The 121,896-nt window shown below is 39.2% G+C and overlaps 5 protein-coding genes and 2 long non-coding RNA genes across 11 annotated transcripts in view; 4 read left to right on the forward strand and 3 right to left on the reverse strand.

Moving 5' to 3' along the window:
- Positions 1 to 6,141, forward strand: part of LOC144040202 (alanine aminotransferase 2-like) — a 10,927-nt gene extending 4,786 nt beyond the window's left edge. The window contains exons 3-12 of the mRNA XM_077554179.1: positions 1,885 to 1,974; positions 2,084 to 2,192; positions 2,338 to 2,471; positions 3,382 to 3,625; positions 3,804 to 3,883; positions 3,981 to 4,117; positions 4,408 to 4,582; positions 5,366 to 5,521; positions 5,586 to 5,698; positions 5,781 to 6,141. Coding sequence (XP_077410305.1) covers positions 1,885 to 1,974; positions 2,084 to 2,192; positions 2,338 to 2,471; positions 3,382 to 3,625; positions 3,804 to 3,883; positions 3,981 to 4,117; positions 4,408 to 4,582; positions 5,366 to 5,521; positions 5,586 to 5,698; positions 5,781 to 5,871 — 1,329 coding nt within the window. The 3' untranslated portion in view covers positions 5,872 to 6,141. The remainder of the gene's footprint in view (positions 1 to 1,884; positions 1,975 to 2,083; positions 2,193 to 2,337; positions 2,472 to 3,381; positions 3,626 to 3,803; positions 3,884 to 3,980; positions 4,118 to 4,407; positions 4,583 to 5,365; positions 5,522 to 5,585; positions 5,699 to 5,780) is intronic.
- A 37-nt stretch (positions 6,142 to 6,178) lies between these two features.
- On the reverse strand, positions 6,179 to 10,072 carry pdia4 (protein disulfide isomerase family A, member 4). Its single transcript, XM_077554178.1, has 10 exons — positions 9,796 to 10,072; positions 9,340 to 9,499; positions 9,009 to 9,214; positions 8,691 to 8,829; positions 8,305 to 8,510; positions 8,078 to 8,236; positions 7,435 to 7,586; positions 7,208 to 7,364; positions 6,903 to 7,136; positions 6,179 to 6,824 (listed from the first exon to the last, which is right to left on the reverse strand). Exons 1-10 carry the CDS (start codon positions 9,869 to 9,871, stop codon positions 6,412 to 6,414), a joined length of 1,902 nt encoding a protein of 633 aa, XP_077410304.1. The 5' UTR covers positions 9,872 to 10,072; the 3' UTR covers positions 6,179 to 6,411.
- Positions 10,073 to 10,799: 727 nt separating this feature from the next.
- pkd1l1 (polycystin 1 like 1, transient receptor potential channel interacting) lies at positions 10,800 to 39,591 on the reverse strand. The gene is given in 50 exon segments (XM_077555012.1): positions 10,800 to 11,246; positions 11,314 to 11,463; positions 11,536 to 11,661; positions 11,741 to 11,854; positions 11,930 to 12,070; positions 21,615 to 21,719; positions 21,788 to 22,001; positions 22,079 to 22,131; positions 22,234 to 22,284; positions 22,405 to 22,516; positions 22,603 to 22,713; positions 22,808 to 22,926; positions 23,003 to 23,122; positions 23,211 to 23,295; positions 23,621 to 23,832; positions 23,902 to 23,933; positions 24,019 to 24,172; positions 24,260 to 24,433; positions 24,508 to 24,636; positions 24,702 to 24,801; positions 24,883 to 24,989; positions 26,014 to 26,221; positions 26,554 to 26,637; positions 26,721 to 26,919; positions 26,989 to 27,089; positions 27,154 to 27,305; positions 28,368 to 28,481; positions 29,047 to 29,217; positions 29,297 to 29,353; positions 29,754 to 29,946; positions 30,024 to 30,147; positions 30,238 to 30,358; positions 30,471 to 30,613; positions 30,696 to 30,773; positions 30,847 to 31,026; positions 31,102 to 31,185; positions 31,220 to 31,441; positions 32,704 to 32,742; positions 32,827 to 32,976; positions 33,109 to 33,272; positions 33,435 to 33,638; positions 33,736 to 33,917; positions 35,207 to 35,404; positions 35,467 to 35,599; positions 35,693 to 35,932; positions 36,350 to 36,518; positions 36,651 to 36,711; positions 37,908 to 38,182; positions 38,271 to 38,405; positions 39,495 to 39,591. Coding segments are annotated over 50 exon segments (7,041 nt in total). The 3' UTR covers positions 10,800 to 10,892.
- LOC144040729 (uncharacterized) lies at positions 12,972 to 19,411 on the forward strand. Its single transcript, XR_013289819.1, has 2 exons — positions 12,972 to 17,409; positions 17,858 to 19,411. It is a non-coding gene; the product is annotated as an uncharacterized LOC144040729 (long non-coding RNA).
- Positions 39,592 to 48,958: 9,367 nt separating the features above from the next.
- Positions 48,959 to 53,370, reverse strand: skida1 (SKI/DACH domain containing 1). The gene has a single exon (XM_077553715.1). The coding sequence runs from the start codon at positions 52,991 to 52,993 to the stop codon at positions 50,768 to 50,770; it is 2,226 nt and encodes a 741-aa protein (XP_077409841.1). The 5' UTR covers positions 52,994 to 53,370; the 3' UTR covers positions 48,959 to 50,767.
- Positions 53,371 to 59,230: 5,860 nt separating this feature from the next.
- Positions 59,231 to 111,549, forward strand: mllt10 (MLLT10 histone lysine methyltransferase DOT1L cofactor). Of its 5 annotated transcripts, XM_077554378.1 has the most exons (20): positions 59,231 to 59,632; positions 66,350 to 66,429; positions 70,550 to 70,604; positions 72,790 to 72,899; positions 74,971 to 75,074; positions 75,257 to 75,347; positions 84,410 to 84,499; positions 89,713 to 89,811; positions 90,100 to 90,433; positions 91,640 to 91,849; positions 92,843 to 93,298; positions 98,731 to 98,888; positions 102,437 to 102,554; positions 105,610 to 105,682; positions 106,578 to 106,771; positions 107,115 to 107,264; positions 107,375 to 107,421; positions 109,182 to 109,468; positions 109,739 to 109,823; positions 109,919 to 111,549. In XM_077554378.1, exons 1-20 carry the CDS (start codon positions 59,470 to 59,472, stop codon positions 109,931 to 109,933), a joined length of 2,919 nt encoding a protein of 972 aa, XP_077410504.1. In that variant the 5' UTR covers positions 59,231 to 59,469; the 3' UTR covers positions 109,934 to 111,549. The 5 variants fall into 5 exon arrangements, with proteins under 5 accessions (XP_077410504.1, XP_077410506.1, XP_077410505.1 ...); XM_077554380.1 differs by lacking the exon at positions 89,713 to 89,811; XM_077554379.1 differs by lacking the exon at positions 84,410 to 84,499.
- Positions 111,550 to 119,374: 7,825 nt separating this feature from the next.
- Positions 119,375 to 121,566, forward strand: LOC144040484 (uncharacterized). Its single transcript, XR_013289747.1, has 3 exons — positions 119,375 to 119,794; positions 120,116 to 120,386; positions 121,469 to 121,566. It is a non-coding gene; the product is annotated as an uncharacterized LOC144040484 (long non-coding RNA).
- The last annotated feature ends 330 nt before the right edge of the window (positions 121,567 to 121,896 follow it).

A 121,896-nucleotide genomic window follows, 5' to 3' on the forward strand; every position in this document is an offset into this window, starting at 1 on the left:
TCAGCGCCTGGTGGCTCCCGTCCTCAACAGCAGCCTCTTTGTGATTTGAGTAAATGCACAGGACTAAAAAGAAACATGAGGCATCCAATCATCCCTTTCCAAACTATTTATGCAACAACTTATTTTCCCAGACACATGAAAGCAACATATAACTGTCTCCTAATAACGTCTGCAATTACAGCCACCAAACAAGCGTGTCAAATGCTGATTTTGACGGATGCATATGTTCGCATGGAAGACAAAGTCCATTTCGGCATGAGCACCTTACAAAGTCCATTGTCACATTGCATCATCTGATAAACGACAGCAGCTGCAGCATGCTGGCAGACACGCAGAAACCAAAGCAGAGCTCACGAGGTCTAATCAGGACAAAGAGGACAATAAATAAAGGATGAGTTCAAGATCAATGCTAAGCGGATGGGGAGGAAAATGAAACCAAAAAGAGGCACAAGAGTATTAGATTTGATTTACCACAAAACATTTTTTGCAGCTCTTCTTGAAAGTGTGGCTACTGTGCCTATTCAGAGTCTCAAAAAAGCTCAGACACACCATTGAAAGACTATGCACGCACAAGAGTAAAGGTTCCATTTAGCAGATGAATACAAATATCTCCAAGATGATTTACATGCTGCACCATCAGCCACTCGCAAATGTCTGCTCCTGTGCTCAGTCTGTGCGTCTGTGGTTAAAAGTGAAGTCATTACAGCATCACAGTCATTAGCGTTAAGTGCCTCTGCTGCGATGACCTCCATGATTTGGAATCCGATCAGCACAAGCCATTTTGACAACTTGCCGGGAAAGAGGCAGGCTAGTTTTTTGGGGGGATAGACAGATTATCGGCACCGATATTCAGCATTTTGACGAATATGGGCATCAGCCATTTTGAGGAATCATATGGCCGATAATAGAGCCATTTTAAAAAGTGTTAACTTCAGGGGACTAATTATTAAAATTTTCAGAGATACCTTCTGTTTTTGTTTGAAATTAAAACTAAGATAAGTAAAAAAAATTAATACTTCATATATTTTAAAATTTGGGAACATTTTATTTACTGTAGAAAACAATAGGAAAACATAGTTTTTATTTAACTTTTGAAGACATGCTAGTGCAACTTTGATTTTTAAAACAAAGATGTATTTTCACTAAGATTTTTTCTTTTAACCCAATATTTTACGAACCCTAAAAGTTGTTCAACAAACATATGCTAAAAAAATTTAAAAAAAAATTAAAATAAAAAGAACGATCTGGAGTTTGTAAATTTTCAAATTTTGATGCCAATATTTTTCCTTTTAGTGAAAATTAATATCAGCTCCAAATATCGGTTATCGGCGTCCTTGGCTACTAATAATCAGTATATATATTGGCCCTGAAAAAAACATATTGGTCTATCTCTGGTGTTTGTTTGTTTTTTAAGATGGCAGCAAATGACGTCTTTTGTCCAAATCTCCTGAAGCTCCTCAACTCACTTCAACATAATTACTTGGCATCAAGACATTGACAAAGCACAAAAAAGAAAGTCATAGGTCAGATTTTTAGCAAATAAGGGGAAATAGGTTAAAAAAGAAAATCTGCAAATAGTAAAATTCGCTGATGCAGTTGAATGTCCATTCACACAACTGTAATGCTAACATTTACATTTGCTAACATTGACCCAACAAGATCGTTACTGTAAAAAACTAGTGGTCTTATGCCAGAGAAATGATTGGACAGTCGGTTAATGAAGCCCTGCCCATTGAGTAGAATGATTGCCCTGCCTGCAATTTGGCAGATATTTTTACACCATTGTTGGCATTACTTAAGTTATATTATTGCCCATTATATGAATAAACGCACCACTTAATGTGATTGATTGTGCTTAACTCTTGCATTGCATTTTCCATGCAGGGTGCCAAGAAACCTTTCACTGAAGTTATTAAGGCCAACATCGGTGACGCCCATGCAATGGGCCAGAAGCCGATCACGTTTCTCAGACAGGTTGGACAACTGTGCTTCACAATGACGGGTGTTCCAGGATTATGTAACTTTTTTTTTCTAATTATATTCATATATACAGTTCACTGCACATGTTTTGTTTCTCTTGCAGGTGCTGGCAATGTGTGCTTATCCTGAACTCTTAAAAAACGACACATTTCCAGCGGATGCCAAGCAACGGGCACAGCGGATTCTCCAGGCCTGCGGAGGTCACAGTATAGGTCAGAAGTGAACACACACCCTTTACTCAGTCAACCATTTGCTTCACCTCCTCTCCATGGGTTACCATTTTGTGCTCTCATCAATAATTGACTTTGTGGATAAACAAGAAATCCGGCTGAACACTTAAGTCAATTTTCATTCAAGGTGCTTACAGTGCCAGCCAGGGCATCGAGTGCATCCGTCAGGATGTCGCACGCTATATCGAGAAGAGAGATGGTGGGATCCCGTCCAGTCCGGACAATATCTTCCTTTCCACCGGGGCCAGCGACGCCATCGTGGTATGATGAAGTCATCTGCTTGAAGTCATCAGTTCACCACATCAGTTCTATGGTTATGACAAAATAAATCATTCCACTTGCACAGTAGTTAATTATATACCCTGCTGTACTTTGCACATCTCTGTCTTCACTCCACACAGTATACAAGTGTCTATAATCAGGGTTTTTTTAGATAGAATATTTTTTAAACAAATTCATGATCTAAAAAATAAATATTCAAGAGTCCAAATTTTTAAGTTGTCAGAAAAAGAGAGATAAAAAGGTGAATGAAAGTCTTTCTTTTAAATTACATAAAAATGTCCAAAAAGGAAGAGGAAAAGCAGAAAATTACCATAAAATGTCCATGAAATTTCCAAAAATGGCAGAAAATTAAACATTCCAAAATTAAATAAATTAATAAGTAAATAAATAAATATTGTCCAAAAATAAACTAAGAAAGACAGAAAATTAGCATAAAATGTCTTTGGAATTGCAAAAAAAACAAAAGTCAAAAAATTTATTTTAGAAAAAAGGCAGAAAAGAAAACATTCAAAAAGTAACTATACAATATAAAAAACTAAATAAATCACTAAATTACCATAAAATGTACACAAAATTGCCAAAAAGGTCAGATTTTTTTTTAAAGCAAACAAAAATGTAAACTGTTAAATTAACTATGAAAAGTTCAGAAACAAAAGACGATATCCCAAAAATTACCATTAAATATTTACAAAATTGCCAGAAATGTCAGAAAATTGATAGCAATAAAGGCACAAAAGTGTCCCAAAAAATGGCCATCTCTTGTTATCTCTTGGGCCCTCTGTACATCATTAAGCTAATAGTAACACATAGCATTACACCTAGATTGAAAAAACGCAAAAATCTTTTGGTTTGCGACAGTTTCAAACGTCTTCCTCCCTCTCGACCCCAGACCATGCTGAAGTTGATGGTGGGCGGCGAGGGTCGCACCCGCACAGGAGTGATGATCTCCATCCCCCAGTATCCGCTGTACTCGGCCGCCATCGCCGACCTGGGCGCCGTGCAGATCAGTTACTACTTGGATGAGGACAAATGTTGGAGCCTGGACGTGTCCGAGTTGCGAAGGGCCCTCCTAGCAGCGAGGGAGCACTGTAATCCACGTGTGCTCTGCATCATCAACCCCGGAAATCCCACTGGTGATCTTTTTTACTATCTGAGTTGTAGATTGGGGAGCAGTTCGGATACCTGTATCTTAAAATTGTTGACTCGTACATACTCATTAATTTCTTTTTTATGCCCGTATTTTATTGCAATATAAAAAGCGAGCATCTTTTAAAGATACTTATTTTAAAATCTGTGTATCTCGTTTTGCAGGTCAGGTCCAGAGCAGGCAGTGCATTGAAGATGTGATCCGCTTTGCAAAAGAGGAACGCCTCTTCCTCATGGCTGATGAAGTAATTATGAAAATGTCATTATAGTGATAATAATGTATAGAGGCTTGTCTTTGATGAATACTGTTATGAACTTGGTATTATTTCCACTTGTTTTTAGGTCTACCAAGACAACGTGTATGCAGAAGGCTGCAAATTTGACTCCTTTAAGAAGGTGCTGTTTGAGATGGGACCCAAGTACTCGAGTACTGTCGAGATGGCCTCCTTCCACTCCACCTCCAAATGCTACATGGGAGAGTGAGTTGCCACCAGAAGAATACAAAATGCATTGCTCAATATTATGTTGTGAAAAAAATATGCCTCCATATTGTACAAGCAATGCAATAGATTATATATCAATTAAATACAAAAATGGTACCAACCAGGTTGAACCCACAATCCAGTTCATGCAGGTGCAGCAAACCTAATTTTCCATGTTGTTGCCACACAACATTTTTGAGTTCAGATTATCTCTTATTTCACATTCGTTCAAGTAAAAAAGCTCAACTGAAGCTTCTTGCACTCACCATTGTGTCTGTGGCGATCAGGTGTGGATTTCGTGGAGGATACATGGAGATAGTCAACATGGACCCGGCGGTGAAAGCCCAACTTCTCAAACTGGTTTCAGTGCGCTTATGCCCCCCCGTCCCTGGGCAGGCTCTCCTCGACTTGGTGGTGAATCCCCCTCAGCCTGATGAGCCCTCCTACACCACTTTCATGAAGGTCTGAATAGAAATAACCACAAAATGCTGCTAGCATGCAAATGTGACCTTTACCATGACACAAAAATGTTACTTGATATTTTATGCTGTCATCATAATCAGCTCAAGTTAGACATGTTCTGGAAATATGAAGCGTTTAAAGATTATTTTCTTTTTTGATACTGCAAAAGTCATTTCCAAAGTGTTGTAATGCAGTCTGAGTGAATCAGATCTAGAGTAATGTCAAACTACAGTATGGCTCCAAAATCCATTATAAGGATACTTTAGTGGGTCCATTAGTCTGGGCCCATAAAAGATGTGGTATTTACGGTGTACAATCTGCAATATTGAGTTTGAATTAGTTCTCATCCCTAGTAAATAGTGAAGGAAATGTCAACTTTTGAAACTGCATTGACATGGTTACATGTACTACCACCAATATCCTTCAGGGAGTGCGCTTGTCAAACAAAACTAACTGTTTCAAGCTGGACCTGTAATCTTCAGTGGTGTCATTTTTCTAAAGGTAGATCTTTTATTGGACCTCATTAGACTAGGCTGGTCCGTGAATTTTTGCTAATACGTTGTTTTAAATAATGTCATTTTGGTGGGAGGAATTACAATCAAACTCACATCATGCCTGCATTGGGCATAAGAGGGTGACAAAATCAATGCATTGGCTCAAGCCCACACCACTCAACATGCTGGTAAAGCTTTTGTCAGGTTGGAAAAAGCTCACCAGCTCTGAATTGCACCCATGTGATATGACATGCATTTTCACTGTTGACAAATTTGAATGTCCTCATAGGAACGTAAGGCAGTGTTGGACGCCTTGGCGGAGAAGGCCAGAATGACTGAGCAGATTTTCAACACAGTACCCGGTATCACATGTAACCCAGTGCAGGGCGCCATGTACACGTTCCCGCGCATCACTCTACCTCAGAAGGCCATCGACAAGGCCAAGGTGTGTTCATTGGTTTCAGATTCCAGTTGAATTCCTTTTACTGAGCACCATGTTGACTTGACAGGAGGAAGGCCAAGTGCCTGACATGTATTACTGCATGAGGCTGCTGGAAGAAGAGGGAATCTGCCTTGTGCCAGGGAGCGGCTTCGGCCAAAGAGAGGGAACTTTCCATTTCAGGTCAGTACATTCACAGGCGGCATTGAATTTAAAAACGACCCCAACTTTAACAGAAACTGACAAGTTATCTTCCTCTGTCCAGGATGACCATCTTACCACCGACAGAGAAATTAAAGATCGTACTGCAGAAGATCAGCGCCTTCCACCAGCGCTTCACTCAAGAGTTTTCTTAACAGTCCACTTTTAACCGTTCCAAGTACCAATCTTCGAAAAGTGCCTTTGCATCTGTCCATTATACAAAGTAGTTTTTAGAATAGCATGTATAAACTTTATAGTTCATAATGCATGATGCACTTTCCTGAACAGTAACCCTGCGCTAACTGCTAGCCGTCCCACTACGAAATGCTGCTGTCAAACTAATGATTCGACTGCCATTTTAAAAAAGGTGCCAACTCAAATGTAAAAAGCACTTTTTAAATGTGATTAAAACACTTGAGTTTGTACCCTTTGCTATTTTTCGTACAATCAAGAGGAGTCAAATTGGAGCGTTGGCCCACAGAGCCACCTTTTTATTGTTATTTAAAAACCCTCAGAGCTCACATGCTTTATAGAAAGCAGAAAAAAACTGAACAAACTAAAACGATGGATGAACTCTGTAATTCTTATAGCAACGCAGTAACACTTTTAAACTGATGCTTGGTTCCCTTCACCTTCCCACGTGTCCCTGGGCCACTTGTTTGGACGTTCCCCGGCACAGTTTAGTCCATAACGGTTCACAGTTCGTCTCTTGTGTGTGACAACTTGGTGGCATGCTTTTCCAAAAACTTACTGAATCCATCCACTGTTCTGTCACCACCTTCAAACTTGACAGGCTTGTGTTTGCCATCGCTCGGCGCAAAGTATATCGTGGGGAAACCTTCGACTTTATACTTGTCGTTCGGAATGTCATTAGCGGTGGCGTCCATCTTGGCAATCACAAGGTTCTTCTCACTTTTGTACTTCTTAGCTAAAGCCAAGTATTCAGGCTCCAGTTTTTTGCAGTGTCCGCACCAAGGAGCGTAAAACTCGATGAGGACGTCCTTCTGAGTATCCATGACAATCTCATCGAAGGTTTTTCCTACCACGTTGACCGGTCCTTTGTTGTTCTTCGGGACGGGCTGGGACTTGATGATGGGCTTCAGTTTTCCTGTTGACATAAATGCACATGATTTGTTCTACAATGTGTAACTGAACAATTTTGTTACTCATTAAAAAAAAAACTCACCCTTTTTGAAATCCATAACAAATTCCCTCAGCACGTCGGAGTCAAAGTCATCAGGCTCCATGGCAAACTTTTTTCCGCCATCAGCCAGAATACCGACGTTGACCTCCTCGCCGCTCTCGCTCAAACCCAAACTCTTCAGCTCGTCTGCGTAGTCTTCCTCGTCGGCGATGGCAAAGGTGTACTCGGGGAAGTCGTGGGCCACCTCCAGCACCTTCGACCTCCAAAACTGAGTGGCTAAACATGCAAAACACTCATTTCAATCATAAGATTGACTACAAGCGCAGACTTAGGCAACCACAACGTACCTTTCCTGTAGTCAAAGCTAAAGTCAACGCCGTAGTACACAACGACAAGCGGCCGCTTTGTGTAGCGCTTGGCATCATTGCTTGGCTTTCTGTGGCCCACCAGAGAGATCACGTGCTTCTTGAAGAACTCTTGCACATCTGACACTGATGTCGAGTCCTGGCAGGGACAAAGAGCTGTAACAGTGACAATAGTAACTACATGCGTGCGCGGGAAGGGGGCCCTTTACCTTTACGGGAAGTGTATGTGAGGCCGGCTCATATTTAGAGCGGAACTTTTCTGGCTGGGCGATGACCACCTGACCAGGTGATGCTTTGAGCAGTTTGGCCACCTCGGAGCGGAAGGTGTGACGGAAAGTGAAGTCTTCCCTCAGTGAATTACCTGCCATGCAGACAGCAGCCATTGTGAAAGTCAACCTTAAAACATATCTTTACAATAATGTGTTATGTTACCTCACTAGTCTAAACATGACATTCTGATTAATATTACATTTGTGGAACATGAGTTATGAGCCATTTTTATCCATCTCAGGGGGTAGCCATTTTGCCACTTGCTGTCGACGGAAGATGACATCACAGTTGCTGAGGGCTCAGGTAACGACCAATCAAAGCTCACCTGTTTTCTGAAGCTGAGCTGCGATTGGTTGTTACCTGAGCCACTGTGATGTCATTTTCACTTGACAGTAAGTGTCAAAATGGCTGCCTTCTGATATTGGTAAAACTGCTGGATTTTACAATATTTACCAAAACACCATGTCAAGACAAGTGGGGATGCATAGAACATTTTGTCAAGATTTTTTGGGGTGGTTGACTTCCCCTTTAATTGAAATTTTATGTATCAAAAGTATGGTGATGAATACGAGTCCTACTTACAAGCCTCGATGTAGGTCTCATACGCCGCATCCTGTTCACTGGAGAAAATGCCGACAATAACCGCATCATCGCCATCTTTCAGAAGCTCCTGCAGTTGTTTGGCAGCCTGCACCTGCTTGGATGGAGGCCCCGCCTGCTCGCCCATGTAGTCCACAATACCTGCAGCCAAAGCAGGACCTAAGCACAAACCTACTTGGGGGCAGCCATGCAGCATGGACGCCACGTACCGTGCTGCTCTCTGGGGCCGTTGTAGTCAAACACTTTGCCCTTCCTGAAGATTTTGAGGGTGGGGTAGCCGGTGACGTCAAAGCGGGAAGCGATCTCGTTCTCCGCGGTGGCGTCCACTTTGGCGAGAGGGATGGGCGGCGAGCGGCGGCTCAACTCCTGGGCTGCCTTCTCGTACTCGGGAGCCAGACTCTTACAGTGTCCACACCTGGACGCGATACACAAACATGGTGATTTGGTTACTTTCTCTCAGACATACATTCAGAATGCAAACTACAATTTCTGGACCTAACTTTATCATTGTATTTTTACTCTGGAATCAACATATGTTTTATTGTGAATTAAAGTCCTTTTAAGGGTGGTTTAGTAAAGCAGTCGGCTGACTTACCACGGTGCGTAAAACTCCACCAGGATGATGTCAGCATTGTTGACCATCTCATCAAAGTTGTCCTTGGTCAGCACCAGCGTGGCCTCAGGTGGGGGCTTCCAGTCTGGCTGAGAAATCTCTTGCACGCGGGCCACGATAGCTGCAGACAAGGAGCAAGATTGAAGTCTCTGTTGACTAGTATCAAAGTGCTAGGACACAAATTTTAACTCATTAGTGATACCCCAAAAAAATTAAGGTCCTGTTCACTTGTATTTTTGAATGAGCAAAATATTAATCTGCATTAATGTCTCTGTTTAAAACATTGCCTATGTCCCTTACCCTTCTCTGTCCTGTCTCCATCGTAATCCACAGGTTCACCTCCTTTCAATATTTTGATGGTGGGATAGCCCGACACCTCGAACCTGCTTCCCAAATCCTTTGCCTCGGTGACGTCCACTTTTGCCACCGGAATGGGAGGATCATTCTCCTTCAGGGTCTGTGCTATTTTCTCGTATTCTGGCGCAAACTGTTTACAGTGGCCGCACCTACACAAAAGTGCATGTGTACATGAAACCAAGATGACTAAAATATATCTCGTCAACATACTTCCTGGACACCGATCCCCTTTTAGATTACAGCATGTATATTGTTCATGTTTTCATAAAGGTACCATGGAGCGTAGAATTCGATGAGCACGGTGTCTTTGCCCTCCGTGAAGGTATCAAAGTTGCCATCGTTAAGAATCAGAACTCCATTCTCCTCTTTGACTTCTGTATCGTCGTCGACTTCTTCCACTTCGTCACTCTCGTCTTCCTCATCCTCCTCGTATTCTTTTGGAACAAGGAGGCGAAACATGGAAGAATTAGCCAAAAGAATCGTTCTGTGGTTTGACGCCACGAAAACAAACCATGCTCCAAAATGATGTGAAAACGTTTAATGCAGTTTTCTTCACTCACCTGACAAAACGAGCTGACGTTTGGCTGCTACACTGTTGATGTTAGCTTGCTAACATCGCCAGCAATATGGCTACTTTTTAAGTTACTGTATATCAAATATGTGTGTGGAACTCAGCGTTCCTATTGCAAAATGCAAATGAATGCTATGAGTATTACGTTTCTAAACTCACCATCTTCACATCTGCATACAGTCATTAAGTGAGCAACGCCGAGCAGCACAATGAACAGCAACGCAGTCCTCTTCATTGTCCAAATATGTTTGGCCTCGTTAGTAATGATTAATTTGGTAGTATTCGTTTGAATGTCAGCAAATTTAAATAGTCTCGGTCAATCGCGATTTATAACCGCAGGACAGCCTTTAGCTTTGTGGTGTCGCACAAGCTAATAATCACTTTACTAATCAGTAATCACAACGCTCACAAGCACCGCCTCCTCCAGTCTGCGACTTGTCTGACTTGCCACGATTTGATTGGCCGTCGCCGCTGCCCTTTGTCCAATGGCAAGCCGCCACTCCACGAACCAACAGAAAACGTACACGCACATGATTGGTCAGTTTTGTTAAAACGTTTCCTCCTTGATACTCGAAATGATCTTTGTTATGTGCACTTTCGAAGCGTTTTTATTCAAAGGAGAAAAACTTTTTTTTTTTAATTACATAATTAATGTTCATGTTCTTCATCGTAGTGTAAAAATAATAAGCTTTGTGCTTTTCGTTTTTAATTAACGACTGCAGAACTTTAATGGCTGTACAAAATCGGTTTCTGAGTCAAATTATCAACACAAGTACAGACTTATGTTGTTTGCTCGGTATGCCAGAAAGCTATACACTCCCTAGCTACATCATTATAAATACACCAGCATAATTCAACATGCTCAAAAACACAAGTTGTATTCTTTTTTTCTCAGCTCAGCCGTCCTCTGTGGAGTTTGCATGTTTTAAATTTCCCTGTGCTTGTTTTAGTTTTCTGCAGGTACTTCATCCTTCCACAATCCAAATGCATGTATGTTCATAGAAACTAATGTGTGAATGGTTGTCTATGTGTGCCCTGAGATTGTCTGACCCAAAGTCAGCTGGAATAAACTTTTTTAACTCACTCATGAGTTTAATGAGAATAATAACACTATATAACCAACAAACTAAGGGAGATTTGATACAATTTGTGATGGGTGTCAATCTTTTTAAAATGTACTTTATTCATATATCAAATATCTTCCTTTATACAGCAATCAATGAAAATTGTGTCCCTATGTGTAATTTAAGGAATTCTTACAAAGGTTCGTTATGGATCAGGACATCAACCAACACCTTTGTATGTGTTGCCTGAGTGGTTGTGCTACACTTTCTATTCGTACAAGACAAGCATCTGTCACATGTCCTGGTTGTATGGCTAGTTTGCCTTTCCAGAGCACCATTTAGGACTGAATGACACTCCACTTGGCCACTTTGCAGTTTCTCCACAATTCCTTTTAAGAACTGAGAGGCGTGTTCCTTTTGGAGGGAGGCAACAAGGCTGTCGTCCATGTGGATATGATGGTCAATAGGTGGCAGTGTGGCGTGCAGCCTATTTAGCCTGAGTAGTAACTCATCCACTAAAGTTTCAAACTCCTCCAGGTAGAAAGTCTGAAAACACAACAAGTTGTGAGACTTTTTAGCGTTCCTCTTAATGATCAAGTAGATTTTCCCAAACCTTGCTCTCCACTGCAAGCCTTGCCGGTTCTTTGCGTCCAGTGAGCTCACGAACCTTCCGTCTGATGTAGCCGCCTAATTCCGACAAAGTGCACACTTCCTTCCTGCTTTGACACATTTTACTACCTGATGAGGGCATGACGAACATCATCTAAAAAAAATGGACATGTTGCAACAACGGCAGTAATCTGTATCAAAACTGATCGTTGTGAGGCATTTGTACCACAGCAGCACAGGACAGACAGAGTGCTCGGACGCTTAGGAGACCGGCAATGGCCTTTTGGTCCCAGCTTTTAAAAAGCAGTGTATGAACAGAGCATACAATCAGCAGCAGGATGAAAGCTGACATCTAGGAAAGAAGAATAGAAACAAATTAGCAAGTTATTAGTTCTGCAATGCGCAAGCTTGTCATTCCACTGTGTGCTTACAAGGTTTGGGAGCAAGCAGGCCAAAGGGGTCGTAGACCTCCTGTTCATCTTCAGCATGGTTGAACATTTTACAGTGAGCAGGAGGAGCAGAACGCCATGCAAGGAGCGAATATGCTGCAAAATAGCAGCATGTGTCAGCAATTTGTGCACACAAAAATTGTGTTCTATGCTTCTCTTTCATTCGCTCACTTGTTCCCTTGCAGCCAGGTGGCTGACATCCACGTGTTCTTTACTGTTGCTCCTCTGCAACATCTCCGCAACCTCCATGGCTTCCATTGAGCAGCAGATGCCGTGATAATAGTATGTAAAAATTGCTATTTGGAGAGTTACCTAGAGAGACGCAACATGAGGTGAATTTGACATAACTCATATTGTGTGTGCTTTGACTTTTCTTTTTTTCTTTTTTTTACATGTTCCAGGTTGCAGTGAAGGTTACTGAAAGATATAATAACATTTTTAATACCTAAATTTATATACCAACTATTGTTACACATATGAACATTTTAATTTTCCATATTAACCTTTGAATTAGAAATCTTGTGTCTCAGCAGGGCACATGATGTTGACCTCGTATGCTCTAACCTTAAGCTTGAACGACGTTGTTTTGTCTAAAAAGTTCCTTCTCCGCACTTCTTTGCCAAAACACATTTGGCTCTCACAGTCTGCCTAGACACTGATTGGGCCAGAAATTCGTTGTTTTAAATACACGCACATCTCACCAATGAAAACAGAATTCGTTTTGAAATAATACACATACACATACATTATTGTCTCTATCAGTTATGTCCAGTTCGGGTTGTTTTGCGAGATATTGTTTTGGGGAAGTCAGACCCTTCAACTATGTCCCAGTTTATGCACCAAATTTGCCCCTGAACGTTTGTTTACATTAGACTTCGTCTTGCCACCTCCTTTGGAAAAGTACTGGCATTTTAAGAAACTATATATAGCGTCTGCAACCCGGAAGAGGGGACACATTCTGACGCTCAGAAATTCCACGTTCTTAAGTGATGTACCTGAGTGTTGAATGTTCCAAGAGATCTCTTGTTTGATTAAAAATCATTTTTGCAAAGAATGTATTTTTCTTACAACAACTCACCCTCATATTTGAACACGCAAGGAGGACAAAATACCTCCTAATCTTTCAATTGGCGACCACCGACGTTTCGACAGTTTCCAGCGGGGCGTTCAGGGACGGGCAGAATTCTACGGCCACATAATAATTAAGGTAAGTGGACAAATGAATCCACGTTTTAGGAATTCTGTCTGTTTCAGGGCGCGGCGGCTGGTAAATTCGTCGTGTAAAATTATTTTGAGGCTGGAGTCTGTGTAAGAAAAATAGTGATGAATTTTGAAATCGTTTGCTTGGACGTGAAAGTCCCAGATTTCGGATTTTACCACGGTGTTTGAACTATACACGTGGTGACGTGGTAGTGTATGCGGAAATGCGCAGATGATATGCGATCTTTTTGGAGTTATAAAGATTAATAACGATCGCTTGTAAGTCAGTCTGGGAAACATTTTGTCTTTACAATTTGGTTTTTACAGACGATAGATACGTAGATAATTGATTTGAAGTCTGTGTATATGAGGTTAAGATTAAGATTAAGTTGTTGAAGTTGAGAGTAAATCAGCTGGGGAAACATTATTGTTGTAACCAAGCGGTAGATGTATGGGCATTGGTTTTACGTCCAGACATATTTAAGTTGAGAGAAGTCGGCTCAAAAAGCATCTTTGTCTTGATCCCTGCCTGATGCGCGGGAGAGACAAACACTTTGTTTTTATGAGTAATAGATTCTTGGGTAATTAGATAACAAGATCCTTGAATAAGTGTTGCCGATTAAAGCTGCGGGAGGATCGACTGCTTCATTTTCTAGGGACAAAGGACTCAACTTATAAGAAGTCAGATTGACATAAAACGGATTTAGTACGCCGTTTTAAGATTAATCGATAGGTCTATGAATAATTGGATATTGACATTTTTAGACAAGATATAAGAGATAAGATGTATTGACTCAACTCGTGTAAGTCGGGCTGACTAAAGCATATTTGATACGACGCTTTAGATCAAGCCAATAGGTCTATTGAATATTCGTGATTAAAATTCAAAGACAAAAAACTGTTGAAGCTGGGGTAGCGCAGTTGACATCCGGATATTTATGTGTTGATATGTCGTACAAAACGACATGTCTTGTCTGTCCGTTGTGTGTGTATGCCGTCTGATCGGTGAAGAAACTCTAACGTCACGGTAAAATCTTAAAGGGACCGCGATGAGATATGTTGTTGACTAATTTTGTTATAAGTGAGACGTCACTGTATTTAGAAATATTAATACGACTTAGCTACAATATAATATAATATAATATAATACAATAAGCTATAAAATACGGGCAATAATTAATAGAAAGAAAACACTGTTTGAGAACTACAAAAATGGTTGTCATGAGGCGACAGGGAGTTGCGAGCACATGCGCAGTTGCGATCGGAGAAATGCCCAGTCCGTGGTTTGAAAAACTGATAAAATGGATATACGATTGCGGTGGAATAAATCTTATGGCGCCGTTATAAGATACAGTAAGTTAATTTTATTGATGGGGGGGCTTTGAGGCTTGCGCCGCGGGCGTTCGACGTAAAAATACGAGATAAAAGAACACGTTTACGAGTGGAATAAAAACGACACATAATCGTGTATTTTTGGATAAGATGATGATGAATAATGCTAGAATACTAGCTTTAGGTATTTTTGTGAAGTTATAACCATTTATATAACTAAATAATGATATAAGACTAAATGATTTGACCTGATATGACTTCCGCTAGTCGGAATTAAAGCTTCCGGATTAATCATACCGTTTAAATAATGACTTAAAATGTAATTAATATTGAACGACGGGACTTGATTATATTGTGAAAAAGGTTAGTTTATTCTAATAAGATATGGCATTTGTTCGATGGTTTTAATGACGGCAATTTAACTTTGAATGTGCGTACACGGCGACCGCCCGTTAATAATGTTATGAGTGTATGTAATTTTATATAGAGGAGAGTCCCGGACGTATCTTTAAGAAAAGTGTATTGAAAAAATGATGAATACTGAAATGTTGCTTTGCAAATAAAATAACTGTATAATACAAATTTATGTAATAAAACAAATTAAGCCGTTTAATAAGCGCTAAACGGGATAAATTAATTAGACGGTAAAATTACTAATAAAACTTCTAACGCTAAAACCCGCAATTGTCTGCGTTAAATAATTGAACGACATTATATAAATTGTTGCCGTAACTGATTTTATAAGCCCCTTACATAAATTTCTTAAGCACTAATGTTGAATACTTAAACTGGCTTCAAGAGTGCAAAAACGTCATATTTAAAAATTATGTTTGCTATAAAACGAACGAATATTAATACACAAATAACATAGAGAGGTATAGTTTTAAGATATTATAAAATTTAGATGCATGTCTTATGCTTGTAGAGCATGGGTGGCTTTGACTGATTGTAGTTGCTATGACTCATTCCCTTTCTCGGGTTAAAAAATGCCAACAGCCATCAATCTTTGTAATGAGGTCAAATAAAATGTTTTTATAAAAGGTAATGTTAATTGTGTGATTGTTTTAGATTAAATAGTTTAGTCTCTACTCTTATTTTAATAATAATAATAATAATAACTAAAAACAAATAACTTGGATGGCAATTAATGTGGAATAATTCTTATATAGATGATTGTTTTTTCCCTTATGATTTTGTTTGTGCGCGAGAACATTGTTTAATAAATTTTAAATATCTTTTCAGAATCAGGAGACACACCCATTAAGGACAATTGGGGTCGCACCAAAGTGCCATGTTCCGGTCCTGGGGATGAAGTAATGTGTTAATTATAATTTAAAAGGAGTTTTTTATTTATTTTTTTCTCCGACGTTTATAAATAGAAAGTAATTTTAATCTCTCCTGAATATATTTAACCTTTGAATTCGACATTTGAAGTCTCATTACAAACAGACTGGGGAAGCTATCTGGAAGAAACACATTTTTGACATAATTTGAGGTGCTATGTAATTAAAATCATTCCTGCTTTGACGTTTGACCAAAGGCTGACTTTACGGGCTGCGGCCTCCATTGAGAAAACATTAATTGAAAACTACACACTTATTAATTAACTATATTTGTAAATTGTTAGAGTATATCTGTCCTATTTTATCCTAAGTATTATTTATGAAGGTATGCAAAACATATTAAATTAAATATTGTAAACCATAACAAATATTGACATATAATTAGCAATTATTTAAAATTGTAAACTTTCATTGTTTTAATTATTATTTTGTATTATTTTTATTTTTATTTAATTTTTTTTTTTTAATAAAAGAAGTTTTTGGTTTTAATATTTACTGACATGTTATAACCTAAATACTGTTGGGGCGGATTTTAGTGTTTTCAGTCGAGTGAGGATTATTGGTCAAGGGTCATTATTTCGGAACAAAGTCAACTGGCGGGACACAGACCTCTTTAAAACCCCCACCCACAGAGAAACTGCAACTGCCACCTGTCACCACCACCAGCAGGGCGGTGGAAAAAGATGCCGCCATACCTGACTACACCTGCAGCCTGCTAACGCCAGATGGAAGGGCGGAGATTCCTGCCGACTATTGCCACAAAGACTGTGCCATCATATACAAATGTGAAAAAAGAAAAACTGCTCCACTGCCAAATGAACTGTTCTATGAAACTGCTCCAAATATTCTGCACAAGCGTCTTCAAAGCGTTCCTGCGTCCAGAACTGTCCTACGAAAGAACTATGCCATACGAAGGCCACACCCAACAAACAATGCTCTCTTTGAATTGCTGATACCGGGCCATATGATTTGACGCTGACTGTTTGCACTGAAATCTATATTTTGACATGGGTAGGGTTATAACATTTACAGTAAAACATTTGGTAAATTTAACTAATTGATTGACAACATTTTATATATACAAATTTTTTATATTTTAAAAACTTTTTGATGTCTATTTTTGATTTGATCTGATTTGTTTATTTTGCTATTTTAAAACAGTCAGTTTTTTGGACAAACATCAAACAGGGGGACTAGTAAGCTTAATGGTAATATTAAAACTAAGGGCAACTTTATGTATTGATAATATTTGATTTTTTGTTAAATTTATTGGTTAAGCTACAATATTTTAAAGTACAAAAGATAATATTGGTAAATTTAAAGTTTCAGAAATTGAAAACAGCTAATATGAATATAGATAAGATATAATTTATTTGAACCTTAATTATTATATTTTATTTTTTAAAACTTGGTCTTTTGATATTTTCCCAAATTCTCTTTTCAAATTTAAACACTGGCTTGGGATGCATTGTTGAATTTACTGGTTAAATATAAACTTTTTCCCCTCTTTTTAAAATAAATACACAAGCTAAATTTAGGTACTGCAAAACTTTATATATTAGTCTGAAAAATTCTCTAAAGCGATCTTTTTCAGAAGGGGGAATTATTAGTTGGTCTGGGTATGTCATTGCGAAATAAAAAATAAATATAAAATTAAAAGTTAGTCTTAATATGATAATTAGAGATAGTCCGTGAGAACGAATTTTATAGGAGGACCTTGGGGAATTTTTTGGACCATGGAGAAGGAGTAAGTTTCGGCAGAGACGACAAATTAAGGTGAATATGTTCCATTTCTATTTTTATTAATCCCTGGGGCCCTGGGGGAAGTTGTTATTTTTTGATTTTATTATTGAGGCGAAAGTTGCATTTGTTTAATGGCCGGAAGCACATTTGACATGCTATATCTATAACAATAAGTATTATAATAACATATTTTAATAATCACATTCTGTAAACAAAATTGGCCTTGTCAGATTTGAACTGGCTAAAAAAAGATCTTTATTTTCCTTGCAATCAATGTGCTTAGGTCATTAAAAAACCAGCCAAAGGCTGGATCATAATTGAATGTCACAACATACAGAATTTTTTCCACAGGACGGGCCTGCAGAACTTTACTAAAAATTTACTAACCCCTAACTAATAACACTACCAAAATGCTCTCTCTCAGAAGAAGGGATGTGAATAAAATGTTTATTAGTGACTAATAAAAATGTCCTGCACTCAGACCTGAGGTGATGGAGGGGTCAATCAGTCCAATGACGCCGACACCTGGTTCGTTCAACATCCGGCCTTCAGACCTGCCGGGTCCACTTCCTACTCAACCATTACCTTCAGAGAGACCACTGCTCGAGCCACCTGACCAACTGCTCGAGCCACCAGGGGGAGTCAACAGAGAAACCAGTCGACTGCTGCTTCCAGTGTCAGCTAACGAGCTGAGCATTACCCAATGGAAATAGGAGTAATGTGTCCCTTTTCCCCGGCGTTGCAAAAAAAAAAAAATGAGCCACACTTTCAGGAAACAAACCCCAATTCGATGAATTCCTACATCTCTGGCAGTAGATGTGGGCTAAAGGATTCATCCATCCATTCCCCTGACCGCTTGTCCTCACAATGATTGTGGGGGTGCTGAAGCCGATCCCAACTGGCTTCGGGCAGGAGACAAGGTGCAACCTGGACAGGTTGCCAGCCAAACGCAGAGCTGAAGGACTCTGTTTGAAAAAAACAACAACAAAACGCAAGCAACAAAACCTCCCTAGCCCAAACGACGACAAGTCTTCAATCGCGTCCCGAATTGCACATACACAATGACACTCCTTTTAATCCTTAACTGCCATGCCAATTTCCTGAAATCCCCTGCTACAATTTTTTGACATAATCATAACCCACTGTCTTTATATGTGATATGCTTATTTTGCTGAAAAACCGAAAAAACACAAAAAACTGAAAAAACAAAATATCTTCTGATGAATCACACTGTTTGACATATGACGGGCGTCCTCTCTTGTTAAAAGGGTGTTTTTCTTCTTCCTGTGTTGCACCTGCTATTATGATGATGAAGATCCCGTGGGAATCCTTTGGTAAAAATGTTTAAATATTTAGTTGTTGGGCTTAGTTAGTGTTTACGTAAGCCCAAAGGGCGGACTGAAAGATATAATAACATTTTTAATACCTAAATTTATATACCAACTATTGTTACACATATGAACATTTTAATTTTCCATATTAACCTTTGAATTAGAAATCTTGTGTCTCAGCAGGGCACATGATGTTGACCTCGTATGCTCTAACCTTAAGCTTGAACGACGTTGTTTTGTCTAAAAAGTTCCTTCTCCGCACTTCTTTGCCAAAACACATTTGGCTCTCACAGTCTGCCTAGACACTGATTGGGCCAGAAATTCGTTGTTTTAAATACACGCACATCTCACCAATGAAAACAGAATTCGTTTTGAAATAATACACATACACATACATTATTGTCTCTATCAGTTATGTCCAGTTCGGGTTGTTTTGCGAGATATTGTTTTGGGGAAGTCAGACCCTTCAACTATGTCCCAGTTTATGCACCAAATTTGCCCCTGAACGTTTGTTTACATTAGACTTCGTCTTGCCACCTCCTTTGGAAAAGTACTGGCATTTTAAGAAACTATATATAGCGTCTGCAACCCGGAAGAGGGGACACATTCTGACGCTCAGAAATTCCACGTTCTTAAGTGATGTACCTGAGTGTTGAATGTTCCAAGAGATCTCTTGTTTGATTAAAAATCATTTTTGCAAAGAATGTATTTTTCTTACAACAACTCACCCTCATATTTGAACACGCAAGGAGGACAAAATACCTCCTAATCTTTCATTACCGTGATCTCCATCATTTACATGTTTACACAAGAGTAAACGTGAACTCTCATGGACATGCTTAGAACTGTTTAGCAAAGATTACAATTTGAACTACGAACGCTAGGTGGCAGCAAACTCAACTCAAAACAACCAGCAGTTTGACATAATAAAGAATTGTTCCAAAAAGCAGCTTTATGCTGTTTGTTTCCACTCCCAATTTAAGTTTAATGTCAAATTAAACATTAAAAAAAATTAAATGTGTATTTAAAATAACCAAATAATTTTGCCTTAAAGTCTGTCATCTTAATGTTTACGGACAATACAAAATGGCATAAACAGAACGAAAATCATCATCAATGCCTCTGTCTGTGTTATTGTTACCCTTTAAGCAATATATAACTGAGCAACCATCCATGATAATATAACAAGCAGAGGGGTCTTTGCAAAAAATAAATAAATAAAAGACCAATATTACGGCAGTTTACGGAGTTACTCGTTAAACTCTTGTGTGCATCTGTCACCATTACAACACTGATCTCAAAAGTAGAACTGTTGACAGTTCGTTTGAAGTGCATCAGGAGTTACTACATTTCTGTCCTCCAAAAAGATGGATATAGTCAACACTTAATAGTGTTACAAATGTGGCTTAAATAGACAAGTGGCTATTGTGACAGATGAGTCAGCTTGAGTTAGTTTGGGGATTTTGAATGACACGCAGACAAACATACCGTACTGTAATATAATCTTGAGTGAGGTGACTTTTGTGTTAACGTTGTAACAGATGTAGTTGAGAGTGTCACTGACAGGTGATGTCATCAAGTGGCGCCAGTTGGGATAACATGCACAAAATGAGATGTACATTTTTTGTCCTTATCAAATATGGCCTTTTTGTCATGTAGCTGACTAGTACGGGGCTCAACAACCCTTAGGCCAAAGAAATAACAGAAAATCTGTCTGGAGCCGTAAAACATTTGAACGTTGTGATGATGCCGTGATAATAGTATGTGAAAATTGCTATTATCACAATGTGTTAACCTTATTGTTAGTTAGTGTAGTTAGTCTAATTTAGTGAGGGCCGAAGAGCTAATTAGAGCTGCACCATAACACAAAAATATGCAGCATCCAACACTTGGAGATTCATTTTCTTCTACACCCTAAAAACAGATTGGTCAAATTGACCCCCACCCCAAAAAAAAGGTTACATTTGACCAATCTAGCTGGTAGTTATGTGTCCGATAGATCCTTTGGTTAAAACAACCATTCTAGAATGGTAGGTGTTTTCAATCAATATATATTGGTGATTGGGCCAACCGATACAAATTGGCCATTCTGACCAAGATATTGGTTAATCTGTGTTAGAGGCTGACATTTTTGGGGGAATGCCGTGACCTGCGGTAATTTTTAAAAACTTTTTCATCTACCTTCTGTCTCACAATTTTGGACTCAGATATTTTTTGAATATTTAATTATTCATTTTCCATCACCCATCCATTTTCTGAACCGCTTATCCATACGAGTGTCACGGGCATGCTGGAGCCTATCCCAGCTGTCAATGGGCGGGAGGTGGGGTGGGCTACACTCTGAACTGGTCGCTAGCCAATCACAGTTAATTATTCATTTTTATTATCTAAATTATTAAATAATTTAAAGAATATTTTATCTAAAAAATTTTTTAAATAACTATGGAAAAAAAATATAATAATAATTTCTACTCATTTATTTTTTGAGATCCACAGGGAGCTACAAGAGAGGGACTAAAGAGCCACATGTGGCTCCAGAGCCGCAGGTTGCAGATCCCTGGACTAGTAGGTGAGCAGTCCTACAACTTACCACAGTAGCGCTGATAAAAAAAATTGTGGCCCACTCCATTGTCTTAAGTTGCCCATCGCTATTTAGACGTTTTAATCAATTTAATCTGCATATTTGTTGGATATGGAAGGAAGCTGGAATACCTATCAAAACCACACGTAAGTACGGGGAAAATATGCAAATGCACAGGAAGTACGGAGCTGAAATTCAAAGCCTGATCCTCAGAACTGAGAGGCAGACGTACTAATCACTATTATTACTACAGTGATAGATAAATATTTAAGTACATCTTAGTAGCATTGTACACTATGTATTACATGATGTGATGTAACACTTACATGCAGCCAGTTGCAAGGTGCTGTACAGTATCCCATCAAGCCTTTCTGCCATGCGGTGTCAACTTGAACACAGAGATGCAGCAGCGACACGCAGAGGAATAGCAACTGGATGCAAAACAAATGTGAGAAACTCACTTTTTATGTTGTGTCATCAGGTGTGCTGTAATCATTACCTGGCAGACTGTGACAACCCAAACAGCAGGTGTGTGGTAAACCTTCACAGAGTGGACTGCGGCTGAGGTTAACATGGTACCAGTGGGGCTCTGCTCAGCCAGCAGGGTCGCAGTGGTGAACAAGTCAGGTGCAGGGCTATACAAAGTGAATTTCACCTTTTGAATCATGCAGCTGTCACATTGCAAGGCCTTCAGTCTATATGTGGCATCAGACCTAATGAAAGTGCAAGGGAGACTTTCAGTGGGAAAATCAATCATGATCCCATGCTAATATTTTGTACTGGTCTTTACTTAGTGCGGCCGAGGCTAACTGCAGAGCTCCATCCTAAGTCACATGATCTTTTCTAAAACACAAAAATGAATTAGAGATGCCAAACAAGACTCATTAAAGCAGCTAGAAAAATTTACAGTCTATCATGAATAAGTGATTTTTTTTATATGCTTACCCTGCAGAGCTGTGTCATCCACACAACTGGCTCACCAATCAAGATGTATGACTGTTAAAAGAGATCAGACTGTTGATCCACCAAATATGAATCCGAGTCAAGATCACAATTGCTTGCAATTTCTGTCGCATAACAAATATGTAGTTGAGTTTGCTCTGTTGTCAAATCCACCTTTATTGGAGCAGAGGTATTCTTATACAGCAAGTTAAGCAAATTGCTCAGTGTCCATTTCTGCCAGTCTTCATATTTCTGTATGGAGATGAATGCAGGTTCCTGTCTCCTACTGCAATAAATGGAAAATAATTTTCATTTCTATCATGTCTTTACTGGACGACATTGTTTGTGTATCTGTTTATTTATGTTGATTACCCAGTAAACTGTTGTTGGATTACTTTATTCAGGGAGTAATGGTCATTGAATGAGCTGCTGTGGGAAATGCACAACATCAGGAGGAGCATTGCAACAAAAACACACAAATCCCTGAATGACAAAGAGAAGGAGAAAAAAGAAAAATACACTTAATAAACACGATCAACAACTCTGATTAGATTAGCAAACAGAATATCACACTCACCTGAGTGTTTTATGAATCAAAGCCTCACGTCTTCTGCGTGCTCGAGTCGGCCTCAACTCTGCAACAGTTGGTGGACGCACAAGACTGAGAAATCTCGCCCGCTGGCGCCGTCCAAGAAGCTGAAAGTCAGAAATTATATTGTTTTAATGGTAGATGTAAGATCTCAGATTTGCAATGAAACCGAATGTTCCTCACCTTTTGGAGGTCTGAGCAGATCTCAGATTGAAGAGCAGATGTAAAAATGATTCTGGAGAGATTATCAAAGTCAAATCTATTTCTGTTCCAAATGGAGACAGTCACAGCAACAGCAAGGATCTGCAGCATGAAAGAGTCATTATTGTGAACATATTATTTAGGAATGAAGTCAAATGGTACTTATTTCGAGGGGGAAATTATGTTCTACCACAATTGGCTGGATCAGGAAGATGCACAACAACAAGGAGATGAAGACAGAATGCAGCCAAAGTTGCAACTTACTACTGCTGAACCTGACAAACAAAAAAATTTAAAAATAAAACTTTCAATGGACACTCAACATTCACAATACAACTTTGCCTTTTCAAAAATAACTCGCTAAGATTTTTTCAATTACACTTATTTAAGATGCATGCAACCATCAGATCCCTCGTTCATACTTTTTTCCAATTATTAATTTAATTTCTAGTCAATGTGAAAAAGTTTAGCTCTGTGTACATACAACAACAATTTCTCTTTAAACTCCCCGCAAAATGTCAGCTTTGGAGAGGTTGTTAAATATCGTTGTTAAGATTGATGACGTAATAGAATGATACTGTAAGTATAAATTGCAAATACCTGAGTCCCAACAGTGCAGCGAGCAGTAGACCAGTGAAGGACAGAAGCAGACACAGAGTCGAGGCCAAATGACAACACCATAACCAATTTGGTCTCATTTTCTTCCATCGTCCATCAAAAGCCCGACGACATCTTCTGTGCTTCAGCTTCTGAATAAATTCTGTCTGGATTTCACTGTCCTTATTATTTACATCCCTTGTGACCAGATTCTCCTATAATAAAAATGAAAGGAAAAATAAAATGTAGAGGGAATAGATATTGTGAGCTGATGTAGATATAACCTGATATTTCTTCTCAACGCCACCCATGTCCACTGCAAAAACATCACGGAGAAACAAAGATAAACACAAACAACCCGTAATGGATTTTTTTTTTTACCATAATGAGATAATCTTCACCTGCAAAAGGATCCTGGATAGTTTGCGTCCCTTCCTGTTCTATTGTCAGCTTCACTCCATGCACTCGAAACAGGAACGTTATCAGTGTTGCCATGGGCAATGCCACCGCCACACTTAATACTCCGGTTCTCAGAGACTCAACTGTAATGCCCACCTTGAAATGAATAAAAAGGAACCTTAGAGTTAAATATCAATAACACTCACGCACAAAATTATGATTTATTTTCTTAGTTTAACCCACCACTTCATCCATTTGTGATATGATTAGTGCATTGACACATGCGTAACCCGCAAATAGCAGCAGGCATATGCTAAGTCTTTGCGTATGTGTGAATGAGTGAGGCTGAGGGCAGCTGTACACAGACATCCACATGTGGAAGTCCGCCAGGTAGTCGCACAACGTGAGATGTAACATCTGCAGGCAGAGATACAAACATGCAAAAGATGAAATGTTTGTTTGATCTGAATGGGATCTATCCAAGTGTGTACCTGAGTTAATCCAATTCCACGACTACAAACACGGAGCATTCTCTCCACTTGGCCATCACCTTTACTCACGGACAACCAGCACTGGCTCACAAAGAGCCATGTTTGCTCCTCCATGTTCGCTCGCCCTACCTGTGATCAGACAAGATCACAAAATGTGGCCTGGCATCACGTAAACAACAAAAGCAGAGCCTTACCTCAGATACTTCTACTAGTTTGAGGTATAAATCTGGTGAAGGTCCTGAGTTATCATGCCAGATGTGGACCCCCCACACTGGACCCAGGCTATCTGCTGCACTGTGATGTCATCGAAACTGTTATGTACATCTCACATAAAAGCACGTTTGAAAGGGATATTTGAAATTGCTTGGCTGTTACCTGAATATAAAGGTGTCTTGTGAGTTCCTCCTGAACAGAGTGCATCCTGGGACATGTAGTTCTCTTGTCTGTGAGATGCCATCAACACCATAAAGTGCTAAGTAAACCTGGCAAAAATGTGATTAAACAATAAAATTCTACTCCATAGAGAAATACTTCCACCTTGTAGAAACAGCTTGGAGAACGCACTATTAAGTTCAAGTACAGGGGTCAGCAACCTTTACTGTCAAAAGAGCCGTTTCAGAACAAATAGATAACAAAAAATCTGTTTGACACCAGAAAACATTTGAACATTATGATGTGTGTTAATATTAGTCTAATGTACTGAGGGCCCAATTTCTAATTAGAACTGCACCAGAAAAAGGTGCAGCATCCAATACTAGAGATTCATTTTCTTCTATCTTTCGTCTTCCGCTTTTGGATTTTTTTTCCCTGCTTTTTTTGCTATTAATTATCAGATTTTTTTTTCTCTTTTTTGTGGACATTTTATAGTAATTTTCAGGATTTCTTTTTTTTTATTCTTGGATATTTATTGTTGCATTTTAAATGTTTTCTTTTCTGCATTTTTTTAAATTATTTTTCTGACTTTTTTGGCAATTCCAAAGACTTTTTTCTGACTTTTTTATTCAACTCTGACATTTTTGACAATTTCATGGAATTTTATGGTAAATTTCTGCTTTTGCTCTTCCTTTTTGGACATTTTATGGTTAGTTTTTGGTATATTTTTAGGTCATTAAAAAAAACTTTTTCATCTACTTTTTCTTTTTCTAACAACTTAAAAAATTGGACACTGACATTTTTTGAATATTTAATTATTCATGTTTCAAAACTAAATCATTAATTAATTTAAATAATATTGTATCTAAAAATAATAATTTAAAAAATATGTATGTATATATATATATATACAGGCTCCCCCCACGACCCTTGTGAGGACAAGCGGTTAGGAAAATGGATGGATAGATGGATGTAAAAAAAAAAATAATAATAATTTCTACACATTTTTTGGGGATGATCCACAGGGAGTCTCAGGAAAGGGTCTAAAGAGCCACATGTGGCTCCAGAGCCCCAGGTTGCAGATAAGATAAGAGCCATTCAGTAAAGTCATTTAGACTCTTGGCATAACATTACCTTTGCACTCAGTTTGTACGCAGAGCAGAGGCCAGTGTGGATAGTAACAGCATAGAGATGTTGGTCCAGTCGACAATTGTCGTTAAGGTAGTGGACTTGTCGATTCTGCTCAGAGATTACGTCTGCTCTCCTGCACCCCACCAATGCTGGGATGTACAGAAACGCACACAGCAACAGGACAACCAAGACAGTCATATCAGCGGGCTCACTGAAAGAATGAATGACACAAATGACAAAATGTTATACCAAATGTATGCATATATGCAAAACAAATTAATCAAACTGAATTACAATTTTTTTAAATTTAACAAAACATTAAATATGTTCATAATTAATAACATTTTGAATGATTATTGACTCAGTCCACTATTACTTTTGACTTCTTAATTTAATTTATAAAAGGTCTTTTGGGGGGGGGGGTAATATAATCCAATATTATGTTTTTAGGATAATTTTGAATACATTTTTCTTATCAAATATCTTGCAACTTAATATTCAATCTGCAATTCAATTGTCTAACACCTGTGAGGAGAAAGTCACCTGACGAATAGGTCCAGGTTATCTGCTTCAAAGATAGTCTGAATCTGCTTTTGCACCACAGTTAGCGCCATCAACTGATGACAACTGGGACATACACAAAATGGCAAGTGAGGCAGCCTCTAAACAGGGTTCAGTGTGTAAACATACCATAATAGCCGTATACGTACCTGCAGTTGACAGCATCAGTGCTGTCTGCTTGCTGTGTGCTGCAGCCCAGCTGCGTCCAGGCCCCCTTGAGGCGGTCAAAGGACAAGCACTGGCTGGTGTCCACTGCCAGAGTGTAATTGATCTGGCTACTCAGGTGCTTGTGTCTGATTGGTTTACCAAAGTCGCCATTTAATAACGCCAAGTAGCCAACCCCTGGAGCTGGATATGAATTCCTAATCAGTTTAATCCACAATAGCAAGAAAATTGATGGCTGGAAGAAAAACCTACTGTTGAGGAAGGATGTCGGCAGGGTGATGCGAGTGGTGTTGGTCTCCCAGAGGTGAATCTTACGCAGGTGGTGCATGCTGGGATCCGGCTTAGCAAACATCCTGCCACAGTAAAGAGTCAATAATCACCCCAGATGCAAAACATGCCACTTGAAAAATACTGTACCTGAAGAGCAGCATGATGGGAAATGGCCGGTTAGGTGGCAGCGTGAAAGCCACACTCAGCTGGATGGCCTGTTGTAAATGTTCCTGGGTTATGTTGAAGCTGTGGTAGTTGATGCGGCTTCGCAAGAGGACAAGCTCAGATGCAGATTCCTTCTATGGGACACACATCAGCAAATAAACTCACAACATGCACAACTAGTGTTAAGTAACGCAGGGGTCTGCAACCTGCGGCTCTGGAGCCACATGCGGCTCTTTAGTCTCACTCCTGTGGCTCCCTGTGGATCTAAAAAAAAATTGAAATGTATATATATATATATATATATATATATATATTTTTTTTTTAAGATAAAATATTATTTTACTTAATGATTGAAATAAAAAAGGAACAATTACATTTTCAAAAAGGAATCAAATTTTAATTTAGTAGAAAAAGAGAGACGAAAGGTAGCTGAAACAGGTTTTAAAGAAAGTTCCTAAACATGTTGAAAAAGTGCCCATAAAGAAGGAAGAGGAAAAGTGGAAAATTGTCGTATAATGTCTTTGGAATTGGCAAAAAAGTCAGAAAATCCCCCCAAAAAGGCAGGAAAGACAAAAAACAACATAAAGTCTCCCAAATCAAAAGAATGCAGAAAATTACCACAAAATGTCTTTGGAATTGCCAAAAAAGTCAGAAAATTTCTTTTAAAATAAGGCAGACAAGAAAAGCATCAAAAAGTAACTATAAAATGTCCAAAAACAAAAGAAGAAATCCCAAAAATGACCATATTAAGTACACAAAATTACCCCAAAAAAGTCATAAAATATATGTTTTTAAAAAGGTAGAAAACTTTAAAAGGTAACTAGAAAATGTCTAAAAACAAAATTAACATAAAATGTCCACATATTTATGATAAATGACATAACAGAGTATTTTCATAAAATTGACAAGAATGTCAGATATTTGACAGAAAGACAGTCTAAAAATTTACGTTATGGTACAGCTCTATCTAAGCTCTTGGGCCCTCAGTACAGTCGACTAACACTAACACACTGTTTCGTTCATCATAATGTTTGAAGCTTTTGCGGCTCCAGACAGGTTTTTTTTTATTTTATTTGGCCTAAAATGGCTCTTTTAAAAGTAAAGGTTGCTGACCCCTGTACTAACGTAACAGTAAAGTTAGTTGAAATTAATCTACTTGTTATTTTTAGCTAACTAGCTACAAATATGCCACATACTTTGTCTTGTCTTGGTTTCATCTCCACAATGATTGGCTGAACAAGCGATCGAACTGAGATTTTTCTCCTTGTGCTGCATTTATACAGAGTCAAATCCACCACTTGTCCACTTATCTGCAAAAGAGCAAAATCAAATGAGAATATTGTATTTCTTTGTGTCAATACGCTTACAGTATATATATATATATATATCCTACTTTGCTCACCCTGCCAGGATAGGGAACCCAAGTCCAAGGTGAGTGTTCGAATTCAGCAATAAGGCTAAGCACACACTCTCCTCTAAGAGAACGAATCATGGATGCAGGTGTGTAAAAAATCGCAGAATCACTGCTGATGACTGACATTGATGAGTTGTGTTGCGCAATCAAGAGAGAAATACAGCCACTACTGACTCTGTGATCTTGGATTTTGCTGAACAAGGTGTACTTCTAAAACAAAAACAAAACAGAATAACACCACTTGATAACCAGAAGGTAAATGAAGTTTCCATAGTGGAAGTGTGACCTCTCACCAGAATCAGATCAGAAGCAGTTTGTACAATATTTTCCACCAACTGCTGTATCCAACTTGTTTGGAAATAATCATGGGATACATCTGTAATGTCCTTTACTAAATTTAATCCATCTTGTGGGTCTGATGCATCCTTGCATGTAAAATCAGCATCGTATGTTGTTTTGACTGTGACGTCTTTAGCAGTAATGGCAGCCTCCAGGCTGTACGATAACATTTTGACCAAAATGTTAAGGGTCCTCTGGTCCAGTTGGTACCACATTAGCACACCGGGTTGAGAAAGGTGCCCTGAGATGGCCTTCACGTGAGCAACCACTTGTCTGACACTTGCTAATGTTACCTAAAAAGCGTATTACTCTGTCAAGGGCTTTTTCAGTCAACATTTATTAATGTTTCTTTGAGGAAAAACTTAAACTTACCTGTCTTGTAAATTGTAAAATATCTCTGAGAATGCCTATGTTGTCAACCATTGAGTCCTGGAATCAAATAACATGTTACAAAAGAACACCGAGTACCATGTACAAGTCTCAGATCAACTTTATTATCATTAACTTTTTCACAGCAATACAACAATGTAGAGTTTTGTGATTTAAACAAAAATATAAAATAGATATATGCTACTTTTTTTAGGACGGAGGAAGAAGCCAATTGATTTGAAGGAAAATTGCGCTCATATGAATTCACATATACTGTATAACAACTTATGGTGTTCCACAGAGTTCAATTCTAGGGCCTCTGCTGTTTTCATTGTATCTGCCGCCCTGGCTTACATAAGAAAACAGCGGCGGTTGTTGTTTTAAAGTGCTCTATTAATATTGGCACACCCAGCTTTTCTTCATGTAGTATGTGTGTTGTGTTTTTTTTGTGTGTGTGTACCTGGTCACTACTTTCCAGTTTGCACATAGTGCAGATGAGTACATTACGCATGTGACTCTGAGTGTGGTGGTCTGCCTGGCTGTCCAAGCTGAGTCGATTCAGGATGCCGGACAACAGACTGACATAGTTGCTAATCTCTGCATTGTTCCCAAGCAGAATCAATGCAGACAGGTTCTTCAGCCCTGTTTGGGACCTGGAACAAAAAGGAAAATAAAATCTAAGTAGCACAACATTAAAAAAGGTTAAAATATTTAATAAAGTACTGCTTACAATTCCACGTCAGGATTGTGAGAGGAAACATTTCTGAAGAAGCTAGGCCGGACTTGGACAGTTGCAGGGCAAACTTTAGTGGATGATCCGTACATGCTGCTGCTGATTTTTGTGTATACAGTTACTATAACAATAAAAGTAATGAACCAGTCAAGCACATGTGCAACTATGTCAGTCACGTGTGGTCTTGATCAATTTGATTGCCTTTTGTTACCTTTATAGTCATCGGTGGGGTGTCCAGATGGAAGGCTGAAGTAATACTGAAAGTTTCTGCCCTGGTACAACATCCTGGGAGGTTCGCTCCCAACACTGAAGCTGTACTCATACAGTAAGTCCTTCAAAAGGCACACAAGACACACACACGCGTGCTTAACTTTGCATTCACTCTGATTTTGGAGACCTTAGCTACTGAAAAAATTTAATTGCAATGGTGGAACATGTTTTTACCTCTCTCCCTGAGGTGCAGAAGATGCTGAAGTGAGTGTGCAACTCGACCCCTTTACTTGGTTGCACTTGGCATGTCATTCCTTTAGGAATCGGCTTTGTTCTCAAGAATAGTTGAGTGCGTCCCCAAATCTGACTTTTAGATTCTTTGTTTTGACAACAACAAAAAAACAGTACATACTGATCAGTATCCAGTTAGTTTAGCAAAATGATGAATGAAGGACTTACTGGCAATAACCTCCAGCATGTAAATGCTACCTGGCTTTAGACTAAAAGGCCTGACGCGGAGCGACGCAGAGGAAAGCCCTGCAAAATTGTGACAGCGTTACGATAAACAATAACCAATGCAATGAGAGAACATTTTCTGTGTGTTGCGTACCTGTGGAGGTGTAGGATGCAAATAAGCCCACCTCTATTGTGTCTCGAGGGAGGTCGAGTAAGGTTTGCTTTCGGATGACTTGCCGGGGCCTGGACTGCAACAGATTACTCCCCTTTGGGTCATGTGACACTGGGTTGAACGATGGGTCATCTTCTGGACTCAAGGTCTCGATATCCACACCTAAAAATGCATAATCTTCAGTGCATGGGCAAATAAAAAATGTGTAAAAATATACATTTAAAAAAAAAAACAGACCTGTTGGTCTCCCTGCTGACGTCCCTGGATCTCCGTCCTCTGCGATTTGCAAGGGAATATCATAATCTGATCATAAGAGCAGAGGCTTCAACACACATTGGCAAGACTTGACAATATAACATTTGACAAATAATGACACTTAAAACATGGCGGTGCTGGTAGACACCTTGTCCATCTATCACGTCAGCACTGTCCCAGTCTGCAGAGGATTCGTAATCAATATGAAATTTACTTCCAAGTTCTCTCTGATCCAAATGGACACTACCATCACCACCGGCAGTGGAGTCCAGAGAGTCCAGAAGGCCAAGCTCCCCCCGAGAATAAGGTAAGGGCTCCTCTCCTAGCCATGAAGAGCATTATAAAAGGCATTAAAAGTTAAATAATTCATATAAAATCACCACATCATTATAAACTAGAGTCTTGCATTTCATTTGGCACAGTGGCGGTTAGAAAACATAAAGCACTGTAAAATACTGTAAATGTAACAGTGTGTGTATAGAGGGATTATTTTCATATAATTTGATTAATAACATTAAATACGCCACTTCCTTTGAAAATCAACACATTTCATTTTAAGTATTTGAATTATGGCAATGTTATCATGTGCATTTAAGAAAAGCGCATGTTCTGTTTGTTTTTCATTATTAATTTTTTTCTTCATTTGCTTTTGTTTCTATTTTAATGATGCATTATTAAATATAATACCTTATTGTATATTATCATGATATAGGGGGTAGAACTAGATAAGTTCTTGTACCTCTTCCTACACACTTTGAACATGTAAATTATGACTACTAGTAATTAATTTCCGTCCTGAGTAAAATTTTCTTTCTTTCACTTTGATTATATATATTTTGTGTTGCATTTATATGTTCAATAAACCAATAAACCAAACCAACAATAGTTAAAACAAAATACTTTTCTTTTTGCAAAAGCCTTTGCTCTGTAACACTGAGAATGCTAAAATATAAAGTGCACTACAAAAAAAACATTGCTTCTACTTGTATTATTATTATTATTATTATTATTATTATTATTATTGCACTTTTAATGACAAAATGTCTTTACCATTATGTGTCCTAAATGAAAGTTCATGATTTTCTGAAGATGCTACGGTAATTTTTGTTTGTTTGTTTTCTCATATTGCTTAATATGCATATTTGATGTAAAGTAACACAAATACTGTACATCTTAAGAGTCTTAAGAGTTCCTTTATTTGGTTATTTTACAAGAGCCTATGTCACACCAGCTGTCTTTACCAATATCTGTTATGTGAATTGCCAGAATATGGCAGCCAAAATCAGACAGCAATATAGATAGCATTTCTGAGGTAAGAATTAGTGAAAAGTGTCAGAAGAATGGCATGTCTTTACAATGATTGCTATGAAGATTTTTATGTCTTTATAGTTATGCACTTCTGTCTTTACCGTTAAACAAAAAGTATATTTCAATGGGCCACCACCATTTGCTCTGAAATGTAACTTGGGATAATAAAAGTTATCATTGTTAATTATTTATTGAGTGCACCCCCCCCTCTCTCTCTCTGATCTCTCTAAACCTTTATCAGATTTAAGATTAGATCAGATTTATGTGTAGCCTCACCTGATCCTGCTGGGTCAATTCTGGTTCCATTGACAGGTTCTGCCAAACCAGTATGAGAAGCAAATGGGTTTTGTTAAACTTTTTGATCACTTTAGAGTCAGGATTGTTTAATATTTTACATACCAGTAATGGTTGTCTTGGGAACAAAAGCGCCTGATGAGTAAGCAGGGTGGGAAGCATTTGGAGCATGTGGATAAAGATGTGAGGGGGGCATTGATGTTGTTTCTTTGATGGTGGATGGGGCACTGAGGTCAACCGTAGAACAAAATGGGGCTATAAAAGAGACAGACAATCAATTACTGTCACATTTGCGCTGTCACAAAGCGAGAACTGAATCCATGAAGTCAGGCAGAAATACCACTACATCATCAGTGACTCTAAATAGAGCCAATAAGGCCAATTTACCTTCTACCATAGGTTTGGAGGACGCATTAACCAAGTGCAAAGCCCAGGTGTACTGGATGTGCTTTGGAGGAACCTCACAGTCTTCACACATGGCCCTGACTGAGAAAGTCTGATCCCAGTTTACTTGGTCTCCTTCACATTCAAGACATGATACTGCCAATCTCCTGAATTGGAAACAATGAGAGAAAAGTTACAACTGAGAATGCGGTAAAATCTTAACTGGCCACTTAAATCTGATTTTTACTTTTTTTAAGAATTTGTCAATGTCTGTCATTTGTGCAAATGTGACCTGCAAAGTCTACATTGGAGTCAAATGTGTCTCGTACCCGACAACATTTGGCGTTAATGTGATGTAAGCTTCTGTCGAAGCTGACAGCTCTCCACTGTGAACGGTGAGTGTGAAATGAAACTGGTCGAAATTTTGTTTGAGAAAGCTCATGGGAAAGGTGAGCACAGCAGAGTTTGTAGCAACATGATGATTGAAACAGGAACTCTTGATGGAGCTGACTGGTTCACACATCCATTTGACGCTAGAAATAAAGTGACATTTTAATTCACTCAAAAAAGAGTTAAGGACTCTTTTCAATTTCTATTAAACATATTCAAGGGACTGTAGAGTTCCTCCACCTGATTGGATCCGTAGGGAAGTCAGGATTGTAGGAACGCTGTCCATCCAGTGTTACCATGGTGATGTTCCTGTTGTTAATAAAGAGGTTGGTGCCGCCCTGGATGGAAGCCACAGGAGGGCTGGGAATCACTTGAACTCTCACACTATAGTTACTGTACACCAAACTGCCAACTACCTGGATCTGCAAAACGTTAGCAGAAACTCATGACACAAAAGCCTTTTGCCAAATAGTTCTCTCCTGAAATTATATTTTAAGAACAGTATAGCCACAAAGTGTCTATCCCACGCAATCACAACAAGACGAAGCAACAGAAGTAAACGTCACACTGTACAATGAATCTTATATTTAATCCAATTATGCAAGCTGCTCTATACTGGAAGCAGGATGTTAAAAATCAGGAGGGAATTGGACAACAGCTCACGCATGTTCCTTTTCCTTTTTTGCTCATTTATCAACTGTAAATAAAGCATTCACAAATGACTGAACAGTTTAGTGTAGTTTAGTGAAGTCATGGCTGTAATTAATTGTCTTATTTAATATTATCATCATCATCATCAACCTTTAGTGGTTTATCACCACTAAAATGTCTTGGGCTGGGTGTGGAAATGGTAAACTGTTCATTTTAGCTTTCAAGCTACAAAGGATTGTCCGGTGTTTGATATCAATAGGCTGTTAGTGAGAGCAACTAATCACACTACAAAATTGTTGACAATGATTTTGCATTGTTCATGGTTTGTACAATATTCTAATTTGTCATGAGATGCATAATAATGGTTCAAATGCACTATAATGTTAAATATGTTCATTGACTCATCATTGCTGTTAAACATTAAAAAAATGTTAAGGTCATGTGATCCATAAAGTCAATTTCAAGGTCTACTAGGACAAAAGGTAAAAAAAAAGTTACTAAAATATGTACCAATCTTCTAAATGACTGATTTATTTGGAATCCTTGTTGAATTCCCTTTCCAACAATACATTTTTGTGACAACTGAGTTCCTGAGTAAGAAAGGCAGCCACGCCCCTTTTTGCCAATAATGTCAAAATTCAGCAGACCTTAGCTCCCAAAACCCTCTAATTGACCTAAAATTTTAGATTTATTGTTGTCTCATCACTATCAATAAGTACAAGTTCTGTTATAATATTAAAATCTGATTGATTATTACAATTTTTGCGTGACATGGAATGTAACAACCCTCAGTTGAATGGAGAAAATTGTAAGATAATACATTTATTATGATAAGATTGATTAAAAATAATGAAAAATTAAATAAGTAAATTTAGTATGATGTCATGATATGCGTCCAACATGTATTTTTTACAATGATTTATTGTTTCACAAATTAGTCTGTGGTCCACCTTTCCATTTTAGCTCTAATCCTGTAACACCACTTGAAATCCCTGAAAAAGTTCCCGGATGCAAACAAAATGGCTGAAACGCATATGACACTCATCTTACTTTAACTTACCCTGGCCTTAGCGGTGTAGGTGTCATAGTGCAGGAGATGACCTGGCAGTACGAGGCTCTGCTTGTGAGCCACTGGAACAGGCAAAATGTGGTCTGCAGAGTCAAATAAGGTCCATGTGTAATGGAGGCCCCTCAATATGTCACATTCGATATCAGCCTCGTAGGACACTCCCAGATGGATGATGTTGTGTCTTCGCACCTGAATGAATAAACACCTACTTAAAAGGTACTTACACAAGACAAGTGAAAGAAAGGCCTAACCTGTAGTTTGAGAGGGCCCATGTTCTTAACAGGTGGAGGCCGACATGGATGGTCTAAGACAAAGATGATGCTGCTTAGGGAGGCACAACTGACCCGGTTGGACACAGTCACTTCCATTAAGAACTCTCCAGTCCTACAACCACAGACACATCAGCAGGTTGTTGTGTATTTGATGTGCAATGACAGGACAAACACCTTCCACATTTGAATTTAAACCTTTCTCCACCTGCGGAAGACGTGCTGTTCACTGCTTTGTCCCATCCTTGTCGTCCCATCGCCAAAATTCCACAGGAAGGTGATGTCCGTGCCGGAATTGACTCGGCAACTCACCGTGGTCATCTGGTTCCGAAGAACGTAGGCCTGGTGGAACAGCTTGTTGAGCTTCACTGCTCTTTGGATGAGTACGGACAACACTCCAGAGGTGAGGGAGGTGCGACCATCAGATATCACCACTGTTATATTGTACCTAAATAAGAAAAACATCCATTTAGCCATATTTTTTTGCAAATACAATGTAATTGTCAAATTTTCTACCTGGAAAGTACAACTGAGGTCATTCAATGATTAGGCTATTATTCATAAAGAATTATTAAGTTAAGTGTGTTGACTTAAACTGAAAAGTGGTCCCAATATTTAGAATTACTGAGTAGAATGTGGTCTATAGCTTTATAAACCACACCCACTAAATTTAAATTAAAAAGTTTATTAAATGATTTGGGTTATACAGAAGGCCTACTTCTCCTTGATTATCGTCCTGATCTCAACCACAACATGGCATAAAGATAATGAGTTTGAAAACTATCTACTTGGACATAACTTTCTTTTTATTATTACTATTATATTATATTATACCCTTATATAAGGGTATATCAGCTATACATACCTTCCAGGAGTGTAGTATCTTTTGGTGACATTCCTGTCGCTGCTTCTGGTTGATGTGGAGTCTCCAAAATTCCAGAGAAACTCAAGAGGCTCCAGCATATCGGTCACAGCCAGGAAGGTCACATCCGTTTTAGTAGGATAGGTTCGACTTTCTGTACAAACACGCACAGCTAAAAGGTTAAACAAATTTCACAGAGCAACAGAGCATGAAGTTTTAAAACCTGTAGAAAATTATTGAAATAAAATATGTAAATATACTGCAACCGTTGCATTCGAATGGGTATTAGTGGGTGTCGCCTTACTTCTGTCAATCATATCGGAGGTGGTGGCATGAAGGTCGGGGAATGCAGGACGCACAATCACCTATAAGTACACAAATCAACATTCCTATGTTACAGTATGACATTCTTAATGTTTTAAGGCATACCTTATTTTCCCCCAAAAAATTCTGAATGTTTTCATATTTTCATATTTAAAGGTAAAGTTTGCAGTGACAAAAAAAATACAACATACACATAGGAGACTATTGTAGTTTCTTGGCCAGTTATTTAATTCCGGTTAGCAAAAAACATTAAAAACAAGAAATTGGAAAGCTCTCTACTTCATGTCAAGATAAACAAATGTGTTGTTTGAGGTAAGCTGATCACCTCTCTTAAGTTGTTGATTCATTCCAAAAATTACAACATCAAACCGATAACATTTTGTTTTTGGCAAGATTTGATCATGAAAAAGTTATGCTTGCAATGTAGCTGCCTTGGTATCACTGTTGTGGTTGTGTTTATTTTGATTACAATATTGACCAACACCCTTCTCTATTCACCAGGGCAGTGTGAGAGGGCTGGACAGAGCTGCTGGAGAGCAGGGCTCGTTCTGCTCACCTGCAGTAAATCAGCAATCAGCTGGCTTCTTAAGCCGGCTCCAAACGTTCCACCTGTGCCAGACGATTTTTGCCCCAAGAGCACTCAACCCTACTTTCCAGTTGCTCTCCAGCCTGTTTCTCAAGTTGAGATTTATGATGATTTATCCCTTGTGGTGATTTTGTGAGTTTTTCCCTGAGAAGGTGATTTTTTATTTGTGTTAATAAACTTTTGTTCACGATTCTACATCTGGGTCCTTGCCACTGACCACGCCGTCACAATCACGCTGGTTAAAAAACTGAGCATTATTATTTTTGTGAAGGCTTTTTTTTTTTGTAAAATTTTATTTAAAACGTGTTTTAACCATTGAGTTTGTGCTGTGCAGTTAAGCTACAAGAATCTTATTTGGCGAAAATAACAGAATTAGTTAATTAGAAGAATACTCACAATGTCAATTATCTTCTGTGCCCATCCACATTCATCTGACGCATTCACTCTTTCACTCAGGAGGGTCCATATCTGGTGTACATAGAGTTGTATATCACTGTACTTTTCTGCAGGAAAACTTTACTTTTATGCACTGACTAAATTCTGTCTCAACAGAGAGAAACATTCCCTCAAATAAGCAAACAAACAAAAAGACCCCACACATGCATTTACACATGTATAACCCCTTTAATTGTGAAGCGTGCGCTCACATACCAGGCTGCTATTCAGGCCCTCACAAGTCCTCTCGACCCCCACCTCCTTGTCTCGGTCCCCGTGACTAAACAACCAGCACAACTGTGCTGCTGGCCCGTCAGCCACGTATGCCCGCAGTGTGATGGGATCCCCCACATAGGAAGCCCGCGTGGTCCCACTTTGGGAGCTTGTCTGTGGGAGGGGGGCTCCGTGAAGCAAAGAGATCACCAACGGCGGCAGGAGGCAGAAGCTCGGGGGGGGAGAACGCGTAGAAGAGGGGTTGGGGACTGTCACCTCTAAAAACAACATGAGAGAAAAAGAAGGTTAGAATAATAAACATTCACAAACAAGTTATTGGACAATTTTTTTTTTCATCCGACATACTTATATCATCCCTGACTGATGCTTCCAAAATCCATTTATATGAAACTGCAAAGGAATCATCTGACACGTTGACCTTCTGTGAACTTTGACCCCCTGAGGTCCCACAGAGGAACTCTACAGAGTTGTAATGCATCCCTGCAAAAAATCCCACACAAAAAAATCTGTGTCAAAAGAAAAAATATAGCAATACACTGAATGCATTATGTACGCATATGAAAGTATTTTTACTTCCACGTTTTTAATCATTGCAACTTTCAGCTTTTCCCATCAATGACTCTCAACTCTTGATATTTTTTTTTTAAAGGGCATGTTTATTAACCCGTTTTCAGATTTTCAACATGTTTTTTTTAATATTCGAAAATAGATAATTTTGTTCAAAAATTCTATCAAAAGTTAGTTCAGGGAGATTGCAGGCTAAGTAGTAAGGTGAAATGAAATAATCTCCCTAGAGTTTTATACAGTAAATGAAGCTTTACAAAATGTCAATTAAATTGAAATTTTAATCTTTCACTTATCACTCATTATTATCAATATTTTAAATTAAAAAACAAAAAAGTGCATTTTCGATGCATCTACTGGCCAGAAGGTCACCAGTGTGAGGTGCCAGCAAAGAACTTCAAATCTCAAAATAACTAATTTTTCAATTGATCGCTTATTGGCTATTGAATTTGGAAAAAGGGTCAATGCCGATATCTGCCCCAATAATCAGTCTATCATGTATACTGTATTTGAATGTGTTATAGTTTTATATGCACAATCCTGTTTAATAATAAGCTTTTTAAACATTACAAGTAGTGTTTAAATGTTAACGTTACATATTTTACATGGGCCCAAAGTAACAATTTTTATAATATTTATTTTACATGGTTGGGCTATTATTTTCCGAAGATTCATGAACAAAATTACAAAGGTTTATCAAATCACACTAAAATTATTATATATGCAATCTACAGTGCTCAACAAAAATAAGGAAACAAGTTTAAGGTTGCTCAAGTATAACAAGCCCATTACTTTTTTTCCAGGTATTTTTTATTTTTATTAAAATTTAATTAAAAAAATATACAAATTGCTTTTTTACATTTTTTTAATAAATAAATGCTGTCTCTCTAAGATGAAGCTATCTGCATGCTTTTTGTGATATACATTGACACAAAACACCTCCACAAATCTAAACCACTAAGCTTTATTTCTTTTCACACAAGAGTGTTTTAATTTGCCTCCCACCTGTGACCTGGTGAGGGCATTCCGCCAATTTCCCGCAAACTTCCAGAACAAAAGTCTTCCTGACAAGCAGTTTCTCCAGAAGGGTCGACACATTCATGTGGAGCAAAAATGGTCCTTCTGTCCTGTAAAGTGCCAGATTTCCCACCCTGCTCCAATTAGGAAGTTTAGGGACTCTTAAGACAGATCATCAACATAAATAAAACACAGAAATAATGGTAAAGAAATAGAAGATAAAAAGAAATGACGTTAAAAATAATCCCCACCTTTGTCCTCCATGTTTTCCTCTGACATCTGGTGAACTTCCATTAGAAGAACTGTTGAAGCATGCAGACACTCTCGCGCCTTGTAAATGATGTCCACAGTAGAACCATTGTGTTGTTAATGCTTCAACATTGAACCTTGTAAAAAATTATAATAATAATAATCAATTGCACATATGTCAGGTTAAAATGTGTGATGTGATTATTGTATTTGCATAAAATGAATATTGAATTTTGAAATTATTGTCAGTGACAGTTTCAGGGTCTCAAGTAAGATTTAAAACAGAGGTGGAGAACCTCTGGCCTGTGGGTCATGTATGCCCATTTTAACTCACCTGCCATTCAATTCTAAACACAAATAAAAGGTCAGAGGACTAAATTTAACACACTCACGCTTATAATAGAAATTTCAGAAATGTTTCCATGGCCATTAGAGGGCTAAATAAAACTAAATAGGTTCCCCATCCCTCATTTATAATCAATGACTACACAAAATGTGATTTTAAATCTAGTCCAAGCTTATATTTACAGCAACATCGATGCTACTTTCCCTATATTTCCTGTAAGACAAAACAGCAGAAACATTGCCTAACTAATGAGTTGTTTCGTTGCCTATTTTTACAGCATATAAGATAAATTTTTGAACATTTTTAACCTGTTCTCTAACCCTTCATCCGGGCAGAAGCCACAGCAGGATACCAGGTCAAGGTCATCGCGGACAGGATGAAGCGAGCTGCTGGCGTCGACGCACCCTGCTGCTGTTGCAGACAAGCAAAGAAGAAGAAGGCAGGTAAAAGTGGCCATGGTACGAACTAACACGAGCCAAACACCCATCTGTGCCTGTGACAATCGTTCAGTGTCTCACAGGAAGGATGGTGAGGAAAGGAGGAGGTACATGCAGGTGCCTGGACCCTCAAGTGACTGTATGCAGGTGAGAAGAGTGGCAAGTGTGAAGAGGGGGAGGAAGGTTTCACTCAACATGACTCAAGTGTCACTTTTATCACATATACAAAACTACACTGTGAATATTAGCTTACCTCAATTTACACTTTTCATGATTCAATCGAGAACTCGATAAAAAGGTGCAATTCGCTCACCTTAGTTTATCAGTCATGACTAAATACAACGTAATCCGACCACATGAAAAGTTTAGTCTTCAGTCTGTTCATTTTGAGTTAACAGGTTGGAAAATAAAAACACAAAAACGGCTAAATGTGTCACAATTAAATAAAATATAAATATATATATTTTTTATATTTATAAATATAGAGCTCGTTGTCGTTGTGGTTCAGTTAAGTCGTCCGGTCCACCTTAAAAAATCTCTTCCGTTTTCCCAGACGTCCCCTTTAAGAGATGAGAGCGCTTCTCTCGTTGACCGACAGAGGTCGCAGTGAGACTGCAACATTTTCTTCTTGACTAAACCGACGAGTATCGGTGATCAAACCCGTGTTCTGGCTTCATTTTTCAACCAAGAAGCGCATAATTGCGTTAATTCGTTTCATATTAATAATTAGAGCCTCTCAGAACACGCACGCGGGACTGTCGAGCATTTGTTCCATTTGTTTTATACCCCCTAAATGCTTCTCTGGTCGAATAAAGAAAGCAAAATAACACGTAGGTGTTTTATCGCTGCATTATGAATCGTATAAAAATAATTACAAAAACATAATTAAATAGTGTTGATGAATTCCCAACAATTTCTCTGAATGCGTAGAATTTGACGGATCGCACACGTATTCATCACGCACACACCTTTACTTTAATTGTAGGATATTTTTAGGCGTGTTGGTGCGTAAAAGCCCTCCCGGGCTTTCTTAAAACTTTTTAAATGTGTTAAATTGATGAATGAGAGTGTCAACGAAATATTTCAAAAGTGGTAGAGACAGTGGAAATAAACGCTGCAGGGTTCAGCGATTTGGTTCAGCTAGCTGGAGAAAAGGAAAACCACTATTAAATGTTCTTCTAGATTTATTTATTTTATTTTTTTTATACTTTTTTGTTCTTAAAAACTAGGTTATGGAGTTTGTTTCTACATGAGAGGCTAAAGAGGTTTTAAACCCAAAATTATAATGTGATGTGACAAAGAGGGAATTCATGTTTTTCACAGCCAAATCTAACATGAAATATTACTTTAAAAAAAAATAATAATAATAATTAAAATAAAATAGAATAGAATAAAAAAAAATAATAATAAAAATAAAATTATTAAAAAATAATACACCTTTATGTATTTTAATTAGCTTTTTATTCATTGGGATTTCTCCCTCCTGTCCCCTAAAATATCAATTGTACCTATTGAATGGTTTAAAGAATTAAGTAAATATTAAATGATTTTAAAAATTTGCCTTCCTTTTTTTTTACAACAAACCACACAGAAGGAGTCGATTATATTTTTTATATTTTTTATGTTTATTTTGATCTTATGTAGACTACCCCATACGTCACTTGGGTGGCAGGCAAGAGTGCACTCTGGACTGGTCTCGAGACAATCACAGGGCATACTCATTTATTCGTATGTTCAATTTAAAGTCTTCATTAACTTCCATGCATATTTTGGGAGTATGGCAGGAAATCGGAGTACACGGAGAAACCCCATGCACGCATTTTTATGATTCTATAAAGTAAATCTGCATGACTCCCCTTGAGGACACGAAACTGAGCCTGAACAGCTGCAAATTATACTAATTTCAATACGATGCGGAAAGGTTAAATACTGGACATTTCTTGTTTGTTGAAGACGTTTCACCTTTACTCTAAAATGTTTCTTTAGCTAGAAATTAGGCTACAGGTGTGGCGTTTTAAAGACTCCACACCTAGAAATGTAACACTAGATGATCATTTTGGATTAAAGGTGACACGTCTTCAGCAAACTAGAAAAGTCGAGCTTTGCACTATACCATGACCTGGACGACTGAGAAATTTAAAAAATATCATAGATTGAGTGAGCTCCTTAACAGAGTTGTATTCATAGCATAACTCGCAATGGCATTCATTGCTGATTGACCATTTAAATATTCACTTTGAGAGAGATGACAGATTAAAATACACTGTAAAAAAGTGTGGGTTGAGTAAAATCTCATGTTTTATTCAAAATGAAAAATATTGTAATAGGTAGGTAATAGCTTACCTGATGACTTTAGTATTTTGTGGCGAGTCTTAATTAGGGCAATAACATGAAAACTATACCGGCTGACTGAATGATTCTTGATTGTCATCTCTACATCGTGACAGAATCCATGAGTGCAAAACTCAATTTAATGAAACATCACTGCAATGAGGTCATGTCTGCTGCTCAGACATGATGACATGAAGTATAGAACATCTGATTCTTCTCCATGTGCCAGAGGCTTCATAAGGGGAATTTCGCACTGATGGGGGTTGCTGCAGCCAATCCAATTAAAGCGCAAACCTTCTAACTCACTGTCAAAAAAATAAATAAATAAATAAATAAAAATAATAAAGTGTGCGTGCGTGCGTGCGTGTGTGTGTGTGTGTGTGTGTGTGTGTGTTCGTGCGTGATCAGTAAGTACTTGTTTGGTCAATACATCATATTTTTTATATACATTTTATATGGCCTTTATAAAAACTAAAATCCAAAATAATAAAAGCCAAGCAATATTTACCAAAACATATACTATTGGCTGATGATTTATTATTAGAATCTCACTTTAACCAATACAAATATATATTTTTGATCCTCGTTCCATATTGTTAAATCTTGAGCCTCCTGTGACATTAAACATACTTATTCAAATGCCCTTTTCCCCTGGGGGGAGGGGGCTGTGTGCACTCAGATTACACTCCAAACAAGCCTAAATCACTTTATTAATGAAGACCAAAAGCAGTTGAACAAAGAAATCTCATGAAATAGGTGAACTAAAATGAGTTGAAAAGTCAGGATGCTCTCATTAAGTTGCAAAAAAAAAAGTTTTAAAAAGGATTCCGCTATATTAGACCAAATGTGACAGACTTCCACTTCCTCCCATAAATAAAACCTTGGCTACAATGACAATCCTCCTTTGACCCACATCCTGAATGCTTAAGTGAAAGGATTTGGAATTTAGAGCTAATCAGGCACAAGCCCTCCTCAAATGTGTCCTATACCCTCAAATTAAATAAATAATTAAATAAATAAATAAAAATACTGTTCTGCATTCACTGACACATGTTCTCCCACCTTGTGTTTTATACCCTGGAGCAGGCTGACTGACGTTTGACATGTGGCCCTCACTGGAGACAGAGGTGAGAAAATCTGGGCTGCTGATCAATGATTTACAAGATCGGGCCTGACTGTCATGTAGGAGTCATGATGATGTGACGACATCACATCAACAATGAACACTTGCATTAAATTATGATGCAAATACAAAAGCTGTATCACATCATTGACAAACATATATGCTGCAGTTTTGATTGACGCTGTCAGAAAAAAATATTTATTTATATAGATAATGTGTGGATGTATTTTAGAGTTGTGTGTGCATCATCATAATAAGAAATTATTAATATTTGTAAAGGCGAATTATTTTATTCACCTCATTACAAACACAAACATGATTATAATATAACAAACATTAAAAAGTATTTTGCCAAGAAATTTATTATTGACAAACCAATAAAAACTTGACCCACATTTGCCCTGAAACCTCAGTTCTATACACATAATAGTATGTATCAATAAGTCTAAGTTGTATGACACTGAGGTGTTACTGCATGCCTGCCTAGTTGGAAGCTTTTTTTGGCCCACACTCTCAGCCTGTTCTTAACTCCCTGGTATGAGGAGGGTCAAAGGTCACCACTGCTTGTGGCCGTGTTCAAATCCCTCTAGCGCCTAATGATCTCAAGTGACCTGTCATCTCACAAAAAGGAGATATTTGTTTGCATGTGCAGGCCATGCAACTGATGAAATCTGACAAACATCTGCAATTGTTAAGCCTTTTATTTTTTTAAAGGCTCATATTATTTTGGAAATGAGCTATATGGTAATTTATAATTTAAGTTGTATCTATTCCATCATGGCTACAATTTAATCATATATTTTTTAATAGAGGTAATTTTTGCATTGTTTTTTGTTTAGTTTTGGGGTTTTTTACAAAGCAATGTGCTTTATAGAAGAGGTGTGTGTGTGTGTGTGTGTGTGTGTGTGTGTGTGTGTGTTTGTGTGTGTGATGCATCGGGGTTGCTAATTATCTAAATGTGTAAATAGATAGGCTATTACATATAATATTAATAACAATATAACTAAAATCCATAATAAAATGTGAGCGATTTCGACATTGCAAATGAATCAAATGAATAATGTAACTTTTGCAAAGTTACATTAAGCTAAAATGCACAACTCATTTACTTAATACCCCAAATGTAGGTCATGTGAATTTATTGTTAGGCCTATTTTTATTACATTTTGAAAACAGGCCTTAATACATTTACGAACATGTTTTTAGTAACATTAAATTATAAATCGCCTTAAGTTGTCCATTTAATTTGCAATGAACTTAATGATTGAATTCAGATTTGAAAACATCAATCCACGTATAAAATTGTACCTTAATGTGTTTAATTGTGGTGAATAACAGTGTATAAATTATTCTCGTTAAGCCTGATGAATAATTCATGAACTCTGCTATAGGAGCTTGTGGGCCATTCAACAAGCAGAATAGCATTTTAATCACCATTTAAACACATTGCTGCTGAAACACAACAAAACAATGCCAAGGAGACTGCAAAAGTTTGTGTTATGTTTCATGAAATGTTTAAGTTGCATCATTGTCTGCTGTCTTCGGCGGATATTTGGCTGTGTGCAGTGCGCAGAAAAGCCTGAACAAATGCAGCTGAGCTCCATGACGGCGCAAAAGCCCTCCACACTGCTTTTCCCTTCCCTCTCCCGGGCAAACTCCCCCCCTTAAAGACCCCACGTCTCTCCCGCTTGGGTCTTTTCAGTCCTTTAACCCCAAAGCATTTGAATGAAGCTGGAGGAGCGCGAGTGTATTCATAAAATGGTGCTTAGAAGCCACTTACATAATTATGATAGGCTACATATGTTGGCATGAGCTTAAATATTTACCAGAGGAAAATTCAAAATCCAGAGATGAAGTTTTTATGGGGTTTTTTTTCCCGTTACCATCCTCCACACGAGGCGGCCACCAGCCCCATCTGAATACTGATCTGTTTAGGGGGAAGCCGGGTAAAACCCAGCAAGGCGCCGCTGTTTATTTCTCTTATCCAACCTCGATCTCTGGGAACGTGAACAAATAAGAAGAACGTCATTGTGCTATAGTCAAGACCACGCGTACACAATTTATTGATTGCTCAACACCGAATGATGAAAAATTTACATAAAGGTTATCGGGGCCTAAATGAATGGTAACATTTTAATGTCCAAGAATTTTTGTGTATTATATTTTGAAATGCTGAATTTGTGCTTCATTCATTTTCAGCTATAGGCTAAACATATAGCGATACCGTATATATATAAACATATACAAGCAAGAGCAAACCCATGCATGAATTCCTTTCCACATTTTTATATATATATATATATATATATATATATGCAATAATTACGTAAATTATAAACTCATTTTAAACCTTAAAATGTCACCTCATTGATAAAAGAGTGAATTAAGTGGAGGTTGCTTTTTTTGAATCGTTGCATAATTAACACCTAATGCAAACACACAATAGTAAACAAATGCACATGTCGATTAAAGTGTGGACACGTGAATTCAAATTAGTGCATTTTTTTCTATGGTGTCTTGTTTCATGGATGAGCAGCTTAGATGTCGGTTTAATGTGTAGAACACGCTTTAGGTTGCACACAAAAGTTCCTGCAACACGCCACATGTGGTGTGATATCTAACCAGCACATATATTAGTTAAAGGATAAATGATAAAGCGCGCAGACCGTTTTTATCGCGTTAAATTGTCTTAAAGATCAATGCAAAGTTGATCAAATGTCCGCAATGACCTGCCCAAGTGAATCATTCCTTGCTCATGCAATTCTTTTTCATTCTAGTGGAGTTACAGTCTGCTGGTTCCCAATCCGCACTGGAATTTAGCCGCTTGGCTCCGCTTGTATATATGGGCCCCTGCACGCTGGCCCCAGCGGCTGGACTTGGGTCGGCCAACTGAGGTTGCCGAGCGGGGCTCTCTTGCTTAAAACACACCGCAGAGAGAGAGAGCACCATTCATCAATGAAACAGCATGTCAAACATGGCATGTAAAAGCAAGTCTGGTCAAACTTTCTCACTTAATTTTTGGCTGTATACTGCTCCTTATCATATGTTTAAACTTAAATAAAAATGTAGGCTATTCATTAATTAGCTATTATTTGAGTAATTACCACTTCTGAGAAGGAAGTTTTACATTGGGAACCTCCCTTATGGCAAAAACGTAGACTTTAGTTCTTGATGTTTAGTGTTGATCTAAGTATTTTTCTAACCTGGAAATGTCAGTGGTGTTAAATGGTTCAGGTGCCGTATACTGTATAAGCTATGTGAGCTCAATAAAACTCTTTTAAAAAATCCAAAACATGTCATCCAAAAATGTTCATAATGTATCACATGCATTTTTACCACTGAAACAGCCCATGTCATGCTGAAAAAGGTTTCCCACATACCCCCGCATATATGCACATTTAGTAACACTTAGCAATAAAAGCATATAGTTATAGGGTAAGACAACACCTTGAAGTACACTCTCCAAACAGTTGGGTCAAAAAAATGGACGACACAACTTTTTTGGTTATTCATTTACCTCAAAAAGTTGGGTCAAATGAATAACGCATGAAACAACCCCCAAAATTGGGTTGTTTTGCACAACCAAAACAGATTACTTGGCCGCTCCCACTTTTTTGCAACACACATACACAAATACGGTGTATAATGTTTTGTGATTTAATCATTTGACCCAAATTTGGGGGTTAAATAAATAACCTAAAAAGTTGGATTATTTAATTATTTGGGTATAAAATAACCCAAAAGTTGGGTTATTTAATTATTTGGGTATAAAATAACCCAAAAGTTGGGTTATTTTTGTGTTTAATAACTCAAAAAGTTGGGTTATTTTTGTGTTTAATAAATAACCCAAAACGTGTTTTTTTTTTGTTTTTTTTAGGGGTTTAAATAAATAATCCAAAATGTTGTTGTTTTTCTTTCAGTAAGCTTAAACGTTGGGTTATATCAATTTTGGGGTTAAATAAATACCCCAAAAGTTGGGTCAGACCCTTTTTGACTCAATTTGGGTCATGTTTGACCCAACTGGTTTTAGAGTGTAAGTGGACACCAATTTTCCTATCAAATATGATGCAACGATCAAACAACATATGACAATTTGTGGGCAATTTCTTGATTGTGCATGGTTGTTAGCTGGGAACATGATGACCGCATGCAAAGAGCAATGTTGAAAATGGCTGGATGGGTTCTTTGAACAGTTTAATTGAGCTTGCAATTGTTTTTAGAAATGTATGGCAGGATTGATCAACTGTTCTTGTGGACAGGCGAGACTAGTTGCAACGTTTCCCTAAATTCAAACCCATCAATTTCCTTATCAAAGAGTGATCTCATAAAACAGTCTTTTTTATAACACTCAGATGTGTTTAATGAATGTTTAATAATTAAAAAAACACACACAAGAAAGGAAAGTGCTTCAGAAATCCACTGTTCAAGTTTCCATTTTGAGTGCAGTTGTCCCATATATAAATGTATATGCATACAACAATAACAACCAAAAACATGTCTGAATACAAGAAACCTCAGAAAATTCACAAAAATAAATATTCCGTTTCACAACCAGTGACTTCAAACTCCATGTAAAAATTTTTTTTTTTAAATGACCTCAAGTATTGTATCAAAAAAATGTCTGAGGAAGATGAGTAGTGTCATTAGTCAGTATTGTTTACAATGATAGCGTCAGTGTCACGGAGCTATCAGACCATGACCACCCTCTCTCCGTCCACGCCGCCGTGCATAGTGGGCCCTGCGTGAGAAAATGTGTGTTGTGCGTGTGTGTGTTAGGGGCGATTTGGGCGCGGGCTATTCCTCTTCCTCCAGTGCCGTGCAGCCTATGCTTTTGACATGCGGATTAAAGCTTGAAAGCTTTGCTCTTGCAACACAGCAACCCGCCACCACCCCCTGTCTCGACTGTGTGTAACCCCCCACAAACTACCCCCACCCCACTCCACCATTTTCCACCATTTTTTTTAATACATACGTGGGCCTGCTCATACCTCGGGGCCAGAGCTTTTTCAAATAGCCGGTTTACAGGCTGAAATAGGGCTCAAGGTTTGAATTGTCACTCCGGGCTCATGAGGAGGCCCTCAGTGAGCAGAGGCTTCACATGTCTACTGCCTGCTTTAATCACGCGGCTTAACATTTACCATATGTTGATTTAAAGCAGTTTTTAAACAATCCCCATTTAAAAACAATCATTTGAATGAGAGCCACCTTTTGCTGAGTTTAGTTGACGTCACTCTCAGCCAGTGTGCCTATCTGGGTGCTAGCCATTCACCGGATCTGCTCTCTCCCTTTCTCTTTCAAGAGAGAAAAAAAACTGCCAATTAGCAGGACCTTGTCCTGAATTATAATATTTTACACATCCTTTCTCACAGCACACGTGTAGGTGCAACCGCAGTCATTTATACGTGTTTCCTAGTTGCTTAGAGGTGTGCGTGCTGATGCCTTAACAGCTACAATTCATTCGAGCTACACAAAAACAGCTTGGAGTCACTACATTCATTGATGCTTATAGGTTACATTTATGGGTGTTTTGATAAATAAAGCTACATTAAAAATAGGGTGTTTTTGGTGTCCCTCAAAGCGAAATAGCAGACTTCTAAACGAACCCTGATGAATGGTTTCACAAATAGAAACCTAATATCTGATTTAATTCTGGAATAAAAGGCAGGGTAATTTTGAATCATATATCGTGGGTGTATTCGGCAAGTCTCTGGTTTTAAAAAAGCATTAATTAACCCTCTGTGTGTATGAACGTATTTGTATTGTTATTTCTGATCAGGCAGCCACGGCTGACGCATTAGGACCCCAAACAGTAACAAAGTGCATTTTACTTTTTTGTGCTTTGTCCCCTTTGTTTCTGAGTAGCCTTTGGGCTGGCCTTTCTTTTCACTTAAAGGATACCCCACCTCATATATTCCAATGTACTTGTTGTGAACGTCTGCGCAGGCGTCGTAGCAAAAGAGTACTGTACTCGCGTGTATATCCATTGAAATATAAATAGAGTCGATCAAGTGATTCATTTCAGCCTTTTTTATGATGTAATGTGTTTTCCCCGTACTGCTTTTGATTGTCTCTATACATAAGGCTTATGTTGTGTCTATCGGGGCATAATTCACTGAAATTAAACCAAGAAAACAACGTCACACACACGCAAGAAAAACATACATTAAAATCCTCCTATACAACCAGCATATTCTTTATGTTCCTCAAAGCTGATATAGGCTTAGCTGTGATAGAAAGACATTACGAAACCCACTTTAATAACATTTGAAGGCTTGAGACATATTGGGTGTTGTGGCTAGCATGTTAATCATGAGCTGAAACAGCTCGGGTAGAAAACGAGTGGCACATAATGGAATAACCCTGATATATGCTTTTAAATTCACCAAAGCTTGATTAAAATAGTACATCCTCGTCTAAAGGAATGCCGTGATTCTATTTCCAACCTAGCTCTTTCAGGCGAAAGCACCAACCAGAGACACCCTGGCACGTAATACAATCCAACAGGTCGAGAAAAATAAAATAAAATAAAATATTTTTGAAAAAGTCAATTCATGAGAACTTAGGGCTGGTAGTTTTATATATATATATATATATATATATATATATAAATCCACTTGAGGGGCCTCACAGCGGGCTTTTTCTGAAACCTCCTGTGTTGATTTCCTCCTGTCGTAACTTTGAATACAACTGCAACAAATTTACAGGAAGGGAGGGCTCACTGGATGAGGTTTTGAGATGCAAGCGGCTTGTTTTTTGTTTTGTTTTTACGCGCAGCTCAGTGGGCATGTTTCGCGGTCCTGTGAGCGTGTGGGGGAGGGAGAATGTGTCCGCCTGGCTGCCAATTCCACACGGGGTGAGACGGAGGGGGAGGCCCCGGACCCCTCAGAGAGTTGAGGGAGTACGCGGGGCATAGATCCCCGTTGCTGCCAACCACCAGCGACGGCGAAAATGGGAAGTTTGCCATGAGGCTGAAAGGCATTTTGGCGCTCCAAGTCGAAGTGCTCGCACTGCTGCGTTTACGTCGGCTCGGTAAATTCTCTGCGGAGCCTTCCTCGTAGGGGTGAGAGGAGGTGGATGAGGTGGAGGAGGAGGCCGCCCTGGTGACCCTGGCTTGTTTTGATTGCGCCCTGGAAAGCCTGGATCTCCCACCCAGCTCTAAAGCCCTGCACTTTTTACTCCTCGTCTCCCCCTCCTCCAGTCGGCCCGGAATGCTCTTATATCCGTGCGTGCTGAAGGGGCACGCGGGGGCCACGTCGGGGGTTTCCTCAGCGAGTTTCACTTCCACTGGTGCGTCTGTGTTGCTGGAATATTCGGTGTTGATCGCTGGCACTTTGAATTTCAGTGCACTGGCCTGGCTTTGGTATTCATATTCACCGCAACAGTCTTCCACTTTTAATTTCACTTTGTGGAGAGCAAGGGCCGGCGTCCTGGCAACCTTGAAGCCGTTCTCGGAACTAGGGGACGCCGTCACCGAAAGCTCCTCCGCCTCGGTCTTTATTTTCTTGGGCGGCGTGGGCAGCCTTTGTCCGGTGAATCTCGCTTCTTCGTCCCGGCCGCAGTGTTTATTGATGGGACACGCCAATGTCCTGCGTGATGCATAGAGGGCATTGTTCACGTGTGGCTCAAAACGGACGCGTTCAACCACTGAGTCAGTGTTTGGACTCGTTTTGTCACGCCTGTTCTCGGTGAAAATAACCGAAAGGAATTTTGATCCGGAGTTATTCCTAAATTCACATTTCTCGTGCAGTCCTCTCTCTGCTTTAGATGTGGCAACATGGCTCTGCTGTGAATTGTCATGCTGCTGCTGCTGTTTGTAGTGAAAAGTGGGCTGCAAAACCAGAGGCGCCTTTATAGGGTTAAGAGTTTTGGCGAGAGTCCCTACCCGGGCCCGCCTAAACCGGATACTTTGTACCGAAACCCGACTGGAAACCGAGCTGGAGTCCGAATGAGAGGAGCTTTCTTCCTCCTCTTCCTCATCGGAGCTAACCTCTGTACTCTCGGACTGAGTGTCATCTTCATCTTCCTCTTCTTCCTCGGAGCTGCTGCTGGTAGAGAAGCCGGAGCCGAAATCCGAGTCGGGGTAGGCCCGGTCCGAGTAGGTACTGGACTCGGTATCGCTGCTTTCCGCGAAGCTCGCTTCGAGATGATGAGGCTGAAGGTAGAAATCCGGTCTCAGCTGGAAGGCACCAAAAGCGGAGGATTTGGGCTGAACGAGCAGCACCGGCGGGACATGCTGGTGGTGTCTACTCCTCCAGGGGTGTCTTACGCCGTCCTTGCCGCCGCCCCCCTCGCGCCTCCTCTTCCTTTTGTGATGAAAGTCGCCGGTTGTGCGAGACAGCCTGGACTGAACAGCCATGGCGGACTGGAGCCCCGCTGAGGGAGCGCTTCGGAAAAACGAGTTCCTCTGGCTGAAAGTCACCCGATTCCCTTGCAATTTGGCGGTTTCATAGTTTTTAAAGTGTCTGTGAGCGGATTTTGTGGCTGAACGGTAATCTCGTCCGTGAGTTTTGTGGTAAAAGTGAGGTAGTTTGGAGTCGCAGGGCTCTCTCCTTCCGCGGCGCGCTTTGTCTTGCACGCCGTGCAAACTGAACCAAACTTTTTTGCGCCAAAGCTCGGCGTCCGCATGGAGGAGCCCCGCGGACGCCAGGCCGTCCCCAGTGGGACACGACGTGGCTTTGCTTTTGTTGTTGGCGGACTTCAACACTCGCTCCGTCTTGCAGGAGAAGTAAAGCGCCTCCACGTCCTCCCTCGATATAAGCGTGCACTTGGCTGCGTGGAAAGCTATTGAGTTTATTGCTTTGAGCTTGCGCAGCTCATCCAGGTCACAGTGGTGCTTCTTCACGTTCAGGTGGTCCATGCGCTTGTGCACGGTGGTGCGTGGAATGTTCTTGAGCAGCTCGGTGAAGACCTGAGACAAAGCAAACATTTGCTTGCCTTGGATGAGCAGGTATCCCAATTTAACTCCTTGCATTTCCTCAAAGCCACACTCCAGGTCTCCCATGTTTTGTGGATCAGATCCAAATGCTCTAATCCCGGCAATGGATTAATCAGGACATCCTGCTCATACCTCCACGCCAAATTTTGACATGCCGACTGTCAGGTGGAATGAGCCGGTTGCGTCCACTCTGCGCACACACAGTCCGGCATGCATGGTGGAGGAATGAGACGGACGCATCCACTGAGCCGGGGGCTGCTTGCTGCTACCTGCCTTTGCCGGCTCCACTTCCCTCTGGTCCGCAGCAAAGCGAGGGGAAGGTGTGCACAACTGCCTCAGCCAGAGGAATAAAACAGCGAGTGGAGGGAGGGGGGCTGTGTGTAAGGGGAGGGAGGGGGAAAAGAGAGAGAGAGAGCGAGTGAGAGAGAAAAAAGCAGCTAAAATGCAGCTGCTATTGTAGCAGCACAAATAAAATGACAGCAAAGGGGTGGTGCACCAGTCGGGAGACACCTTCATCAATTAATGTTCACGGACTCGACGCCCATTGGCTGCTCTTGACAGGTGATGCAATAAAAATGATATTCCAACCCCACCCACCGGCTCCCACATCTACTTTACAATCGCCCATAGCATACAGTAAATCACTCATAATCATTGCCATCATATATATATATATATATATATATTAAAGAGAGGGAGAGCTTGACGATAAAAATACATCGCCGTTTTGCACCACTGCAAAACAATGCTTTCACTTTGGTTTCACATTAAAATAAACACACGACGAGAGTTGCTTTTTCACAATTTAGTTCCTAAATCCTCCTGCATGTTGGCTTTTCATGCATGTGATTTAGCTTCCAGCACTGACCTACTTACCTTACAAGGATTTCTGCATTAACTTAAAATTAAACATAAATTTGTACATTTTAAAAAGTGTTTAAAGGGAGCAAAACCCGTATGTGTGTGCTGCGTTTGTGTGTGTTCAACGAGTTCAAGCAGGAATTTTGAATGCAATAAAACTTTCTCATATTTGTAATATCTCTAAAAAATAGCCACAGCAAAATAAGTGAAAGGGAAATAAAAGTGTAGACGTCATGTTTGCGTGTCATGCACGATTGTCTTAAAAAATACGTTCCCGTATCAATGGTAATGCAAATGTGGTAACTTGTTGGAGAAAATAATTAATTGCATCTATAAACAAGCTTCTTTTCTTTTTCTTTTTTCACAGTTGAAATAACACGCTTGCACACACACACACACACACACACACACACACACACACACACACACACACACATGCATATGATTTTCACACAAACACGAAATGCACGCACGCATTCAGGATGATATTGAGCGCCCACCTTGCAACACGCGCGCAAGCAGGTTGAAGCCTGAAGTGGGCACCCACAATGCTTTGCGGCTTCGCCTCTCTGCGGGCTTCCGTTTGGACCGATTTCTCCCATATCCCCACTTGATCTTCCGTCTTTTTTGTTATGCTCCCTGCGGCTATTGCAGTCCACATGCACGCAGAGGGGTGCATGATGGGGCCCATCCACATGCAGTCAAGAGTGGGCATGCGTGCTCTGTATAAGCCTATTTACTTGTTTACTTACGTCTATGTCCCTTAATTCGGGCTGCAAAGCAGAATGAGGGATCGAGGTTCCAGGAAATTTCGATAAATAACCTAAGTAAAAATAATGAAGTTAATTTACACTTACTCAGTTCTGTTGCCACGCAATTTTTATTATAGGTTACATGTTTTTTTTTCTGCTATACCTCAAATTGTAGGTCATATGTGCTGACTAAAATTTATAGACATTCAAAAAATATTCAACATTAAAATGCGTGTGCGGTATTTTTCACAAATTTAGCACACTGAGCGAGAAACGTGTCTCACAAAAATCTTCCTTTTGGATTATAATTTGTGCGTGCGTGCGTAAATGCGCGGGGCTCTCTCTGGCACACGCAGATTGTGCAACATTATCAAGCATGCAGAGAGGATGAGGAGGGGGTTATTTAGTTACCGGGTACCAGCGGGAATAAGTTTATAGCTCACACAACCGATCAAATTGTGCTGAGCCCGTCTTGAAAGATGGGAAGTGCATATGCGTCTGGTTGCGGGATTGACACTTTCTAAAAAATATTAGGGTAATTGTAAAATAATTTTAGGATTAAATTAAAGTCACGCAATACATTTAAAAACATTATGATGGGATATGTGCACGGCTGATCCGGCAATATTGTTGTTGGTCCATGCAGCTAAAATCGCAACACATTATTTTGCCTTTTTTCGTCTGTTTGCACAAACTGATAAATTGTGTTATTTTCTTTAGACATGGCACTTAAATCACACCACTTTGTATATTGGTATTTATAGGCATAGGCCTACGCGTGTATCCTATTTTTACTCCTGTTCCTATAGCCGATCATCTAATCGGACTTCATTAAGGAAAAAAACTAAACAAAAACAAAAACATGCATGACAAAAATCTTTAAAATTTCCAAGTAATTACTTTTAAAAGCGGGGCCCTTTGTTATGCAGATTTATATGCACCAAATGTCACATGGCGTTGCATCCCTCCCTCCGGTGCCTGTCACTGATGTTGGGAGAATGACTGGCTGAGAATGAGAGCTCATCCCTGGGCTAAAGTACAGCGAAACCCCCGCTGGCTGAAGGCAGAGATCGCAGGTTGGACTTTGAGACGTTTTGAGGTGCTGTTTACCGCAATTTTAAGCAATCGTCTGTAGCATTATGCTTTTTCTTCTTTTTATTTTTTAATTGCAAAATGTAAGTATGATTAACAATTTAAGTTACATTTTTATTGCCACATGTGCACATAACACCAATAAATCCAAACGTAGGCTATTTGATAGCCAGCCTGCAGTCACAGCACATTTGATTTTACATTGACTAAAATGGTGACTGGTCAAGGAGGTGAGGGCACTTGTAAGAGCATAGACTTTTTATGACACAAAGCCACTGCCCCCCTGCCAAAACAATGAATTCCACTCCACCCCCACCACCCAGGGAGAATGTGATTTTAAATGCAATCCGAGCCTGAAGTGTGTGCGGACAGTGGTGGGGGGAGGGCTCGCTTTCACCTTTCACCCCGTCGTGTTGGACCACAAAAAAGACGGTAGGTGTATACGGATGGGTCCAATCGTGGTGGGACCCAGAAAGAAAAATTCGGATCCAGAAAACTTTGTTGGTAATTTTATAAATTTTAGTTCAATTTATTTATTTATAATTTCACGTGAAGTTTGTACAAACTTGCTAAATTATTGCAAATCACACGAACCTCAATTGTTGCATTATGTAAATACATTTCAGTCTCCTATTAAAAAAAATGCAATGATATTGATATGACAAGACTTATGTAGAAAAGGCTAATCCAATCCAATGTTCAACAGCCCTCTTATAGTGCTTTCTAGTCAATCGAACATTAAGACAAAAGCTCAACTATATAAAACCTAAAAATAAAAAGATAAAAGAGTGATTTATTGGTTTTAATTTTGACGAAGATGTTTGGCGTTATTTAACATTGCATGCATGGTAACATGAATTTAACTCATTAAAACATTGATTTTAAAATAAGCACATGCATCTGTTTGTGAATACAAGTGCGACAAAATACACGTCCTACTCTCGGCTGTCACTATAATTTGTTGAGGCTTATGAGGTCAAACTGTGAAAACATTCCGTCTTCTTCGGCTGAGTTCTCGCAGCAAACCACACGCGCGCGTGCACGTACGCGCGCGCACACCCGCAAATGCGTGTACACGTGCACACATGCGCGCACACACGCGCACGACAAAATTAAGGTGTGATTTTACAAATAGGTTATATGGATTTATTGTAAAAGAAACAAAGAAAAAGCATTATTTGAAATTTAAAGGTATATCAAAGTAAAAATATACCCAAATGTACTGGCTCCATCAAGTCAGAATGATGTGTTTGTATGTAGCCTTGCTTAGAACATAACAATTAGGCCTATATTATATTTTGCAAAATCGTCGTTGCAGTTAGAAATTATAGCTTTGACAGCAGCTTTCTATTATATATCCAGAGATATTCCCTTTCCCCAATTTTGCAGTCGTGTGAACAACTCTTGACGTGTAGCTTTAAAAGGGCGACTTAATTGGTTATCATACGTGAATATGTCCAATTTTATAGGTCAGCAATGGAGCAGCCAACATTTTGGAACGAAACATCCCTTTTGCAAACTGAGGAACATTACAGATTATTTGGGCGGACTTGTATTTAATCAATGCAAGTAGCAACAAAAACAAAAACAAACAAACAAAAAAAAAACAAACAAAAAAAACAAACAAACAAACGGTATTTATAATTTTCAGTGTTTCGATAGTTCTATAGGCCCCTTCACAACCACTGCTCCCTCAAATGCCTCCCTTTGTTCTCTACGCCTAATAGGTTTTCCCCTGCCACGCACACACAATTCACTTTTTTCTTTTTCGACCCCCCCCCCCCCCAACCACCACCTTTTCCTTGCTCCCCATCCCCCCTACCCCTTTTAGTGGAGTGCCCAGTGTCGACTGGAGCATTTGAGCAATTTGAAATTAAAGCAAACAATGGCCAGGCACTCCCAGGGACCTCTCTCTCACCATATTACACGGAGGACGCTCGTGTGCTCTTGCGCATTATTGGCAAGTCATTACGTTTCTCTGGAAACGGGGAGCAGGAGCTCGCTCTGAGGAATCGGTGACGTAAGCAGCAGCTGAGTGCTTGGAATAGCTTACACGATGCTTGTGTACGTGCGTGCGTGCATGTGTGTGCGCACGCGCGCGTGTGAGTGTGCTTGTGTGTGTGTGTTTTGGAGCATCCTTGGCAACAGCATGTGGATGCTGTCAAAACAAAACCCGTTTTTTTTTTTTTAAATCACTTAATGTTTAGTAAGTATCAGATGTAATAATTCTTATAAGGCTGTTCAAATTACTCTGGCTTGTATTGTGTGCATACATTTCTCATTCCTTTAGTAATCCTGTTCATAAAGAAATGTCATGAAGTAAAAATATGCACAATATTTTATCTAATTAAAAGCTGAAAAGAAAGCCATATGAAATTATTGATAAACCAATGGATTATTCATAAAATGTTCTCTATAAATGCGAAACGAACTGTAAATTAGATGTATTTTTACATATTGATTTTAATAACAGTAAAGCTAAGATTATCAAAATTTAAAGTTTAGGTCAAACAACTATGTTGTTTTAAATTAAATATAATTAGAATAAAGTTTAAGAATAAAGTCAATATGTAAAATAATGATAGTTATTTGAGCAACTGATAAATGTATGTGTTTCCTCTGCATGAGGAAAAGCGTAAAGAAAATGGATGAATAACATGATATTATGTAATTAATACACCTGTTAGAGTCCTGTTATTATGTTGTATTGATTTGCGTTTGCTTCTTGGTCCACTTGGTCCAAGTTCAACCGAAAATGTAAATGTAAGCTGTTTATGTTTACTAAACCACAGCAGTTTATTCGGTGTCTCATTTTGTTTTCTCAATACCATATACAATAAAGGCTTTCTTTACATTCAGTTTGTATTAAATTAATGCACTGTGCACCCGGTATACTATATAATCGAATGAATGTATTAGTAGACTTCAAAATTTAAAACCACCCCACTTTTTAAGGTTAAAAATGATTAATTTCCTTTGCATTGCTTTACATATCAGTTTTAACAATTTAAAGCAAATCAGCACAGGATCACAGTCCATCTATGCTTATGCCACTAATAATGAATGTAAATAAGTTAAGAGAATACTGTAAAAATAAATTTTCATTGGTGTTTTTTTATTATTGCTTTATTTAACAAATTGAAATCAAAAGCCAAACATGGCAAACATTAAGCAAACACACATTATCACAGTACACAGCAATCTCACAATAATAGTAAAGGAAATAAAAATAAAATAAAATAAAAAACATGCCAGGGGTCTATTAATATTAAAATATTAAAAATACCAAAATGAGAACACAAATTTAAGGTATTGAAAGCCTTCTTATTTTTGGAAGTAGTGATGGACTGTAAATATACATCCATCTCTTTCAAAAACAAGCAAGATAAATTAAAAGATTAATCAAATAATATTATTTTTCAAATGAATTGTCATAGTTCAAAAATCCAAACAAAACATTCGATAAGCAAAGCTCAAAATTACAAAAGATATTGTCCAAAATACATTTGCAAATGTCTGGTGTTTTGGGAAATAGCATTGTGCTCATGCGCCAATCTTTTACTTCGTGGCATACTACACGTACGCTAGCGCGCCTTACGTCATGACGTACTTCCGGCTCCCCTTGGAGGACACCCCCCTTTAACCTCAACATAGCGTCGTGAAGTGGTTGTTTTGGTTTAAAATATCGCGTCAAGAAAGCACGCCAACACGTTTAAAACATGGAATTTCGGCTGAGTGGGACCCAACGCAGCATAGTGGAGGACCGAGTGACGCGTTAAGCGAAGGATTTGACTCGTCTTCCTGTCGTATTGCTCCGCATGTTCAATTTCTTCGTAGATGGTCTCCGGAGAGCGTTGTCTGCTGGTGGACACAGAGTTGTCGACGAGTAACATGAAGGAGATGATTGGAGGGTGTTGTGTTTGCTCAGACGAGAGAGGCTGGGCGGAGAACCCGCTGGTATACTGCGACGGACACGGCTGCAACGTCGCCGTGCACCAAGGTAAGCTCGTCGCTTTCTGCTAAACTGGTGGTTAGCCGTTAGCGTCCAAGCTAAGTTAGCCCGGTGCAAGGTTATGGAGCGTCCAGCTCCCAAGGCCAAGCTTGAGGGCACGACAACGCAACTGCGTTAGCTGGGTCGTATTTGTCAAATAAGATGATGTAAGCCGACAGTCGTAACGTTCCTCGGTGCCAAATATCCGTACCAGGGTTTTTGACACAAAGAAGAGAGAAGCGTAAAACTGTCAAAATGTCATCATGACAAACTTGGGTGAGCCGGTGAAGGTGGATTTTAGCTGTGTTTACAAACGCTGCTACTAACCATGTGGGAGGCCCACTTGGCATGAAGAAACTTCCAACAGGCGCTTACCTCTACAACAATGAACAATTGAACAATTTAGAAAAAAAAATCTATTTGCAGTGTTTTGCCCTTCAGTATTTTCATTGCAATTTAATATGTAAGTACTTTTTCAATGTCCTCTTTTTAACAAATACTAGCAACCAATTTATCTGTCTTACAATAAATAAATATCAAAGTTGTTATACTTTTACACCAAAATTAAGGCAAATAAACCATGAATTTAATATGAAAGTATCTGCTTCACTTATTGTTATAACTCACAAAACTTTTTGACTTGCAGACCTTTAAGCATTCACGACAACTTAACAAGATTCTACCAAACAAGTGTAGCATGAACAGAAGTAAGTAAGCTATAAATCAAATTACAAATTAATACAAACATATCCGTGGCTTTCACTTTTAACAGTTCATGTTTCATGAAAGATATGTAAACATGTGGACTGTACTTCTTTTGCACTGAATTTATCTAGACACTATATAAATAAATGACTAAAATATGCATATATATGAAAGGTAATGCGTTACGACCAAACAAAATGAATAGATTTTTTTAAAAACCCAATCAAAATGCAGTCTTTGTGATTTAAAATGACATTCTACTACATTGCAATGTCGATTTGAATCCGATAAACTGCTAGGCCCTACTCTATACGACTGTCAAATAATTGAGGTATGTACAATGAAACATTCTGTATAAGTAAGGAAACATAATTCTTTAACGTCATGCTCTTTTGTTGTAAAGTTTTGCTGTGAAATTGAGAATGCAAAGCTGGGGGGGAAAAGGCTTATTCGACCTAAAAAAAATTGGTCGACACAAATTTCTTTTCCTCAAAACTCTAATTTATCATTTCAAAATCATATTTGCAGCACCCGGAACCAATTTTTGGTCACTTTTGTGTAAACACAAGGACATTTGTTGTTGACGGACGGTCCGATTAATCGATGAAATAATCAATAGAATAGCCGATTGTACGATTGTTAGTGACGGCTCTACTAGCCTGGGATTTGAAGAGATATTTAAAGGCCAAGATACACCAATCTGACGTCGGGACTCGGACAGCGTTGGGCCGACGACATGCGGGGCGACTGATCAGTGTATAAATTACTGCCGTGGAGTCGAATCGAGTTGGAATACGTCGGGGTGGGAGGGTGCTTTTTTAGCAAATTCGACATGTTAAATCGGTGTCGAGGGCATTTGATCACTGTGATTGGCTTAATTAGCGAATCAGCGCATGTGGCTAGAAAAGCATGTGACAACGCGGATAAACACTACTCCACTCAACGTAATGGTTTTTCAGGACAGCCCACGTGAATATTAAAGTTCCTCATAAAGAGTATATGATCATATTTCAGCATGATTTCGGCAAGAAGATTTGCAAAGTCGTTTAAAAAGTCCTTATTGTATTTTGGAGGTTGGTAAATGACACAGCACAGTGACAGTTTGGACAACTTCAAAGAAGGTGGCTTCAAAGCTGCGATCGATGTGGTAAATAGACATCATTTTTTTTGTTTTTTAAATAGTCGCCGTTCCTCCACCTCGGCCTGACGTCCTCGGAGCATCCAAGTAAGCACAGCCAGGCGGTAGTAATTCAATCATAACTGTGGACTCACCAGCGACAGTCCAGGCAGTGGAAATCCAAGTTGTTGGAAAGGAAAAACTCCCTCAAAATAAGCATTTTGTTTGTCAATGACCGCGCATTTAACAGCACGATCCTTGTGGGAGCAGCAGGGGTGTATGGTCCTTCCGTTCGGCGGTCTCGAGGAAGCACCTTCAGAAGCTGGAGGTCGGCACCGCGCCCAAAACGCGGAGGGGAGCACGGCCAAAGCTTTTTTGGTGAACCGACGATCGGTAGCAGTCAGGAGTCAACAGGGTCCAGAATACGCCACAACGGAGTACATCCATGCGTTCGGGAACGAGAAGGGGACGAAGCTTGTTCCAGTGCCCGTTTTCGCTTCACCAGCTGGCCGCAGCGTTTACCCCGGCGCCGCTGTCAACATCGGTATGAGTTGTTTATGTTTTTATATCCCGCCTCCGTAAAGACGTTGCTAAGTTGCCTTTAGGAATAATGACTACCGCCGCCGATGGTATGGAGGGGAATTACTTCTCGCGCATGCGCTGAAGGTACGTAATAGTCGGTGTGGTGTGTATTTTCGTCATTTTTCTATGCGATGTGCCAACGTCTGGGCCGACGCCAACGGGGGTAGGCATCGGTCACATTTGGCCGACGTCGGATTGGTGTATCTAGGCTTTAAAGGTGAATTCAAGTCAAAAAATTCTTTACAGTAATGTATTCTGTGTCCCCCCACTCGTCTAAACACGACATTCTGATTAATATTGCATTTGTGGAATATGAATTAAGCAGCAATATCCATCCGCTCAGGGCACGGCCATTTTGCCACCTGCTGTTGACTGAAAATTACATCACAATGCCTAAAGGATCAAGTGTGACCAATCATGGCTCACCTTTTTTCTGCGTTTCGGTCATGTGACATTCACAGGCTAAACCCTTAGACACTGTAATGTCATTTTCATTATTTTAATGATGACAGCAAGCCCCCTGGAAGTGGCCATAAAACGCAGAGGAAACCACCCTGTCGTGTTCCAGCGACACCTTCGACTCTGAGTGAAAGTGCGGCACCATTTCAAAACAACGCATGTGGGTTACGCGCAAGTATGAAGGGAAACTGTGCTCAGCGTTGCTGCAGTGATGTCAGCGAGGTGGCCAACTACATGAGTATAAAGAGGCCTTATAACTTCACTCTGTGCTTCTTCCCGTTAAATAGTACAGATTAATTTTAAAAGTGTTAGACAACTGTATTTGAAGTGTACAGTCCCTCAGTTGGGGTACAAACAAGACTTGTGTTGGCCCACGCTTGATGTCGCATTGGCAGAGTACCCTTTATATTCCCGTCACAGGGTGAGGTGATTGACAAAAATAATAGGCACTGTAGTGTCAACCAAAACAAAGCACTGCTCGGTGACGTCGCTTCTAGGCGATGCACATTACATCAGACTACATCAGATCACTAGACTGTTACAACAAAAGTTGGCTGCTGCTGAAACTAATAGATATCATAAATGTGAATCTGCCGTCGGGTCAGCGACAGGGATGGTGTTGGCAGTTTGGCAAGATTTAAATATTGACAACATTGCAGGAGCTGCTATGGTCTGTAAATTGAGAATTTGGCGTGGAACAGAGATTTCTGTTGTTCATTACAATCATGGACTAGTTCATTCCGCACTACTCTGAAATGGGATTTTATGCTAATGTAAAGCTTTCTCTTAGAATTGGAGTTAAGAGCTTTAATTTTACTTGTATAATTTACAATTTTAATTATAAAATCTGATATATTCAATATTTAAAGTAACATTTTGAATTCAATTATCAATTCAATCATTCAATAAGAAGTTAGCTCCTACAGTTAACTCTTTGACTGCCAGACGTTTTCAGAAAAGGGATGCCGTGGGTGCCAGCGGATTTAACCATTTTGACTGATCTTTCAAGGTCCACAGAAAATTTTGTTTGGACTATGGAAACACACATACTACCAAATGAAAGATTGAACTCTCATCTTTCATCAGAAAAAAAAGTTTGTTTCTACCTTATTCTGTTTTTCAGTAATCAACAATAGAAAATGGTTAGTTTCACCCAAATGCTGTTTTGAAACAAAATATGGAGAAATCAAGCTTTTTGTGAAACAATATTATTTCATGCACTCTAGTGAATTTGACACCTTTTTTTTTTCCATGAATGATGCCACAAACACCTAAACAGTGCTTTACTTCTGTAAAACACTACCACCAACAATGAAAAAGTTTTTTGATAGCAAAATACGTTTATTTACATTCAACAGTGTAACAATTTGACAAAACAATTTGGCAAACTATTTACAAATGTGTGCAACCGTGGTACTATTTACAATTGTGTGGATGTTTCAAATACAGTTTTTCTTTTTGTAACACTCCCCTGCGTGCAAGGGGACGCAGCAGGATTTGCACAACAGATTAGTTTGACTGCAATTGCCCCTTCGCGTGCAGACGCTACACTTTCTTGCCGGCCGTTTTTTCCGGTGAATAGCAAGTATATACTGCAGTGTGTGTTTGGCCATGTTGCCATCAAGTCTACTCTCAGGATCATGATACGGTGACGTTACGGTGGTGTTACGTCTGGCTTCCTCATGTCCTTCTGTTCCTATACCAGGTGGTAAGAGATATTCTGATCCATCGTATCCACTCCATTCATGGTGACATCGTAGTCCAGAACCAGTGTCTTCTCCGTGATCAGACTGTACCCACTCCTCCGATGAATATGCATTGGACTCGTCGTCCGATTGAACGTCCGCCTGAGCAGAAGTGCTCGGTTGTGCTCCACGTTTTCCAGCGTTAGCATCGCTAGCCGGTGAGGCTTTATGACGTGATCATAGCCGCCGCACCAACGCTTCCAACTTCGGCGTCAACCTCGGAGTCACCATCATCATTATCATCATCATCATCATCATCATCATCAATGTGCTCTTTAGCATTGGTCGATGCTTTTCGTCTTTGAAAAAAATGCTCAAGTGTGAGATGCTTGCAACCGGTCGCCATTTTCGCTTCCTCAGCCATTGTCCCCTCAACACTCTAGCTCCGCCTCACGTCTTCTACTGACGCCTACCAAATCTTGTCCAAAGAGAGTCATCGCTGCCATCTAGTGCCCAAAAATAGGCATTATACTAACTAGATCTGCTTGATACTTTCAGCACAGCTGGCCAAGGCTTTCCTCCACCCGTTTCCAAAAAAAACAAACTTGGTGAACGTCTTTGGCGCTCCTCCGTAGAATTTTACTAAACGTTATTTAACGTTTTTGGCAGTCAAAGAGTTAAAAAAAAAATACAATTTCTTTTGGAGTTTTCCCTTGCCATGCCTGTTCACCAAGGTTCTTTATTTTAACCTTGGGGGCCACGTAGTACTCCGAAATCTGGATTATAGCTAGTGTTTTGGATTTGGATTATAGGATCTGGTCAGATCAGAGATAATCTAAACATTTTTAGATGTTAGCTATATAGCCAACATCTATAAATGGCACCCCCATCTTCACTGTAACTTGATGTAACTAACTGTCCTAAAGTCATGAGTGGAGCTCTACTGGAATCCAGTAGATATCGTGCTAATTAGAGGATTAGAACATGTGTCTCTATCACAATTGTGTTTTCCTGTAAACATATCTTTCCAGATACTAAAGTGTTTATTAGGGGTGGGAAACATTTCCGTTTCTTAGATGCATCGTGATTCAGATGTGGAGGAATTTGAATTGATCCCCACAAACGTCCAACTTTCGATTATGAAAATGTTTTAATTAAGGTAATACAGAACGTTCTAAATAATGCGTAACCAAGAAGAGTTTTACCCGTCATATCCAAGATACTTTGGGAAGCGTACACACTGACATACGCGCCACGCGCAGATGAAAACTAACATGGATGACTGCCTCCCACCTCGCTATGAGATCCAAAAAGCTGCTTGTAATTTGAAAGCAGGCGTGTGGAAACACTTTGGCTTTTACAATGTTGAGAGCGGAAATGAACTGTACAAGAGCCACGTTTTACAGTATGTAAGAATGAATGAGACAATACGTCAGGCTTATTAGTAAACATATGAAGATAAAGTGCTATTTAAGTGCATTCCATTTACCATTTAATATTTTAATAACATTTGATTTTTCATATGTTGGTCTATGAAGTGATTTTCAGGAAAAGTAAAATAAGTAAGTGATTTGAGTTTATTCGCGGCTAAACCTAATCGCGATTACACTGTACAGAAGATAAGGAACAATAGGCATTTATGTCCACAAAATTCAACTCAACGTTTAGTGGACTTAAAAAAACAAAAAAAACTTTTTTTTTTGTGTTCATGGGTCATTTGAAAATAATAATTGCCCACTTCTGACTTGCAGTATGGCACCCTGCAATGAGCTTGGTTACTTCTCCAGTGCAGCCGTTCGTTGTCCTCTCCTTTTTTGCACCATGGACTGCTTTCAATGAATGACATATTTTTATGGATCGATGAAGCGGCGGCTCAATGACACAGACATAACCATCTTGCCGGTGACCCTTTTGTGACGCGATCGGCCACCGTCTCACGGCAAATGTAGCCGTTACATAACAGTGGATCATAGGCTACTGTGACTTTACTACATGACCAAAATGCAGCTTTGGAAATCACATCAACACGTTGACTGATATAATGTTTTTGATCTTTAAGAGTTAAATTGTTAAGCGCAAATGTGGGAAAGGGTTTGTGGGAATGCTTCTTGGTAAAATGTAATTGTATTTTTGTGTGATTCCAATTGTTGATTGTGCTTTGTTTTTGTCTCTCTGTAGCCTGCTATGGCATTGTACAGGTGCCCACTGGTCCATGGTTCTGCAGAAAGTGTGAATCTCAGGAGAGAGCGGCCCGCGTGGTGAGTCTTTCATTCGATCTGACACCTCATTTATGCTGGATTTACTGGAATAACAAAACAAATGTATCTTAACTCTTTGACCGCCCAAAACGTTTAATAACGTTTAGTAAAATCCAAATGAGTGCCGCCAAAAACGCTAAAAGACGTTAACTATGTTTTTTAATGGAAACGGGTGGAGGAAAGCCTTGGCTAGCTGTGCTCAAAGTATCAAGCAGATCGAGTTAGTATAATGACTATTTATGGGCACTAGATGGCAGCGATTACTCTTTTTGGACAAGATCGGGTAGGAGTCAGTAGTAGAAGAAGTGAGGTAGAGCTAGAGTGTTGAGAGGAGAATAGCTGAGGTAGCGAAAATGGCGACCGGTTGCAAGCAGCTCACGCTTGAGCATTTTTTTCAAAGACGAAAAACATCAAAACCAGTGCTAAAGAGCACATTGATGATGATGATGGTGATTCCGAGGTTGACTCCGCGGTGGCTTCGACCGCGTCGTAAAGCCTCACCGGCGAGCGATGCTTTCGCCGGAAAACGTGGTGCACAACCGAGCACTTCTGCACAGGCGGACGTTCAATCGGACGATGAAGAGTACCCTGAGTCCAATGCATATTCATCGGAGGAGTGGGTACAGTCTGATCACGGAGAAGACACTGGTTCTGGACTACCATGCCACCATAAATGGAGTGGATAAGATGGATCAGAACATCTCTTACCACCCCACCCATTCACGCGGAAAACATTGTAATGGCACAAAAAATTTGTTGCCTTTTTATTTCAAATATGCATGTTCAATGCATATATCCTGCACAAAACAAAAAATCCTGGGAAGTCCCACCACTTTTTGGAGTTTATCCGGCAGGTGGTGAGAGGGTGGCTGTTACCACAAGACAAGGAGGAGGAGGAGGAAGAGGAGTAGGAAGTTGTTGCAGGTATAGGAACTGAAGGGCATGAGGAAGCCAGATGTAACACAAGGTCACCGTATCATGATCCTGAGAGTAGACTTGATGGCAACATGGCCAAACACACACTGCAGTACATGCCTGTTACTCCCCGGAAAAAAAAGAAAGTGAAAGTGTAGGGTCTGCACGCGAAGTGGCAATCGCAGTGAAACTAATCTGTGGTGCAAATCCTGCTGCGTCCCCTTGGACGCAGGGGAGTGTTACACAATATACCACACAAAAAGAAAAATGGTATAGTTGAAACATCCACACAATTGTAAATAGTAACACATACACACACCGCACATGCACAGTTGCACACATTTGTAAATAGTTTAACAAATTGTTTTGTCAAATTGTTATACTGTTGAATGTAAATAAACTTATTTTGCTATCAAAAAACACTTTCATTGTTGGTGGTAGTGTTTTATAGAAGTAAAGCACTGTTTAGGTGTTTGTGGCATCATTCATGGAAAAAAAAGTGTCAAATTCACTAGAGTGCATGAAATAATATCATTTCACAAAAAGCTTGATTTCTACGTATTTTGGTCCAAAACAGAGCATTTGGGTGAAACTAACCTATTTTCTATTGTTGATTATTGAAAAATTGAATAAGGTAGAAACAAACTTTTTTTTCTGATGAAAATAAACAAAATTTTCTGTGGACCTTGAAAGATTAGTCAAAATGCTCTAAATCAGCTGGAACCCACATGTTCTCTTTTCTGAAAATGGTTGGCAGTCAAATAATTAATTTAAAAAATATATATATATACCTATTTCCACAATCCATAGCAATTGGGTAGGACAAATATTCCAATGAACATTGCTATATATGTTAAAATGTCACATTGGAACTTGTCATGAATTGTTCAATCTAAAATTCATTGATTCTTATGACACAGCTAAAGCCATTGTGCAGATAGTGGGTGCTTTGATGACGTGCACTGTTGTTGATTGGTACGCCTAGCTGAGGGTTTTAACTCTCTGAATGCTGCTCTACTCTTATAAGTAGGGTCATTTTGTAAAGTGACAATTAGTTCTCAAACATTTTTACCTGGTTCAATAAAGGTTAAATAAAAGGAAAAAAAGAAAAATGTAACCTGAAACAAATAGATTTTCCCCAAATAACCACTTATTTGAAGAACACTTTTTGTCATAGTCATTAACATATTTTAAGCACCACGTCTGGCAGATCCGCTCAGCACCAATTACTGTCAAGTGTCACGCGTCTAATTAAATATGTGTGACAAGCATTGATAGGAGATTATAGGCATATAACCAGGGTCTCTTGTTTCTGTGTCCCATCAGTGGAAGTAGAAGTTTCAACTTAATTTGACCTTGGCAAACAATAAAGTCTTCTTCACAATCTCAAGACTGTGTCAAGCATAGATAGACTTAGTATAGCTGTTTACAGTTTGAATGGATCCAGATTTAAGATTGCACATGAATACAATAGTAAAACAGCACAAATACAGAGTTTGAACTGCGGCATGCACAGCATCGCACACGAGTTTAGAATATCGTGTGAGACTGAGGCTCCATGAAGAACTAATGAGTAAGTTTTGTCCTTTTTTGTCATTTTATATGATGCAACCACAGAAGGGTGCCAGTGATGGCAAATGGGAAAATAGGATGACCACAGAGCTGGAAATGGAACCAGATATAGCTAAACAAATCTGTGTTCTGGTTGCTTAGAACAGTGTCAATATATTATTAATATCAAAAGATAATTAAAGAAATTTACATGGGCAAGTTAGCTTCCTGCGGTACATTGTTCGAGTGGTTAGCACGTCTGCATCTAAGTTCTGGGCTTGGTGGTTTGAAACCGGGCTTTTCCTGTGAGGAGTTCTCCTGCGCTTGTCTGGGTTTTCTCTTGGCTCTCCTTCCTTTTCTCTTCCTTCTACATTTCAAAAATTTGCATTTTAGATTGCTTGTTTGTTTACGCCCTGTGATTGGCTACCAACCAGTCCAGAGCACACTGCCTCGCGCCCAAGGTCAGTTGGGATAGTCCAGCTCATGTGCAACCCAAATTAATAAGGAAATAGAAAATGAATGGGATGGCATGTACAAATTGGAATCATGCGATAATTCAATATCAGTACTTATTGCATAGACATGTGATCGATATCAATACAAAATGCCTTCGTTAAAATGTCGTATAGAAAAAAGTCAGCCTGTTGTAGGGAGAGACTACAGCAGTGGTGGGAAAACTCAGTCCTCGAGGTTTTGGAAGTTTCCCTTCTCCAACACAGCTCGTATATGATTAGCTCATCAGCAAGCTCTGCATAAGCCTTATGACAATCCTGTTGATTGGAATCAGCTTGTGTTGGAAGAGGGAAACCTCCAAAACCTGCAGGACTCCGGCCCTCGAGGACCGAGTTTGCCCACCCCTGGACTACAGTGTGTCACTAAATTTGTGTCACAATTACAAGCACATAAGTATAGATTTTGAGCACCAAATTGTGTTTTGAGTGCCAAGGGGTGTGTGCCACGGAGGAGGCGGGACTTCCAACTTCCTGGTTTTCACACATCAGCTTTGTTTCCGTTTCCTGTTTGCGACGTGTGGGCCGCATCCCAGTTTTTTGCGCTTCCACCTTCGTGCCCCTCTGTTGCGCGTTCCCGTCAATGGGTCAGAGTGTGTATGTAGTGTGTCTGTCTCAGTTTTCTGAAGCATTTCAGAGAGTTGAGATGCCGCGGGAGTGCGCGGTTGGGGGGCACAGGGGTGGGGTTGCGAGTGTTGGAACGCGGCCATGGCCGAAAAACAACGCTGATTTGTAAAACCCGGAAGTCGGAAGTCCGTGGCATCTACCCCATTGCAGACACGAAGAAAAAGCAGCTGAACCAATGAAAAAGTAGTGCCCACAAGCACAGGCGTCAATGCATTTAATTGTGATCTACTTAAACTGCTTTCTGATATTACCAAATTATTATTATTTTTTTCAATTTTATAACTCTGTCACCAACTGACTGTTGCCTGTGGCAAAAAAAATCAGTACCTGTAAAGCTCCTGAAATAGCCATAGCACCATAAGGATATTTGGAAAGCAGGGGTGATTTATAACTTTTTTTGTCGGCGAGGTGTGAACTTTGACATGGAACGGAAAAATACATTGCACATGCTTTTGTAACAGAAAATTGTCATGATATGATCAGTCCGGTCACCATTATGTCTTCTCGTTTATCCACAGAGATGTGAGCTGTGTCCCCACAAAGATGGCGCCTTGAAGAGGACGGACAATGGCGGTACGCAGCGTCACATAAGCACATAACCACGCTCTCATTTGCGTTTGGCCTCTTGTGTTGTTAATTGCGTGTCGGCGCCAAGTTAAAGGGATTTGACCGTGCCGTGACAGCTTCTGTTTGGTTAGCGAGTGAGAGAGTGTGTGCGCGTGTGCTGCTTTCTCTGCACCTTCCTCTCCAGTCTGTCTTTTATGTGTACGTGTGTGTGTTTGTATGTTTATGAGGGGGTGGGCCACGTTGGGTATAGTGCGTCGCCTGTGAGGAGTCTCCTTGCCGGGGTTCATTGGGAGGTCAGCTTGGTTGAGAATGTAAATATTCTGTGCGTGTGTGTGTGTGTATTGAATCAGTTAGAGAGAAGCACAGCTGTGGGATTGTGTCCAGGCCTGCAGGGAGGCATCATGACAACACTAACACACACCGTTTTACTACTTTCTCCTTTATTTTACCCTTCCCACGACCCCGGTCTTGCTTGTCCTTGTCCTCTCCCCCTCTCTTTTCCCTCCATTTTCATTATCTTGTCCTGTCAGCTCCTCTTCCTCAACTTGTTGAACTGCGTACAACAATTTTTGCCACCAATCAAGGAGAAAAATAAAATTGACCTCTGTTTATATTGCGCCAATTTACTATACTGCAGAGAAGGTGGGAAAAATGCGTTTAGAGGTTTTAGGCGTCGTCAATTACATTCATAGGTTACTGTTAAGCAGCTTCTATGCTTCACTGTACATTTGGCTTTATAGCACTTAAGGCTGTGTTGTATTGAAGTCAGCATTCTTTATTTACCTGGTCTTGACGGTCGTGGTTCTAATGTAACTTTCATACCACCAGCATGTTTTTGTGAGTGCGCCTCAGATTCTCTTGAATTTGAACCACAACACAAGTAAATGGACAAAAGTTCACCGTCCATACACATTGGACTTCTTCGTTGCACACCTTCACAAAAGGGCTTTTATGGTGACAATGTGAATTGTTAGCTTGAGGAGCAAGGCCGTGCCACTTTTATAGTTCTGTTTTATAGGCCTCTTCCAGATTCTTGGAGCGACTTCAAAACAACAACATGCCCTATTTCACACCCGCTGCCTTCTCCCTGTTACGCCCTCTGCCCCGCTCCCCTGTCTTGCCCGCTGGGTCAAAGGCAGGTCAGGGGTTCAACTGTAAGTTTAAGCCTGTTTTTGTTTCCTCTGTGGGGGGAAAGACAGACATCTCCAACGTGGCAGAAGTCTCCCACTTCCATCTGACCTCCTGCTCACCTTCTTCTGCCACTCCTCAATTTGCCATCAATTCTGCTGTCAGTTTGTCTTTGCTGACAAGCAGCTGTTGTGCCTGTTTGGTGGCACAATAAAGACCCTCTTAACTTAATTGCAACTGTATCAATTCAAATATTCAGTGTTCAATTCAGTTGACTTATGATTGTTTCTCTCTCACTTGCATATTAATTAGGGAATTGGCATTTGACTAAATTAAAATTTGCAGTTCAGCTAACCCTGCAAATAATTAACTTTTTGGAGGGGGGGGGGCAAGAATCTGAATGTTCTAAAGTTCTGTTTCAAGGGTAGAATCATAATGAAGCGATAATGTTGTCAGGAGGACTTGAGATGGAGTGCAGGGTGGCTAACAGGGTGGCTGAAAGCATTGTCATCCGTGTTTACTCCAAAATATCTACACACAGCTGACATGACTACCTGGAGTCAAGCTGATGAAGTGGTATTGAAGTGGTATAGATGTGCACTAACTCAGCTTAAGATAACCTTTTTTTCCAGATATTTTGTAGTCAGTTTTGGGACCCCACAAATTTTAAGATCGGTCTTTAGTTGTGCTTCACTTCACTTGACACAGAGGCTTTCTTTTTATATTTAAATATTTCATTAGAGAAGCTAATGGCTCCAACTTTATTGCATGTCAGCTGTAACAAATAACTCTATAAATGGAATTTGAAGATATTTTAGAGTGACATACAGTTTAAGTCACCTGCCAAGGTTTGTTTATTCAGTCCATGCAAATTTCCCAGTTTTAGTTGCACATAACATTTAACCAACTATGGAAGTAAATATTGTTGTAGAATGCACTTTTTATCAGTCCATAATGCTTGAGCACATCATATTGGTCTCTGTCATGACACATCAGTCAACGGTTAGTGACTGTTGGTTATTAATCAAGTAAGCAGTTTTTTGACTTTTTCCAAATGTTACAGGCTGGGCCCATGTGGTGTGTGCCCTTTATATACCCGAGGTGGAGTTTGCGAATGTCTCAACTATGGAGCCCATCGTGCTACAGTCTGTGCCCCATGATCGCTATAACAAGGTAATAAATAAATCAAAATGTTTAGGAATCTTTTTAATGTAGTATGTATGTTTGGTATGTCTCGATCACATGGTTTTGTACTTCAGTACAAGTTACTGGATTTTGATTGTCTGACGATACGATAGATAATGACTGAAACTAGATTAGCTGTGTGTCAACTGGCCAAAGGTTGTCACTTAGATTTAAATTAGTGCATTTTTACAAACCAGTTAGGCCACTGCAAGGCACTTTGTTGGGCTCAGGCAGATGTCACTTGCCTGGCTGCAGGTGGTTCAGAATGAAGCAACAAAAATGAGCGGATTACAGTACACAGATTTTTCTTTTTTCTTCTAGTCATTGCATTGGCTCCTGGTTCATTTCCATAATGATTTTGAAATTATTTTATTCAATATTTTATTGCCTCACTGTACCTGTCCAGCCTAATCCTGCACTACATCGCTATACGCTCCCTTAGGTTGACAGATCAGCGCTTATTAGATGTTTTCCGAAGACAAGGGGAAAAAAAGCTGAGGGGCTGCACCTTTTCAGTTGCCCCAAAATTGTGAAATGAGCTGCATCTGCACTTTTGAAAGGCTCAATTCCTTTTCTTTTTAAAGTAATTTCTAAAAATGCACATTTTATCTTCAGCTTTCAACACAGTTTGAGATGTTGATGTTTTTATCATGTTATTTTACTTTTTCTTTTTTTTTTTATTATAGCTCGTTTTTTTTTTTATAGTTTGTTTCACATGTCTGTATCACATATTTATCATGTGTTTTGTTTTTACTTCACTACTGTATGGTTTGGTAGGTTTGTTGTAAACGTGCTGTATAAATAAAGTTAGTTTAGATTGGACTGGTAATCATACCAAGTCCTAATCCACTAACTCAGCAGTGCAATGAGAAGACAAAAAGTGTGCATCCAAGTTGTCTGATATATCTTAATTTTTATTTGTTTAAAAAAAAAAATCCCAGTATGTCCTTTCTAATGGCTAAAAGCCTAGTGCAGCAGTGTTTCAAAGTAAGCACTAAGCACATATATATATATTTTTTATATAGTTTATCAAAGGTGCTACACAAAATACTGATACAAACAAGTCACATTTAAATATCTCTTCTTGAAGATGCTGAGGCTCTCTTTGGGAGTGACCAGGATGGATAGAATCAGGAATGAGTACATCAGAGGGACAGCACATGTTAGAGGCTTTGGACATGTCCAGAGGAGGGATAGTCAATATATTGGCAGAAGGATGCTGAGTTTCCAAATGCCAGGCAGAAGGTCTAGAGGAAGACGAAAGAGGAGGTTTATGGATGTAGTTAAAGAGGACGTGAAGGTAGTTTTTGTGAGAGCAAAGGTTGCAGAGGACAGGGTTAGATGGAGGCAACTGATCCGCTGTGGCAGAGAAGAAATAAACAAACCAAAATCTAAAATAAATAAATAAATTCATTTTCAGAAATTCCACTTGGTGCAGTAACAAAAGAAAGGTCTTAGATGTTAAATAAAAGGATTTCACACAGTGCAACCTTGTCAAAGTATAACTAGAGTGCTTAAAACCACTTCAGTCAATGAACACGTAACTTGTAACATTTGTTAGGGTAAAATAATTCATTACTGTGTGTCACCCTAGAAGCAATGTCACCAGGCAGCGTGTGTATAGAGTGACACTTGTTGATTATGCCTGCTAATAGATGGATGCTCTTTTTTTTAATCAATCAATCACATCATACCGGAATACAATAAAGACTTTGCTTCATGTATGAACGAAAAAGGTCCTCTAAACTTGTTTTAAAAAGTTGCAGCTTGAATGAACGATAAGCATTTGTGGGAAATCTTAGCTCTCACATGGACGTGGTTTACTACTTCTCATCTTTTCATGGCACCACACAAACCACAAACTCATGGCACCACACAAACCGCAAACATTACATTGTGCAATGTAAAACTTGACTATTGCTGTTCCATTTGGCAGTATCTTTGTCCCTCAGGATTATTTTGTTGCTTACTGGCCAAAAGGACCAAGAAAAAAAACATATTTTTTAACGCAATACCAATCATCCCTTTATGTGTGTTTCTGTGTCGTGTGTTCGTGTAGACATGCTATATCTGCGAGGACCAAGGCAGAGAGAGTAAAGCGGCCACTGGAGCATGTATGACCTGTAACAAACATGGCTGCAGGCAGGCCTTCCATGTCACATGGTGAGATTACCTCACGTCATATTCACCTCACTGCACTGGTAAAAGTAGGAGAGTGCTTTGTAGGTTGACAGATTGCTTGTGCACTTTTAAAATGAAGAACTCAGAATTTAAAAATGCTTTACCATCATCCTGTGGCTGTTTCTTGGATTTCACATGTCTTTAATTTGTCTGTCCTGCCACAGTGCCCAATTTGCAGGGTTGCTCTGTGAGGAACAAGGGTCTGATGCAGACAACGTCAAATACTGTGGTTATTGCAAATACCACAGCAAATTGGTAAGTAGACGTTTCTGTTTGGCACAAATTCTACTAACACAGCCTTCATTTTGTAATTACAAAATTCTACAATTTTACAATCTTAAGTTTTCTGCAAGGGGCATGGTTAAAAAAATCCAGGTTAATCCTGATTTCAAATGGCATATTTAATGTGATGCATTATTTAGATTAAAATGTTGTAAATTGTTTTAGTGGTAGAGTGGCCTGCCTCTTTGCAGCTTGCTTCACTTTAATTAGCTTGTTAGAACACCTTTCTTTACTGTAGACTTGGCTTCAGTTTAGGCTTGTGTTACATCAATTTGAATTAGACTATCTTGACCAGAGGAGCTAAAGTCCGTGTTAAAACGGTTTATGTATGTCTGTTGGTTGGGTTGCACAATGTTAGCTGATTCATTACATAATAAGGTTGGGGTTATCATGACTTGAGAGAAAGCACACAACATATTTGTTTCATCGACGTTTATTTTGTAAAAGAAATTAGAACATTGTTGCTTTCGACCTTCACATTCAGGGATTTATTTTGTTCATCCATTCTTTCAGTCATTCATTCATTCTGATCAGAATCATTGATATTGATCACCTTACTGTCATTTTTCTTTTCTGAATACCTTCCCAACCGTTTCACTCCTTAAGATCTAGATACACCAATCCCATGTCGGGAGTCGGACAGTGTTGGGCCGATGGCATGCGCCGTCTGATCAGTGTATAAATTACTGTCGTGAAGTCGAATGGAGTTGTAATACGTGGGGGGTGGCTGGTTGTTGCATTTCCAGCAAATTGGACATTTTGAATCAGCGTCTGGGGATCACTGTGATTGGCTGTTAGCAAGCGAATCAGCGCATGTGGCAAGAAGAGCAAGTGACAACGCGGATAAACAGTACTCAACTCAACACAACTTTATGGTTTTTCAGGACAGCACACGTGAATATTGAAATCCCCCATAAAGATATGATCATATGATCATATTTCGGCAAGAAGATTTGCAAAGTTGTTTAAAAAGTCCTTATTGTATTTTGGAGGTCGGTAAATGGCACAGCACAGTGACAGTTTGGCCGACTTTAAAGAAGGTGGCTTCAAAGCTGTGATCGATGTGGTAAATAGACATCCTTTACATTTATTTATTTATTTTAAATAGTCGCCGTTCCTCCACCTCGACCCGATGTCCTCGGAGCGTCCAAGTAAGCGTCAGGCAGAGAAAATCCAAGTTGTTGGAAAGGAAAAACTCCCTCAAAATAAACGTTTTTTTTGTCAATGTACGCGCATCTAACAGCGCGATCCCTGTGGGAGCAGCACGGGTGCATGGCCCTTCTGTCCAGTGGTCTCAAGGAAGCTCCTTCAGAAGCTGGAGGTCGGCACCACGTCCAAAACGCGAAGGGCAGCACGGCCAAAGCTTTTTGGGTGAACCGACGATCGGTAGCAGCCAGGAGCCGACAGGGTCCAGGATACGACACAACGGAGTACATCCATGCGTTCGGGAACGAGAAGGGGGCGAAGCTTGTTCCAGCGCCTGTTTTCGTTTTACCAGCTGGCCGCCGCGTTTACCCTGGCGCCGCTGTCAACACCGGTATAAGTTGTTTACGTTTTTTTATCCCGCCCCCGCAAAGAGGTTGCTAGTTGCCTTTAGGAATAAGGACTACCGCCGCCGATGGTACAAAGGGGAATTACTTCTCGCGCATGTGCTGAAGGTACGTAATAGTCGATGTCGGTGCGGTGTGTATTCTTCTTTTTTTGTATTTATTTTATTTTTCATTTTTTTACACGACGTGCCGACGTCTGGGCCGACGCCACGGGGGGTAGGCATCGGTCACATTTGGCCGACGTTGGATTGGTGTATCTAGGCCATAGGTGTCAAACTCTGATCCTCGAGGACCGCAGTCCTGCAGGTTTTGGTAGTATTCCTCTTCCAACACAAGCTGATTTCAATCAGCAGGATCGATATCAGGCTTATGCAGATCTTGCTGATGAGCTGATCATATATCAGCTGTGTTGGAGAAGGGAAACATCCAAAACCTGCAGGACTCCGGCCCTCGAGGACCGGAGTTTGACACCTATGATATAGACCTTTAGCCAAAGTTCCTACTGCCTTTTGTCAGAAACATGTAACATCCATTCCATCCATAGCTACATTTTATGTAGAGTGTCATCACCATGGGCACACGTCAGAAATGCTTTCCATCTGCTGATTCCTTGGATGCATCTGTATTTTATGTGTACTGAATTGAATCATGTCCAAACCAATTCTCTCTTGACTGTTAGTTCTGTTGCCTCATATCCTTTGTGGGTATTTTTGTTTGTTTTTTTGTTTTTACGAGAGCTATCAAATGATTATTTTTATCTTAGAATTTTGATTAATCACGATTAATTGCTTAATTAAAAAGGCTTGTTTGTCAACATTTTTCCCCCGCCAAATTTTAAGAGCACTGGTTATGTGTTAATTCTTTTGACAATTAATTTTATATGGACGTCTTCAAAATTTTGGGATCCACTGCACACGCTCATTCTCTTTTTCTAATCAGTTAATTACTTACATAATTTTAAAATGACCCCAATATTTTGACATGAACAAATATTCTAAATGTGATACGCAAACATTTATTAAATGCTTTACTTTAATGCATGTAATTATGTTTATTGCTCAAACACAACCTGTGCTACCTTTAAAGCCATCCGCTGTCATGGTAAAGGATCATCTATGGTCAAAATTAATAGTGCGATTAATCTGTGTTAGTTCATGATTAATGCGATAATTTTTGTGATTAATTAATCAGTTAATGCTTTAACTTTTACAGCACTAGTTTTTGCCCTTTTCCTGTTTTTTGGAAAAGAATGACAGCCTTCAAGTATAGAGTAAACAGCAGCATATGAGCCTTAGTTTTTTTTTCTTCTCACAAACAACACATTACCATAAACATTATTGTGTTCCAAAGTGCACATCGTCATCAAAATTCAATGCCATTTTAAGGTACCATAAATTTCCCAGCAATATTGAAATCAGAAAGCGGTGGCTCATGAGTATTAATTATGATAAGTTCACTGTCACAACATACAGCAAGGTCTGCCCTGCGGTCTGCACTTCATACCAGAGTAAAAAAAAAATCTGACAAACCCCCCCAAGGGGAACAAAAAGACGAAAGAAAGTTTCTGTCCTGATATTGTTCTAGTGGAATGACTATTCCCTTCAAGCCCCAAGGTTGGGTTTTTGGACCGAGTAACTAGACCTGAGCAAAACGCAGTATCAGCAGCAGATGAGCAGCCTATGGAATGCACTCCCGCCGCTGTTGATGATTATTGGTCTGCAGATAATTTGCTATACTAAAATAATGTTCATTAAATAAGGCGGAAGTGTGATAATTTTTATGCCTATTTGTCAATGAACAGCACAGATAATGTGAAGTTTTTTTTAAATTTTTAAATAAATTTTTTTTATTTTTTTTTTACAAAATACACAGTACTGAGTAAGAATTGTTTTATGATTTGTTCATGAACTTGCGGTGTCCAGGAAAGCAAATTCTGAGACAGACAAATAATCATGTGTAAATTCCTCATCGCTGGGAAATCCATTGAAATGCGGTTGTATTTAGATGCATATTTGCACATTGAAACACAACAATGTTCATGGTATTGTCTGTGCTATTTTTGAAAATATATATATATTTTTTTAAGGCTCATACACAGCTGTTTCCTTGAGACTATGAATTCACAGCAGGACAGGAACTCAGGCGTCAGCATCGAGGTAGCTCCGGTATATTTCAAAATAAAACCGTTTGGGACCCTCGTTTTTTAGGACGGAAGCTAGCTAACTACATAGCTTGACATGAGTCGGACATTTAAAAGACAAAAAACAAGCTAAAAATTAATAAAAAATGACAAAAGAACACAATTTGAACCCAAAACGTACTTACCCATGGTAGAAGTCCCAGAAATAATGTCCAAAAAGCATATCTCTGTGACAACAGGCAAACATGGCTGTTGTTTACCATTAGCGCTCTATATACACGGTTGTTATTGCGAGAACTCAACTGTCCAGCGTGAACCCCGGGGAATCTTGTGGTTTCACGGGTGCAGATTTCCCGACATGAACAGCTCTCAAAACACACTCGGGGTGAATTGCAGTCCGCTTACAGAAACCGCTCCGCAGTCAGTGTGAATTAATTGCTCTCGAGCCGACGACATGTTTATCTTTGTGTTGCGGCGTGCGTACGGCGCTGCGGGCCGCCTGCTGTGTGAAGCGAGGGGGGAGGGGGTGTTCCCGCAGTTGCCCTGAATCTGGTCTCTCAGGCCAGGCAGGCTGCAAAGCATGACCTGCGGATGATCGGATTTTTGATCGGGAATGAAAGGCTTTGATCAAATATTCCGTACTTTTTCATGAATATCGGCAGATCATGATCGGCGGCCAATCAATCGGAGCATCCCTAATATACAACATAAACAACACAACTCCACCGGAAACTCATTGCCTCGGATTTACATAATAGTCTATGCACATACAACGTTCTCAAAGTCGGTTGATTTTCTCTAATATTGTCTAATCATAATCAAACTTGTTTTCAATTACATTTTCATTTTAATATGTATCCGTAAATTCAGTTAAACTACATCCATTGTTGTACATCATGTGAAGCGTTATCATATTTAGTTTGTTTACAGCTAAACAAAAAGTTATAAGTACTTAACTGTGAGTTATTCCTAAGTTTTCAAATACTTTCATTCGAGCCATAAGTTTTAAAATTTTTGAATTTGCAGGAGCGGGATTTCAAATAGAAAGTTCTGTGGCTGTTAATGCCACAGATGTACAAAGATGTTCAATAACAAATTATGTGTTGTGAACTGAAAGGAGCTGCCTGTGGAGTACAGAATGATGTACTTTATCAGCACCTGCCAACACCTCAGCTGCCGTAAAATTTATAGACACTGGGGCTGGCTATAAGGGAAATTGCCATTTATGCCATTGAAGACTACTCAATACTCAGGGTCGCCTACTGCAGTTGGGAGTACCTAATCCAAGAATCCTGCACAATTGGGGAGTAAGTTTTCTTTCCCTTTGAGAAGCATCTTTCGGCACTTTTAGAAGTGCTAAAACGTATTACTGTATATTTAAACCAACCTTAATAAATTGAATGGAAATTTGGCATAATTTCCCTCTCTTCTTTTTGACTGTGCGCCATCCTGATCTAGTGGCTTTCGTCACTGAATGTTCACTCAACCATTATAATTTTACAGCAAAGTACATGGCTGTCAAATTAAGTGAACAACACAGACGTCAATATATACTGTATACAATAGGCGAAGTGTGCATCTCTGCAGTCGGCCGGCTGGTAGCCTGCTACCAACTTGTCATTGAAAACTAATGGAGTCTAACGGGGGAAGCGCTGATTTGAACCATTTCAACCGTTGGAAAGTTTATGTTTTTTATTTAATCTATTTGAAACATGAATAGCATGTCGTTACTGACTACCCTCTGCAGAGACATGACAGTTAAGCCTATTTAAGTGCTTATTATTTGACTGAATATGTGCACTTTACTGGGAGTTGGACCGAGGACACAACAGCGGGTAGGAGCTTTCTTCAAGGGGTCATTTGGGGCTAGAAGCAGGTTCTTAAATGACTGTCACTCCATTAGTTTGGTTACACGTACGTCCGCTAGCAAGCTTCGTGATGATTTCGTCTGTTCGCTCGCTTTCAGGATATTGACAAAATAAATGTGTAAAAAAAAAAAATCAATTTTAGCCTCTTATACGTCCGTTTGGATTTTTCTCTTCTGTCTTAAAATTGGGAAGAGTGAACGGAGGTTTACACTTTTGTCTTCTCGAGCATTGCAATGGCGATTTTTTGCCGATAAACTCCATTAGGACAGTTAAAAATGGCACCAAGTGCACCTGTCGTTTTGTCACTTGAGGCTGAAAGTCGTTAAAACAATTCTTGCAACCTTTAAGGTTTGCAGTTACACAAACACTTTCAGCACTCCATTCGGTGCCATTCAAATGACCGCTTTGTTTGGTAGCATTTTTTTTAAAACTTGATTTTCATGCATGGGCAAACCTAATGCGCACTCCGCTTATACATATAACACACATTACGATGTACTGTAATAACGCTACGTTACATTTGGTGGCGCTGCCCTAAAACTTTGTTCAAGTGGCAGTCACGTGTTTCCGGTGACGACTAAAGCACGAGCAGCCGTCTTAATTAAAACAGCGAAATATAATCAAAAATACAAATAATAAAACTTAACGTTAGTTGGAGTTAAGGTTATTGTTATGATTAGTGTTATAGTTAGGTTTAGGCTTAGAAACGATTCGGTAAGAAGTGAAAACGGAAGTGAGTGGAGTCAGAAGAGCGGCTTTGGAAAAACGTCTTGGTTCTGCATGGCTCAGCGATTCATAGGCACGCGCAAATCTTTATCTAAATTTTTAGTAAGGCGCAGCAGTGTTCAGGAGGACGAGCTAGCGCTAATGCTAACCGTAGTTGGGCTAACAGCTCTTTTTGTAATATTTCATTTCTTTTAGATGAATGGATGGATGTTTTTGCACTCAAGAGACTGGCAACGAGATTAGCCTGGAAATCCAGACACACTCGCGGCTTTGCCGGGGAGTGAGTCTAAACAAGCGTCATAACAGTCGCATTTCTGAGACGGGGCAAACCTGAGCTAACAGACTGTGGAATGAACCAATGAGTGAAGAGCGGAGTGACGTCAGAAAAACGACTCGTTTAAGTCTTTTTTTTCTTCTTCTTTCTGCGGGACGGAGTAAAACTCCAACATCCAGCAGAGACACAGTCGTGAATGACTTATGTCGTTTTTGTAAGAAAAACTTGGAGTGTAACGTTGCTCATGAAGTCGACGTCACACGAATAGACAAATTTGATCGGTGCCCTGTTTTCGGCTGGAGCCAAAATGCTGTCTCCGGACGCCTATCCAGACCCAGTCTCTCGTTCACAAAAGTGGGTGTGGCTTGCCAGGCTAGCACGAGATACCCGTTTTGAGTGAGACCATACAGAGTCTTTCGAGATCTCCCGTGCAGCCGCTGTGACGAAGCTTACAGCTCGTGCATAATGTATCACATAACAGACGTACTCAATAATATGAGTTTTTTTGTTGTTTTTAGAATATTGCTTAGTACAAATACTAAAACAATGATTTTGTTCAGTGCTGTCCCAAAATGTACTTGGTGAGAAATCTAAACTTGTTTAATGGAACACAAAGCTGCTATATTTGCAGCGACCCATTCTGCTTACTATACTATTCTTTATTACTATTACCTGTTGTTGGTTAAAAAAAACATTGATGTTTACTTTGCATATTTTATATACATAGATTATATAAAACACAAGGTATACTGTATACAGTGGGGCAAAAAAGTATTTGGCCAGTTTCCTTTAGATTTCCTATTGGATTTTGGCCAAATACTTTTTTAGCCCTTTGTATGTAAATATTGCTGTTTAATAGCTTTGGTAGTATGAAAAGATTCAAAAACCTTTTTAATATGAGCAAGGAGAACACATCGATGATATTTTGCAATGTTAAATAAACACATATGGAAAATTCATGCTGTTGTATTGATTTGTGGAAATGGTTTTGACTGTTGCTGGAAATGCTGGATTTGTATGGCTGACTGTACGAGAGTGAATCAGTGATGAGTAGAGTGGGATGGGCTTCAAAAAATACCTATTGAAGAATGTTGACAGCATATTTTAAAAAAAGACCATAGCTAATTCTAGTTATGTTCTAACATTTTTTGTATGCAAGATACCAGTTTTTCTTGATATTTTGTGAATCTCAATAAATCAGATCTTTCTTTACTTTATCTTTTTGACATGCTACCAACATTTACAGTAATTTTATACAAGAAGAACTGTTTATCTTTACAATCTTTTTGCATGAGAAAGGAACCAAATGGTGATACTAGTTTATCTTGTACACATATTTCAAGAAATTTATATATTAGGATAAAGCTGAGTATAACTAGGGCATACAAAAAATAAGTTTTTTTTTTTTTTTTTAAATATGCACAATATCAATAAAAAAATGTAGATTTTCCAAATACTCATACTGAATGCAGTCCTTAATCTATGCCTGGAGGTAATCACACTGCTTCTTAATCACCATGGCAACGGACGCTATGAGCAAAATATCAAGGAGGCTAGGACTAAGATCGATTGCCAAGGCCATCCAAAATTGTCCCAGGGTACCTAATAAAATTGGACCCGTAAAAAGACAGCACATGTCCTGTGCTGTACACTGCATAGTGTTGAGGAACGTTTTTTTTCCGGTGCTAGTTCTGCTGTCCATGTTGCATATACATTTGGTGGTCTGCTGTGCATTAGGTTAGACTGAGCAGGCCATTCAAAGGATATATGCTCTTTTTCCTTATTTTTTTTATTTTTTACTTTTTTTTTATTAGCATGACTGTATGCAGAATATGTTTTACCAAGTGGAAATACAAGTACATTAACATTTATTATTTTTGTTATTTATACAGTTATTGATTTGATCAAGTCTGCTGTATATGCACACACAGAATCATAATTAGCGAGTTTTTGCAAGTTGATGTTACGGCACAAAATTTGGTTTTGGCAAGCTTAAAATGTTAAGCACTATACAAACAAAAAAACAAAAGAAAACTAGAACATATTTTTACTCATTTGACCACTTTTGTAGCATACAATGCTATACTCATGGAAGTTTTGTGTGGCTGATTTTTATTAATTTAGACCAGGCTTCCCCAATCCTGGTCCTCGTGAGCTGGAGTTCTGCAGGTTTTAGATATCTCCTTCCTCCAGCACACCTGATTCATATAATCAGCTCATCAGAAAGCTATGCAGAAGTGATCCTGATCTTTAAGTGTGTTGAAGGACGGAAACATCTCAAATCTGCAGGACTGTGAACCTCAACGTCCAGGATTGGGGAAAGCCTCATTTAGTCTTTTGTTTTTTAATTATGACCTGACCTCCTGTCATTTTCTTTCCCCCCCTCTCATTTTTTCTTTAGTTTTTCTATATTCTAGTTCAAGTCTTTTTCTTTGAACTTCATCCAGTAACTTGGAGTTCCTCTTTACTTTTTTTAGCGAAGACGCAGGGGCCGCGGTAGTAGATCTCAAAGCTTAAGTGACTCTTCCTCTCAGTGTATGGATAGACCCCCAGACCAGGAACAGAAGGTAAGACAGCCTTCAGATCTTACCCTCTCTTCGCCTCCCACCTATGACTGCGACTCCACCAGAAATATGTACTGTCGCTCTTATATGCCCACATTGTGGAGGGACAGTCAGGCATGCTCTGCCAGTACGACTTTCTGCTTCTGCTGAAGTAGTAGCTCTCGATTCAATTATATTGGTAGGTTTGTTTTGTATGAGATGATGAGTTTTAAAGAGCTGAACTAGCAACACAAAGTCTGGTGTGTTTTATTTTATTTTATTTTATTTTACATTATTTATTTATTTATTTTTAAAGAAAGATAGACATAATTGATGACTTAAGAAATTTGTTGGTGTGGAAATGATTGTTGATACATTGCATCCTCAAACAACTGAGGCAAAATTGCCTCAATTACGTGACAGTGTGTATTCAGTTTCTAACAGCTGGCAGTATAACAAAGAAAAACATGTCATCAACCATGGGAAGTTCAGCAACCACTCAGACCATTATCTTTATTGTGCTCAATATGAGATTGAAACGGGACTTGAGAGAGTCTCACATCCTGTACAAAAATTATTTGATGTTTAGTATACCCCATAATGGAGCAAGTATATTTAGTCAAATGTCCACCCCTACTTTTTTAGGCTCCTACCATTCATTCATCATTGTGTTTTTGATTATGGATTACAGTTTTAGCTGTACAGATCAATAGTTCTTAGGGGTGTAACAAAAACCTTACTTGAATGAACCGGAAAATCAGTTTCGATTTAACAGAACCAAATTGCATTGTTACATTTGAAAATATTAAATCCTTTAATCATATCGCATCTTATATATCGCGATATGTATATTCAATCATCTTCGATGAGCTGCACAGTGGGTAAAAAAAAAAGATTGATTTTGCTTATGATTTGTTGTTTCTTTGAGTTTGTTTAACTTGAATAGGATGTGCTTTAGAAACCTTTCACATATTTTTACATATGAATAAAAATTACAATCTACAGCCGTATCATATCGAGCCTATTTGAAAATGTAACATTCTTGAATCATATCGAATCGTCTTTTATTGGAAAGATGCGCACACTTAATAACTCTAACATTTCTGAGTCACTCCTGTGACGCAGATGAAAATTATACATGCACACCTGACAGCACTTGGATTTAGCAGTGAATGTGACCACCATGTCGCAGCTGCCCCAATCAATGATCGCAGCTTTTAAAGAATGCTACATTTACAGTATGTGAGTTAATCGGTCATGCTGGTTAGAAGTACATGTAATCACAAATTGCGCAAAATCTAAATTTACAGCCAATTAAGTTCACCAACCCCCTGGGGCTCCTTTCTTTAAAAATGCACTCCTCTAATTGCATTTTTAACTTTTTTGAATCTGTAAGTGATACTCGTTAGTCATATTGTGATCAGCATCATCGAAAGATTTGAGTTTGTAGTTTTCTGCTCACCCTTTTAACCAAACATGTAGTTGGTTTCAGGGGTACTTGTAATTGCTGAGTTTTAATGGATTTTAATTAAAACAATTGAAGTGTAGATTTTCAGCTTAACCCCCCACCTCCAAAAAAACCCAATTATGAGTACCTCCTCTTTAGGTGCACAAATTTAGAGTATATGTAAATGTAAATATGTATCATTGTACATTATGAGATGAGGTCGCCAGATAAACATTCCTCTATAATACGGAACGGAATTTCGTGCCCCTATAATGCATTTACAGGTCTTCAGAAGAAACAAATCAATAAAAACAACACATGGGCGGCACATGCCCAGTTCTACCAGCAAAAGCTCACTTTGTGCTGACAGAACCACAACATTTTCCAGAGACTCCTAATAGCACAATCACTTGCACTTTTAACTTTCTTGAGAGCTACACTGAAGGCTAATTTAGAGCAAAAAAATACATATATTTTTTTGAAGATGTTCATGAACCAAGGTTGCACTGCACCAATTTGTGTATGCCATTCATATGTTTGTGTGCTTGCTTTTACACATCCCATCAGTTCTGCTCACCTCATGTTAGACCCTCTAGTCAAAATACAGCAGAGGCTTAAAGATCCTTCACACTGGACACTTAGAAAAGGCCTCCAGGAAACACACACACAAATCCTGCAGGAAATGGCGCAGGGGAATTCCTGCCAGGCCAGGGCAGATTATACCCCCATATCCCTCTCACTTCCTGTTCCTCTATTTCACCCTGTCTTCCCTCATCTCTTCAGGCTCGCCTCCTTCTGTAGCTTGTCTTTACCCTCCCCATTTCTTCTTCCTGAGGCCTTTGAATAGTTACTAACAAACAGGCAGTTACTATATCTCTTATCCTTCCTCTACTATTGACGTTTTGCCTGTTAATTCTTAGGTTGTGTAAAATTTATTACAATATTCTAATTTTTGTGGCAAAATCAAACATAGGGATATATAATGATCAATTCATTTTTTGTTGCAATTTCCCCCCCCCAGTACCATGCCACTAACTGTTTCATAGGCTGAATAATGGTTTGACAAATGCACAAAACAAGATTGATACTAATATGTATTGTTGAAGGGTTATTTATTTGGTTGACCAAATGTATCAGTCATGTGCAGTTAGAGCCTAAAACATCTGTCAACATACATTTGGGCAACTGTTTCACTTCTAATGAGTCTCATGATCTTTATTCTACATAGACGGAGTGGGTGTCAGTCTGTTGTCGGTCCGCTCATTGTTTGGGCCGTTGTTGATAAATAGTTGTGGACCTCATCCTTTGCCACACTCATATTTACCTCACACACTTTCAAAGAGCGCTTGGACATGTCAAATGAGCTTTCTGCTAATGGTGGCCAACAGAGAAAAAGGGGGTGAGCACAAACTGAAAGACATTGTCTCTGCCTGTATAATCAATTGACCTGATTGATAAGGCTGTGTAAGGTTATATTATGTGTGTTCCCACGCCGAGTGTCTTGGGTTTGTGTGTGTGTGTGTGTTTGTGTGTGCGCGAGTGATATTTGACCCTGACTGCTCCATCAACACAAACCTATGGAATGTTAATGAAAAACACAAAGAATTTTAGAATCTATCTCTTTGTGGCCAGTATTCTTTTTCTCTAAATATTTTTATTTTCATTATGAATTAGCTACATTCTTTAAAAAGATGTTTCCTACAAATCAGTAATTGACAGAAAAAATGATTGAGACAAAATATATGGTGAAAATTATACTTGTGCTGCGGTAAATACATGAACATTTATTCTCATTGTTACTAGTAGTGTGCTTAGGTTTGTTAGAATGTGATACATTAACCAACATTAGTTTTCAATTAATTTAAATAAGATAAGCAGTTTGGAAAATGGATGGATATTTTAAATAATTTCATTCTTTTGCATTTTGACTTGGTGACTGTTTAGACCATCCTTATAGAGCAAGTAGTTTAAGCACACCACCGAAAGCCTTAAATTCTTAAACGTGACAAAATAATTATTTTTGTTTTCTTGACTAAAATGATTTAAGTTGAGTAATATTTGTTTTAGTCCTGTTTGGACTGCTTATCGGTAATTTACTATAGATTTAGTTCACAGTTGATAAAATAAGTAAATTACACAATGTTGGAGGTCATAGAAATCTACCCCTATTTATATTAAATGGAGATTGATTAGTAACTTGTTACATACCACTGTTGTGCTATATATTGGCAAAACTGCGATTCTCTTGGTGTGTGTGAGCGTGTTTGTGTGTGTAGCTACAACAGCCACCATAAATAATGTTCACCCCTCGCCTTTGCTGTGTTTTTACTCTGGTCTTTAAGTGGAAGTTATTTAATTCCTATGAAACAATATTGCTTCATGACATTGTTCAGCTGTTGACTAAATTCTGAACCACACTGGTGTCCAATGCTCCAAATTTATTGATGTAAATTTGTGTTTTATTAGAACCTGTGTTGGTAATGTTTAGACATGAAAAAATGCATATGTGAACAAAATTTTAGATACTTAGTGTTGTTTGAGCGACAAAGCGCAAACCTCACCTCCTGTCACCCCAAGGAAGCATCCTGCTGGCAAAACATTGTGGCTTGCTACTGCAGGTAGTTGCGTCATCAAGTTGAGTGAGTTTACCAATGTTCAATCCCACAACTGTTGCTCGATGCTAAATAGTTTTTCAGACCAGTTTAACTGAAAACACTTCAGTCAAAATATAACAGAAGAGTAGTAAGATGGAACAAGAGTTCTTACTGAAAACATGTTTACATTTATTGCAATATCTATTAAATGTAAACAAAAGACAACGTTTTATGGCATGACATTTAAATTATAGTAAATTGTAATGACAGGGTGTTGCTCAGTTGTCGCCGCAGTTTTTAGTTTCAGCCACAAATACGCACACGTTGAGGCCAGACAATTAGCATTAGCGGAAGGCAGCTTACAAACATGTTCCAGTGTAGCTGCTATCTTCTATTTCGGCTGGTGGGGTCTGTTAACTGCCACTCAGTGCGGAAGTCTGGCTAAACTGTCACCAGCTTTCATGTGATCATTTCCCAATGAGACCCTGAGGGGAGAGATGCGGGGGGGAGGGCAGTTTGTGCTGCTTCTGAGTTGTCACGGCACCGAGCGTCACCAATACAGGATTGATGCATATTTTCACAGCCTGTCTAACTGACAGTGTGTGAGTGTGTAAAAGTCTGTATTACGCATCTGTCTGTCCGTATGCGTGTGCAAAGAGGTGTCAGGGTGTGGGGTGTTCATGTGAGGTGTAAATGCGCCGGCACCCGGTCAGCACCTCATGGGTGCAAGAGGGGAGGGGTGGTGTGCAAAATGGAGAGGGTGTAAATTGAGATGCTATGGTCCAAGAAGGAGGGTATGATTGGATGAAACAATGAGATCTTGTGCACTCTGGCACGAGGCACTTAGACACACTCCTCTAAACTTCAGCAGGCTGAATTCCTGTTGCTCCCAAAGCTTTATTTTCCCCTCATCTCTCCGCCATCACTCTCTTTGTGTTTGTGAAGCTTTCATCTTAGAGTGATCCTTTGAAATGTAAAGGTTTTTTCCTTCACACACACGTGCTCACGTACACACATGCACACACACATTTACTCCACAGCCCCATTCCTCTGATTTAGTCGCTATCTTTTTTTGGAAATAATCATTCCCAGAATGGTTATACGTTGAGATGTCAACAAATATTTTTTTAGTTTAGTCTTGCTTATGTGTTATCTCCCTTTTTTCCTTTCTTTTTTTTTGTACTCTTAATACTCAGAAACACAAAGAACGGGACAGACACAAACCCAAACACAAGAAGACCTCCATGGACATGTCCCCTTCCCTTGTTCTTCCAAACATCATGGTCCCAGAGAAGGTGAGGGGCAGCCTTCTCTTTTCTGTAGTGAACTGCTCTCTAAATAGAAAATCCTGTATTGAGCCAAATTTTCTCTTGTTTTGGTCATTAGTGGATTGACTTCCCCTGGAAAGAGACATGTTTTCTTTGCCATTTGTTAGCTAGCTGAATTACATAAACTGCCAAACCAATTTCCATTGTGTTGTTTATCTATATTTAATGTTTTCATTTAATCATGCTTTCTTTGCTCTCTTTCCTGTAACAATCATTATTCTGTATTCACGTTCCCTTTCTACCTTCTACTTCCAGACCTACAACAACAGCAGTTCAGTGGGAGGGGGCCCAGTTCTCTCCGCATCCTTACAGAAGCGACTGGATGACGGTAGCGCCCGTTTCACCAACGCCAACTTTCAGGAAGTGTCGTCCACTCACTCTATGGGAAGCTCCAAGGACCTTCTTGCTGCTGATGTTGGGAAGGCGGTGTCTGACATGAAAAACAAGAAGACTGCCGGTGGAAGCCATGCAGTGGGACAGAGGGGTGGCCGGAAGTCTCTTGCCTCCTCAGGGAAAGCACTCCCTTCTGCTGTGGTCACCATGGCAACCTCCACATCTGTCTCTGCCTCCACCGGGCCTTTCCACCAAGGTAAATTGATAGCTGCAAATGTTTCTGAATGTTAATTTTTTTACACAAAGAGCTTGCAGTTGCAAACATGGTAACATAGTTTCAGATCATCTGGTGGTCTACCCTGCGAATGTGTTTATGCTGTGTGACTGGATTCTGACCAGACACTAGACTTTTTTTTGTGTGTGTGTGTGGCCTTGATAGCAATGTTTTGTCTCTGGCCCCTGGCTCCTGTAATCTAGGTACTTGTCTGAAAAAAAACACACACACACAGACATGTGGGGGAGGTCAGAGCCTGAAAGATTCAGTGCTTACACTAAGCTTTTGTGTTTTCTATAATCAGAACCTTGAGCTCTCATCGGGTGTGTGCTTGGTCTATCTTAGAAGTAGCAAAGTGTATTCATCCCCCTGCGTACTTCCTTTGTTGGAGGACTACATGAAGAGCGGGGGGGGGTTACTTTAGAGCGGATGGAGATTAATAAAACAAAATTATTATTTTTATTAATTAATTATTATGTTGGTTATATTGTTTCTCCTGTTCCCACGTTGATGGGAATGAAAAAAAAAACATTAGTAGGGAGATGTTACACCCTTAAAGTGGAAGTCAACGTTAAACATTTTGTTGACAATAATGTGTTATATGTGAACTCACTAGTCTAAACATGGCATTCTGATTAATATTACATTTGTGGAATATGAGTTATGCAGCAAAATCCAGCCGTTTTTATCCATCTCAGGGGGGCGGCCATTTTGCCACTTGCTGTCGACTGAAGATGACATCACAGTTACTCAGTGCTCAGGCAATGACCAATCCCAACTCACCTGTTTTCTCAAGCTGAGCTGTGATTGGTTGTTACCTGAGACAGTTCACCTGTTTTCCAAAGCTGAGCTGTGTTTGGTTGTTACCTGAGACCTGAGCAACTGTGATATCATTTTCTCAACAGCAAGTGGCAAAATGACCGCCTTCTGATATTGATAAAAACTGCTGGATTTTGCTGTTTAACTCATATTCCTCTAATGCAGTATTAACCATAATACCGTATTTAGACTAGTGGGGCTGCATAGAACATATTATTGTCAAGACATTTTTTGGGGTTGCTTTCCCCTTTAATGTCTGCTTTCTCTGCCCCTCCTCCTCTATTGGATTTTCACAGCTCAAACGGTTCCATATTCACTTGTCTTATCCCATTTCCTCTGCTTTCTCCTTTGTACACCTGTCTTACCAAGGTCTGCTGTTGACGAGTGCCAGCAAGACACCCGCTGCCCCCGCATCCTCTGATTTCTTAAGCTTCGTCGACGCCTCCTTGCGTCCAGGAGGCGTGACTTCCTTCTCGTCGCCACCATCGTTCAGCTGCCTTGTGAAGCCGAGTTCAGAGAGTGGTGCTTCGGAGGGAACAACAAATCTTTTTGGCTCTCTTGCAACAAGCGCTCCAGCAGGTGATAGTCAACTAAAATTGTTTTTATGTTGCACTAAATGGCAGCTTAAATTGAGCAATAGGCTTAGAGGCAAGACTGTGTGGAAGTTTTACATTACGGTTGACAGTGACTAAAAATTATGTGGTCAATGTCAGTATAATGACAATATGCTGAAATGAAGACCGTGGGATGCTGCTATTTGAGGATAGGGACTGGGCCAGTCCACGAATATTGAAGATCTGCATATAATCGATGGCCATTATAAATTCATTGGGGGGGGGAACCCTACCGGTGTATATACTGTATATGTACAAAAACAAAATATACAAATGAAAATTTAAATAAAATCCACAATTCGGTGAATCCACTGGTGTTCAACCGCTAGTATGTGGGTGCCTACTATTAAAAAGAAAAAAGAAAAAAAAGTAATCATGTCATACATGTATGAAAGTGTTGCAATGTGTCGTGCACCTAATGGGGGGAAGCCAATAAAAAAAAAAAAGTAGCATTCTCAGGGATGTTATTTACCGTAATAATGAGACTTAATATTAATAATGGAAATACTAACCATCTGAAAATTCCCAGTTTATTGTTAAAAAATAAATAAATAATAGTAATACACTTTAATTCCCATCTCACAGCACCTTAAGCATATCCAGACTCTTTTGTACTTAGCTTGGATTCATTATGTCAAACATTGGAAAGTAAAGGACAGTCTAGTAGTCCTTGTTAATTTTGAGAAGTTACCAAATGCCAGTTGTGCGAGTCTGTAATGTTTTATAATTGTCTTGTTGATGATACATTTTGTGTTTATGTCCTGTGCAGCAAAGGAGGTAGGTGTACATGCGTTTTTTTTGGCTTGAAAATGAAACCTCTACCCATGACAACCCCCCCCCCCACACCCTTTTTAGCAATATCCCACTTAAAACCAAAGTCATTTCTTTTGATAAATGTAATATTCTGATAAATGTACAAATAAGCTGAATATTCAGTGCTACTTTCTAATTATTGCAGTGGGCGGGAAGCTGTATGAGAATTCCCACAGTCTATCAGCCAGTGAGACGACAAGCCTCAGTGGCCCAGCTGCCTATAAACGGGCGCAACCCTCCAGCACTGGACCGGGGATTGCTGGAGCAACTACAGCAGGAGTGGAGGATGGAATAAAAAGGAAAAAGAAAGGCAACTGGCGCAACAGATTTGGACCGTGCTTCACAACAGACGTCAAGCCACCAGAGTCATCACCCTCCCTTGCTTTGCCCACCACTTCCACGGCCAACACCTCCTCCTCTTCCTCCGCAGCCCCTCCTTCTTCCTCCTCGACGCTCTCTGGCCGGCCTGGCTTAGCTTCCAGCGGTGGTTTAGGAATGGGAGGAGGAGAGAGGGGTCTTGGGGTCATAGGTGTTGGCAGCGGGATTCAGAAGTCCCCCTCACTCCTCAGGAATGGCTGTCTGCAAAGCAGCAGCGGGCCAGGTGAGAGCACAGAAACATAACATTCCCGCTTCCGTGTGCGCACACTTTTTGATTTTGACACAGCCATTTGCCAAAAAGGCATTGAAGGCCAAACCGCAAAACTGTGAAGCAAAAGTGTTGGTACAATTGTGGAAATGCAGTCTGACATGTTAATTTGTGGTCTTTTCAAGGTAATCAAGCAAGCTTAATTGCAATGAATGTTTTTTTGTTTGTTTTTATTGATACCAGAAAATAATTCCATCCTTGAGTACATAATGTAGCGGCCTATCATGTCTTTCATCCATTTTCTCTGAGGATTGACACACTTTGACTCAAATTATTATTATGTGCATATAGGATTTAAATTAAGTAAACATAGTTTTTGATTTCATGGAGAAATTTTTGCATATCGTCACTGTATAATGTAAACCTCCCCTGACCACATTTGGTCAATTTAATACTTTTTCACACATCAATACTATCGATCAGTGCCCATGTGGGTCAGTTATATTAACAAATTTTTGACAACCTAAAGCAGGGGTGGCCAAGTTCGGTCCCCGAGAGCCACTATCCAGCCTGTTTTCCATGTTTCTCTCCACTAACACACCTGATTCATGATCAGGATCATTGTCAGGCTTCTGCAGAGCTTGCTGATGAGCTGATCATTAGAATCAGCTGCGCTGAAGGAGGAATACATGGAAAACAGGCTGGATAGTGGCTCTCGAGGACCGAACTTGGCCACCCCTGACCTAAAGTGTTGAAAATGACTTGTCTTTAACGATGCAATGTTAGTGGCTCAACAAACATTACATTGTTTTGTTTTCTTGTAAAGTGATGTGCAAACATGCTAGGATTCTGGTAAGAGTTCTGTCTATTCATGAACAGTGAAAAATACACAGGCCTTGCAAAAGTAATGATAACACTGGACATCTTAAGAATATTTAAACGAGATTATCATACTGTCAAAGGTAATAGTGTGGGATTCACCAACCAAACAGTTTTCTTCAAATAGTTATACTAACTGAACCTTTTGTTTATTCTGGTGGGTTTGTACAATATTGGTAATTAAAACCAAAAAAGATTATTTGTAATTCAATTGCATTGACTAATTTAGGAAAATGAACAAAAACATCTAATAATTTGGAACGCAGTTTATATTACTTGCTAGTGGTGAATCAAGTAAAGAGATGCTTTTATGCCCCATTTAAAATACAAAAGCTGCTTTTCAGCATGTTAGCCATAGTACCGTGATTGTATTAAGCAGTTGCTACATTGTTACAGCTTTTGCTTCTTTAGACCATTATATGTTGTAATTTTATCCAGTTTTCATCCAAATGATAACGTTAAAAGGAAATGACAACCTATTTCTATTGGACAGAAAAGATATTAACAATTACCTGTAACCATAAACATTAGCCCATTAAAACAGTTATACAAACCTTTGTAATTGGCTTCTTGCAATGAAATTTTGGTGTGTGTGGAAGCTACCCAGCTTTTTTTTCTTCTTCTTTGTGTTCAGTTGCTTGGCAACTGCTTTGGAGTTCCCCTCTGCTGGAGGAAATGGTTCAGTACAGCTCTCACATCCCGCATTTGCACTTTTTTCCAAGATTAGCACCTTTTTGTTTATCCACGCTGTCTCCCAGCCCCCTGCTCTTACCTTTTTTCTCTGCTTCTGACATCCTTCCTCATCTAATGATGACGCTGGCTTGTTTTCCAAAATGCTAATAATCTACTGAATCGAACAAAATATGTTATTGTGTTGGTGTCTGAGTGCTGAGAAAATATATTTAATAGCTTTAACACCACTACTAATGTTAAATGCGATTGTTGTTTTTTTTTCTAGGCATGTCTCTAATTTGGAAATAATGTGCAAGGTTTTTCTTTTTATTTCTTTTAATTTTGGTTTGATTTGTTTTTTAACTCTTTCAGAACTGAAAATAAAATGAAGCGATTTGCTTACTTAACTGTAAATTTTAAATTGTGTCACTTACCTCAGTGGTTGCATGGTGTGGATATTTTAATAATTTAGTGTCACAGTAAATTTGTGAACTCTACCTTTACCACAAATTTGATGTATGGGGGTAGCTACTTCAAAGCAATTTATAATTGCATACGTATCACTTTACTGTTTTATTTTGTGGCTGTTTACATAATATAAGAAATAATAATAACAATAATAATAATAATACAGCAAATATGCTGTTTGTGCCACTTAAAAAAACAATTCTTGTGAGGCTACAATTTTTATTGTGAAGTCCGTTTTTACCACAGCAATATTTGGTTGCCGTATTTTTGGATTTCTGTTTTAGTTAGACTTTCATAAAGCTACATAGGACAATCTTATTTGTATGTGCTCTAGTGGTCAAGGAAAAAGTAGTTTGCAGTTCCATGTGTGTGGCGTGTATGCTGCTTTTCCCTATAGTATAATATTTGCAACCACCACTGGTGTGAGAAAGGTAGAGGGAGGGTGCTGATATGGCCTTGCATTTTGTGTGTGTTAATCATGTGTTCGTCTTCACACTGTAAATATTTAGCTGAGGGTTAATGTAGGGCAGTAATGTGGAGAATCCTTGGCTGCCCTCCCTCCCCCATCATCCTGCTTACTCCACCATGCTGATGGATAGATAGTTAGCTTGATAGATATGTGCTGGTGGGTGGTGAGAGGCAGGGGTTGGTTTTTGGTAAGGTTAATGTTTGATGGCGGGTGGTGGTTCGGTGGTCTGTACCCGGACCCGTGTGTTTGTTTGTGCGTGGTAGCTGTGGTGTGGGCATAACTTTATTCTGGCCAATGTCTGTGTTTGAAGGAGAATAAGACAAAAGAAGGGGCATGAGACTTCCCCCCCATTTTTAAATTTATTTGTATTTGTAATATATTTGTGTTAGTTTAGATTATTTTTTATGCACATCATAACTTTTTGTGTGTGTGTGTGCGCCTACTTCCGTGTGTGTGTGTTTTCAAAGGGTTACAAATCAGAAAAATATTCGACATATTTTTTTTATTAAGGTTTAATAAAAAAATGTTGCTGTGTTTTTACTCATTCTGAATGGTTTGATTGAACAATCTCAAATTACATTTAGCAAGATAGAGCATTGTAACTGATTGTGCTTAAAATAGTACAATAACTATTTAGACATCCAACATTTTTATTTAAATCGGTAACACACACACACGCACACGCACACACACACACACAACTTTTAGTTGCACAGAATTAATCAATGGCAATTTAATGTGAGCTTCAGCATGCTTTTTCTGCATTTTAAAACCAGAACATTTCCTTTGCATCTTAAATTAACAATCCATAAAAGAACAACGATATTTTCTCACAAAAGCAGAAAATCAATTTGACCTAAAATTTGTACATATTTTAGAACGTTACAGATGATCTGAGCAGGAAAAAGGAAAGGGCTTGAACGGTGGCTGATGCAGTCAGAGTTCTCTTACTTACTGAGCATTTTAGGCATGTAGAAAGCCCATCAAATGTTGTAGTTTAAAAATATTTGTCTTATTTGAGTGTTGTGCCACGGTGATATTTATCACGTTTTCCTCTGGCTCCTCTGGGCTATAGTTTTTTAAATAATTAGAAGGATTAGAAGCTAATTATTAGAACAGTGTTTTTCCCACTGTGATTACTTTTATTTATTTAAAGTGTATTCCCAAAACTTTTAAATTAAGCAAAGGAGTGTAGCTAAGTTAACTCTACCATAAGCTAATTTAACTTAATAATATAATTGTTTTTTCATAAAGTAATGGTTGCTAGAAGTTAAAATATTGTCATCATATCTAATAAACAATCATAATGTTTAATTGAACCTTGAGCTGCTGATATATTCATACAATGTCGTATTTTTCTTGTGCTTCAATGAGTGTAAGAAGCTATTCATATTTGTTGTGAACAAAACTTTTTTTCTTTTCTTTTTTTTTTCCTACAGAAGAGCTCAGTATTGTTCATTCGATTTGACATCATCATTGCTCTCCTTTTTTTTTTTTTTTTTTTAAAAAAACAACAAATCAATTAAAAAAATTTTAATAAATGTTTTTTTTTTTTTTTTTTTAAATACATATACATATATATATATACATATACACACATATATATATATATATATATATATATATATATATACACACATATATATATACTTTTTTTTTTGTATGTGGGTGAGTATGTGTATGTGCGTGTGTGTGTGTGTGTGTGTGTGCGTGCGTGCGTGCGAGCGTGTGTGTATTCATCATCACCTAAAGCCCATTAAAAAAAATCCCATACTAATAATATAATATAATAATAAATTGCCAAATGCAGAAACATCAATGTAAGTTATCACGATGTAGTGGCTCTCGCTAACCGACAGAATTAAGTAACCGGAATTAGGTTAAAAAATTCTATATACGTAGACCATGTTTCTATAAATTTTGATATTTGGTTTTTATTTGAGGCAGATATTTTTTCCATTAAAATGTGATTAAAATGTGATTTTTGAGTTGTGAACAAAACTAATAAATTGTCGGTTTGGCCTCTCGATCCAGCTGCTGAACATCTCACAGGAGCACATGCCCTCTGCTGTGTGACTGCAGACCAGCTTTTGCTTATCCATTTTTCTGGTGCATATTACAAAGTGTTATAAATAGTATGTAGACCCATATAGTGTATAGATAGCTCCCACTCCCCCCATCATCTCCCTTCTCCCCTCCTGGCACAAAGATCTCTTGTTCCCCCAGTGAATGTATGCTGCCCTGAGCCATTCAGGCTTTTGTGGAACTGAGGGGCCCTCTCTTTCCCCCCTACCACCACCTCTGTTGAGGTCAAAGGGGGCTGGGGCAGGGCTTATCCCCGGTTAGCGGCTGAGCACAGGCGTGTGTGTGCGTGTGTATGTGAGGCAGGCTGAGATAAGGGGATGAGGCATGCACACATGACTGTGCGGAAACAGGCTTGCTCATTTTATGTGCAATATAAAATTGTTTTAATTAAATTTTGTGATCTTTTTTTATGCTTTCCTCCACCTTAAATATTGATTTTTTTGTGTTTTTGTTGTTGATTTGAATTCCTTTTAGGACAAACAAGCGTCAAATGTAATAAAAAGGCTTTAAAATTGTGTGACAATTTATACAGGAAATATGCGTTGTTGTTTTTTTGTGTGTGTGGTTTGTTTGTGGGATAGCTCAGCACAGATTGTTGACATTGGCTTAAATGTGTTATTTTTAATTTGACAAGTTGGGAACATTTTCAACAAATGTAAGAACCAAAAATTTGTCGCTCTGTGTTTTGTATTTAAATAATTAACATTATTTTTATTCATTCCCCAAAAATAAATCTTAAAAAAAAAAAATGGCACAGAACATCCTAGAAGAGTACTGACACATTTTAATAAAAAAATATATCAAAAGGATATGTCCACATGTTAACTTTTGTGTATCCAAAATCAATTAAGGGTTTTGAACTGACTGTTCACAGGTGTTTTCTCCAGCGGCGATGGGTCGTCGTCGTCGTCGGGCCCTGGCGCTGTCGCAATGGGCGGAGTTGCATCAGACCAACTGCAACCCACATCGTCACTCGCCCCTCCCTCTCCCTTCACCGCCACCGCACCCCTAACCAGCACGGCCGCCACACACGTGAGTCCGAACACAAGAGCCTTGCTGATGACAGACACGCACACTTATCCTTCTGTTTGGCTCTTTCACACCAAACAAATTCCTCACGCACAGTTTATTCAGCACCCGCTGTCAATGCAACAACATCTTTACGATGAAGTGTAGATTAACCGCAGAAGCGCAAATAAACCACCGCTCACTAATTAAAATATCTTTGGAGGCAAATCTCTCTGCATGGCACGTTAATTATGTGTGAGGCACATGCGTCCTGACCTTGGGTGAATTATCTATTCTCAGTGAGTTATTGGACAGCTGTACTGTGCACACGCTGGAGTCTTCAGGTTTATTCACATTTCAGAAAATTCCTTTGGCACTTATGGTGTCTGCCTGCCAATTTCAATTAAGTAGTGGCCTTCATAGAAAAAGTCCTGATTTTGTAGTCAAGTGATGTTTTTTTTTATAATCCTTATTAAGTTTAAGAAATAAATGAAACACATTTTCAGAGCAGACACCCTAATGAGGCTAACTAGGTTACATTCTGCATTACTGAATGACACATTTATGATTGGGAAATGTATTATTGTGATAGTAAGTACAGTGAGGGTAGAAAAGAAAAAAAACTCATTTTGAATGCATTTTTATAAAGTTTTTAAGATTACATATATTCCAAAACTCTTTTGTCTCTAAAAATGTTTAGCTGGGGAAAAGAAAACCAATAACAATCTATTATTTTTGTTTTTAAAAATTAAGTATTGAATTGAATATTGACTCCATATTTGGTGATGTTTTTGTAGTCAGAAACAATATATTTATATTGAAATATATATTAGTTTTTAACATTATATACTGTATATTATAAATGTTTTCCAGCTTTTTTCCAGTAGCTTTTTTGAAGCGCCATTTAACTGTCCTATAAGGAGCGAAAGGGAGTGCCATGGGGGGGGGGGGGGGGGGCTAATCTGTAGTCACTGACCTCAGGGTCCTTCTTTTCAAAACGTCCCCAGAGAGAATTTTCTGTCAGTGTCCACCCAACTCAATTTTTCTCCCGTGTCCCCTTACCACCTCTCTTTTGCTCTCTGTCGCTCGTTCACACATCCATCCTTTCTCTCCCCCTCCACTTTCCCTTTTACCCCCTCCCAATGCATCCGTCTCTCTCTTAGTCTCCCTCTGTTGTCCTGTGATGTAATGACATCTGACAAGCACCACAGTAGGGATAGAAGGGGCGCTAGAAAGTGTGTGTGTGAGCGCGTGCGTGCGCGCGGTTGTCTTGATTTTTCAGGCCTGGCATTTATCTTAGTCAGTACCTCTCTCTGTTCCTACCGAATATGCCGCGGGAAGCACAAGAGACCTCGATTATTTGCTGTGTGCATATGGTGGAGAAGTTTGGCCTGTATAGTGTGTGTGTATGTGAATAAACAAGGGATAGGGGAGACAATGCACTCCTGTGCATCTGCAGCACACACACACACAGTTAACCCAACTAAAGAATTCCAACTGCAGTCTTGTGTGTGAAGACGGACCCAGGCCATTTGTTATTTTCAGTCCACTAGCCCGCTCCTGGCTGGCTGTTATTGGCTATCAGCCTAGGACAGAAAAAAAAAGGACAGCGTCTTTGAATGAAAAATGAATGTCGATGGGAAGCAGGCAGGAATATGGTACTGGGAAAAGGAAGTGGGGTAGTCAGGAAAAATCTACTAATTTCAGTGAAGGGGAAATGGACAGTGGACGGCTTCTTCGTTTAAAAGGAATAGGATTTTTCCCGGTTGTTTTCCCATATTTTATGTTGAATTAGTAATAGAAAATAATGCCCTTCTTCCTCCCCGATGATATTCTAAATGTGAGCAGATGTGTAGGAACGACTGCTCCGTATCACAGCTGTCTGACCCTACACTCATCCTTGCCTCGTAGTAGAAAATCTGATTGTTTACATGAGTAAACAATTCAGAAAGTGTTTTGTTGCCTTTGTTTGGTAGCATTAAAAATAATTAGTGTTACGGTAATCAAACTACCACCTCAACCAAAAATTGTGTGCTACCCTTCATGTTCTTCTGTCCGATAGGAACAAAACAGTCAGGCATTTTGTTCCCTCCCATCCTATTATTCCCCGCCCTCTCACTCAAACCCCACCCCTTTGCTCCACATCCCTTATTTGGGAAATACCTTAATTGGATTAAACTCTATGCATCAGAAACACTTTGTCAGCATGTCAGCGTTGTGTCAGTTCTCGGAGGGGCTTTGGGCCTCACGTGTGAAGCAGAACAGAAAGATGCGGTGTCGCAATAATTGTGTTTTATTTCTCCCCCTCATGAAAGTTGGATGAAATTCACGGCCTGTTTATCTATACGGCAGTATTTTATTTTATTTTTTATAATCAAGCAGAATCTCGGAGGCCAGGTCGCTTGTGCTATGAACACAGGTTGTGGAAAAAGTTTTTCATTGATATATCTTATCTTTTTTTTCTTTTTTTATATTATATCTGCCATTTGAACAGTCGTTTGGACTTTTTCCATCCACCATACACTGTATTATCTTACCCCAACTATATAAGCACTATTATTGCTATAATTAAAAGGTTATTGAGACTAACAGCTAATTATATTCATACAAATTGCAAATTAATTAAAAGCGTTCTCACATTCAGTAATTATATTCCTTTCAAATTGTTTAGTTTTCAATATATCAAATTTATTTTAACAGCCTCTTAAATAATTTCTGAAAATATTGATTTTATAAAAAAAAAAAATTGAAAAAAGAATACCAAAATTTGGTATGATAAATATATGATACATTTTACTGAGTGTTTCCAATTAAATAGATTCTTTTTTACATTGATGGAATATTGTCCAAATTATTTTGACAATGAGAATGAGTGAGTGACTTTATGATCCTCTGTAAATTCTTTAGGTTAGTATGAAGTTCAGTGAGATGCTTTAGTTAAGTAGGCTTGTATTCATGGTGATCAGAGTTACAGTATGTGAGAGACATGTTTAGGAAAGATGGTCATATACTGTTTATAAAATGAGTTATAATTGATTACTATTTGTTTGTAGACAACCCACATGTACTTTTTTTTTTCCTTCTTCTAGGATTCATGTTCTGTTGTTTTATATTGATGTTTCTGAATTGTGAGTAAAGTCTGTGTGTCTATATATGGGGGGAGTCAGAATCACTACTGGATGAGCGCAACAGAATTTCCACACAGCAAAAAGTTAATAAGTCGATTACATATTGAGCAATGTTGATTTTGATATGTTATCATCAGGACAATTAATCAGCTTGAGTAATTGACTGGATAATCAATTCTACAAAGATTTGTATGCGACAACCTTGCTCCCTCCCGCGCGGAGCACATTTTCGTCTTTTTATGACAAAAAGGTTGGATGTGTACTAAGCGTTCATACTATAGACATATTGCATACACATCCGATTTATATCCACATATGAAAGAGGGCTGGGTCAGATTTGAAAAATTGGAATTGTACTGTTCACGATGCATAAAAAAATCATGCCAAACTGCACAATGAGGCTTTTTGTAACTTTTTCTTGTTTCTGTGTCTTTTTGTCTTCAGGTGAGCGTCCTTCCAGGTTCAGTATTCAATCTGGCGCCCACACATATGTTTGGTAACCGTCTGAATCCAAACTCTGCCATGGCAGCGCTCATCGCCCAGTCGGAGGCCTCACCCGCAGGTATGGAGCTTACCCATGTGACACAATCATGTGTGTGTGAGAGAGATCGGAGGGTTAGGCGGTGGGGGTTGGTGGTGGGGGGGATAATGTATTGTCACCACCCCCTCCTCGTGGCCCCGCAGAAAGGTCATTGGTCAACGCTGGTGAAATTCTCAAGCTCCTCCCCGTTAGCTCGAGTGACCCAATCCCCTACCCCCCACCCCTTTCTTCCTTGAGTTTTACACACTTTTTGTTTCTCCTGAAGGGAGTTCAGATTGTTTTCTTGTCTTCCGGTGATGATTAGAGGCCTTTCAAAATGTGAGTAATTTGTTTGTGAAACAAGACATTTGCTTGAGAATGAATCAGAGAAAACTTAGGATGTCTGATGCCGCCATCATCAGTCAGATCCTCTCTGACCCGCAGGTTAACTCACTAATCAGGCTGACAGGGGCTGTGTGTGTGTGTGTGTGTGTGTGTGTGTGTGTGTGTGTGTGTGTGTGTGTGTGTGTGTGTGTGTGTGTGTGTGTGTGTGTGTGTGTTTATATGTGTGCGAGGGAGCAATGCAAGTCTATGTGTTAGATATGATACACAGCTCTTCCACCTTCATACCAACGCAATGTTTACAACTGATTAAATCATATATTCAAAGACATTTCTCTTAATTGCTTGCAAAATGTGCATATACATACACTGTTTGGAATTTTGAAAACATTTAATGCATGTTTTTGCAATTGCCTCGACACCCCAAGATTTCAAGGGGACCCTCAAGCGTCTCAAATACTTTCTACTAATTTCTTTAAAAATTTCAAAGTCATTGTTTTTGTTTTTTGTTTTAATTCACGCTCCTAAAGCATAAAAAATGCTTAATCTATCATGATCGTTTCAAGTGTTCACAGTCCTTTCTCATCCAATGGACTATTCCATCTTATCACTTCATATGTGTAGACTTTATTCAAGAAAATGTCACAATTGCCAAAAAATGCCCCAAGTTCACACTTTTTAGTTGATTAACATTAATATTAAAATATTTTCAGTGCGTGATTAATTATGAATATTATCAATGGATTCGCCCCCAAAATACAAATACAAAATACACTTTGTGTTATTTATTTTTATGTGTGGTTCTCCCTATGCTGTATTTCTCAGTACAAATCCACACACAATATGAAAAACTAAATGTAAAAAAAAAAAAGTCAAGATAATTAACAATATTTGATAGACAACCAAATGCATTGGAATTATAGGAGTGGTACATACATATACATTTAAAAAAAAAAAAGCAAGACGATTAATTGATAATAAAACTATTTATGCAAAGTATTATTAATTATTTAAATATTATTAGTTAAAATTTAAATGAATTCAGTTAATCAAATTGCACATTTAGACATTATGAATTTGTGTCTGTTCCTGTATGGTACAGGTTTATCATCCCGTCGTGTGTGTGCAAACAGGCGTGTGCGTCGCATTTGTGTGGAAGTGCGCACATTTACTTTGGCAGCCGTCTCTCGTTGCTTTTTGTGTGTGTGGTGGGAGGCGCCAGGATGCAAAGGGTTACGAAGGAAACACACATTAGGAAAAAAACAAGTTGAACGAAGGACTATGGCACTGACCCAGTAGGGTAAATGCTTAGATTGACTGTCTTAAGTAGAGGGGTGTTTAGTGCTAGCATGTAAATGCAAAAGTGTGCGTGAGTGTGTGCATGTGTGATTCATTACTCTCTCTGAGGGAAATGAAAAGAAGCGTCTGGCCAGCGGCCCAGAGGAAGGCGGATACATAAGAGAGCGAGTGGGCAAGGCCCACTGGACAGAAGGAGAAAGAGAGCGCTTGTCGTGTGATTGGTACAAAGAGAATCCAAGTTTTGCTCTGTGCAGTTTGATGATGATGATGATGATGATGATGATGATATTGCCCCAATGCTTTCTGTTGCTGACATTTGCACAAAAGGCCAAAGCAAATTCTCACCTGATTTTGATTGATAGGTAGATTGATAGAATGAAGATTATTGAAAGTAAATCCACCATTTTTATCTGCTGTAATGTGTGTATTTTTTTTTTTTTTATCAAGGGAGAGAGAGGCAAGCTTGATTTATTTTATCACAATTAGGGGAGAGTTAGGGGTAGACCGATATGCTTTTTATCAGGTCTGATACCTATTATTATTATTATTATTATTAGTAGTAGTAGTAGTAGTAGTAGTATTAAGGAGGGGGTTAATAACTGGACTGGAAAAATAAAAAAATTAAATAAAAATTTCACCCAAAAATATACTTAACAGAAATATTTTGTATGTGCTCCCACTAGTCTAAACACAGCATTCAGATTCAATATTGCCTTTGTAGAATATGAGTTAAGCAGCAAAATCGAGCTGTTTTTGTCCATCTCAGAGGACCTGAAAATGACATCACAGTTGCTGAGGGCTCAGGTAACAACCAATCATGGCTGAGCTTCATGTGGCAAAGTGTCTGCCCCCTGAGATGGATAAAAACAGGTGGATTTTGCTGCTTTATTTGTACATATTCCACAAACTCAATGTTAATCAGAATACTGTGTTTACACTAGTGGGGCTGGATAGAAGGTATTATTGTCAAGAAAAAAAATCTTGGTTGACTTCTCCTTTCAGCATATTTTAATTGAACAATTTTTTAAGTTTGCAAAATGTTGACTTTTTTTTTTTTTAATTATCTTAAAACATTCTAACAAAGTTCAGCTCCCAGGATCATCAGCGTGTCTTAAAAATTCAAAAGAACACTTAAACATGTAAATAGTTTCCTATCGTTTTCTACAGCAAGTAAAGTTTCCCAAAATTTAAAAAATAATGTTAAAACGTTCACTTTCTGTATCTTTGTTTAAATTTCAAACAAAAACAAAAGGTGCAGAGAGTTCCCAGGGTCTGCAGAATCTCTTATGAAGTTATGTTTACAAAAAAATGGAAATAAATACTTCCCTGAAGTTAACACAGTTTTAAATATATATATATATATATATATATATATTATTTTACTTTATTTTACTTTTTCTCCAAAGTGTATCTGGATTTTAATGGTAAATATATGGTAAATATGATGTGTTTGTAGATCAGGAGGCTGGAGACAGCAGTGTCGGTGTGCAGGGCTTCTCCATAAGGGCTTCTCCCAAGACCACACCGCGGTGAGTACACACACACACGTACACAGATGCTCTCTCTCCCTCCATCCCCATTTACATTCCAAACTGACCCCCCCCTTCACCCATCCCCCCTCTCTGCTTTTCCCCCTGCTGGCCCCCCATCTCCTCTTTCTTCCTCTCATGCCACGCACACACACACACACACACATACACTCACACACACACTCCCATTTAGCTCCTACACGCCTACAGGCAGTTCTTGCTCTGTCAGCCAACGATAACCTGTGTTTTTAAAGGTGGTAACCATCCTTCTACTGCATTTGAATTTTTCTTGTTTTACTCACACGGGAAATGTTCGGAAGCTTCGGTCAAGATGGGAATATTAATGACAGAAATCCTTTATTTTGTTTTGTATTTTTGTGTGATGAATAATTTCACTTGAAGGTTGGTGATGTCATTTTGGTATTTATTCACAAACACTTTTTATTTTTCTGTATATTGTAATGTAATTATTGTACATATTTAGCTATTTCAAATAAAGCCAGCAAATTTTTATGTTGAGTTTTTGTACGTGAATGTAATATTAGCTTTTTCATGGAACTTGTGTGTGCATGAGGAGTGATACAAAAGTGGGAAACATAGTTTTAAAAAATACATGCCAATATTCAAGTTGTCAACAAAGTCTGCTTCCATCATCTATCTCATTTTGCATGTCCTACCGTCTCTGTCTTTCTCTCACACACACACACGAGCACACACACACACAGCTTGGCCCCTGTTCATTAGAGGCCACTGTAACAACAAATTGATGTAGTTTTATAGCCAGCAGTTTCTATGTTTGTCTGACATTTATGTTTGATCATTAATCTCCCCATTGACCTCTCTATCGCTCCTTTTCTCTCTGCGCTCGCATTCTCTGGCTCTCCCTTTGATTCAGCTCGCCAATTGGCGGCCTGCAGATCCGCTATGACACGTCAGGATCGTTGCCGGGACCGGGGCTCGGGTTGCTAGGGGCTGGGGGGAGCGGCGGCGAGACGCTGCCCCCGGTGGCCACCACCATTGAGCAGCTCCTGGAGAGGCAGTGGAATGAGGGGCACAGCTTCCTCCTGCAGCAGGGCGCGCAGGGAGATGGTGAGAAGCAACACACCCATCGACATCCTTTACAGGGATTCGTTTTGCGGAAAGAGGAAGGTTGGCCTTGGTCTGGCCTACTCAGGTTTAAGTTCTTGTTTGGCAAGTCCCGCCCTCTAGTCAGACAGCGCTGGGTTGGTATGCTGTGGCTGATCTTGGCCTCTGACCTCCCTCTGGAATCTATATGTCAAATCAGTCAGTGGCTAGTGAAACCATACCATATGAAGTCTGTGCAGTGTCGCATTCTTTTATTGTCAGCGGTGCCAGTTTGAAGGAGCAAATGCAAACTCATAAACAGTCCAGTCCATAAACAGTCAAATGCTGTCTGTTTTCCCGCTTTCAGTGGTGGGCATGCTCAAGTCTCTCCATCAGCTGCAGGAGGAGAACAGGAGGCTGGAGGAGCAGATTAAAACGCTCACTATGAAGAAAGAGCGACTGCAACTTCTCAGTGCTCAGCTATCAGTGCCTTTCACACCCACCTCAGCATCCTCTGGTATACACACTATTCCCTATTGATAACTTAAGATAAAAAACATTTCTTCTAAATGGTAGAACACTGGTTCTCTGGTTTAATTAATTTACTCTGATAACATTGTGTTGTAGATGTAAAGGGAGGAGCCTCTGACTCATCTTTACCTGTGGCAGCTCAGGTAAATCATATTTTAAATCATGATGTCATCAGCTTCCTGTTTACTACGTTAAAAAACACATGCTAAAGGGTTTACTTGTATGAAATTTTGTGATCACAAAATAAAAAGTTTCGAGGTTACAAAGGGCACACATTTAAAGGGGAAGTCAACCCAAAAATTCTTTAGGGCTAAGTTTAAAAAATGGAATAGTCTATATTGAATCGATTTTCCTTTTCGAGCATGATATTGATTCATAAAACCATGAATAGATTATTTTAATATATCTTTCTTCCCTAAATTAACAAGAAAATATATTTTAAAGGCAGATTTTTGTTGTATCTTACTGTTTACATTAATTAAAAAATATTTTCTTACATTTATTAAAGACCTGAATTAATGCACTTTGTGACAATTCAAATTATTTTTAATTTAAAGTAACACTTATTAATTTAGAATCATGAAAACAATTTCATCTCATCCATGCTGATGTCAATGTTTGTATAACACTTAAGTGATTATATGTGTTACTTTCATTAATAAATACATCCTTTAACCAGTTAGCCTACTTAGTTAGTCTCTGCAAAATTTAATTTTGAATTGGATGTTTGTGGAGTTTTTTTTTATTATCATGTCCTTGATATTTAAGAATGATTGATGTTCCATTGAACTGAAGTGAATTAAATCAGAAAAAACATCTAAATCAAACTGAACTGATGAGAAAATTACAATTGATACACAGCTCTAATTTTCTTAACAAAAATATGTTCTATGCAGCCTCACTAGTCTAAACACGGTATTCTGATGAATACTTTGTTTATGAAATACTTTTTTTTCTGTCATCTGAGGGGGCGGCCATTTTGTCACTTGCTGTCGACTGAAAATGACATCATAGATGCTCATGGTTCAGGTGACTATGTATGTAGAACGTTTCTCTTCTTTTTAATAGCTTTTACTTGGAATCATATTATTTCTGTTACTAGTTTATATGTTCAATAAACAAACAATAATAACCAATTGCAGCTCAGCTTTAGAAAACAGGTGAGCCATGATTGGTCGGTACCTGAGCCCTAAGCATTTTTTACGTCATTTTAAGTCGACAGCAAGTGACAAAATGGCCGCCCCCTGAGATAGATTAAAATGGGTGGATTTTGCTGCTTAACTCAAATTCTACAAACGCAACATTAATCAGAAAGCTGTTTTTAGACTTTTGAAGGGCACATATTGTATATTATTTATTGTAAAGAAAATGTTTGGGTTGACTTCCCCTTCAACTACTTTACACAGTGGCGTAACAATATGTCATGCAGAACAAGAGTCAGTTACTGGTTCAGACTTTCAAATTAAATTGTTTTAGATCTCAACATGAGCCAACAATTTTATGGTAAATTTGTTATTTTCATAGATTGAGAGTCATTCAAATCAATTATTGAAAGCTGGCTGTTGAATAACATTTGGTAGAAACAATTGGAGCTTGCTTTGTCTGATATTTTTTGGTTGTCTAGATTGTCATTCAAATTTTTCAGAAAATTTTCCTGGAATGTCTTAATGGTTACGTGTTATTACCATATGAACATTTGGCACATGTCCTTGACAGGCCGCAAATGCATTTTCAAATCGCCAATTTTTAAAAGACCGTTCATGTTCCCGTAGCATGTTTTTTTTTTTTCATGACCTCAGTTTTATTAGGAAGGCATAGTAAGATGTCATCGTCTTGCTTAAGATTACAGAGTTGACACATGTCCCCCTCTGTATCATTCATTCAATATTTGTATTCCTTCTAGGACAATGCATCATGCGGCGGCCACAGCAGTAGCGGCTCTACCTCTTCCCTCTCAACCCCCCCCTCGCTTTCCCAAAGCCCACCTCAGCCACAACTGAACGGCATCATCGCCGCAGGGACCAGCCCGGCCGGGCTGGGAGGCATGTCCGGACTGATGGGCACCTTTGGTACCGGAAACACACTTGGCATGGGGGGCATGGCTAGCGCTCTGAACGGAGTGATCCAGACGCCGGCGGGAACCGGAAGTCCACACTCAACGGGAGCTGCAACCTTACCTGTCAATAGCAGGTAGTGTAGGCATTATCTTTTGTGTGTGCAGTATTATTTTCAAGCTGTGAAGTATCTTTTTTAAATTGCTATAAGAACTGCCCACTCTCCAATTGCTAATCACAGGCCTTATGATTATCAGGGCAACATCAGTCAAAATCCTCAATCAAAATCATTTGCTGATTATTTTTACCTTTTATATACTCCAACCAAAAGAAAGACAGAAAGTTTAAACTTGAATGTACTTTGTTGTGAAACAAATATCCAACTTGCTCCTGTTTCCTGTGTTAGTTCTGCGCGGCTCAGCTTAGCGGACCAGCAGAGGCTTCTCCAGCAGCAGCAGTTCCAGCAGCTGCTGGCATCCCAACCCTCAGCGGTATGGCACACACACACGGTTCCGCTACTTTATCCTTCAATACAATAAATTATTTAATCATTCTCCTCTCTTCCCTGTATTTGTCATCTTTCTAGGAGCACTTGCATTGACTTCACTCATCTGTCCCTTCCTCGTCTCTTGTCTAGAATAGAAATAATTGTCTGCTCTCGACAATTTTCACACCATTATTCCCCCTCTTCATTCCCTACTCCACCCCCTCATGTCTTTTTTTGCGCAGCAGCTAATGCAGCATCATCAAGACCTGCTGCAGTCCTATACACTGGCCACATTTTTTCCATCAACAACCACCAAGCCCGTCCTGGTGCTCCAGTACTCTTGATGGGACAAATACTACATTACAAACTCTTTTTATGTCATAATCGTTGCACCTGTTTCGTCAAAGATGTTTTTCATCCCACCTCATCCAATCCCTGGTCTGGTCTTTCTGCTGTGTCACTCTCTCAGGGGCCTCTCTGCAAACATGCTAGCAACGCTGCAAACACAAAAAACAAAAAGCACACAGTATGTTTTTTAAGAAGAAAAGAAGACCGAATCCCTTCTAAAGTAGCAGATGCATGTTTGCCATCTGTCTGGCAGTGGTCCTAAAAGGACGAAGATATTCCACACATTCCCACTATGCCGCTCTGCCTTCCTTTGCGTCATAGAGGCAAGTCTGGCTCAGTCACCGCTGAAGCCTGCTTATGATTCTTTCCTTCCTCTCTGGGCCACACATGAGAGGGCACAAATGTTCACAGGAAGAACTACAACAAAATCTGATCGTTCAGACGGACGCGTGGATCCACATACTGTTGTGTGTCAACATGTGGAAGTGGTCATCCTTCTCGAATGAGCCCCCGAGCTGTATCTACCTCTCCAGCACGCAGGACCTAAATGGCCGACAGCAGCGGCCAATAAAAATCCACAAGAGTCAGGATTGGCCAATCAGCGTCCACGCCCAAAGTGCCTGAGGCCAAGTGATTTATTTTTCTTGTATTTCTCTCACTCTCTCTTTAAGCTGCTGGCAATTAAGATGCGTTGCCAAGGTAACAGATTATGAAACACTCTGATGTCTTGTCACTTAAAACCAGGAAACGTTATTGTGCTATAGTCTCCAATATTAAAGCTAACTTTTGTATTGTTTTTTTTTATTTTATTTATTTGTTTATGTAACGGGTGTGAGATGATTATATCCTCCAAGCCCACAGATGTTGCTATTTAACATCACTTTGTCCAGTTGTGTAAAGTTTGGTTTCCTTCTTTTGATTTCATGTAAGCCCTTTGATTGATTTTTATTCTGGTTCACGTGTTTTTAAGTTGATAGTTTAAAGGGTGGGGGTGGGGTTCGTTTTTACCTCGTTAAATGTAAATATATCTTTTTCCTCATTGGCTGATGGTGTACATAAGGGTTTGTGTGAAGGAAAACCAATGAAGCCTCAGTTTGGTATGTGATTTTTGGGTGGGGGGGCAGAAAAGGTTGGAGGTTTACTGGACACACAAAGTATTAATTTATTTTTATATATGCAGGGACATTGTGTTCTATTCTTTTCTTTTTTTTTTTTTATAAAGGTTTCACACTGTTTTTCTTGATGTTTTCTACTCCAAGGGTTTTCAGCCATGCACAAAATGTTTGTATCCGTTTGTACAAGTAACAAAATAATGGTGGGCGGGGGAACTGACATTGTATTTCAGATCGCAAATTAAAGAAAAACTCTGGATTAAGTAACAAGCGTGCCTGTCTTTTTAAGGAGATAGTTGACAAGACACGTGTAACACGTTCACAGCTACTTTTCAGTAAACTGTACAAAAATGTAAGTGCTATCTTACTTCTGAATGACTTTCCACAAACCTGCCACTACGAAACCTCCTATACCAAAGCATTAAAAAATAAATAACGCTGCTTCTTTCGAAACAGCAATGCAGGATTGTTTTTTTTATACATTTATTATTTGTGAATAATGTTCTCTTCTGTGTAAATAATTGCAATTTGTTTATAATGTGAAACACTATCAAATCCCACAGGCAAGAAACATTATGGAGAGTCGACACGTTTGTTTTTGTGATAATGCTAAGTTAGCAGTAGGGAGACTAGTAACCATATATGTGGCTCTTTGGGAGGAAGAACATATTAAAACCTGTGAAAATATTTAACAGTTCCCAGTCTCTAGAGGGCACGTAACACTATTTGATTTAAAGGCAGTTGACACCAGCGCAGATGATACAAAATGACTTGACCGCCTTTATGTTGGATGCTATTAACTGCACGGGGAATGAAAATGCAGCAGTAGTAACAAAACGGATGAGGAAATTGGATTGTATTTAAAACACGCACACGTGATGGTGCAGCTAAGAAGTGCCACTAGTGTGACTGTGAACATCATTTAAACAATGCTTTAAGGCTGCTGTCCTTAAAAAATGCACACATTTGATGACTTCCAGCTGCTAAGGAGCATGTGTGTGTGTGGTGGGGGTACCACTCTGCTACATCTGCTTCTGCCCTGGTAATTAAAAGCTCACTGCCCCCCCCAACACACACACACACACACACACACACACACACACCTCCCCTGCATTCACGACACACACAAAGTAACCTGAATTCAACAACAACCCCCCAACCCCCTTTTCTCCTCTCTTTACCGAGCACTTGCTCACTCACCCCAAAATACCACCCCATCTCCCCCCGCCTTTACACAGTATCAGACCTGTCAGTCAAACAGAGCCTGTTTAAATAACACACACCAACACCACGTTGGACCTTCTCTTTTATAAGCTGCTCCCAACACACCAGAGCCACTGTGTCCATCATCAGCCCTCCCTACCCCCTCATTCCCAGGGTTAGGTTGGTGGGGAGTCAGGCTGGGGGGGCTCTCGTACCACCTGATGGAGGACCTCTGTGTGCCACCTATCCAGGTGCCTGATGGCAAAGTCAAAACATGGCTAAGCCCCGGTGTAAGAAAACAGGAGATGTCTGCCTGAGAGCTCACTCAGCAGGAGGGTTAAGCCTTGAATGATTAGACTGATGTAGGCCATAAAGCTCAGCTGAAACAGATAGGCACTGCATGTACAGAGTAGCCTACCATTTCCAACACACAAAAATCACCAGCTTCCAATTAAATAAATAAATCCTATTTGTAAAAATAATTGTACTGCCGTCCCATGAGTAATTTCTATACATTTGGGGATATATTTTTGGTCAGCTATATAATTTAATTATATCATCTCTTCAAAGGCAGGAAGCAAAGAACAATAAACACAGGAAGAAAAATAGGCTCAAGAGTAAAGAAACCATTAGCAAGACGGGGTGGTCGTTGGTGTGTACAGTAATGCAGTGTAAATCATCACAGAGTGGCTGTCATTAAGAGGCTTAATCCTGGCTGGGAACCTGCAGTCAGCTGCCAGGGGCCCCAGTACAGCGCCCTGAGGAACCAGGGCTGCCAGATAAAGCTTTAGGGCTGAAGCATGAGGACGAGGACAAGCTCAGGGACAACAGCTGAGGCAATTCCCAGGGACCAGTGTGTGTGTGCATGCCCCACACAGGTCCCTCTCCTGTAGGTTAATGGTGGCGAAAAGAAGCAGCAGGATCCTGCTTCATCCCTCTTCAATCTCGGACAGCTTGTATTCGTCTGCAAAGTGACACACACATACACAGCAATTTTTTTGATGTAGCAAAAACTATATATATATATATATGTATATGTATATATGTGTGTGTGTATATATATATATATATATATACACACACACACATATATATATATATATATATATATATATATATATATATATATATATATATACACACACATATATATACGTATATATGTATATATATGTATGTGTACGTGTACATATACGTATATATGTATATATATGTATGTGTACATATACGTATATATGTATGTATATATATATATATATATATATATATATATATATATATATATATATATATATATGTATGTATGTATGTATGTGGAATATTTGTTTTGAAATTTGAAATGGGAAAAAAAAAATTGGATGCAAGAAATATAAACACAAAAGCAGATAGATTACTGTTGGGAGATAGAGCTGAAGATAACGTAAAACAAGCAGAAACGTAATTAATTTTTATCCTAACGTAATTCATTTTTATCCTATACGAGCTTCTTTTTTTTAACTCGCGCGTTTTCTTTAATGTTGTAGCTTGTGAAAAGCCTACAAACACACACACACATACACACACACACATTCCAATTTCCACGTAATTTATACATTTTAAATGTTCATGTACTATATGAATATGTTAATGTGCATATTAATGTATAATATGTATATCAGTACGATTGGCGCGAAGCTTCCAGGCTCGGCTCTGGGAAGGAAGCGACGTCTTCAGCGACTCAGCGGTGTGTGGTCCTCGAGCCTGCCTGCCGAGTAAAGCCCTGCGCGGCATAGCTTGCCGTCCCTCCCCCGCTGACTTTGGCTCGAGGAACTCAGCGAAAAATATCGGTGAGTTGGAGACCAGTGGGTAGGAAAACATGCTTTAATTCAGCAGTTAATAAAACAAAACCATAAACATGACTAGGTTGTGTGATTTTGTGTCCTCTGCTTTTCCCCTCTTGGAAGGGAAATGCAGCTTCACAGCTTAGAGCAAACAGCTTCCTTGTTGGCGTTGTTCGTCGCGTTACTACCAAAAATAAAAAGTAAACCGAAAATAAGTAATTATAATAACCCTATTAATACTAGTGATAGTTTTGTTTAAAAAAAAAAATCCCCACTTGCTTGCCTACTTGATAGTGAGCGATGAGTTCACTGTCAACCAAATATCTGTAAAATCTAGTTTTAAAAGAATACTAACGCATATTTCATCATCAGTTAGCTGTGAGTCGACTAGTGATTTGCAGCTACTAGTAATAGCAGATTTTCCTTGTACTTACTGTATTGTAAATACGTCATGGCAATGTGAGTAAGACGTATGGCTGCTGTCTATCATGGCGACCTGCTGTCTGCTTTGAGGACGATCAAGGAGGGCAGTGAAGCCACATGACCCACCCCCCAAACAGAAAGCCACTGAATTATGTATATATTCAATTAAACTCTACCACAAGCCCTCATTTATATTTTTGTACACACGGTTTACCTCTTTATGTTTTTATTTTTCCAGTGAGTAAACTTTATAGCATGAACATATTAAAATGGTGTGCCTATCAACTGGCAATGAGTCCACAGTGTAGTTTCCTTTTCATATGAGTTCAGCTGTTGAAAATGCATGAATTTGGCCAATGTTATAATTTTGTGTTTCCTGCATTCCAGTGAATTGAGGTGCGAGGAGCTCCATGCATGGACAGGTGGTGTTGGCAGAGATGAATGTAAGCGTTTGGGTCTATAATGAATGTGACGGGATATAGATGTGAGATGAGCTCTGGTTTTGATCATCAGGTAAAAATAGATCAGTCACAGGCGGATCATTACTGATAATTACTTCCAAGTGATTGGCCGTATGAGGGCTCTATTCTCATTATGAACTCTTCCAGGCTTTGGAGACGCTGAGGGACGCTCACGTGTGTATGTGTCCACATCACAGCACCGCTGCATGAACAATGGGCAGAGAGAAATGTGTTATTAATTATTTCCCCCTTTTTTGCCAGTGTTGTCAGGTTGAGAAATTCGATTTTAGTATTCATCAAACAGCAGCGGCTTCCACATGCATATTATATTATTAAGAAATTCTCTCATCTGATTCCACGCACCCACCTGTGCATATGTGTGTGTGTGCGCCCTTTTCTGATTATCTAATAAAAAACAGGAATAGAGCTGCAGGAGGTGGGAGGATTTTTTACAGTTTTACATGCACTCATAAAAAAAAAACAGCTTATGAATGAACGTGCCTTCCTTAGCGACACTGCAATGGCTCAGAGGGAGGTTGCGAGTAACCACTTTACAATAAGGGTATATAAATTGCTCAGTGTTTCCAAATATTGAGAACCGTTCCCTGCTGCAATGACAATGTATAAATGACTCACATTTAGTTTTTATTTGTCTTGTTTATTTTAGGTGTGTGCCGAATGCCAATTCTTAAATTATATTTTCCAAAAGTAAGGCCTTAATAAACCTTAAAATGTAACTTTATTCTCTAAATCTGCTGTTGAAAGCTCACACACAACAGACACAATCGATGGATATATAGAGGGAGAGAAAAATGAAGGAAATTGAGTTTTCACAGTCGCAGTATTCACAAATACGCACTCCTATTAACTAATTTCTTTGTAAAGTATTTGACAAATTAGTGTTTTGCATTTTAGCGTAATGGTGATGAGAATGAGGAGAACCATGAATACAGACAAATAAAAAATATCAATTTTTTTGTAGCAAGTTTGAACAATTAACCAAATTCAAATAGACATCACAATGTAGTAGAATGCAATTTTCAAAGGCTACAATTTGGACCCCCCCCCCCCCCAAAAAAAAACAAAAACCCAAAACTGCTTAATTTCGGTCTGTCCATGGGCTTTATTTTTATATATGTAAATTTCAATTATTTATTTTTGTCGTGTCAAGATTCATTTTGAAACATGAAATACTAGGACTGTCTAACTGTGCACATGCATGGAGTTTTCTTTCTTTTAACATTTTGGTAGATGGACACAGGTGGAAAGAAAGAGGCGTTCCTTGGCGTTTGCGCCATTGTGGGATAGAACGCAGCCGACTCCCGGCCAATCAAAGCGGCTCTCCTCATTCCCTTCAAAATCAGTGCCGTTAAGTCGCACGCACACTCTTGGCCTTGATCAAAGCCATCAAAATCACATTAACACCACTTGCGCCACAATTTAGACAACCTCAGATCAGATCTAAAGTTTAATCTACCTTTAGTACAAAATTTGCAGGTGCGCCGTGGACGTGTAAAAGAAAACGCACTTGGTCCGCCAGAATGCCTAGCAAGATGCAGTGGAGTCTACTAAATTCACAAACACTAAACTAGACCTGCCCCAGCATGAAAATAAAGATGCGGCAGTTTTTATGCCGAGCTCATGAGCGCCTGGCTACCAAAATAGGGTCCTGCAATTCAGAGTTTAGTAAGTTAACAACTGCAATTAAATCAGATAAATAAACTATTTATTAGTAAAACGCCATATGAGTAGATGACAGAGAATTGTAGCTTCCTTGTTAGTATGGTAATGTGTAACTGCCTCACATTAGCTCTTGCTTTTTCTCCCATTGAAATGTTCTTTCCTATCAATAATGCGGAACAGTTGAAAGTGGAACTAAATGTTCCTCTTACGTTTCCGGAGGCACAACTGTTAAACAATGCCGATGAATCTTTTGTTAAGTGTTGAATATTCAAAAAAGCAACAGCAACAGCTGTTAAATGGTATTGACCCAAACTGTATGGAATGATACAGTCCGTCGAGTGTGGGTGTGTGAGTGAGTGAGTGAGTGAGTGAGTGAGTGAGTGAGTGAGTGAGTGAGTGAGTGAGTGAGTGAGTGGGTGAGAGCGGGAGCACCCCCCCTTTTTTCTTCCACCTATCCACAGGCCTCATTTATTATGCACTGGGCTGGAGGGGAAGGTTGGTGCATGTGTTTTGGAAAATGGGAGAGAGTGGGGAGTGGAGGGGAAGTGGGGTGCTCACATTAGATGCCCACAAGAGCATGAATGGACAAAGGAACACACACAAAGCTGATCCTCACGTGCAATCACACACATGCAGACGAAAGAGGTACAAAGACCGCAGAACAAGAAGGCATCATTATGTTTTGGCTGTTTGAAATATTAGAATAATAACAGATGGTTGTTAACTTTTTAGTGGTTCACAACAGGTGTGTGTGCGTGTGTGTGAAGAGCTCCATTGGCTGGTGTGTGTCATGTGACGTGTAACCAAAGCCAGACTGCAAATGCACACAAAAAAGTAGCTTCATACTTGAATTTTGTTTTCTCACCTTAGTGACATCTGACAGCAAGCTGTGCTCCTCTTTTCAAGGGAGAGGATGACTTGCATAGGCTACATACAGTATATATTGTACTGTATATATAAAGCGTACACCCACACTGATGAGAGGTCATGAGGTACTTGTTGTAACTGCACAAGCAAGTTCTACTTAGTTGCAAAAGTCCATTGACCTTAGCCCTCATGCATAATTAATTAGTTCATGTTTTCCTTATTAATTACATGAGGCAGACAACATTTTACAAATGGCTCTCAGCAATGATGCAATTCTACAGCATTGCAAACTATAACCAAAAGGTGAAAATTATTCAAATCATGCATCTATGAGAGTGTCAATTAACACTTTTCAGGAAATGCACAGTGCTACGACCAAATACCAGAACACAGAGAGATGGTAGATCTAGAATAAATAGATGGCACCGGGAAGTTTTCATGTAAGGAACACAGTCTCCATTAGTCTCCCTCGTTCCCAAGCTGTTGACACTTATTAGTGGCGTGGTTCTTCAAGCTAATCTTTTAAAAGTCCCATGGTGACATTGGAAATGGCCGGAGGAGATGCAGAGAGGGGGATGGAAGCGGGAGGAAGGGGAGGAGAGAAACTCAATCTAAAGCACCAGGTGCACCTTTTGTCTGCATAATCTCCCAACCCTTGAGACTGTGCGCGCACTGACCAACATACATGACCTCTCATGCATACGCATGGCGCTTCGGATCCTGCATGGGTCGTGGAACCACACCTTGCCGCTTGGACTTTAGCTTTGTCGGCGGAAAAATGCACACGTTGCACCTGTGGAGCTTCACAAGCATCCAAATGAGAGTAAATGGAGAGTGAGCGTGTCTGCAGGGCTGACACATGTGAACACTTATTTAGTGCACGTAGTATATTTGTAGTACTTGCGCCGCACAGGTGCTCCTCACTCGTACTTCCAATTTGCACATACTAACGATATAGTTAGTTGGTGTATTCAGTAATGATTTTTCTTGGTAAGACACAATTCCACTGAAGTGTACTTAACTCACTGGGCACCTATTAAATTATCACAATTCTGTTTAATGTATATTATAATTTTATTTAATTGATTTACTTAGTTTTACTTATTAAACTTGTTAACTTGAAGTCTGTCTGTCTCTTTACACACACACACACACACACACACACATATATATATATATATATATATATATATATATATGGGTGTCAAAATTAGTGCATTAATTCTGAGTCAATTTAAATTTTAATTAACGCAATTAATGATCACCCTTTACTTGGAAAGCCTGTACTGGGGGAATTCCAGTCACAACACATCCACGTAAAAATGTTATCAGTAATAAATGTAATAATAATGCATATTTTTGTGGAGACTGGGGTCAAGTTATATTTTACAATTTTTAAAATGTGCAGAATTTCACAAGTTACTTCATGTTAAAGATTAGATTGCTCTTAAATATGAAAAGAAAACTGCACTGAGCTGTCACCGTCTTACCAATGCAATTATGCCATCTAGTGGCAGAAAAATGACCTCAACACAAAGCAATAGCACACAATTTTTTTTTTTACAGTACAGTATATCTTTTTAATTTTAACTCTATTTTTTCAATTGTTATGAAATTAGTGTGTTAATGACTAAAAATTGCAGCCTTATTTCTATTAGTTTAACATTTTTTTCCACTTTTATGTTAACAAGAGTATTAAACTAAGAAAACAATACTTTATTGTACATTTTATTGTACTTTTAGAACATATGTAACATTTGTGATTAATCGTGAGTTAATTATTGAAGTCAAGTGATTAATTACAATTAAAAGTTGTGATCACTTGATTCCCCCTAATAGCACAATATCATACTGTATGTATGATAGTGTGAGGAATTACTGCTGTAATTACAGCCTTTGCTAAAAAGTATAATTCACCACCATTTGTTTGTGCATTATAGGTATTTTCTTCATCTTTCTGGAGGTGGGGTTTACTAACATGCAGTAATGCCTTTCAGCAGACAGCATGGGAAGAACAAAGGTCGGCTGCTCGAATGGAGCACCTAAAAGCTTGAAATGGTAAGAACCTTGGTTTGTGCATAAGAAGAAAAACCCGTCCTTGAATAACATTAGAGGCCATGTTAATCAATGGCTCTTCTAGGGGCCAGACCGGGCACCCCATGTCTGGCCTCATCCCTTAAACTGGAGTCCTAAACTCGTGCAAAGTCTCAAGTGGTGACAGAGCCAAGGACAGAGCAGACTGTTCATTGTGATTTAATCTCACTTCTTGCTCTAGAACAAACAGCAAATATGGCCTTCTTATCAGGCACCATCCTGCTCTATCTATCTATCTATCACCAATCAATATCTCCCCTGTGTGTGTTTGTGTGTACCAAACAGGTCCGTGGGCTGTGCTAACTAAGGTCAAAGGTCAGGTATAACTCCAGCGTGGAATGACAGACGGGGCCTGAGGTAAAACTAGATAAAAAGGGGGAGCTAAACAAAACAAAAAGGGGGAGATTTATGTCGGCGCTGTGTGTCCAAAATGGCCGATCCCAAATAGACAAGGAGCAGTTGTTATTATTGCTTCTCTTGTTCCCAGCACAGGTTTGAAGCGTGGCCCGAGGCGGGCAAAAAACAGGGGAATGAAGCCGACTGGCCACATAATTAGGTACGTCTGCACAATGAGATGGAATGCTTGACAATATTGTGAACCCTCCCTATTGGCTAGGTTTAGGGAGCAAGACCCGCCCAAAATGTTTGCTTATTAAATGTTTAAACCTTCATAAAACCCCAAACTATGATGTCAAAACAATGTCATTTTAAACCCATTTTGCTATTTAAAATTAATTGCTTACAGATGGTTTGATTTCTAAAAATGGCACCACCACTTCCCTTCCCTTCGCCGGGTGTTCTTGGGCCAACCCCTCTTTAGTCTCTCAACGGGATTCCAAGTCTCGGCCTGTTTGGTCATTTTTGACACTGGTTTTTGTAGGGTTTGCCCAATCTACTCATCTTGGTCTTCCAAATTCATCTGCAACTCATCCTTCTTCTGTTTTTATCCAATACTTGTTTGTGATTTTGTCTAGTTAGTAGATTTCAAGGATTATTCTTATACATTGGTTAATGAAGGTTTGCACTCTACTATACTTCATTAAGGACCTTCCAATATGATTGGTTCTCACAGAAAACATTGGAGTGTTAAAATTCCAGAGTTAAATTTGTGGGAATTAATTTTAACTCCCAATGTGTAATTTTAACATTTTCAAAGTTAAATGGTGTTTAAACTAACACTGACCGAGCGAGACAACAGACTGATAAGTGTTAATTTAACTCTGCTTAACGAGTTAAAATGTCTCCCAGTATTAAATATTTAACTACTGTATTTTAAAAGTTTTGATATAAATCTGGGGAGTGTGTAGCTATATAAACTCTGAACAATTGTTAAATTCAACTTTGTGAGAGTCAATTCAGCATTGGACTTTTTGTTGTGTGGTCTTGGATTTTCTTCTATGGACTGAATGACCTGCTTGAGCTGAAGTATCCGCAAATGTCTTGGTCTTCTCTTGCCTCTGAAGTGACAGTAGATACATTTAAGACTCGCAAAAAACAGGTCTATCTAGTGGCGCAGGTGACGTAACACTATTTTGGTGGACTTGATCAAGGCATAGGCAGTCAGATTTGGTGCTCTGCAGATGTGTGTGGTCGATACCAATTATTTTTATACATCTCTTTTACTGTGTCCCATTTAAGCAAGCGTTCCTGATGAAGTAGTCACCTAGCCCGTGCCCCGGAAGTGTCACCAGCACTATCTTTTTGCGACAAGGAAGGACGCACGGATTCACATGGAGGTGAGGGTGATGTGACACTTTGTCTCTGTTTCTCCTCCTGATCTGCAATCGGCTACAATGTCTGGGAGAGACGGGGAAAGGGAGAGGGCGGAAAAGTGAGGGGGGGGGGGTGGCAATCCTTTGTTCTGTCAAGGACTTAACACAATCAGAGAGTACAGTGTGTCAGGAGCACACAGGCATATATCAACTTCAATCTCTTTTTAATGAAAAAACCTGCCCTGTCTAATATGTTCAAATTAACCTCTCTCTCTCTCGTGCGCGCTCTCAGTCTTTTCTGTACCTTTTTCCAAAAAGTGACACTTCTTGCACACGCAACTCAGCAGTTTTACC

The sequence above is a fragment of the Vanacampus margaritifer genome, chromosome 20 (genome assembly GCF_051991255.1).
Source record: "Vanacampus margaritifer isolate UIUO_Vmar chromosome 20, RoL_Vmar_1.0, whole genome shotgun sequence".
Classification (NCBI taxonomy): Eukaryota; Metazoa; Chordata; class Actinopteri; order Syngnathiformes; family Syngnathidae; genus Vanacampus; species Vanacampus margaritifer.

Bases quoted from the DNA above. Each gene is read 5' to 3' on its own strand.
- mllt10 (XM_077554378.1), top strand. From the start codon at position 59,470: ATGGTCTCCGGAGAGCGTTGTCTGCTGGTGGACACAGAGTTGTCGACG. The intron at 72,900-74,970 runs GTAATAAATAAA...GTGTTCGTGTAG, and splicing joins CCCATGATCGCTATAACAAG to ACATGCTATATCTGCGAGGA. The intron at 102,555-105,609 runs GTATGGAGCTTA...ATGTGTTTGTAG, and splicing joins GTCGGAGGCCTCACCCGCAG to ATCAGGAGGCTGGAGACAGC.
- skida1 (XM_077553715.1), bottom strand. From the start codon at position 52,993: ATGGGAGACCTGGAGTGTGGCTTTGAGGAAATGCAAGGAGTTAAATTG.
- pdia4 (XM_077554178.1), bottom strand. From the start codon at position 9,871: ATGAAGAGGACTGCGTTGCTGTTCATTGTGCTGCTCGGCGTTGCTCAC. The intron at 9,215-9,339 runs GTACCTTTATGA...ACTTTTGTGTAG, and splicing joins ATCGAATTCTACGCTCCATG to GTGCGGCCACTGTAAACAGT. The intron at 8,237-8,304 runs GTACGTGGCGTC...CTTTGGCTGCAG, and splicing joins CGGCCCCAGAGAGCAGCACG to GTATTGTGGACTACATGGGC.